The sequence below is a fragment of the Benincasa hispida genome, chromosome 3 (genome assembly GCF_027475165.1).
Source record: "Benincasa hispida cultivar pf3 chromosome 3, pf3_genome.v1.1, whole genome shotgun sequence".
Taxonomy (NCBI): Eukaryota; Viridiplantae; Streptophyta; class Magnoliopsida; order Cucurbitales; family Cucurbitaceae; genus Benincasa; species Benincasa hispida.
The window spans coordinates 33,243,968-33,388,146 of NC_143480.1; the positions used below are offsets into that span (position 1 = coordinate 33,243,968).

Consider the following 144,179-nt stretch of genomic DNA (forward strand, 5'->3'; position numbering starts at 1 on the left):
TTTTTATATTTTTGTGCAGAATATGCGTTAACACAATGTAAGATTGCGATCATAGAAAATTATCGGTCGAGCACAACTTCACCACAAGACTTTGCATTGATCATGCTCGCAAACATTCGCCCGAGAAGGATCGCCGCAACTTGGTCAGTGCGACATGGTGAGCGCATCCGGGTGAAAGGATAATTACGAGCGATGAGACAGAAAGCTGATGACGGTCAGATCCAAATTAAGTTAACAACCGATAACGGTAACGAAGTACATTCAACTTTATCGGTGATAATTATTCGACGCGTCAATCAAGAATTAAAGTTGTCCCATCTGTACAACCGGGAGAGAGAAGCCACCTTTCACCATGGAAGCTCTATAAATACCAAGTGCATTCTTTAGAGAAGGGGTTAAGCAGTCGATTAATTCACCACTTTACAAGTTCACGCCTTTGTCCATAGTTTCTTTCATTTTAAGGCAGACACGAGGAAGAAAGTGTGCCGGTAGATCGCATAAGCCTAGGAGAGCGCCATAAGCTTCAAAGACAGAAGGGCCGACGCCTGCAGAAGGGGGAATATATTTAGATCAGAATAGAGATTCCAATGTAGAAAGCCTCGGTCAGCAAGGAATTGCTACCAGGCTATCTACCTTAAATTTCCATTGGCATTTTGTACTTAACTTATTTATAAGAATGGAATTTCTTTCTCTATATCTGTTCGCCCTCTGTGATTCACGCATGAGTAGCTAAATTACTTGAATGGGTTGAGAAGCATTTAGCTAGCATAACTAGGAAATCTTCATTCTTTGCGATTATCTTGTTTATGTATGCTTCATTCGTCCCTTAGGGATACTCGTGAGGGTAGTCTAAGGACAGGATCTAGACTTGGGAAGGTCAGGTCAGAATCTAGGTTTGAAAGAACCAGATTAGAATGCATAAATGAAAGATGGGCGCTTATGAATGAGCACTATTTGTTATTAACGCATCGCATGCATCTTGGCGATAAGATATGATTGTATGCGGTCACTTTGTTTTCATACATTTTGCATCAACCGTAGGACAAGAGTAGAGACTTAGGGATAAGCTCTATGGACATTTTGCATTCAACACATGCATCCTAAACTTAGAAGCATCGCATTTACATTGGAAAATGACTTGATGTGCATGGTAGTAACATGATCGCATGGTCTGATGCATTCCCAAGTAACACTAGCTAAGATCTTCTCAACCTGTTCATCACATACTCATTGCATCTATCAATGCAACTTTCATTTCTCAAATCCACCGCATTTATTTATTTCTTTTTAATCAACGCAATCAACAACCAAACACTTTATTTATTTTCCCCGTTACCGCAAAGTTTTCATAAAAAATTATCAACATAATCTATTTTCACAAGTCCCTGTGTTCGACCCTGGACTTACTAGGAAACTCAGAGAAATTTACACTTGAATTCCACTGGGGAAACTTGAGTGCACAACGCAATTCCATTAACGCATATCATCCATATTTCCACTTAATAAAATAATGCATCAAGTTTTTGGCGCCGTTGCCGGGGACTTCAAAAAAAAAGTTTGTTAACGCTAATCTTTTTTATTTTTTTGCAGGACTCTCAATCTCTAGCAAATTACGACCCGGAGATTGAGAGGACTTTTAGACGAAGATTGAGAGACCGCCAACAACAACCACAATCAAATAAAGAAGAGATGGCGAAGCAGCCTGGAGGTGGAGCACCAAATGATAACAATTTCATGGCGAATCCAATTCTATTAGCAAACGATCGCAATAGACCCATGAAGGACTATGCATCGCCAAACCTCTATGATTTCTCTCCGGGAATCATGAGGCCTGCCCTCGACGGAAGTAGATTCAAGATGAAACCGGAGATGCTGCAGATGATCCAGACTGCAGGTCAATTCGGAGGAAGGCGTGGCGAGGACCCACATGCCCACCTCCGAAGTTTTATTGAAATCTGCAATAACTTTGCATTCCTAAACATCTCTGCTAAGGAAGTTCGACTAACGTTGTTCCCATTTTCTCTCTGTGATCAGGCTAGGAAATGGGCTTATTCGCTCGAACCAGGAGAGATTACTTCTTGGGAGCAGGTAGTGGAGAAATTCATGAAAAAGTATTTTCCACCTATCGAGAATTCAAGACGAAGGAAGCTTATTACTAATTTTGAACCAGATATAGACGAATCGCTCAGCGATGTTTGGGCGAGGTTTAAAAGGTTGGTCAGGGATTATCCGCAAAATAGGTTACCAAACGGCCTTCAAATGGAAATTTTCTATCACGGTTTGAATCTCGCTTTGCAGACTGCTGCCAATGCGGCAGCCGCTGGTGGTCTGCTTGACAAAACTTACGATGAGGCGAAGAATATCCTGGACCGAATCTCCAAGAACTATGAAGACTAGAGGGAGAGTGACCAGAGATTGAGACTTGAAGATTCTAACACAAATAACGGTGTCATTGTTTCATTACAAAACCAAATGACCGCAATGATGAATTTGACTCAAGAAATGGCAATCAGCAACCCAACACCGCAAGGTGGGAAAATTAACGCAATAAGTCAAAACACCGCAAGGTGTACGAATTGTGGTGATGGGCATGCGATGGAAGATTGCCCGCAAAATCCACAGTCTATATATTTTGTAAAGAATAATCTCTTTTCAAAAACTTACAACCCCGGGTGGAGAAACCACCCTAATTTTGCCTGGAAGAATCAACAACAAAATTTTCAACCTATGGCGCAAAAAGAAGGGCCACCAGGATTCTTCCAATGCAACAACGGTCAACAGAGCAATCAAGCAAGTAGCTCACAACAACCACCGCAATCCTCTTCTCTGGAGAACCTATTGAAGCAATATATAGAGAAAAACGAGACAGTGCTTCAAAGTCAGGCTATGTCCATTCGCAACCTCGAATTACAAATGGGCCAGATTGCAAGTGAGTTGAAAAGTAGACCGCAAGGGACATTGCCAAGCTCAACCAAACTTCCACGCAACCCAGGGGGATCAGGTAAGGAGCAATGTCAGGTTGTGACATTGCATAGTAAAAAGACTATGGAGGGGGAAAAGAATGAGCATAGTAGAACAACTTCCATCACAACGGAGCCTGAGATTGCGGTAACGCAAGAAGAAGAAAGAGAAAATAAAGTAGTGGAACCTAAGGTTGCATCGACCTCAAAGTTAAATGAAATGAGAACTGTGAAAGTTCAGTTACCACCTTTCCCTCAAAGGCTAAGGAAGAAGAAAAACGAAGAGGTACAGTTCCAACGCTTCTTATCTATGTTAAAGAAATTACATGTTAACATTTCTTTCAGTGAAGTGATTGAGGAAATGCTGCCTATGCAAAGTTTCTGAAGGACATGGTAACTAAGAAAAGAGGCATTGGAAAATTTGTCACGGTGGCACTAACGCAAAGGTCCAAATCCATTATCCCACCGAAGATGAGCGATCCTGGGAACTTCACTATTCCTTGCTTCATAGGAGAACTCTATATTAGGCAAGCCTTGTGTGACTGGGGGCCAGCATAAATTTGATGTCGCTGTCAATTTTTAAACAATTAAATGTAGGGCAACTTATGCCTACATTAGTGACTCTCTAATTGGCTGACAGATCCCTAGTTCATCCAGAAGGTAAGGTGAAGGATGTGCTGATCAAGATTGATAAATTTATTCTGCCAGCTGACTTCATCATTCTAGACTATAAGGTCGACAAAGATGTGCCCATCATTTTGGAATGACCTTTCCTATCAACGGGTCGTGCTCAAATTGATGTTCACAAGGGAGAAATCACTTTGAGTATAAACAGACAAAAGCTCAAATTTAATATAATTCGTGCCATGAAATTTCCGAATGAAGAATACCTGCAAGATTATGATGATGACCTAAATTTGATTGAAGAAGAAAAGTCTGATGAAGAGTGTGAAGAAGAGGATGCCAACGCATACGTAGTTGCCTACAATGTGATCGTAGCAAAAACAAACAAAGAAGAAGAAATGATTGCAACGCAAGAAGAAGAGCCAAAAGAAGAAAGAAAAACAACGCAACCTTCCCTCATGAAACCATAAACACTTGAACGAAAGACCCTACCAACCCATTTGAAGTACGAATTTCTGAAGCAGAATGAGAAGCTGCCAGTGATAATTTCTTTGCTCAACGAAGAGCAAGAGAATGTGTTGATGAGCATTCTCAAGAAACATGTGCAAGCAATTGGCTGGACGCTTGCTGACATCAAAGGAATTAGCCCCGTGTATTGCATGCACCACATTCGTCTTGAGGACGACCACAAAGCAACAATTGAAAATCAATGCAGGCTTAACCTTGCAATGAAGAAGGTCGTCAAAAAAAAGATTATCAAGTGGCTGGATGCAGACATTATCTATCCCATAGTAGATAGCACGTGAGTTAGCCCCGTGTAATGTGTGCTAAAGAAAGGCGGAATGACAGTAGTCCCAAATGAGAATAATGAATTAATACCGCAAAGGACCATCACTGGATCGCGCATATGTATCGACTACCGCAAGTTGAATGCGGCCACCAAGAAAGATCACTTTCGTCTGCCATTCATTGATCAAATGCTAGAAAAGCTAGCAGGGAATGATTTTTACTGCTTTTTGGATGGGTATGTCGGATATAATCAAATCATGATAGCCCCTGAAGATCAAGACAATACCACATTCACTGCCCATATGGGACATTCACTTTCCGCCGCATGTTGTTTGGCCTCTGCAATGCGCCGAGCACGTTCCAAAGGTGCATGATGACAATCTTTTTAGATTATCTCGAGGACTCAGTGGAAATATTTATGGGAACATTTATGAAGTCTGCCTGGCTAATTTGGAGAAAATTCTGAAGAGACGTGAAGAGAAGAACCTAGTGCTCAACTAGGAAAAATGTCACTTCATAGTGAAAGAGGGTATAGTGTTGGGACACAAGGTCTCCCGGGAAGGGTTGGAGGTGGACAAAGCAAAGATTGAAGCAATTGAAAAACTCCCACCTCCAACCAGCGTGAAGGCTATGCGAAGTTTCTTGGGGCATGCTGGATTCTATAGACTATTTGTCAAGGACTTTTCTAAAATTGCACGACCACTGAGTGGGTTGTTAGAGGCGGATAAGAAATTTGATTTTGATAACAATTGCCTCAATGCATTCAGAGTATTAAAAGATGCGTTGATTACCGCGCAGTACTAATTGCGCCGAATTGGACAATGCCATTTGAAATCATGTGCGACACAAGCGAGTATGCGATGGGGACTGCATTAGCGCAAAAGAAGAAAACTATTTTGCACCCCTAACATGTGCGAGTAAAACTCTAAACTCTCCTCAAATAATTTATACCACCACTGAGAAAGTACTCCTGGCTGTGATTTTTGTGTTGGAAAAATTCAGGGCATATCTGTTGGGAACCAAGGTATTCATTCACACTGATCACGCGGCAATCAAATATTTAATGACAAAAAAAGACGCAAAGCCGAGGTTGATCAGATGGGTTCTCCTCCTTCAAGAATTTGATATCAAGATAATTGATCGGAAGGGGACAGAGAATCAAATTGCAAATCACTTGTCCAGACTGGAAAATCCCGAGGTTGACCGCAATGAATCTGAAGTGAGTGTCGTGTTTCCGGACGAGCAGCTATTCCACATAGAAGAATTGCCCTGGTATGCGGACATCGTTAGTTATTTGGTTTGTGAACAATGTCCTTAAGATTACACCTACCATCAACAGAAGAAGCTCAAGCATGAATGCAAACATTATTATTGTGATGAGCCGAATCTGTATAAAAGAGGTGCAGACTAAATCATTCAATTATGCGTACCAAATGCTGCTCAACAACGCATATTGTCACAGTGCCACGATTCGCCATATGGAGGGCACTTTGGAGGGCAACGCACTGCAGCCAAAGTTTTGCAAAGTGGATTCTCTTGGCCTTCATTATTTAAGGATGTTGCTGACTTCGCAATGAAATGTGATCGGTGTCAGCATACTGGCAACATTTCATGGAAGAACGCAATGCCAATGAACACCATCTTGGAGCTGGAATTATTCGACGTATGAGGGATATATTTCATGGGGTCATTCTCTCCTTCGCATGGCAAGCACTATATTTTATTGGTCGTCGATTATGTCTCCAAGTGGGTAGAGGTAATAGCATGCGCCGTCTCCTCTTTCTTGTCTTTCTTCTCCCCTAATCTGTCTCGTCTCGAAAAGTGATGCGGCGGTAGTCTCCCAGTTCCTCAAGAGAAATATTTTCACGCGTTTTGGCACCCCCATTGTTATCATAAGTGATGAAGGATCACACTTTGTCAATCACAATATCAAGAAGTTGCTACACAAGTACAATATCCTTCACAAAGTGGCCACCACATACCATCCGCAAACGAATGGCCAGGCTGAAGTGTCCAATCGTGAGATTAAATTGATACTTGAAAAGGTAGTAAAACCTTCACGGAAAGATTGGGCAATGAAGCTTGATGATGCGTTGTGGGCATACCGAACCGCATTTAAAACACCAATAGGTATGTCCCCCTATGCATTGGTATTTGGCAAAGCGTGTCATTTGCCTTTAAAGCTAGAGTATAAAGCATTGTGGGCGGTCAAGAAGTTGAATTACGATTTAAAGAAAGCAGGGGAAGCACGAAAAATGTAGTTGGTTGAGCTAGAAGAATAGAGGATCAACGCATATGAGAATGTGAAGATTTATAAAGAGCGCACCAAACGCTGGCATGATAAACGCATATGCGATAGAAACCTCTAAGTCGGGCAAAAGGTCTTACTTTTCAATTCAAGATTGAGCTCTTCCCGGGAAAATTAAAATCACGCTGGTCTGGTCCCTTCATCATCAAAGAAATATTTCCACATGGTGCGGTGGAACTGATCACTGAGGTTGGCAGTTGAACATTCAAGGTTAATGGACAACGGATCAAGGCATATTCCAGAGGAGATTTCCAGCCAGAAACAGCCTCCGCAAAGTTGAAAACTCCAGACTACCCTCTTACATGACTTTTGAACTCTCTTTTCTTCGTCACTTTACTTTTATTCAAACTATCTGCATCCTACTCATTCTTATAATTTCCTTCTTTCAAAAAAAATAAAAAAATCAAAAAAAAAAATTGTTGTTTTGTTTTAAAATCATTTAACACTCTCTTTGTCTGTTTACAATGATTAAGGCACAGGATTGCGGAGATATTACCAGAAGAAGCAAATGATCTCACTCCATCACTGCAATCCACAGAAGCAAAGATCGCCGCAAGGATGGATGCATCAATACACATTGCGGGCGACAGCGCAAAATTTGAGGGTGTACTCTTCCTTATCCTTATTTCAAATTTTGCACTATCACATTGCATTTCACTTTTCAAAGTTTTATCACCGCATCCTCCTTGATTATCGCAATCATTTAACAAGTAGATAAATTTAGTAGTTTATCGCATTCTGTTCCTTATCCACGTATGATTTCAATGATGAAAAATATGCTTCTATTTCTTTCGTATACACTAGAGTCAACTTAGTCTTATAATAGTCACCTCAGGAAATATTTCTCGAAGTTAGAGGTTTGCTAGCTTTTTTTCAAACTTCTTTACAACGTATTCTATGACCATCGCATGACTTATTTTAATTTTTTGGCAATGAGGACATTGTCGCATTTTAAATTTGGGGGTGAGGTATTTATTTCCGACCTTGATATTTTCAAAAAAAAATTGAGAATAACAACTCCACTGTTAACGCAATGGGAAACCCATGTTGATAAGAGTTAAGTTGTGAAAGGTACTTACCCATAGTTGGATGTCCGCATGACACATGTGGGGGCAAGCCAAAACGAAAGTAAGTCACAAAGAGCAATGCATAAATCAATGACCGCAACTCCAATGCCAAATTGGTATGAGTTTAGTCTGAGAAAGAGTGCATTGTTCATAGTTGGATGTCCGCATGACACCTATGGGGACAAGCCAAAACGAAGGCAAGACACTCGGATCAGCGCAAGGTCAGAAAAAAAATGGCAATAAAGAAAATTTTTGTGCAAGGATAAATCATTTGACACCCCGGTGGAAAATTTTCTTTTTGAAATAAATCATGCGATGTTCTGGAATTTAGTAAAGTCCTTTTGAAAGTTAAGCTTGCAATCCCTAAGTCTTAGAAATATTTTAGGAAGAGACTTGAATAAGACTTAAGGAAATTCTGGCATATAGGATTTGAACAAAGTATTCTTGAGAAATCTAGGAAAACAACTTTGCGGTTGACTTGATAAAGGAATCTTTAACTTATGCTTGATGACAAGCATTGTTTGAATTTGGGGGTGTGATAACGAGCAGAAATGCACGTTATCATAGTGCTAGGTTCTTAAACAATGTTGGATTGCATTGATGAAATATGTTAAATTGCGTCCATTAAACATAAATTCTATAATATTGTGGTTGCATGTGTTCAGCATATTAGAACTATTGATTTTTGTATTTTTGTCCAGAATATGCGTCAACGCAATGCCAGATTGCGATCATAGAAAATTATCGGTCAAGCGCAATTTCATCACAAGTCTTTGCATTGATCGTGCTCGAAAACATTCGCTCGAGAAGGATCGTCGCAACTTGGTTAGTACAACATGGTGAGCGCATCCAGGTGAAAGGATAATTAAGAGCGATGGGACAAGAAGCTGATGACAGTCGGATCCAAATTAAGTTGACAGTCGATAACGGTCATGAAGTACATTCAGCTTTATCGGTGATAATTATTCGATGCGTCAATCAAGAATTAAAGTTGTCCCATCTGTACAACCGGAAGAGAGAAACCACCTTTTATCATGGAAGCTCTATAAATACCAAGTGCATTCTTCAAAGAAGGGGTTAAGCAGTCGATTAATTCACCACTTTACAAGTTCACGCCTCTATCCATAGTTTCTTTCATTTTAAGGCGGACATGAGGAAGAAAGTGTGCCGATAGATCGTTTCGGTAAGCCTGGGAGAGCGCCGGAAGCTTCAAAGACAGAGAGAGGGCCGACGCCTGCAGAAGCGAGAATATCTTTAGATCAGAATAAAGATTCCAGTATAGAAAGCCTCGGTCAGCAAGGAATTGCTACCAGGCTCTCTAACTTAAACTTCCATTGGTATTTTATACTTAGCTTATTTATAAGAATGGAATTTCTTTCTCTATATCTGTTCGCCCTCTGTGATTCACACATGAGTAACTAAATTAGTTGAATGGGTTAAAAAGCATTTAGCTAGCACAACTAGGGAATCTTCATTCATTGTGATTATCTTGTTTATGTATGCTTCATTCATCCCTTAGGGATACTCGGGAGGGTAATCTAAGAACAGGGTCTAGACTTGGGAAGGTGAGGTCAGAATCTAGGTTTGGAAGAACGAGATTAGAATGCATAAATGAGAGATGGGCGCTTAGGAATGAGCACTATTTGTTATTAATGCATCGCATGCATCTTGGCGATAAGATATGATTGTATGCGGTCACCTTGCTTTCATGCATTTTGCACCAACGCATAGGATAAGTGTAGAGACTTAGGGATAAACTCTATGGATATTTTGCATTCAACACATGCGTCCTAGACTTAGGAGCATCGCATTTACATTGGAAAATGACTTGCTGTGCATGGTAGTAACATGATCGCATGGTCTGATGCATTCCTAAGTAATGCTAGCTAAAGATCTTCTCGACCCGTTCATCACATACTCATTGCATCTATCAACGCAACTTTCGTTTCTTAAATCCGCCACATTTATTTATTTCTTTTTAATCAACGTAATCAACAACCAAACACTTTATTTATTTTCCTGGTTACCACAAAGTTTTCATCAAAAATTATCAACGCAATCTATTTTCACAAGTCCCTATGTTCGACCCTGGACTTACCAAGAAACTTAGAGGAATTTACACTTGAATTCCGCTGGGGAAACTTGAGTGCACAATGCAATTCCATCAACCCATGTCATCCATATTTCCACTTAATAAAATAATGCATCAGCGGTCCTGTATGCCCACAAGGCATCGTCCAGCTTCGTTTCCCAATCTTTTCGTGAAGGTTTTACCACCTTCTCTAATATCAGCTTGATTTCTCTGTTGGACACTTCAACTTGACCATTTGTTTGTGGATGGTATGCGGTGGCCACTTTATGGAGGATATTATATTTGAGCAGCAAATTGTTGATGATGTGATTAACAAAGTGGGAGTCTTCTCACTTATTATGGCATGTGGAGTGCCAAAACGAGTGAAAATATTTTTCTTCAAGAACTTGGAGACTATCGCCGTATCGCTTGCGACGCACGATACCGCTTCTACCCATTTGGAAACGTAGTCGATGGCTAATAGAATGTATTTGTGACCATTCGATGGTGAAAATGGTCCCATGAAGTCTATGCCCCAGACGCAGAACAATTCCAATTCTAAGATGATGTTCATGGGCATCGCATGCTTCCATGAAATGTTTCTCGTGTGTTGGCACTAGTCGCATTTCATCGCATAGTCTCTTGCATCCTTAAATAATGTTGGCCAAAAATACCCACTTTGTAACGTCTTTGCTGCTGTGCGTTGGCCTTCAAAGTGTCCTCCATATGGCGAGTCATGGCATTGTGATAATATGCATTGGTGAGCAACGTCTCGTATGCATAGGCACAAAATATGGTCTGATCCCCTCTTATAGAGATTTGGCTCGTCCCAATAATATTATCTACATTCATGTATGAGCCGCTTCTTCTGGTGGGTTGTGTAATCCTCAAGGAATTGTTCGCAAACTAGAAAATTGACCACGTCCGCATACCATGGTAATTCTTCAATTTTAAATAGTTGTTCGTCTGGGAAAGTTGCATTCACCTCTGACTGGTTGCGGCCAACTTCTGGATTTTTTAATCTGGATAAATGGTCTGCAACCTCGTTATCCGTCCCTTTACAATCAATGATCTCCATATTAAATTCCTGGAGGAAGAGAACCCATCTAATCAATCTCGGCTTCGCATCTTTCTTTGTCATCAAATATTTTATCACCAAGTGGTCAGTGTGAATGATTGCTTTAGTTCCCAACAAATAAGCTCTGAGTTTTTCCAACGCAAATATCACCACAAGCAATTCTTTTTCTGTGGTAGTGTAATTTGTTTTAGTAGGATTCAAGGTCTTACTCGCATATGCGATGTGGTATAGCATTGTTTTCTTCTTTTACGCTAGCACTGCTCCCATCGTATAACCTCTTGCATCGCACATTAACTCAAAGGGATGTGTCCAGTCCGGTGCGATCAACACAGGTGCAGTTGTTAATGTGTTCTTCAGTATTATGAATGCGTTGAGGCATTGATCATCAAAGTCAAATTTTCTTTCTGCCTCCAGCAACACACTCAATGGTCGTGCGATCTTTGAAAAGTCTTTCACAAAACGTCTATAAAAGCCAGCATGTACTAAGAAGCTCCTGCAGCCTTCAGATTCGCTGGAGGTGGAAGCTTTTCAATCGCTTCAATCTTCGCCTTGTCCACCTCCAACCCATCCTTGGAGACTTTGTGCCCAAGCACAATACTTTCCTTCACCATGAAGTGACATTTCTCCCAATTCAGCACGAGGTTCATCTCTTCACATCTTTTCAATATTTTCTCTAGGTTGTTGAGACAAATTTCGTATGTTTGCCCATACACCGAGAAGTCGTCCATAAAAATTTCTACAGAGTCTTCAAGATACTCAGAAAAATGGCCATCATACACCTTTGGAAAGTGCTTGGCGCATTTCATAGGTCGAACGGCATGCGTCGAAATGCAAAAGTTCCATAAGGGCAGGTGAATGTGGTTTTCTCTTGATCTTTAGGAGCAATCATGATTTGGTTATAGCCGGCATATTCATCCAAGAAGCAGTAGAAATCATTTCCAGCGGCGGTCTAGCATCTGGTCGATAAAAGGCAAAGGGAAATGATCCTTGTTTGTCACCGCATTCAGTTTGCGATAGTCCATGCAAATCCGCCAGCCAGTGACGATCCTCATTGGTACTAGTTCGTTATTTGCATTTGGGACTACCGTCATCCCTCCTTTCTTCGGCACGCATTGACGGGGCTGACCCACATGCTGTTGCCTATTAGATAGATAATCCCCACGTCTAACAGTTGATTATCTCCTTCTTCACGACCTTCTTCATTGCAGGAGAGTCTGCATTGATGTTCGATTAATCCCTTTTGATTGTCCTCGAGACGAATCCTGTGCATGCAGTATACGGTGCTAATTCCTCTGATGTCTGCTAGCATCCAACCAATTGCTTTTACATACTTTCTCAGGATTCTCAACAGCGGATTCTCTTGATCTTCATTAAGTAAAGAGGAAATTATTGTAGGTAGTGTTTTATTCTGCCTCAGAAACGCATAATTCAGGTGGTTTGGAAGGGTCTTCAGCTCTATTGTTGGTGGTTGTTCCAAGGATGGCTTTGTTGTTTTTCTTTATTCACTCGTTGTCAACTTGTCTTCTTTGGATGCGATCATCTCATCTTCTTTGGTTGTTTTTCTATGATCGCATTGCAGGCTACTATGGATACGGTTACATCCTCATCTTCATTTTCATCTTCAGACTTTTCTTCTTCATTCAAACTTGGTTCATCATCGGATTCATTGAGGTCTTCTTCTTTAGAATATTTCATGGCTCGGATAATATCAAACCTGAGTTTTTATCCATTCACGTTCGGTGTGATCTCTCCTTTGTACACATCAATCTGAGCACGACTAGTGGATAAAAATGGTCGTCCCAAGATGATGGGTACATCCTTGTCCGCTTTATAGTCCAGGATGATGAAGATTGTCAGTAATATAAATTTGTCAATCGTAACTATAACATTCTTCACCTTCCCTTCTGGATGCACAAGGGATCTATCAGCTAATTGAAGAGTCATCGTCGTGGGTGCCAGCTGCCTCATATTTAGCTGCTTGAAAATTGAAAAGGGCATCAAGTTGATGCTGGCCTCGAGATCGCAAAGCGCTTGACAGATGTATAACCCTTCAATAGAGCAGGGTATGGTGAAACTTCCAGGGTCGCGCATTTTTGGTGGAATTATGGATTTTGAACTTTGCGCCAATGCCACCGTTGCGAACTTACCAGTGCTTCTCTTCTTCGTCACCATATCCTTCAGAAACTTCGCATACTTGGGCATCTATTCGATTGCTTTAGTGAATGGTATGTTAATATTCAACTGTTTCAGCATATCCATGAAGCGTTGATACTGCCCTTCATTATTTTTCTTCTTTTTAAGTCTCTGAGGGAATGGTGGCAGTTGTATTTTCACGGTTTCTTGTTCTTTTGGCTCCGAAGTGGATGTAATCTTTGGTTCCATCGCCTTTTTTCTTCTGTTTCTTCTTGAGTCAACGGGGTTTGTGGTTCCATCGCAATGGGAGTAATCCTACTCGACTCCTTCTTCTCATCCGCCACAGTCTTTCCGCTCCGCAACGTCGCAACTTAACATTGCTCTTTTCCCATACCCCCTAGGTTGTGTGGGAGCTTTTTTGAACTTGACAATCCTCCCTACAGTCTATTCTTGAGTTCGCCCGCAATCTATCCTATCTGAATTTCTAGATTGTGGATAGACATCACTTGGTTTTGAATCACTATTTCATTCTTTTCAATATATTGCTTCAGTAAACTCTCCAAAGATGAAGATTGTGGCGCCTGCGAACTGCTGCCTTGATTTTGCGTTTGACCATTTGTTCGCGGAAAAAATCCTAGTGGCCCTTCTTTTTACGCCACTGATTGAAGATTTTTTTGTTGATTTTTCCATGCGAAGTTAGGATGGTTTCTCCACCCATGGTTGTATGTATTGGAAAACGAATTATTTTTCACGAAATAGACTGACTGTAGGTTCCTCGGACATTTCTCCATTGAATGGCCTTCACCGTAAGTAGTACAATTTGCGGTCATCTAGTTGATTGCGTTGACTTACCCACTATGCGTTCCTGGGCTACTGATTGCGATTCCTTGTATCAAATTCATCATCACAGTCATTTGGTTTTGAAGGGATGCAATGGCCCCGTTATTTGCATCACTGTCTTTGATCCTCAATCGTTGATCGCTTTTTCTCCAGTCTTCATGATTTTTGGAAATGCGATCAAGTATATTCTTGGTCTCATCATATGTCTTATCAAGCAGACCTCCAGTTATTGCCGCATTAGCACCCGTTTGCGATGTAAAGTTCAATCCGTGGTAGAAAATTTCCATCTGTAAACAATCTGGTAAGCCGTTATGCGGCAATCTCTTACCAGCCTCTTAAACCTCGCCCAGGCGTCACTGAACGGTTCATCAATATCCTATTCAAAATTAGTAATTAGCTTTCTTCTTTTGGCGTTCTCTGTCGGAGGGAAGTACTTCTTCATGAACTTCTCTACTACTTGTTCCCATGATATAATCCCCCCTTATTCGAGAGAATAAGCCCATTTTCATGCTTGGTCACACAACGAAAATGTGAACAGCGTTAATCGAACCTCCTCAGCGGAAATGTTTGGGAACACAAACTGTTGCAGATCTCAATGAAAATCCGGAGTTAGGCGTGCGGATCCTCGCCACACCTACCGCTAAACTGTCCGGTAGTTTGAATCATCTGCAGCATCACCGGTTTCATTTTGAACCCCGATCCGTCAAGAGCTGGCCTTATGATTCCTGGTGAGAAATCATAGAGGTTGGGTGACACATAGTCCCGAATGGGCTTATTGCGGTCTTTTGCCAATAGGATGGGGTTCACCATGATATTATTTGCATTTGGTGCTCCATTTTCAGTTTGCTCCGCCATGTTTGGATCTTTCTCTTGTTGTTGTTGTTGTCGGCGGCTGTTTCTTCTTCTTCTTCAGAAAGTTTCCTTAATCTCTGGGTCGTAATCGGGCTCAGGATTTTGTCCTTCGCTCATACAACGCCCGCTTCTTCCATTACCTAAGGAGAAGCAGTGCACAGAGACAGAGAGTCTGCAAAGAAAACCAAAAAGTTACCGTTAGCAAAAATCTGTATTGCCACAGTCCCCGGCAACGGCGCCAAAAACTTGATGTGTGGTTAATGCGATGAAATAGTGATGTAGAATGCGATGGTGAAATATGCATTGTGCATGCAAGTTTTCTTAGCAAGATCCAAGTATAAACCCTACTAAGTTGCCTGGTAAGCCTAGGGCTGAACACAGGGACTATGGGAAATAGTATGCGACGGTGATTTCTGATACTTTGCTGTAATAAATAAATCAATGCATTGGTTGGTATGTTGTTTAAGGTATAAAGGTTATGCGGCGGAATTGAGAAAAGAGTCGATAACAATGAAATTACAATGAGTATGCGGAGGAACGGGTTGAGAAGGTCTTTAGCTAGCGCTTCCTGAGATTTCGTTCAAACTATGCGATCATGCTACACACATGCGACAACAATTCATTTTCCAATGAAAATGCAATAGCTTTTAGTTTAAGATGCATGCGATGTATGCAATAATGTCTATAGGACTTATTCTTAAGTCTCTATTTCTTGCCTATGTGATGATGAATGATGCACATAGGTACAAGGTGACCGCATACAATCATATCCTATCTCTAGGGTGCATGCGATGCATTAATAGCAAACATAAATTATTCCTAAGTTTCTATCTCTTGATTATACGGTTCTAATCTGACTCTCCTGAGCCTAGATTCTAATCTGACTTTTCCAAACCTAGATTCTATCCTTAGACCACCCTCCCAAGCATCTCTAAAGGACGAATGATGCATACATAATATAAAATGATCGCATAAAGTGAAGATCTCAGGTTATGCTAGCTAAGTGTTTCTCAACCCATTCGACAGTTTAGTTACTCATGCGTAATGTAAAGAGAGTGGACAGATATAGAAATGCAATTTCCATTTTATAAATAAGTTCAGAATACAAAATGACAATGGAAATAAGGATAGAGAGCCTGGTAGAAATTCCCAAGGCTTTTACACTGAGTTTTCTCTACTCTGCCCAAAAGATGTTCTTGCTTCCGCAAGAGTCGGCCTTCTCTCTATTTTTTATGCTTCCTGGCACTCTTCCGAGTTAACCAGGATGATCTCTCGGCGTATTCTCCTTTCACTCGCCTCCGCCTTCTAAGTATGTAAAATCTAAGTATATGGTGAAGACAAACTCCAAATTCTGAATAACGAAATTAAACTCTCCGAACTCCTTTAACGAAGGTGGCCTTCGGTATTTATAGAGCTTCAGGGTGAAGAGCTTTTTCTCTCGAATGATTGCACTGATGGGATGTCATTAATTCTTTGTCTGATGCACCGAATAATTGTCAACAAAAAGTTGAGTGTACTTGCTACAATGTGTCGTTAACGGCTTGTCAACTAAATTCAGATTCGACCGTCATCAGCTTTCTGTCCCATCGTGATTTATTAAGCTTTCAACTTGATGCACCGGCTCTATGCGGCCACCTTCTTGAGCAGATCTTCGTGAACACATATGATCGCACAGCCTTACGGTCGCAATCTTTTATGCACTTGGACACTAATTTCCTTGGATCGCAATTTCATCTTGCGTTAATGTATTTTTCTACACAAAATACATAAATTAGCTGCTTTAATGCGATGGACGCATGTGATTGCAATGTTCTAAACTTAATGCTTTTGGATGCAATTTTATATATTTTTACCGTCGCAATCCTTCATTGTTTTATATCTTTGCGTTGTAATAACGTGCATTTCTACCCACTATCAGCTACCTGCTTCGCATCAAAAGTTCATTGGCATTGCCACGAAGCTTTCTTGTCAGCTACCAACTTGATCTTTGATTTGACCTCCACCGCCCTTGTGTCATTTCACCTTTTATTGCGTGAGGCTATGCGTTTCCAACTATGTGATTCCAATGTTGGCGTCAGAAATTTCTTTTATGACATCTTGTGAATTATAAGATTTTGTACACATGTGGTCGCATGATATAATTAATCCATGATTTTCTTATCAAGTTGTCGCATTTTCCATGATTTTTTCTAATTTTTTTAGATAAAATAGATAAAATAACTTGCATTTCTACAAGTCATCAAGTTATCAGCCAACCCAAGTTAAAGGGAAGCCAAGGCTGACCCAAGTCAAATGGAAGTCGAAACCGATTCAAATAAAAAGGAGGTTAAGGCTAACCTGATCAAGCAACAAAATAAAGATCCATTCAATCATTGATAAAGCCATACAACAAGTACAAGTAAAGGAAAGCTACAATATCCAAGGAAATAACAAAATCCAAAACAAGGGTAAAATCAATAAGTAGGGAAGCACAACAGTTGAGAGGAACTTCAAGTTTCAGCATCAACATTCACATCAGGAGAGTGAAAAGCATAGGGGTCCCTGCACAAAGTTTCAAAATCCCGAGTTAAATAGCCAAAGCTCATCTCAGGATGAATGAAATAAACCCTTCTTTTTATTAAAGACCATCAGTCTTCCATACAAGAATCCTGCACTTTTGTATAAGCTTCAATTTCCATAAATTTCTATTCAAGGTTGTAGTATCAAAAAGAGGAGATTCAACTCTTTCGAGTTTAGCCTGAAGAGTTAACACATCGGCTTTAAAAGATTGAAAATCTGCCTGAGAGTCAGAAAGATTTTGATTGAGGCAAGTGATGTTGGATTGAGCTTGAGTTAACTCTTCATGAGGTATGTGAGACTCTATCAGATAGTTGATATGGTTAGCCAAGCTCGTTGTCAAAGTAACGATATGGGGAAAAGATTAAGGAAGGAAAGATAAAGGATATTATTCAAAGTTAGCAAACTAAAGTGGCCAACCCGACCCAAGCACAGACCGAGTCCGACCAGAGAAAAATAAAAGAGAGATAAAATGATAAAGTGAAATACAACAACACACGTCACGAAGGTCATTCAAAGTTTGAGAAATAGCAATAGCAGGGTCATCATATCCAGTTGGGGGAGAGGGGAACCTCAACCCCACACCCTACCAGACAGAAAAGCTTTGAGCAAGCAATTTAGCTTTGCCACCCACCCCAGAGTATCCACAAGGATAGTGGAATGACAGGTTTTTCGAGCAAGAATTGCCTGGAGAAGGATAAGTCCCACTATGAAACCGAGGTGATCAACAACTCATCGGAGGAATAGAACGAGGGGGAAGATGAGTGAAATATTGCTCAACAGGTTCTTCATTAGTAAGGTCGGTCATGTCATCTTGTGGCCTCTAGATGTTTTGCCTATTCCAACTCTTTTCCAATTTTGCTTGCGTGCGATTTCTGATATTGAGACTTTACGAGGTGGCATCTCTAAGAATCCAAAGAAGGAAGTTAAGAAGAAAAGGGTTGAGGTCGAAGGGAGAGCCAGAGGGAAGCAAAACCAAGAAAAACCAGCGTATGAAGCTGAACCAAAGTAGGACCGAAGCGACTAAAGTCGCCAAGGCGATAAATAGCATCCAAGAAAGAAGCTACACCAAAAGATCCTCTGTAGGTTTTAGGTACTGCACATGCAAAACAATAAGGTTGGAGAAGTGGGGATCATGAAAAGCGGCTCCAACAAAGGAAAAAAAGGCGATGGCAACTTACTGTATTCCCTAAATCATGTTAGAACCACGAAATGGGAGCCTTTTGGGCCAAGAAAGAGTCAGTTCCCACTGGCTCAAAACCAATAAATTTTCCATTTTTTACAGAAGAAGGTGAGAGTTTTTACGTATATGAGTTTGTTCAATACGTCAACGTTGGGATTAGTTACTAGTTCGAATTTGTGTACTACAACTTCTTCTTTGACACTCATATAGTAGAAATACTTGTCAAACCTCGGACTGCAACTTAAGTTACGAAAATACATAAAATTCGTTGTTGATCAAAGAGACAGCGACACGTGGCACCAAATGAACTGAAGACCAATGACAAATGGCATGGAAGCAACATGACCATTAATAACAAAATAGTTGGAGCTAGAAGGTAATGCAACAAGGAAGATCGACAAAGAGAATCAACAAATTATCTAAGGAACATAAAGAAAAAGCGACTACAACTCCACCTAAGGGATGGAAGATTAAGCCAGGAAGCTGGTTGAATCCTAACAAGATTGGTTAGGCCAGCTCACGACCTAGGGTACATCTTGGGTATAAAGGGCAAAAATATGTGGTAAACCTATCTAGAGGTGGGCCTAACACAATTGGACACATAACTTTATCATGAGATGGAGAAGCACGTTGAAAAATCGGTTGCACCTCAAAATGGTTTGGCTCAATAAGCCCAATAGGCCCTAGCAAGTTTGAATTGAGTTTCGCAATGAGGTGGCAATGAAAAAAAAGGGAGAATATATTCCCATGATAGGTTCTTAGGATTAAAATCTGAGACAAAATAGACAGGAAAATCACAAACCCTAACTTGGGAGTGGGGACTAATGTTGTGGGTGGATTCTAGAACCAAAGGCAAAAGCGTCAATCAAGAAGATAAAAGGAAGTGGGCTGGAAATCGGATGAATGAGACAACCTCATCCGGCCAAGGCGAGCCCAAAGGAAGGCCCATCAACCAAGGCCAAAAGACCAAGTACGCAAGGAAGAAGCTTAGATCGGCCCAATCAAGAAGACCGAACCAATCAGCCGGTCCGAGCATAAACTGCCATCGATGAAAAACCCTAATTTGATAAGGAATAAAAGAAGGATCAAAGCCTATAAATATATTGTTATAACTCTATATGAAATAACAATCTTCTGATTTCTTCTCTATTCTTTAATTCTTTTATATACTTAGGCACCGGAGCGCTTTTTTCTTTGTTTTGCGGTCCCCTCTTCCTCGAATTACAAGTTTATCATTAATGTCAAGTGAAGGTCAGGTGTGTTTTTTCTTGGCCAAAATTCGGCATCAACAATCACCAATTCTAAGTGTAGTTTAGTTTTTGTCGGTAATTGATAAATTCGGAAAAAAAAAACATATGAAAAATATCGAAACTCTATCAAGTAAATGAAAATTTAAAAATAGGACTTTTTCTCTCTCTCATTTTCTAAGAAAGTTTAAAATAGGACCTTAGTCTCTAGATTAGTTGGTGTTCGTGTTTCATGTAGCCTAAGGTTATGAGTTTGATTTTCTTTTTGTTTTTTCTTTTTCCTCTTTGTTACTTTGTGCTTTTACTTAAGCTGCAAGGTCCTTCTTTTATTTTTAAATTTTATACCACATCGAGATGAGAATGATGATCTTTTGTCTAAAATGCCAAGATACTCCTAAAACTTTGGCATGTTTGATAACCCATTTGTTTCCTGTTTTCGATTTTTTATTTTTAGTTTTCAAAACACAGGTGTGTTTGGTAACTAATTCTCTTTTTAGTTTTTTAAACAAAAAACTTGTTTTTAAAATTATGAAGTAAAACTGAAAATGACCAGAAAAAAAAAGAGCTTTCAAAAATACGTTTTGGTTTTTTAAAATGCCCATCCACTCTTCAAAGCCCTAAACACACAGTGCGCTTCCATCTATGGCATTCTCTGGTGTTCTTCCTCTCTCTTTCTCTTTCCTTCTCATTGGTAAGCTTCGATTTCTCTTTTTTCTTTATTCTTTTGATTTCCCTTTCCGTTCAAGAGCCTGAAGCGGTGTGGGTTTGGTTTTTTTGATAGCATTAGGCAGTGATTGATTCTATGTTTCATGGTGGTTTAGGTTCTGACGTATTTTTGTTGTTGTTGAAGCTATCTATTTTAATGTCTTTATCTCTGCTCTGTTTAATTTTTTGCTGCAGATTTGCTATCTATTGGCCGTTTCTAGGGTTCACTCTCAACAAATCAGACGTTCCAATAAAAGTGATGCTAGTGAAACTTCATCAAAATCAAAAGATTGTGTTGATGATGAATTAGATAAATGCTTAGAAATTTATGGAGGATATTCATGATGAAGCTTATGCCAAAGTATTGAAGCATTTGATTGAGGACAAATCTTGGAAACTAACATTCCTACGCATTCCTGAATCTAGAAAACGAAGATTTATCAATTACCTTTAGCTTTTGTAAAGATAATATTTTATGGGATGAAATGTTTAGTTTGTTATTGTTGCCAAGTTAATTTGATGTTGATTTGTCGTATTTTGTGTAAGTAAAGATGTTTAGTTTGTTATTTGATTAATTGGATGTTGTTGTTGATACAATTAAATATACTTTGAGTATGAAAGATTTTAGTTTTTCTATTAGTTCTTTATGCTATTTGAACATGTTAAGCATTATGGATTTACGTCACAATTATTCAGAAGGTCACATACTTTTTGATAATGATATGGTGAATTTACTTGAAGAAGATGAACACGAGGATGAAGATATCTTTTGATATTTATTATTATTATGGGAAGAATTGTATAAGGCACAAATGTTTCGACAACCCTGTAAAACCTCTACACTTAGAGGTCATGATTATGTGATTGAGTTGTTAAATGCTAACGATACAAGATGCTACAATTTTCTTAGGATGAAAAGAAATGCATTTCTAGAATTTTGTGGAGAGTTAAAAGACACCATTGATCTAAAAGCCTCAAGATACTTGACTATTCAAGAACAGGTTGCCATATTTTTGCTTACTATATTAAATAATGAAAGGAATCAACTAGTAGCAAAAAAAAAAAAAAAAAAAAAAAATCCAACATTCAGATTACACAATCTCACCATATTCTAAAAGAAGTTTGTCAGCTTGGAACCAAGATTATTTGTTCTTTGGAATTTGACATTGTTCCTCCGGAGATAATGTGATCTAAATACTACCATTTTTTAAGGTACTTTTCTTGACTAGTTATTATTTTATAAGTTATTTCAATGAAAATTTGCATGAAATAAATAATTTTTTTTAATATGATTGTCTTGGTGCAATAGATGGAGTTCACATTAGCATATCTATTCCACAAGATGAGCAAATTCCATATCGTGGAAGAAAAACAAGTCCTACGTGGAATATAATGTGTGTTTGCTCTTTCGATATGCGATATACATATGTGATTTCTGGTTGGGAAGGAACAACAAAAGACTCTTGAATATTTCTTGAATGTATTAGAGATCCTGCAAATAAATTTCCAATGTCCACGGGAGGTATGTAACAATATGTAGTTTTCTTTGAAATTATAGTCTTTCTATTTGATTATTGTTTTATTGATTAAAAGTATTCTTGACTTAACAGATCGATATTATCTTGTTGATTCCGATTATAGTAATATGCTTGTACTTTTATCACCATATATGGAGAAAGATATCATTTGCGTGATTTTGGAGATAACTGATGTCAACTACGAGGTAAAGAAGAGTCGTTCAACTATCAACATTCATCACTTCGCAATGTGATCGAGAGGCGCTTTGAGGTATTAAAGGCTCAATTTCCTATTTTGAAGTAAATGCCCCCCATATTCCTTATCCATACAAAAATTATACCCATAGCATATTGTATGATTCATAATTTTATCAAATTGCACGATAGCAATGATGAGCTTTTTAATGAATATAATGGAGACTCAACGATCATTGAAGAAGAAAACATGCAGAATGGAAGAGACATGTCACAAACCCTTATTGAGATAAATGTGAGTCAAAATCAACTTAGGCATATGGCTTTGGTGAGGAATCATATTGTTATTTATCTTTGGATGATAGCTCAAGCCCGATTGTTATTCTTGCAAGTTTTGTGTTTTGATTTTGTTAAATATTATGAATATTTGTCTTTTTTATTTTCAGTTTATTTTTTATTTGTGCCTCTTAGACATGTTTCTTTTATTATTTGTCCTTTAATTGATTAACGAAAAAGTTTATGAGACATTTTTATTTTAGTCGATGGAGTAGTTACGATGAAAAAATTTGAACGAGTTCTAACCCCTACATATAATCAAATGAAATAATATTATAAATTACTTTACCATCCATTATATAGAAACAAAAATAAAATTGAATGCCAAATCATTCTCTTCTTTAAAAAAAATGAAAACCAAAAATAATTACCAAATAAATTGTGGGTTTTTTTGTTTTTCCAAAACATAAAACAAAAATCAGATACCAAACATATATGGTTTTTGTTTTTAGGAAACAAAAATTTAAAAATAAAAATTAAAAAATAGAAAAATCAAAAATTAAAAATTAAAATGATTATCAAACGACGTGTTTATTATATTTATTGTAAAAGTATCTTTTATTCTTTCAAATTTTCAACCATTATAATTGTTTCAAATATAAGTTATCTAAAATTTTAGATAAAGATTGGGAGGAAGACTGTGTGGCGGTGTTCTAGAATAGTGTGATAGAGTTCAAGACTCATTTTATATTTTGTATCAATCCTCATCGTTACAACAATATAAAATCTTTTGAGATGGAAGTAAATGGCAACAATGATATGAATCTTGTTGTAAATAATATAGGATATGTCTTTTAAGTTGTCCGCAATAGTTTTCATGTTAAATCTATTGTTTATTTTAATTATAAAAAATCAAAGTTCAAGAATGGAGATAATTAATTAAAAAAATCCAATCTCAAATCCCAAGATGACTTTTGTCCAACTCTTTCAAACCGATGAATTTTGCTTTTTTGCTTACATTATCATCCTCTAAAATTACAAATTAAACTATCTTTACTTTTATTTTCCCCTCTTCCTCTTCTTCTCAATCTTCCTCCCTCCATTTGTGTCTCCCATTCTCCATTTTTCCTTTCTCCATTTGTCTTCGACCATCAAAACATTATTGAGGTATCACCGTTGGCCATCGATGATGGAACATAAAGAACGCATGCACAGCAGAAACTATGAAATCGACAACGTTCTAATTGCAATAAAAACAAGAATAAGCATGCAAAAGGGATAGAAAATACAACCTTTGAATACTCCATGCAAAATTCCTCTCTCGTGCACGAACGACGCCACCAATGGTAAATCCCCGCTATTCTCTAGTTGAAGGACATGGTTGTGGGACCGTTTTGTTAGTGAAAATAAGGGAATTTCACAATACAAAGACGGAGAGTTTAGGTGGAAGAGTTTAGGTCAAAAGTTGTGGAAGCATTAGTCTTGTAAATCTCAAAAACAAATTCATTTTTAGGAAAACACATGCAAAATCCCATTTGCATGTCTTCCACCTCAAACTCTACTAGCATGAAAACTTTAGGTGTCAAGCTTGGGAAGTGCCACTTCAAAGTTCACTTATTTAGTGGGAAAATCCAACAATTGGATTTTTCTACTAATTAATTTTTTATTAAAAAAATGAAATACAATTTTCAAATTTTGGAAATTATTTAATTGAAACAATTTCAATAAGAAAACAAATTTAATATCACATATTAAATTGTCTTTGACACCTAGTTTTGACTAATCACATCAATCAAGTTTTAGAAAACACTTTCGTGCTAATGATCAAGTATACTTTAAAAAATAATTAATTAATTATTTCATTGTAAATTATATCGAATATAAAATATAATTTTTCCTAAAACTCGAATTTGAACATTTCAAATTCTCACTTCACCTAGTTCTTCAATTTTGTCCATATTGAGCTAGCAAGGAGACCCGATGGACCTACAAATCATGGGCTTCAACGATCCGAGCCTAACTGGTCAAACTCTTTAACCTAGTTAATCAACATTTGTTAACTAACAGGACTGTCCACTATAGCCTGTACTTGCAATCCCCTCACTATAGATATATTATGTGTCCATTTGATATAACCGTCATCAATAAGTTGATCCTTCACAGGTTGTTCGTAACCTCAACTAGGTCAAATACCAAAATACCCTGAGTTACATCTTTTCTCCTTAAGTACCACTGTCTCTCTAAAGAACAATTGATTTAGGATCATAATAACTAAATTTATTCCCTCTCAGGCCAACGAGAGGATGAAGTCCCTTGTGTTTAAGACCCGGGATCAGCCCTTAAGGGAACAACCTTTCTATTATCCCTAAAATAGGTAGGAATGAATTCCATCTTGCAAATTATATGTCCCTAGCCATCTACCCAGTCTTATCCCTAAAATGGGAGGCATATTGAGCGGCGATGTTGAGTTTACCTTCACCTATGCAGATCGAGGGACAATCGTGAATAAACAAGAGACATAGACAACTCAAGATTCATATCAAGTTATCTAGGTCATCAAGAAGTGAAATTAATCAGTGTTAACAGTAAACGGTGTTAATACGTAACATTAATTATTTCGTGGTGTGTCTTACACAATCTCATCGTGTAGAACACCCTCGCTCATATGTCTCTACATGAACGAATTGATCACATCGTTTATGACACTTTATAATAGCTGTAACAATCATAAAGCGAGTCGTATTCAATAGTATCTCCAGAAATAGGTACGCAACCTAATCCAAGTACTATAGACATTTTAGGCTATTTTACTCGAACTTGATCAAGTTTATGTCTCCACATAAAGTCCAAGTATTCATGACAAAAGCCAAGGGTTCGTAGTTTATTGGATTTAGAGTCATTAAACAATCAACAACACTTGTCTGAATAAACTTCATATATGTTTACTGTTTACAAAACTACGAGTTTTAGGACATACTCCTAGTGGGTTACAAAAAAGTTAAGTGTTGTGAGAGAAAACTAAATACAATAAACTAGGGCATTCCATACCCACAATTTCTCCCACTTGCCCTATTTATTCTACCCATAGTCTTAAACACTTTAGGTGCCCTTCGAAAATCTTAGCCGAGAGGGCCTTTGTAAACGGATCAGCAATATTGTCCTCAAACGCTATTTGTCTCACAATAACGTCTCCTCTTAGCATGATCTCTCTGATGAGATGATATTAGCACTCAATATGTTTTTCGCGCTTATGGCTTCTAGGTACTTTGGAGTTCGCTACTGCCCTACTGTTATCGCAATACAAAGTGATTGGCAGAAGCATGTCTGGAACAACTTCTAGATCATTTAGGAACTTCCTAAGCCATACTGCTTCCTTGGTGCTTCACAAGCAACAACATTGTGAAACCCTGAATCTAATATAGGTAACTTGAGTTAAGGCTTAAGTGGTTAAGTAACTTAGATGGAAAGTTAAGAAGAAGAAAACGTCTTTAGTATATTAAAAGTAAATCTTAAGGATTGTACTTGAAGCTTGGATTAAGTAAAATGGTACGTAATAAAAATTTCATTGAATATTGAAGCATGCGGCCAACCATTGAGACTAACTAAAGCCATGAGGGATGCATGAAAAATGGCTAGGCAGACATAAGAACTATGTTGTACGTTGGTTGTAGTTGACTAAGTTGGTTAAGTATGGAAGCCAAGAGCGACCATGCGTTAAGCTTGTGAGGATGCATGCATGGGGATGGCAATAAGTGTATGAGCAAGCAGCAAGGAAGACCATCGAGGGATGGGATAGACACAAGCAAGAATGCACGCAGTCGTGGGCGTTGTGCGTTGAAGTGTTGCGTGCGCGGACGATCGTGTAGCTACGTGCGGCACTAAACTATGCATTAGACGATAACACTACACTATAGGCAGTGGCGCTAAACGATAAGTATGGGTGCTAGATGATAGCACTATACGATAGCACTAAATGATGATCTTAGGTGCTAGACGATCAGCGGATGCACTAGACGATGGGTGTTGCACTAGGCGATAGACACAAGTGTTACACGATAGGCGTCAGTGCTACATGATGAGCGACAACGAGAGATACTAGATGAACGACAGCGAGATCGTTAGTAGCGAAAGATCACTAGACAATAAGGCTCTACGATAGGGCGTAAGCGCTATACGATTGGACTATGCGTTAGACGATGAGTGACAGCGAGAGGGCTGGATGATGAGCGAAAGCAAGAGATTACTAGACGATGAGCTAGGCGATGAGCGGAAGAGCTGTACGATGAATTAGATGATGAGCCAAGCCATGGTGGACGCATAGTGAAGTGTTCATGCATCGATGGAGCTGGCAGTACATAAGACTTGCAAGGTTAGATTGCGTTGGTTCTGAGCAAGAGACTAAGGGTGTTGGCAAGCAACAAGGGCATACGGGCGTTAGTCATGAAGTATGGGTTAGCAAGAGGCTAGGCAATGTTAAGACAAACCACGAGGCGTTGAGTTGAGACCTAGCTTGACCCAAAGGTTGATATGTGTTGGTGATATGCTATGTGCCAAGGACATCCGAGGGCATGTGGGCACATAGGACAAGGTTGGAGCAAGCGGTGTTCGTTGAAAGATTATGATAGTCATAGGTCTAGTTGAGCGCATGTGCCAAGGGTAAGCCATATAAAAGAAGAAAGATATGCAACCAAGAAAGGACCTGCGATGTCTTGAGAGTTAGTATGGCATAGGTGATGTGTTGATAAGAGACCTATAGGCTGATAAAGGCTAAAGCCATGTGGCCAAGCGGCATGCGACCAAGTTAAGGGGTGTATGCATTAATGAAGTAGAACTTGAAGGACAAGTCGGAATTACCAGCTCGTCCGAACATGTGTCGAACTAGGGAATTCGGCGATCTCATGAAATTAAGGTGGACGGCCGAGGAGGCATGCAAGGAGGGACTTGTACATTGGCTAAGGCAAAGGAAGACACTTCAGTGTCGTTGTGGCAAGGAGTTGTGTTGGCAACAGGAAGAAAGGACGACTAGTCATGAAGCCAAGCAAGAGGTGTCAGTCTGGGGGAGACTTTGGACACCTATAAATAGGAGGCTTGGGATGAAGAACTCTCACAACTCACTTGGGCCATTTAACTGAAATCAAAGCGAAAATACTCAGAAAGAAGTGTAGTGAGGTTACTGGGCTGCCACTACGTTCAGGGTGTTGAAGAAGAGGGAACCTGCGTTGAAGGTAAAGTGGTCCAACTGAACGCATAGGCTGTCGCCCAGCAGCCTTGTCATGCGTTCTCGCCAACCCAACGCGCGTGCTCTGCTAGACGCATCACTGAGCGGGCGCACGCCTACGTATACCGCATCGCCCACGTAATCAGCCTAACGCACGCCCAGGCACCCACTTCTGCCTGTGCAAGAACGACCGCCCAATGTGTCCTTCTGCCCACCTACGCGCATAGACACGTTCACCTGCCACCTAACGCCTCCCAACTTGTCAAAATAACCTCTAAGAAGCTATTTTGGAATAGCTTAGCCTATTTTTGTGTTATTTTAAGTGAGTAAGCTGGTTATTATGATTTTCAAAGTTAATTGTGAATAAATTAAGATTACTGAAGAAATAATGGATTAACTTGAAATTCTTGGAAAAAGGAAGAATCCAAGGAACGGGGCAAGAAGCTACCTAGAAGGATTCTTAAAGAACGAGACAGGAGGAACTGTGAGTGGTTATTCCATTGTTTATATGATTGCTTTCTATATATATATGTGTGGTATATATATAGGTTATATTTGAAATGTTGGCATGATCGAGAAATGTGTTTTGTCTGGATTTGTTTGTTGTTGTGTTGTTGTCATAATGCATTTATAGTTGTATTGGGAACTGGATTTATACCCGGGATATTGTTAGCATGCTTTGTGGTCGCTTGGTTGGAATTGCCAGGGTATCTAGTTGGGATTGTCAGCGTACCCAACATGTCTAACAGGAAATGTCGACATGTGCACATTCGACGAGTTATAGGGTGCTGAGATTGATTCCACGTCGGTCATTGCGGGTTATTCGTGGAGAATACCCGGGGTTAGGATTACATGATCATGCCAGGAATATCTAGCTGACAGGCCGGGGAGGTTACATTTTATATTATGTGATTCATGTTTGTTTCTGGAATTATATTTCTTAAAAATGAATTTCTAAAGTCAAAGTTTGATTTCTTATAAAGGCACCACTCACTAGGCTTATAGCTCACGTTTTCCATGTTTTGTTTTGTTTCTCCTCCCCAGGTTGCGGAAGCGGATAGATTGAGAAAACTACCAAAGACCTGAATTAATTTTATCTCACAGGGTGGAACTCGGATCATGTTAATTGGAAGTCATTAGGATAGTTAGGTTAAAGCACATAAAACAATATGTTTAATTATTTACAATCATTGATGAGTTATAATAACCTAGCTTTTAAACTGATAAGGTCGGGCAGTTGATATCACAAAAGGGTGGTGTTGGCTGTCTTCCTATCCTTTTTCAGTCTGGGTAGTAAGACTCAAGAGGGGGTGGGACAAACATATTCTGCTTCCATTGTTTTGGAAATTATTTAATTAAAACAATTTCAATAAAAAATAAATAAATTTAATATCACATATTAAATTGTCTTTGACACCTAGCTTTGATTAATCACATTAATCAAGTTTTAGAAAACACTTTCTTGATAATGATCAAGTATACTCTAAAAAATAATTAATTAATAAATAAATTATTTAATTGTAGATTATATCTCATATAAAATACAATTTTCTCTAAAACCAGAATTTGAACATTTCAAATTCTCACTTCACCTAGTTCTTAAATTTTGTCCGTATTAAGCTAGCAAAGAGACCTGATGGACCTACAAATCATGGGCTTCAACGATTTGAGACTAATTAGTTAAACTCTTTAACCTAGTTAATCAACATTCGTTAACTAACAGGACTGTCCAGTATAACCTGTAGTTGCACTCCCCTCACTATAGATACATTATGTGTCCATTTGATATAACTGTCATCAATAAGTTGATCCTTCACAGGTTGTTCATAACCTCAGTTAGGTCCAATACTGAAATACATCTGAGTTACATTTTTTCTCCTTAAGTACCACTGTCCCTCTAATAAACAATTGATTGAGGATCATAATCACTAAATCCATTCCCTCTTAGGCCAACGAGAGGATGGGGTCTCTTGTTCAAGACCCGGGATGGGGTTCCTCTTAGGCCAATTGATAGTGCTTCTTCTTCAATCATCTTCCTCCTCCAAACTCCTCTCAACCAAAATAGTCAGAGTCCACCACTCATGGATTCTCATCTCGAGCATACCAAGGAATCTGAGTTGTAATGTTCTCTTCCTATTTGGTTCATGATTTACTTGAAGAAGGTCTTCAAGATCTTATTGTTGTTTGTTTGAGGAGTTCATGACCGTTCGAGGGATACGAGAAGAAATGTTCTTCAAAGGTGATTTCCCTTGAACTATGTATCTTATTTGAAAAGCATGTTGTAATTTACTTAGTTTACATAAATTGTCTGTAATTACTGTAAATTTATGTTTGAATCGAAATAGAATTTGGACGATCTGCTTCCGCTCAAGGATCTCCTCATGTTGAGATTCCCTTCACCCAGCCATCTACCCAGACTTATCCCTGAAATGGGAGGTATATTGATTAGCGATGTTGAGCTTATCCTCACATATGCAGATCAAGGGACAATTGCAAATAAACAGGAGTTCATAGACAACTCAGGATTCAGATCAAGTTATCTAGGTCAACAAGAAGTGAAATTAACCAGTGTTAACAGTAAACGGTGTTAATACGTAATAGTGATTATTTTGTGGTGTGTCTTGCACAATTTCATTATGTAGAACACTCCTGCTCATATGTCTCTACATGACTGAACTGATCACATCGTTTATGACACTTTATAACATTTGTAACAATCATAAAGCAGTCGTATTCAATAGTATCTCCAGAAATAGGTACCCAACCTAATCCAAGTACTATAGACGGTTTAGGCTATTTTACTCGAACTTGATCAAGTTTATATCTCCACATAAAGTTCAAGTATTCATGACAATAGCCAAGGGTTCGTAGTTTATTGGATTTAAAGTTATTAAACAATCAACAACACTTGTTTGAATAAACTTCATATATGTTTATTGTTTAAAAACTACGAGTTTTGGGACATATAACCCAACAATCGAAACATTATTCAAAATGTCAGATGTAGTGGAGCGAGATAGCGAAGAGCAAAGAGCGAGACAATGAGACAATACTGAGAGTGAGTGAGAGAGAGGAGACCAAGAAGAGAGGGTAAGAGCAAGAAAGAGAAAGTGAGATGTGAGAAAGCGAGAGAGAGGAAATCGAGAGAATGAGGTTGAGAGAGTAAGGAGAGTGAGACGTAAGACAACGGAAAATGAGACAGTGAGAAAGCAAAGCGCAAGAGCGAAAAGTCAATCATGTGTTGAGGTTTCATTTTGGTAATTTCACTTGAATAACGTCAACAAAGGTTTTTTTTTTTTCAAAAAATAGGTCAAAATTTGAAACAAAATTTAGGGTTAGTTAATTATGTAATTACTCCCTGAGAGTAACTTTGGAAACAAATTTGAAAATCTTGAGACATTATTCAAACCTATCTTAAGGACATTTTTGTACCATTTAACCTAAATTAAATAGAATGATGGTTAGATAATTATGTAACTACTCCCTCCAATTACTTTAGGGTTAGTTATTTACACTGCTTCACTTCACGCAAAGACCCCTCTACTTTTCCCTTCTCTCTTGCTTTCGCTCCGCCTTGCGCCGCCGAATGTCTCTCTCTCTCCGCCTTCAGCCGCCGCATCTCTCTCCGAGTCTCTCACTGTCGTCACTACCGTCTCCTTCACCGACCATAAAAAAAACCGATCGCTTGACCGATCAATCATAACCGAACCGAAAAGAACCGTTCCTTTGGACTGATTCGAATCGGACCGAACCGATATACACCTGAAGCTTCCCGTTCCCAGTTACCCTTTGGCGCCCATTTGTGAAATCAGCTGACTGTAACTAGAGTAACGCGCAAATTTCTCGTCTCTCTCTCTTTCGAATCTGCCATTGGTCGACAATTCCTTGTTTGTTTCTCGGAACCTCCATTCCCACGACAAAATATCTTCACCCAGTTCATGGTGACTCTCTCTTGGTAAATTTATATGAAGAAAATTTCGCTCGCGTTCGAATTTGCGGAGAAAACTGAATTTACAGCCTCCTCAAATTTGCGGAGTAAATTTGTCGGGGATATTGGTTTGTTTCTCGCTCTGTGTCATTGATTTTCTCAGAAAATTCTCTGTGCCGAGGTTTTTGAAAATCTATTCCCTCGTTTTTTTTTTTTTTTGTTATTTTTATCCAGGCTAGTTTTGTTAGAAGGCCAGCAACAGCATTTTTTATTGTTTGCTGGATTCGTTGGTGTTCAAATGGCAAACAGTAAGTATGAGTATGTGAAGCTGTTTGAAGTTGATGATGAGGTGATGCTGCCCAATTTGATCGTCGTTCGAGTTGATGGTCTTGATTTTCGAAGGTTTTCTCACTTAGTAATTCAATTTTGGCATTATTGAACTTTCAAGATATCGTGATTGTGATCGTGCTAAGTATAAGAGCATTGAATTTCTGTGGCCTTTTCTGATCTCCTCTTAGTCATTGTCGATGCACGCTTCTTGCTTGCCTGCAGGTGAGATGTTTATAAAATACATCCACCTAAGTGAGGTGATTATGATTACACGAGACTAAATATATGATTAGGCAGAGTAAGTTTATATTTGATAAACCATACTAGGTTGACATAGTGGTCAATAGGAATGATGGTAAATAATAAATGACTTGGAGGAAATCATAAGTTTATATTTGATAAACCATACTAGGTTGACCTAGTGGTCAATAGGAATGATGATAAATATTAAATGACTTAGAGGAGATGGATTCAAGTCGTAATGACCACTACCTAAGATTTGGTTTCCTTAGAGTTTCTTATCAACTAAATGTAGGGGTCAGACGGATATCTCATAAGAATAGTCGAGATGTCTAAGTTGGCCCAAAAATTCATGGTTATATATTAAAAAAGAAAACAAAGGAAAATGATGTTTTAAAAATATACTTCGCCATGTTATGTGCTTTGATCTGTACTATGGGATAAACTTCCTTGTCAATGTTCAAAGGGACTGCCATAACCTTTAGCAAGTGCCCTTTTGTTTATCGTTCATCTCAATATTATTCAGAATATTTTTCCCTTCTTTGGCAGCTTCTCTGAAGTTCATGGATTTGTGAAGCCAAATGACGAAAAGGCTTTAGAGTTGATGAATTGCTGTGCAATGTCCACAATGGAAATGTTTTCAGATGTAATATTTTCATATGGATTTAATGATGAGTACAGGTGTTCAGTTAATTGATTATTATGTTTTCTCCGCCCTTTTAGCTATTTATTAGCAAGTTTGTTGTCTCTTCCTGACATTATATCAATATTGATGATTCTTTGTGCAACAGTTTTGTCTTTAAGAAGACATCAAAATTCTACCAAAGGCGTGCCAGGTTATCCAACTGATTTAAGACCTTTGTTTTGATGTTTTTATGACATTGTTCCCCTGGAATTTAATGTACATGTGATGAAGAAAAATTGCTTTATTCTTTAATGCTAGGCATCATGCACGAGGATTGTTTTTGGCGTGATATTACAATAGGTGTTTGTTTTTTCCTTTTCTTTCTTTTTTTAGGTCTGAGCCAATACTTCTTATTTTTCTAAGATTTGAGAAGTAGATTTGTGTCTAATTAAGCTTTAGGGACTTGAAATTTGTTAATATGATGAAGAATTTTTTTTAGGAGTTGAATAATAGTGTTAGTGTTCCATATCATTTCTGTCATAAAAATAATGTTTCTTTTCATGTATTACTTTTCTTCTTTTGTTGAAATTAATGATGAAATTTGATTGGTCTTATGCAGCAAATTATATTCTCTCGTGGTATCTTTCTTTACCTCAGTATATATAACAAAATGGCAAGAATTCTTTCCTCAAAAGAACTTGAGATACCCACCATCATTTCGTGCACGTGTAGTATGTTGTGCTTCTATAGAAGTTCTTCAAGCATATCTTGCATGGAGACAACAATTCTGTAAGTGGTTGCTTTTTGGTTTGAAAATCCATGATATTCCTAGATCTTGCGGGACCTACAATGAAATTGTTCGCTTTGTGTATGATCTTCAGATGCCTTTTTTGGTTGAGTTGGCAAAAGGTCCTTATTTAAACCTTTCAAATTCACCTTTTCTTAGGTCATATCAGTAACTTGGACAATACATGCTTTTGGAAGCTAGTTGAATGCGGGAAGACAGACAGGGAAGCCCATGATTTTCTGAAGGTAAAATTGTAGTTTTTGGTATTTTGCAAGCTTGTTAACTTCTTAATGTGAATTATCAAATTTTGTAGGTTACAGAGAAGAAAGAGAAGCATGAGCTGCTTTTTCAAAAGTTCAATATTAACTATGCAAATCTTAATGCAATCTTTCGTCAAGGATCCTGCATTTTGACAACAAAGGTTCTGCTCTTTTAGAAGAATTAGAATGTTGATTGATCATTAACTTGATTCTTGTTTTACTTGCATCTAGATTTTACCATATTGTACGCTGAAAGTTCTTGAGACAACAATAAACAGTAAACAAAATTATCTTCCTTACTGTATTGAAGTAATTGTGAAAATCATTGAATATGCGTTTTGTGTTTTGGTTTTTTTCTTCCCGAAAGAATCTGCATCCACTCTCATGGTACACAGTTCTCACAAGTTCTACTTTATGTAGGTTGAATATATTGTGAAGTACCATGAAGATGGCACTCCTGTTAAGAGATTGCGGAGAAAGGCAACAGTGATTCATTCACCAAATATTGCTGGACAAAAATTTTGGAATGAACATTCCATTCTTTTAAAGGAGCTAGGTGCTTTCACAACAAACATTGACAAAATAAATCCAGATTATGTTAGGTCCTTCCAAGCTGAGAACAAACTAATGCCAGCCACATGGATAGTGATAAGAATAGATGGTTGTCATTTTCACAGGTTAGTTTAACAGATGCACCCAATTTTCAATATTCCCTTTTAAAACATACACTCCTTATGCTCAATTCGTGGCTGAAGTTGAAATCTATATTCTAGACTTCTAGTAGAGTTGTTTGATGAAAACCCAAGTAGAATTAGAATAATATTGAAATATAATAGATAAAGTCGTGCAATATAATCCAAGTATTGGAGGTACCTGGAACCTCTTCTCTTGAGTATTCACTCCAAACCTAAATCAATTAAACAATTACTTATCTCGATCTCTTTCCACTCATTCTACTTATAACAAACCCTCACAAACAATTTACCTACCTAATTACTAATATATCCTTAATACCACAAGAACCATAAATAATATTCCTAATTACTCCAGTGACATTCTCATCGTCATTCTTCTAAGTGAATTACCTCTACAATTGGACCTCTCAGTAGACTAGGATATTTATACTTGCAACATACTTCTTCTAGCTTTAATATTTTAGTTTGAAGAAAACAGTTCTCAACTATACTTTATTCTAGCATGAAGAAAACATCGAATGTCCTACATAGTTAAATGGATGGTGTCATGCACCTTCATTTGACCTGTAACCTTATGGCGTATTCTCGATAAGGCTTATTTATTCCAGCCTCCAGGTACTTGAGGTACAAGTTGGAAGAATACACAGTTAGTTCCATTACCATTGGGGTTATAATTTATTAAGGTGTTTTCAGCTTTAGCAGAAAAAATTTTTTTTAGTCATGCATGGTAATCATTCAATTTATGAATAATGATAAATGAGAACATAAAGTCTTGTTTCTTGTTTCAAAAAAGGTAGTTCGGGTACATGGTACACTTTTTTTTAGGAACTCGTTTATTGGAAATTTAACTATGATACTTAAGTGGATTGACTGTGGTTTTGGTAGATTTTCCGAAGTTCACGTGTTTGAAAAGCCAAATGATCAGCAGGCTTTGAATCTTATGAATTCATGTGCAGTGGCTGTGATGGAGAAACTTCCCGACTTGGTCTTCTCCTATGGTGTTAGTGACGAGTACAGGTATTTTGTCTATTTTGACTTTTGTTTCAAATTTCATTTGCCACATCTGTAGACATATTATATGTTTGCAATTTGCAGCTTTGTATTGAAGAAGGATTCTCAAATTTTTGGACGCGGACCTAGGTATGTCTTGTTTCCTATTATATTTCTTGTGCCTTTTTATGCTGCTTTCTAATCCATTAGGTAAATTGAAGTCACAGATGGCTGACCTAGTTTGTAGAGATTGAGATTTAGGATGGATAGGTTTCCGTTGCATTTATAGTATATTTTCTCTTGCATCTATGTAAGTTATATAGGAGGAATTTTAGTCATATATGTATGTCATTTATTGATGCTTCACTCATTCATCCTTGCAGTGAAATAGTGTCCATCATTGTATCATTATTTTCTTCCCTTTATGTAATGAAATGGAGAGAATTCTTCCCACATAAAGAACTGAAGTACCCACCTTCTTTTGATGGACGTGCTGTTTGTTATCCGTCACGGGAGATCCTTCAGGACTATCTAGCATGGAGACAAGTTGATTGTAAGTCCACATTATAAATATTAACCTAATCCTTAGTTTCCACGAAGTTCTTTACTTGGCAAGGATACTCATTCCGTTATTGTTTAATTCATAGGGCTTTAATGAAAATTCAATTTGTCTCTACAGAGTTCCTAATTTATTTGATACCAATTCATTGGTCGTCCCTTTGAGTTTACAGGTCACATAAATAATCAGTATAATACATGTTTCTGGGAGCTTGTTAAGTCTGGAAAAAGTAAAAGTGAAGCTCAAGCCTGTCTCAAGGTGCTAATTTGTTTCATGCTATTTTTGGTTCTATGATGTATCACTCTTTCTTCTTTTTGTTATAGAATGTTACAGTATGGTGGGCCTATTTGAATGACTTTCTAAACCCTTGTTTTAATTTCTTAGAAAGTCGAATAAAACAGGTTTGTAAACGGTACGGTCGTGCTGGCTTGGAATGTTGTGTGATTATATGATATTAGCTAATTTATTCACATTTGTTTAATTGTCTTTTAAATGTTTACATATAGGGTACTCAAGCACAGGAGAAGGAACGCTTGCTTAACTTACAATTCAATATTTCTTATAATGAGTTACCGCTCATGTTTCGCCAAGGTTCTTCTGCATTCTGGGACAAGGTTTGTCCTTTTTCTTTCTTTTTCTTTCTTTTTCTTTTTTCCTATTAGTTGTTTTGTTCGATCATTTTACATTTGCTCTGAACTTGGTTTATGTGATATCATATATTTATGAGTATAGATATTATTTATTTATTATGGTCTCATGTGAACAATCATTTGTATATGTTTCCAAGCGAGGTTGTTTTTGTTGCGCAGAAAAATGTCATAGCGGTGGACAAAAATCCAGATGCTTTGGAAATTTCTAAGAGAAAAATTGTTGTTGTGCATTCTAATATAATTGAGCCTAGTTTTTGGGAAGATCATCCATGGATACTTGACTAAGAAGTATGGCTTATTTAAGGAAGAATCTCTCTCTTTGTAAGGATTGTATAGAAATCTTGATTTTGTTTCTCATTTAGAGAAAATTACTCTTTTGGTGCTTGAAATTTGGACTTCGTTTCTATTCCTAAAGTTTTGAAATTGACATTTTGGTCCTTGAGGTTAAAGAATTATGATAAATGGTAATTATTACCATTACTTTAAGAAACTAAGCTTTCATGAATAAAATGTATAACAGCATACAATACCATTCATGTTTAAATAGGAAATACACGCAACAAACATTGCTGAACGACGTCAGGGGTGGTTTGTTTCACAGGTTTTCTCGTAGAATTTATGTATAATATCCTTATTTATTTAATCACATAGGTTTTTTAATATCCTACAAAAGGGCGTGATTTTTATGCCTGAAAGATTACCAGTAAACATGTAGTTTAATCAATTAATCATTGTTATTAATTTTAATTAATTATTAAATATATATATCTTAATTAGAGTTAATAAATTTCAACTAATATCTTTACCATTAATATTTTATGTTATCTTAATTATTTATTTTAAATTATTATTATTATTATTAATGTTTGGATTAATTTATAATAATTTAATTATTTTTAGTAATTAATTTAGGAGATTTTCAAAAATAGAAAAATAAATGAAACTATTTACACAAAATAGCAAAATTTAATTTCTTGATAGAGACTTATAGAAGTCTATTAATGTCTAGCTGTGATAGAACGGCTAGAAGTCTATCATTGATACTATAGTGACAAATTTATCAATAAATAGGCGTTGATAGAAGTCTATCAATATTTTTTTGTTATTTTTTTAAATAGTTTGACATTTCATTTATCAGTGAAATTTTCTCTTAATTTAAATTAATTAACTATGTTTAATAAATGTTTAATATAAAAGTATTGATTTTTTTATTGATTAAATAATACTAAATTTATTTGATGACTACAATAATCGGTCTCTAGTATGTAATTAAGTAATTATTTAATTTTGATTTCTATATACAAAATTAGTAAATTAGACATATATATTTAACTTCTAGATATTATTTATCATGCATATCAAAACTCAAACATTTAAATCTCAAATATTTAATATTTATACCCATAAGACAATGTTTGCAATCTAAATGGGTCGAAAACGCCATGGATAGGTTGGTTGTCACATTGACTACCATTTAGACACAAATTTGAAGGGTTATATATTTATTAGACAAAATTAAAAGTTCAATGATAAAATTGACTAAAAGTACAAGGACTAAGCTTATAATTGCATTTAATGATATTTGAGGTAGGGAATCGAGTCTTTAATCTCGAAGTTTATAGTATAAACTTATGGCATAGTGTATCGTTATAATAGTTAAAATATCAATCTTATTTAAAATGTGACATGTTAATATGCCACATCACTTGTTTGACTAATAGTCAAACTAACATAAAGTCCATTTTGAACCTTTTTTATATTTCATGGACTAAAGCCTCTCAATTAACCTTTTAATTTGTAGCTATTTAATTTTTTATTTAGTAGATTTGGTCTCAAATAAGTATATTCACACATTCAATTAATTAATTAAAACTTAATAATTTTTTCATTAAATTATTATGTACAAGAATTAAATGGTAGATATTAAAGCTCAAAAAAAATATAAAAACTAAATCAATACAAAGTTCTTAAGAATACTTATTTTGCACTGTAAATTATTCTTTTAAAGCTTAACATGGAATGGGAGACTTCAATCATTTGATATTGAAATTGATAACACATACCAGTTAAACTATGGTCACTTTTAGCTTTAAAAACGTTTTTTCAAGCATTTAGAAGATTATTTCAAAGGAACCTTATATGTTCAAAACCCTTGTGGGGAACTACTCTGTGAATTTTTTATTTTGAATGATCGCATCTCTATTGACAATAGCAACAAATTGTGCAATAAAACAGGGTACATCTTATGTTGTTATGTGCACAGAAAGGTCTTCCCTTACACCCCACCCCTCTTTTTTTTTTTCTAAAAATTGAGCTGCTCGGGAGATTTGCTACTGAAGAACAAAGCAATGGCTAAGACTCATTAGTGAACATAGATCATAGAGATCTCTGATCCAAGAAAGCTGGCGTCAGGTTTCATCAACTGACCATAAAAATCCTAGACTCAGATCATCAGAACTCTCAGGAATGGAAAAGAACTATGGGAGAGTACAGCATAATATTAGGTCTGTTTAGTCACTGATTTACATAAAATTCAACTTAAATAGCTATTTTGAGGCAACCATTCCTCCACTGAGCTCTATGTTGTCATCAAAAAGCTCCAGATAATCTCCATTTCAAGTCTGTTTTCTCCATCATATTGCTGAACCAAATTTTGAAATAAAGAACTAGATTCAGAGCAACCATTCATGTACTGTCTTTCTTGGTCGTTCTCATCAAACACCCGATACCATCTCCATTATCAGTTTTTATTTTAGCAAATTACAACTTGATTTCACTGCCAACGAACACCCTCACTCAACAACTTTTGCCTGCTTGACATGGCTGCACAAGCAGGCTTAACTATAGAGTTTTAGTAGGATCGGCTGCATTGACATAGGTATGATCACATTTGAAACACTCTCAAACTAATAACCAGAGAACCTTTTTTTCTTGGCTTCACTTCTTGTGCATGAATTCAGCATCAAATTCCTTCTGAAATTGTTCCCGAGATGCAGTCATAGCTGCCAACACGACGTCGTCAATAAATTCCCTTTGAGGAAATTCATCAGGTACAAGGGCCCGATATGCCTCAAACTGCTCTGCCGCTTCCTTTTTTTTGTCCAGCAGACTGTATATAATTCCCTGCAAGACATGCATATAGTTAGATAATCTTCGTTTCAGTATTTCATCCTTTCCCCCAAAGACGATTTCCCTCTTCAATAAGCCAGTAACTACATTTTTCTTCCTATAAGATGCTTGGCTAAATCTTAAGTAAGGATTGAACCTTCTTCCGAGATCTACTCTTTCATTTTCATCTTACTGTTCCCACTCATCAATTCTCTATTCATATCATTCAGTTGGATAAAACCTATAACATACATAATCAATGTGCCAAGTACAAACAACCCTACCTTTGGTGCAGATCTTTTCTTTTGGTCGAAATGAATGCTAATAGTCTCAAAATATCCTTTACCAGTTCTTGACAAAGAAAAAGTAGAGTTTCCTCCATATTTATGTGACACATAAGTAGCTTAGTATAGTAAGCTGGGCCATTAAGCATGTAGTGTGGAGATGGCTTAATCCAAAATTATGATAAAAAGAGGTAGGTTGTCTGCAAAATATGTCAGAACCTGGCAAAGATAGGGTCGAAAATCCCTTGGGTTTTCATCGACAAGATCTTGAAACTTCTTCAAGCCCTCTTCTAGTTCCCCCTGAAAGACATAAATACTTTGTTGGACAAGAATCCAGAGAATCAAGGTGGAAAATTAGAAATTCTCCAATACTTGAAGGTTCAAAATAATTGCAGAAAAGCTCACCAATTGGTAATCGATTAATAATAATAATAATAATAATAAATAAATAAATAAATAAGAGTAGTTTTAAAAAGCAAGAGAAGGACTCTATCTATAGGCTACTTAACAAGCGAGATCTAAATTGCCATTGCCATCACTACATTTCCATAAAAGTTATGTGATTTCTCTCTAGCATTTCAAGCAATCTGTGTTGACCAGCAAAATCTTAGTTTTATGTCTTTACCCATGAAACAGTATCGATTAGAAAGAATGAAAGAAACTTTACAGCGCTTTGAGGATTATACCACCTAGACCAAAATAAATAATAAAATAATAATAAAAAAAAAGGAATACATGATATTTTTTTTATCTTGTACTTGTCAATATACAGTCCACTCTTTCATAACTTTAGTTTTTAACAACTTTTTGGAGTACTTTAAATGCATATAACCACAGCCAGTTGGATAAGTTTCCAATACCAGGCATCCAAACATTTGCACCCTTCTATGTAGAAAAATACAGTTTAAGAAGCAGGAAACCCCAATAGGTTGAACATAGTGAGAAACAAAAACATGGACTCAACCAAAAAGTTAAGGGTTCAAACAGGAAACATATAAGGGCCTGTTTGAATCGTCTTTCTAAATGCTGATAAAAGTGTTTTCAAATAAAAGAAAAAGTATTTTTAAGCGTTTAGAAAGTCAATCCAAACATACTCTAAATATAAATACAAATGACCTTCACAACATGCATTTGAGCAATTAATATCCCGATGCTCCTCTGCTCAGTAAGTTTTTTCTCATCACGAGCAATAGCTAGAGCCTTATTGAGCATCTCAAAGACAGATTCACCTTCATTGTTCTTGTGCATCACTAAGGCCAGACCCTGGAGAAAGTGCAAATTGAAATATTCTAATTAAGCATTGACAAACCTTCTTAAAGACATTGTGGAAAGCTATAGAAAGTTGCAATCCACAGACGAGATGACAATATTAAAGTTTTCATTGCATACTAACATATTAGTTAGTATCTTCCCGTGAGGGAAAGGCTTCTGAAGCAGTATCATTATATCATGCCCGAATGTCGCATATGGGACTGAAGAATATAAATTCCCTTCACAGCTACAATACATTCAGAAAATTTCGCGAGCTTGATGAAATAATTCAACTTAAAATAAAACTACAGGGAAAAAGGCATATCAACTTTTCTCATAGAAGTCATTTCCTATCAGTTATTGATCGAAAAACTTGTGTCTTAACATTACTTTCAAATTTCAACAATAAGAATTCATCTTATTCGCAACCACCCTGGTCAGTTCAGGATTGAATTTTCATCGTATTGGTTTTGTACTTTGATAACATCTTCATTTACGCAAGTACACTAAAATTTCCAGCTTGAACTCACACCACATCACATAAAAACGAAAACGACCAGTCTAAAGAAACATAAATCTATTTTCCTATCACACAGTCAAGCAAAAACCTTACATGCAGAGCTCTAACCAAAAGTGGTTTCTTCTCCAGAATTTCCATGAACAATGTTTTAGCCGTGTCCAGCTGCCCGAATGTCTCATAATAAAGAGCCAACAAAAGCCTCCATTCAACCTCATCCGGCTCAAGATCAATCAACCTCTTAACGTACTTAATAGCCTCCTCTGTCTTTCCACTCCTCATTTTCCCGTACAAAACAGCTTTCAGAGTATCAATATTACTTGGATCATGCTCCAAGATCCTCTCCCTCATCTCCTCTTCACTATCCTCCTCTAGAGCTTGAGATTTTTCAGCCATTGTTGGGTTTTTGCTGCTTGTCTGAGTAGGCAATGCCCTTGCATATCTTACATTAAAACAACCCATGAAGATAAATGACCCAACAAGAAAACCCACAAATCTTTCAACGTAATGTTTGTGAATTTTTATCTGGGTTGATGTAGAACGACGTATATCGGACTCAGAGAGGTTTGAGAAGGGAGGATTGTGAATAGGGGAATGAAAATTTTTCGCAGCTGAATAGAACAAGCTTTGGGAGGTTGGTTTGTGATTCTTCTGAAGAATGCTAAATCGACAGTTAGGCAATGCCCGGACATTGTAGCTTGAGAATTTGGGTCCGTGAAGAAGTTCAATTTGAGAAGAAACTGAGAAAGCTGAAGTTGAAGTTGAACCCATTTCTGCCGAATACCCGAACGATTACCTGGGTTCGTTTCTTACACTCTTTAGATATGCATTTCGTTAACAAATTATGAAGGCTCGTTTGGTATCCATATTAAGCATAGACACTACTTTTAACTTCAAACATCTTTCTTTTATTATCTATCCTTTTTTTATCGATAGTTAAAAAAGAAGTTTAATTTTGATAACTAAAACAAAAGTAACTTTTAAAAAATTATTTTTGTTTTTTAAAATTTAGATAAAAATTTAATAATTGTACTTAAAATGTGCAGATCATGATAAGAAATATGAATGTTATACATTTAATATTTAAAACTAAATGGTTATCAAATGAGACCTAATTTTTTTTTTTAATTTGGGGTCAAAGCTAAGTAAAAGCGAGTATAGCTCCAGCTCAACTGGCATACGATTCTGTTAGAAACCAAAAGATAATAGTTCGAATTTTTTACCTCCTATTATACTAAAAACTCTAAATTCAATGTTTAAAAATTGCTTTTCTTGTCATAATTATAACCACCGTCAAAGTCTTCACTCTTGATAAGTTAAAATATATCAATTAATTATTTGAGAACATTGATAGGAAATAGACCAATTTAACAACGAATTTCAACTAATTGTTATGGAATTTGAGCTAATTATCAACAACACCTCGTATCAAGTTTTCTTATATTATACTAAAAACTTTGTGAAAGATAATAATTTCAAATAGAGCATCCACGGCTAGTTTTCTTCACAACAACTTTCATAACAGACATGTAAATTCATATATATATATATATATATATAGTTGTTACATTTGCTTTTGTTTAACTTTACATTCTGTCTACAAAATCTGTAAAAAGAAAGGGAAAAAAAACTTATCTCTGAATATACTTCAATAAAGATCATCTACCTTCCCGTGGACGTGGGCTCTGAATTAGACCAAACCACGTACATGCTTTTGTTCATCTTCTCTTCTTCTTTCTTTTCTTCAATTTGCATGTGTAAATTGATCCTTCGATCTCTGTAAATCACGCAGGAACACAAAGAGAAGGCTGAGAAGGTTTGAGAGCTTTTCTGGAATTTTGAGAGAAAAGAAAGAGAAGAAATTGTTACCAAAATGATTTTTGGTCGGCTTCAACATTTCCCAATGATCGTCAATAATGGAATAATCCACGTGTAGTTGAGGCAGCTGAGAGGTGTGGCTCTCTGTGATCCTTTCGTTCTACCAACCTCTATTCATTTGGGCTGAAATTCCTCACTTTGTGGGCCTGAAGTCAAAACAAAAACCCAACAATCTGGTATTAGAGCAAAAAGACATTTAAAGATTTCAATTCTTGAACTATCAAGATCACAAGATTCACACAAGATGGCAGTAGTAAGGTATGAGGTAGAGAAATTCGATGGTAAAGGGGATTTTGGTCTCTGGAAGGCAAAAATCAGAGACATTCTTGGTCAGCAAAAGGCTCAAAAGGCCCTAATGGATCCATCCACTCTCCCAAACACTGCGACAACCCAAGAAAAATAAGATTGAGAGCTAGTAGCCTATGGTACGTTAGTCCTAAACCTTAGTGATAATGTTTTGAGGCAAGTTATTGATCAAGAGACTGCCTATAGGATTTGGACAAAGTTGGAAGACTTATATGCCACTAGAGATCTTCCTAATAAAATGTACCTTAGGGAGAAAATTTTCACCTTTAAAATGGATTCATCAAAGACTCTTTCTGATAATCTAGATGAATAAAAGATTGTTACTAAATTTAAGAATCTTGGGGAGTAGGAGACGAGAACGAAGCATATGTACTTTTGAATTCCCTACCCAAATCCTACAAGGGAATTAAAAATGCTTTGAAGTATGGAAGGGATATCTATTGATGCAATAATTTGCCCTAAGAACTAAGGAACTTGAGTTGCAAGTAGTTAAGAAGGAATAACCGAATGGAGAAGGATTGTTTGTAAAAGAAAAATTCAAACCAAATCAAACTAAAGATAGAAAACAGTCACAAACAGATGAAAACAAGCCAAAGCACAAAATTAAGTGTAAATATTGCAAAAATAAGGGGCATTTAATAAAAAAATTACTTCATCCTCAAAAAGAAAAATCAAGAGAAGGAAAAAAAAAGTCCAAAGGCAAGCAGCCTGAAGCCTCTGTAGTAGAAAGCTCCAACATTTACTCTGATGTTTTAGCTTTCCTTTAACTCTTGACAAGGTCACCTATGTTAACCCCTTTGGAAAACATGATTGGGTTTTGGACTCCGGATGCACTTACCATATGACACCTATGAGGTCCTGGTTTAATTCCTACAAAAAGATAGATGGAGAAAAGGTTTACATGGGGAACGACCAAGGCTATAAAATTGAAGGCATTGGGTTAGTCTCCATGAAACTCAAAGATGGGACTACAAATTTCTGAGGAATGTAAGACATAAGAGAAACCTAATCTCCCTTGGAATGCTAGATGCAGTAGAGTGTGAATACATGGGCAAGGGTGGAACCCTTGAGGTCCTTAAAGACTCTAAGGTACGTAGTTCTCGTTGGGGAAAAAGTCAATGACTTGTTTATAGTCAGAGGTATAGAAATGACGAAAGGGGCATATGTTGCCACACCAAATGACATGACAGAAGCTGATGTATAGCATAAAAGACTGTCTCACATAAGTGCCAAGGGGCTAGAAGCTTTGTCTAAACAGGGAATTCTACCCAAAGGAATCTTAGACAAGTTAACCTTCTGTGAACACTGTGTTTTGGAGAAAGTAACTAGACACAGCTTTACCAAAGCACACCGTTCAACTAAGGCAATCTTAGACTATATTCACTTATACCTTTGGGATCCAGTTCAAACTCTTAGCCTAAGTGGTTCAAGATATCTACTTTCTTTTATAGATGACTTCTCAAGGAAAAGCTGGGTTTTCTTTCTTAAATCTAAAGACCAAGTGTTTAATAAATTTAAAGAATGGAAACTCATGATTGAGAAGCAAACCTCTAAGGAAATCAAATATCTAAGGACAGAAATGGGTTAAAGTTTTGTAGTGAAAAGTTAAATTTTGTAAGGAATCAGGCATAACCAGGCATAGGACAGTTAGACATACACCCCAACAAAATGGGGTAGCTAAGAGACTCAATAGGACCATTATGGAAAGGGCCAGATGTTTACTCTCAGATGCCATACTTAGTGAGAAGTATTGGGCTAAAGTTGCTAACTATGTTAATTACACTTTAAATAGGTGCCCACATACATCCCTAAACTTTATGACCCTTGAAGAAAAATGGACAAAACATCCTCCTAACTTAGATAACCTAAGAGTATTTGGATATGTTGGTTATATACATCAAAATCAGGGAAAACTAAAGTCTAGGGCTGTGAAATGTATGTTTGTTGGGTTCACTGAAGATGTAGAGAGATTTAAAATGTGTAACTCTGCTGAGAAAAGGTTTGTAGTCAGTAAGGATATTACCTTCAGGGAAAGGTAAATGTTCATGCAAAAGGAAAAGACTACAATTGAGATACCTAAAAGCCCTTCAACTAGGATTGAGGTGAAGGCCCCAAAAGACAAATCCACAGATCATGACTCTCCAATGAATCAGAAGAAGAAGAGGATATTAGAGAACAACAGGAAGAAACCACTGAAACACAACTTGATTTGAGTCAATACTCTCCAGCAAGGGATAGGTAGAGAAGAGTGATTGTTCCACCAGCTAGGTACACTGAAACAGACTATATGAACCTAGTTTTAAATGCAACCATAGCTCCAAGTGACTAGGAACCAGTTAATTTTGAGGAGGTAGTAAGTTGCCCTGATGCTAGGAACTGGATTGAAACTATGTGTGAAGAAATGCAATCACTAAGTGTTAATGACACTTGGACTTTAGCTCCTCTTCCTAAATGATGCAAAGCAATAACATCTAAGTGGATCTACAAATCAAAGGAGGGTTCTTCTAAGGATAAAAAGCCAAGGTACAAAGCAAGGTTAGTGCCCAAAGGTTTCACTCAGAGGGAAGGTATTGACTACTCTGGAATTTTTTCACCAGCAGTTAAGCAAACATCTATCAGACTCTTACTATCTTTGGTTGCTCAATACAATCTTGAACTAGATTAGCTAGATGTTAAAACAGCCTTCTTACATGGTTATTTAGATGAGATCATCTATATGGTTAAGCCTAAAGGTTTTGTGGAAAAAGATAAAGAGGATCTTTATGTCTTTTAAATAAGTCCATTTATGGTCTTAAACAGTCTCCTAGATGTTGGTATAGAAGATTCAATGACTACATTGAAAGTATTGGGTTTCAGAAAAGCACATATGATATATGCACCTATATAAACTCAACCTCCTATAAGAACAAGGTATACCTCATCCTCTATGTGTATGATATGTTGCTAGCTGGGACCACTAAAGAAGATCTAAATCATGTAAAAAATCTCCTAAAGAGAGAATTTGACATGAAAAATATGGGTTAGTCTAAGAAGATCCTAAGGATTGAAATAGACAGAGACAGGGGCTCCTCTATCCTAAGCATTAGCCAAAACAATTACTATAAGAAAGTGATCAGAAGGTTTAATATGTTCAATGCTAAACCTGTAACTATTCCTATTGCTCATCACTTTAAGTTGTCTTCAGCTAATTCTCCTAAGGAAACTGACTTGGAACACTTAAATCAGATGCAAATGGTTCTCTATAGTTAGGCAGTAGGAAGTTTGATGTACTTCATGATCTCCACTAGGCCTGATTTGTCCTATTGTGCAAGTATAGTGAGTAGATTTATGTCAAACCCAGGGAAAAGGCATTGGGAAGTTACTAAGTGGATTCTTAGATATCTAATCTAGTCTGAGCAATCTAAACTAATTTATCAGAGTGTTAAGCAAACAAACCTTGAACTCTATGGATATGTAGACTCGGATTTCGCTGGGGATCAAGATAAGAGAAGGTCTCTAACAGGGTATCTCTTCCTATATGGCCCTAATTTACTAAGTTGGAAGGCTAATCTACAATCAATAACAGCCCTATCCACTACCAAACTGAATACATGGCACTTTCAGAAGCAATAAAAGAGGCATTGTGATTAAAAGGCTTGATGGAAGACTTTGGTATCAAACAAACAGTAGTTAAGATCTACTGTGATAACCAAAGTGTAATACATCTTTCCAAAAACCCACAAATATCACTCTAGATAAAAAACATATTGACATCAAATATAATTTTGTAAGAGACAGAATTGAAAAGGTTCAAGTTGAACTACTAAAAGTTCATACCTCAGAAAACGCAGCAGATATACTCATTAGGCCAATGTCGAAGCTCGAGCTCAGCAAGTGCCATGACCTGATCAACTTTGTTTTACCTGAAAAAGGATAAACAGTGGTCAGATTTGGAAGGGATAAGCTATTCAGAGTTAAGATTAAGGTGGAGATTGAAAGATAATAATCTCAAATAGAACCTTAACAACTAGTTTTCTTTACAACTTTCATAATAGACATGTGAACTCATATATATATATAATTGTTACATTTAACTTTACATTCTGTCTACAAAATTTATAAAAGGAAAGAAAAATTTTTTCTATGAATATACTTCAATAAAGATCATCTACCCTTCCCGTGGACCTAGGCTCTGAATTAGGCTGAACCACATACATGCTTTTGTTCATCTTCTCTTTCTCTTTCTTTTCTTCAATTTGCATGTGTAAATCAATCCTTCATGTTGGGGTTTATGCCCTAAAGTCCTGTGTTCTGTAGTTTGTAAACAACTTTGTACGAACACTTGTGATGTATAATATAAATGATATTTACTTCACTACTTGACTTTGCACATTTATATGTTTTTTATTTTACCACAAATCAATAAACTTAATATCCCTGGTTGTCTTTATGTAACTTAAGCATGTATGTAGTGATATACAAGTGAATCATATCTTAAGTGACAATCAAAATAGTCTGTAGTATATGGATATAGGAGGGAAACCTTATCCTAGTAATACTACGGACGCGGCCTGCTTTGTGGAATTGTTACAAATGTTGTGACTTGTCACAAATGGTTTGATCCTGATCATTCATGTAGTAGACATGTGAGCGGAGGCGTCCTATACAAAGAGTTTGTATAAGACTTGACCTCGAAGTATTAATGTCTTGTCATATGACTCCGTTCATGACTGAGACTCCACTTCACTAGGATGACCATAGGTAACATGACCTTAATCCTGAGTGAGTTGGGAACTCTGCCATTGAGGGCGATCCTTTGATTTGCATGGGTATGAGTGGTCAGAACGCCAACTCAAACCTACCATTTTGGGGACTCGTCTAATTTGGAAACTAGGAACTCAGCTTCACAAGATGGAGTTCACTCCTTCCCCAAAGTAGGGGTAAGTAGATAGATTGCTCTCTTAAGAGTTAATTCCAGGGCTTGAACGATGTGGCACCACGTACCTTCTCGTGGCCTGAGAGGTGTTCACACATAATAGGACTATGTTGTATTATTCATTAGAGGGATTAGTGGAACTATGTAATTATAGGGGCAAAACGGTAAATTGACCTGCTGTAATTACGAGCATCTGTGAAGGGTCATCGTACTGATGATTGGTTATATCCAATGGACATATAAATATATCTATGGCAAGAAGAGTTCAACTGTCGGTCTTTAGTGGAATGTCTGGCAGTTAACTGATGATGGATATCGTGACTACAAAGTTTAGTCAGCTATTCACGTACCGTTGGAGCTTCGAGCCATAGGTCCATAAGGTCCCATTGGTAGCTTGGATACAAGTTGAGAATCAGTTTTTGGGTCAGTTTAAAATGTTCAAATTGACTAGAGGGAGTTCGATTGTATATGATATAATTGAACGAGTTAATTAAATATGATATAATTAACTTTATGTATGAGATACATTAATTTGGAGAAAATTGGATATAAATATGATTTATATCTAGTAGAGGAAATTATTATAATTAATATATAATATTAATTTATATGTTATGAATATGATGAAATCACATTTATTGGACGATTATAAAGGAAATGGGACGACGTCTCTTATGTTCTAAATAACGAATGAGTGTATTGAAAGATCACTTTGAAATGCATAAATAGCTGACGATGTATTGAGCATGGAGGCGTGGACATTGCGTTAAAGAAAGTGTCATCGTTTAGAAAATCAGTGCCTATACGATAGTGCCTGCACGATCGTTTACATATATGATATTGCTAAGCAATCGTTGTCGATTACACCTTTGCGCACTATTAACTAAACGATTGTTTACCTTTTCCTAAGCGATCGTTTAGCTCCCGATATTTACTAAACGATCGTATAGACGATCGCTTAGTATTTTCTACACGATCGATTAAATGATCGCTCACCCTTTTCCTACAAGATCGTTTATATGATCGCTTACCCTTTCCTACACGATCGCTTACTTTTTCCTACAAGATCGTATACTTTACCTAAACGATCAAGCATCTTGTTTATGCGATAGACGAACTCATCTCTCACTTGCTTGATCGTTGTGTACGGTCTTTCTTCCTTTCTTCCCTTTACCAAATCCGAATAAAAGCTCACACTTTTGATTCTCACTCCAAGAATACTGAAGGCTCTGAGTGGTTGTGTCATCTCCGTTTCCTTCTGTCCGAATGGTGATTGTTCGAGGTAGACGATTGGGTTTTAGACTCGCTGTGAAGAAGAAATCTTCACCTGGTATGATCTCTTGATCTTTTTAGCATTATGAATGCATATTAGTATGTTTTGAATGTATACGTGGTATTTCTATCACAATGAATTGGAAAGATTCGCTTCCGCTCGTAGGTACTCTTGAATAAGAGTTCCTTCACTTCAGTTTCTGTAAATCACGCAAGAACACAAAGAGAAGGCTGAGAAGGTTTGAGAGCTTTTCTGGAATCTTAAGAGAAAAGAAAGAGAATAAATTGTTACCAAAATGATTTTTGGTCGGCTTCAACATTTCCCCACTGATCGTTGATAGTGGAGTAATCCACGTGTAGTTGAGGCAGCTGAGAGGCGTGGCTCTCTGTGAGCCTTTCGTTCTACCAACCTCTCTTCATTTGGGCTGAAATTCCTCATTTCGTGGGCCTGAAGTCAAAACAAAAACCCAACACTCTGAATTTGATATGTTCAAAGATTACTCTTATGGTCATAAATGTGACAATTGTTAAAGTGTTTGCACTCAGTAAGTTGAAATATATCTATTGATTATTTGAGAATATTTATAGGAAATAGACTAGTTTAACAACAAATTCAATGGTTGTGAAATTTGAACTTATTATCAGCAACACTTCGTATAGTTTTCTTAATACACATAACTTAGTCAATCAAGTATTGTCATTTAGATTAAGAAAAACACAAAATAATTGTCTTAATTTGTTGAAGAGATCTTAGAAATTGCACAGAGGGCCCCTTCTATCGGGGCTCGAATGAAAATTAATCCCAAAATTGAAAACAAATGAATTTTGGCCATTGACCCATTGCTTGTGTCAGCACAATGAAAAATTACCACGTCAACTCCAAATGCGTTTATTCCTTATTCGTTTTGTAGCTATTCGATTTGGGAAAAAATATCTGCATTTTTTTATGTGTTTGTGTTCTTCTCTTTTGCATTATTCTTATTTTGCTTTTTGTTGATTATGGGTCGTTGTCTTCTTCATCTTCCTTTTTTTTTTTTTTTTTTTTTGCATTTTTTCGTCTTCTTCTTATTATTCCTTTTGTCTTCTTCTTCGTTTTGTAGTTTTTTCATGAAGGAAAAAAATTTAAGTTGAATATGATAAGAAACTAGAGGAAGGAGCGAGAATAGAGAATCGTGAGTGATAAGTAATAAGAAGAATTCGAACAATGGGAATAATCGAAGAAAAAAATACAGTTGTGTCTGATTGGGAACTAAAAGAAGGAGCCTGAATTGAGAGCGGGAAGCGAGAGGAATAATCTAAACAAAGGGAAAAATCAAAGAAACAAAATGCAGTTGTGTCTGATGAGGAACTAGAGGAAAAGTGAGAAGCGAGAGGAAGAATATGAACAAAGGAAAAAATCGAAGAAAAAAATTATAGTTGTCTCTGATGAGGAATTAGAGGAAGGAGTGGAAGCTAGAGCGAGAATCGAGAATAATAAACTAGAGCGAAAGGAAGGCCCCTTTGCTCGTTTTGAGGTCAAATGAGTAATTTCATGTGGTTGACTTCACCAAAATGTCATTTTTCATTAGTTTTTTAACCTTAGGTTCTTTCATTTGGGTCATTGAAAATGGTCATTTGTACGCCAGGATCTTCCCTCACCTTAAATTTTTACTTTTTTTTTTTTTTTTTTTTTTGTTGTCTTGTTTTTATTTATTTATTTATTTCCATTTTTTTTCATGTTCTCTCTCCTTAATACTAGTCTAGATAAAAAAAAAGAAGTCTAATTAAGTATATAGCTCAATTGATATACGAACAGGCTAAAAATCAAGGAATTTGTGGTTCGAATCTTCTATTAGGGGTGTTAAAAAAACTTGAAAAAGTCGATTAACCAAATCCAACCTATGCAGTTTGGATTGAGTGAGTTCAAAGAAATTAAAATTTTATTGTGGGGAGTTGGTTCATGGATTTACCTAAAATAGTTCAAACCAATCTGAATACAATCATATATGCATATATTTATTTAATTTTTTTTTTTGTACAACTTATTCTCCAATAACTCTTAAAACTAGTTTTTGACACTTTAGAAAGAAAAAATCATTATATAAATTGAAATTATGTTTAAATCTTGATTCAATATATGAAAATAATTAAATATATTTTTTTCATATTAATATCTTACTTCTTTTTAAGATATAAATTTAAATAATCAAATATGAATGTTTGAGGAATGCATTGAGTTCATTTAATAAGAATTATTTAGGTTGAAAAAAATTAATGAATCAAACAATTAAATAGAGTCTAAAAATTCTTTTAACACAAGCTTAATACCATCAAATTGTAGAGAGATAAAAAGAAAAACCTTCATACAAAAACCTAAAGAAACTGCACGCGCACAGCACACACCTTCTATCAAATTCTGGGTCAATATATAAACATTCGAGCTTAAACCTTTGAAAAACCCTTCGGAACTCAGATAAGCTCTCCTCAACACTGCTGTGTTAAGCTCCACCGGGAAGTTCAGAGCAGGAAACTACGGCAACAACTCTCTCAACAATACTACGAAGATAGAGAAATCAAAGAATGAGGAAGAAAGTAGACGAGCGTATCAGAACTCTCATCGAAAATGGTGTCAAATCAAGGCACCGTTCCATGTTTGTCATCATCGGAGACAAGTCCCGGGATCAGGTACTCCTCTTCCTCTCCAGTGAAAGGTTAACATTTTTTTTTTTTTGAGCTATAATTTTTTGCTGGGTATTTTTCCTTGATGGTGTTGGGCGGTTTATTTGGTCTTTATCCAATATATTTCCGGTACAAAATTCCACTCGAGGGAAGTGATAGCATAAGTTGTTTGTTTTTCAATCGGCTTTTACAGATAGTAAATCTCCACTACATGTTAAGTAAGGCGACGATCAAATCCAGGCCAAATGTGCTCTGGTGCTATAGAGATAAACTTGAACTCAGCAGGTTAGTTCTTGAATGGTAGAACTTTCAGACTTTTTGGCTTTCTATTAACTAACCGTTTTTAGTTTTTTTTCTCTCCTAAATTGTTCTAATTAACATCAGATCTTCTCTTGATATTGACAAAGGCTGTGTTGCTTAGAGTTGTACTTTGTTCTTGTAGTTATTGTTAGTTCGAAATGTTTCTGATGAGCATCTGTTTGATGTTTGATTGGGTCTATATTATCTCTGACAGTCACAGAAAAAAACGTGCAAAGCAAGTTAAAAAGTTGATGCAGAGGGGGCTTTTGGATCCCGAGAAGGTTGATCCTTTTTCTCTTTTCCTCGAAACTGGAGGAATAACGTATTGTTTGTACAAGGATTCAGAAAGGATTCTTGGTAATACATTCGGAATGTGTATACTTCAGGTAGATACGCATACTCCACAAATGTTCTTTTATTTTTTATTTTATTATCATTATGCAGCTTTTCTCTTGGTTATTTATCGACTGTTTAAAAATCATCAATATCTTTCTATAATCATCATTTGCTGGTATTAGGACTTTGAAGCTCTAACCCCCAATCTGCTTGCAAGAACCATAGAAACAGTGGAAGGTGGTGGATTAATAGTCTTGCTGCTACGTTCCTTATCCTCGTTGACCAGTCTTTACACCATGGTCATGGTATGCGGTTTCTATAATTTTACAAATGTTTAGTTTTTTTTTTCAGCGGAAGCATATGCATTCATTTGCAGTAATATATTTTATACCCTTGTATTCTTTCTTTCTCACACACACAGATATATGCTTGCATTTGTTGATTAGAAATGAATGAAATCAACTGAAATAGGAACAATTGTATATTTTAATCACTACAGCATAACTAGGATTTGGAGAGATTCTTATTCAGATCACTACACTACACTCCTACCATCCCATATTAATAAATATCTGGATTTAAAGGAAAAAAAAAAAGGAAAGAATATTCATTGGCGATATGTATAAATGGGCCAAATGATAATTTGAGGAACATTTTATTTTATTTTATTTTTCTAGTCCCGCGGTTGATAATTAGATGGTTTTAACGAGAAGTGCCAAAAGCCTTTAGACAATCTCTTGGGTAAGAATTGTGTAGAAATATGCTAATGTGTGATCAAACTGAACCAACTCATGTATTTTATCATTTTTGGGTGCGACTAACTCTCCTTTGGGTAAGTGTATGATTTTCCAAGTTAAGGGCTTTAACCACATTGATGAGAAAATTATAACGATGTATTGGTTAAGGGATCTGTGGACCATATTCAAAATTTTCTCATGTTTCAAATGAATACAAGGACATATTCTAAGAAGCTTCGACTGAAAGTGAAGTTGTTTATAGATATTTAGGTGGATGGAAAATCTTCAAAATCGTTTCCCAATTTCAGAGTAGTTGCTAAAAGATCCTCTTGGAACCATTATTTTGTTTTTTTCCTAAAGAAACGACAAAGCACTTAATTTCCCAAAAACTGGAGAACAACCTAAAGGGACAATGCATCCCAAAACAAAGACATATTCAAATGAATACAAGGACTGATACTAAGAAGCTTTGACTGAAAGTGAAGTAATTTATCGATATTTAGGTGGATGGGGAATCTTCAAAATCGTTGTCCAATTTCAGAGTAGTTGCTAAAAGGTCCTCATGGAACCGTTATTTTGCTTTTTTTCATCAAGAAACAACAAAGCACTTAATTCCTCAAAAACCAGAGAACAGCCTAAAGGGCAAATGGACAAGGCATCCCATCCCTGAAACACAAGACTTGCATGAAGACTGTCCATTATAGAACAGTTGTTAATATAAAAGGGGAAAAAAGTTCCTATTGATTAAATTCACTTGATGCAACCAAAATGATAAAAACAGAAAAACTTTGTAAGCTCTCTTTAAGCCCTCAGTCTGATGCAACCAAATGATAAGGACAGAGAAACTTTGTAAGCCCTCTCTAAGCCCTCGAACATATGTCTGTTGCTTTCATTCTTAAAAACCAAGGACCTTACAAACATTCTTACAGTTTTTCTTTTACAAATTGTTTTACATCCATGTGCTAAAAAGATTAAAATGAAATAGACTTCTTTTGAGAAGTTTAATGCTCTAATTTAATTGTCAAATAGGAGTTAGAGTTTCCGACATGTACAGTACCTGGTCCTGTTAATGATACCGAAGTGTTTGTGCTTTATGGGTAATAGCTTTCCTGTCTTGACATGATGGTTTCTTTTTGAAACGCTGTAGATTTCTTAGGGACTCCTTAGGTTTAGTAGAGAACTTTTATGAACATCCAACTAATATGTCTTAGTAGAGAGTTATGTACCCTTTGCTTCCGATGTTGACATCTTTTTTCTGTGTCTGAAGTTTGATCTTACTTTTCGACTAGGATGTTAATTATTATTTTATGATATAAGTGTTTCCATTTTGTTGGATGCCAGACCATGATATTGTTTTCATTTTACCCTTCATAGTGCTTTATTATTTCAAAAGAGCTCATAAGGGTTGATGCCAGGATGTTCATGAAAGGTATCGAACTGAATCCCATTTGGAGGCAGCTGGTCGCTTTAATGAACGCTTTTTATTGTCACTTGCATCATGCAAAGCATGCGTTTTAATGGATGATGAGATGAATGTACTACCCATTTCTTCCCATATAAGGTCAATTACTCCAGTTCCAGTGAAAGAGGTATATTTCAGCATCTATAGATTGCAAAGCAGTGTGAACAAATTTTCTATCACGTGATATTTATTTATTTATTTATTTTTATTTTTATTCTTTTTGCAAAACATGAAGTTACCTGGATATGGTGTTAATATAATTGTTCATAATAAATGTCCTAATGTGTTAGAAATACCAGTGGAGGACCAGTAGGAATTTACTTGGTTATATATATTGTCCGTCCATCCATATTTGGGGATTGCTTCTGTGCATTTTAGTTCTTCATCCTTTTTGAATGAGAAGTTCATATTTAATATTTAAAGGAGCTTAATGATCTGGAAGCTCAAAATTGTGGCAGTAGAGGGAGACAGAAGTTGACAATAAGAGAGAGCTTGGGTAAAACTGAAACGAGAAGCTGCATGTATTGTGAAAGGAAAATAGGAGATGTGTGGGATTGCTTTAAATAACGTTATAAAGCTAAGAATAGAGTTTCTTAATTGATTTGCTTATTGCCATTGGGACTGTATTTTTACAAAGGGGTTCAATATCAAGCTCATTTTCTAAGAGTAGCTTGATAAAGTTTATTTTTTAAGAAAGAAATTGCATATATTTTATAATTTCAGAATTATAATATTAATGTGTACACCTGTAAAAATGATAAAGATTCTGAAGGTATTGAGATGTTTTATTTTTAAAATGAGGGTGTTAGGTGCCAATAAAGAAGTTAAATACCAGTCTTGCTTATGATGCAACTGAAAATTATTTTTGAAGGATGCATGCCAAAATAGCCTTGACCTATGATAATTATTTAAAACATGCAATTGAATAGCATATACGCACCCAATTAGAATGGACAAATGCATTAAGTGGACTTATTGAGAAGAACTTGTCATGCCCTTCTGCACATCAAATGAGGCACTATCAAAATGGAAACTATGAGAAGAGTTCTCACCTTTGTTCCCTTGGATGTGCATAACTAATCCAAATTTGGTTCTTTTTTCTACATCTCTTATAATTCCTTCACAATTGTTTACACATCCCATATTAGTGAGCTTGCTCTTGTTTCTTTGAGAAAAGAAAAGAAATAATTTTCCCCTCTGAAGTTCTATTCACCTTTTCTTATTTGTAATTCTTATTTATCTAACAATATAATTTTCCCTCCATTATAAAGGACTCAGAGGGGCTTCCTGAAGGAGAATGGGACCTTAAGAATCTGAAAGAACAGCTAAGTGATGAGTTCCCTGTTGGTCCTCTTATAAAGAAGTGTTGTACGCTGGACCAGGTTTAGATAATCTTTGCTACAAATTACAGTTTAGTCTATAGTTAATCTGCCGGTATTTTTCACTCACGACTTAGACTGGGAATATTTTTGTTTAATATGTTATAGGGAAGGGCTGTTGTAACATTTCTGGATGCAATTTTGGACAAGACACTTCGATGTACAGTTGCATTGCTCGCTGGTCGTGGTCGGGGCAAATCAGCTTCTTTAGGATTAGCAGTGGCTGGGGCTGTTGCTGCCGGGTAGCATTTTTTTAAATTTATTTACCAGAATACAATTTTAAATGTAAGAGCTATTTTGTATTTTGACAAGAGTATTTATTTTGAAGGTACTCCAATATTTTTGTTACTGCACCTAGTCCTGAGAATCTGAAAACATTGTTCGATTTTGTTTGCAAGGGTCTGAATGCAGTTGATTATAAGGTAAGATTATTTACTGTTTCGTTTGTATGTGCATGCCTTCTAATATCACTTATGAATTTGATGAAAAATATTATTACACTAAATTACTTTCAAGGGGTTTCAATTGAATATATATGAGGCTGATTTCTTTTTCGTTCCATTCATGGGTTCATGTTTTAGAATTATACAATTTTTAAGCTGGTTGCTTGTGCTGGTTAAGTGGGAGGTAGTAGTTAAGTTGGTTGGAGTGGGGGCCTAGGGATTGATAGCTTAAGATTATGTAATGTGGCCCTGCTGCCGAAGGGCCTAATAAAAACCTTTGGAAGGCTATTGCCTATGGCTTCAATTTTCTTGGGCTATTAGCAATTATATAGAGGTTGGCGGTATCATTGCATTCTCTTTTAGTTAATATCTTATTTAAAAATTGATATTTCTGATTCCTGTGGTTGAGAGTATACACTGGAAAAGACAATTGCGCCTGTCATCTCTTCCTCCCATGACCTATGTTGGATCTATGTTATACTAGTTATTTAAGCTTGTGAAGATTACACATGTTTACAGGAACATATAGACTTTGATGTGGTGAAGAGTACCAACCCTGAATTCAAGAAAGCAACAGTGCGCATTAATATCTATAAACAACACAGACAAACAATTCAGGTTTGATAGATTCTCTGACCTTTTCTTTTGACATTTTGCTTACTGAACATGTTTATCCAATTATTAAGGCAAGTTTTCAATTTAGGTAACAAGAAATAAAGAACAATATATCTTGTTTCTTATTGAGATAACACCATAGACTCTGATCACTTTCCTTTTTGTATTCTCATTGTTGTGCAGTATATACAGCCACAGGAGCATGAAAAGCTTTCTCAGGTTGAGCTGTTGGTTGTTGATGAAGCAGCAGCCATACCGTTGCCAGTTGTTAAATCTTTACTTGGTCCTTACCTGGTCTTCCTTTCATCTACTGTGAATGGGTATTACTTCGTTTCCAGGCATAACTCATTTGTAATTTGCTTAGTTATCCTTATTCCTCTTTGAGTTTCTCGTTGCATATTATTTTAGAAAGAACCGTCACAGGCATTTTAAATGCTTAATTTCTCTAGTTTCTTTTGATCTTGAAGTGATTAGTAATATCTTTCTTCTTTTGCAACACCTAAAGGTATGAGGGTACTGGTCGATCATTATCATTAAAGCTTTTGCAGCAGTTGGAGGAGCAAAGCCAAGTGTCTAATAAGAGCGTGGAGGGCTCTCTCTCTGGTAATTTGGAACTAAACTTGTTGTTTTTCATACCAGCTTGATGGATTCCGCTGTAGCATGCAACTTACGCCAGTTCTATCTTGTTGACCCTAAAATACCCCTTCATGTGATTGAAAAATGATTTGAATTATTTTCATGTCTTGATTTTATTCACTTTGTGACTAATAGCAACTTGATAATTTGTGTTTAATGATTCAAGTCTTCGAAGTTCCTTGGTAACCTTTTTGAGAATAATGTGTAAGGCCGCTAGTTAGGAAAATATTAGGATAATTAGTGGAATATTAATAGGGTGATTAGAAGGGACATATGAATAATTAGATATGAAGTTTGTTAGGAATTTTAGTTACAAATAAAAGGAGAGGGGTTGGAGGGAAGTGTGAAGAATTTAGGGAGATTTCTTAATTAGAGAATTTGGAGAGTCTGACCCTCTCGAAAGGCAAGGGATTATCTGGTTCATTTCTTGTTAGGAGGGATCCTAACAAATTGGTATTAGAACCGTTCATCCTGAAACATCAATTTTAGAAATGAAGAGCCGTTCATCCTGAAACATCAATTTTAGAAATGAATTGTGATTGATCGAATGAAGCACTGTTAGAGGTCCAAAGGTATAGAGAGAGCATTGCAACAAAAAGCTCACTGAATCTCTGCAAAGAGATAGAAAAAAAAAAGAAAAAATGCTCGCAACCATCAAAACAAAGAAAGAAAGTCTCGTCCGAAAGTTATCTGGTAGAGTTCGAAGAGTGGCTGGATGAAGACAACCTTACCCAAGGACGCTTCTTGAAATGCAAGGGAATTGTTCTTGAGTTTACTCTTATTAGGAGGGACCCTAATATAATGCTTGTCATCTAGCACTCCAGGGTTGAGCATGGGCTGGGTTACCAGCAGACCTGGGATACCAAAAGCTTCAACTTGCACCATGTGAAACTAAACCCTCCCATTGATATATATATATATTTTTTTTTAAAAAGAAACCTTCCCATGGCAGTTTTCGTGTTGTATATTTTGATGGCCTTTAAGGAGCTACCAATAATCTAAATTTATGTGGGCTGACTGGACCTTGGTAATTTGTTTTCCTTGGTGTTTAATGATTCAAGTCTTTCAAGTTCCTTGGGAACATTTTTGTGAATAATGTCTATCATCTAGCACTTAAGGATTGAGCATAGGCTGGGTAAGTTTCATTTTTGCACTATGTGAAATCAAACCCTCCACATTGCCATGGAAGCTTTGGGATTGTGCATTTCAATGGCCTTTTAGAAGCTACCAATAATCTAAATTTATGGGGGGCTGAAAGGGGTACTCATTTTAATTTAAATAATTAGATTTAGTAACTTATATTTGACCATAGTAGGTTAGTCATTGTGATAGGATCTCAAGATTAAATATTCACTATTTTGGCAAAAGCCAAAGAAGATTTAGGAGGACTCCGTCCCTCTCAATTTGCTCAATGTGCTAAAATTTCACTAGGCAAAAAGATAAAGATACCTGCCTCCCTACTCTTACTTAAAGAAGAAAAAACTCCAATAAAAGAAAGATCCCGTGGTCCCCACACAATCACACAATTCTCTCTCTTACATAAGAACTTCCCTCATTCATTATTAATTACATCATTTTGCCTATTTTGCCCTCTCCTTTGCCTATTTCTCCTTCGTACATAAACCTTCTTGATTGAGGATCTATCACATTGGTTTAGTTGTAATATTTTTCCAGAGGTCCCTTAACCTTGCCCATAATATAAATGTTGAGGCTAGGCTCCCTATTTGTATTTTCATTTTTTGGTTTATTGATAAAGTTAGTCTCCCTTGTTTGGCTAGCTTTACCATATAACATGTAAATTTCAATTTGATCAGATTGTACTGCTTCCGATAGAAAATAGTAAATACTATACTTTATGATAGCAATTTCTGTTACTTAGAACTCGTGATGAGATAAATTCTCACTAACGTTTCTGTTAAGGGAAATTTTATGGTGGTTTCTATCTTCACTTGACCATATAGGCTGTAGAAATGACTTCCATGATTTTCCTGGATTTCTCGAGGAAGAATATGTTCTTTTCCTATAGCCAGGAACTTTAAGGACAAACCCTTCATCCCAATTTTGACTTATCTGCTAATTTCACACGCAAATTTGAATGTAGGTCGTTCATTCAAAAAGATAGAACTGAGTGAAGCCATTCGATACGCTTCTGGGGATCCTATTGAGCTATGGCTCCATTCGTTGCTTTGTTTGGATGTGACCAGTTCAATCCCGCCTATTAACAGGTTAAGTTGCCTTCCAAATGGACCTGTACAAAGGGAGAATAGAAAAGTGGGGAAAAATTCAGGTTAAAACTTTTACCTCCCATTTCATTTAGATGGTAGAAATATAATTATTTTTCGTCTTGTTCTTTGTGAACAGATTGCCTCCACCAGGTGAATGTGATCTCTACTATGTAAATCGAGACACACTCTTTTCTTACCACAGAGATAGTGAGCTGTTTTTGCAGGTAATTTGGTGTCGAATAATACAATCAATATTTCATGGTTGGATATGTTAGTTGGAAACTCGGGTTCCTGTGTTACATGTGCCTTCATATTTTCTGGTACTCTGATATTTGCAGCGAATGATGGCCCTTTATGTTGCTTCTCACTACAAAAACTCTCCCAACGACTTGCAACTTATGGCAGATGCCCCAGCACACCATTTATTTGTATTGCTTGGTATGTCTTGCATTTTCATGTATTAACCTGCTTGTGACCAGCTGGTTTTTGCTGACAGTGGAAATGCAGGCCCTGTTGATGAGACAAGTAATCAACTTCCAGATATTTTGTGCGTCATTCAGGTTGATATCTGCCTGATCATTTTTTTTTTGTTGATAAGAAACAACTACCTTGTAGAATCCACTAGAAAAGTGCAACCCCATATCGTTCTCGGTTATTTATTTTAATTCCAATCAATCTCATGAAAGATCGCAGGTGGGAGAGGATACTGTCTTTCTTCTTTAGGATTTTGGTCGTCCAAGATTTATGCTCGCCTTATATCAAATAACTAAAATCTGGATAATTTCCCTATGTTTACAATTTCTTAATTATTTCAATCATCTAGGTTTGCCTTGAAGGACAGATCTCACGTAAATCTGCTATGAAAAGCTTGAGTGCTGGTCATCAGCCGTTTGGGGACCAAATACCATGGAAATTTTGTGAACAGTTTCGGGAAGCAAATTTTCCCAGTCTTTCTGGTGCTCGAATAGTACGGATAGCAACACATCCAAGTGCCATGAGGGTAATGCACTGCCTATATTGTACAAGTATGCTCATCCAAGTTGTGTAAGCTTTTCTAATTGTGCAATTTCCATTGTTGTAGCTTGGATATGGATCACAAGCAGTAGAACTTTTGACCAGGTATGGAAGTACTTTGAGCAAAGTTCTATTTTAGAATCTCGATTCCTATGCAGATCAGCAGCTGGGACTAATCTTGAACATTTCTTTTTTTTGAATCTAGAATGGTTCATGAGCGGGAAAAACAATGAAAATATAAAGATCCAGAATCCATGGCGATTTATCTACAATAAATTTGATGGCATGAAATTATAAAATAGTGGAAAAGACATTGAAAAGGAACCCAAGCCAAAGAAGTTACTTGGAAGGTCTTCTAATTTGGGGTGAAAAAAGATAAACTATAAGAGTTGAAAGGAACATAACATCTACACCAAGAGACATTATTTAGAAAAATTGTCATCGGAAAATTCCAAATGATTAAGCATCAAGTAAATTTTGCATCCTGAGAACAAAAAACACACTTGTTGGACAATTTACAGAAAGGAGGGTGATTTCTTCTTCGAATCATGTCCCTCAGCCTGAAGGAAAATAGAGTTGAAAAACCTAATACTTTGTAAGAAGCTTTTATCTAGAAATCATCTTAAAAGGCCTGCGGTGTCTATTTAGAGAAGCAACAAAACAAGGAACTGACTGAAAAGGCCCCAATGAAGTGGAAAGGGAGAATATGGGTAGCATCCAGCCTGCTGTTTAAAGAACACCCACTCCTAAACTTCCATATTCAACTATCATCTTCTAAACTGCAACTGAGACATGTCACTTGGTTTGATGCTTGGAAGGACGATCATTTTCACTTCTTCACGAATAGTTTGTTTGTTACCTTAAAAAGGAAAAAAGAAGTATTTATCAGAGGACGCGTTGCTTCACTCTTTTATGCTTGATTATTAAATCACGCTGAAAAATCGAAGCCCTTACTTTAAATTTTGTTCTGTTTTTGTTTGTTTTATATGCATTTTTTTGTACCTCCATTTGTCTGAATAAATTTTTGATTTTTTTAAATAAAAAATAAAAGAAAAGAAAAAGAAGACACGATAGATCTAACGTTTCTTATTAATCTCTTATAAAACATATCAGACTAGGAAAATAATTCAGCCTGCCAGCATCTATTCAAGAATCCTCAAGAAAATACCGAACTACCAAACTATGCTATAGTTCACGATATTAAGAAGGCACCACTCATTTTTAAGAGGTCCGTACTTATTTTCCCTCTTTTCCGTTGCGCACTGTATATCAGGTACTTTGAAGGTCAGTTTGCTTCTATTACTGAAGTTGAAATACCAGATGAGGATGTTCAGGCTCATGTTAGAGTTACCGAAGCTGCAGAAAAGGTTACATAATTATAAATACTCTCGTTTCCAAGTATATTAACTAAAAGTTATGAGCTTTTTTTTTCCTTCTTTTTCTTTTGTGTGTCTGTATGTGTGCACGCGCATGTTACTGTTATTATCATTTAATTTTTTGCATGTTTATGTATTTAATTAGACATTGGAGCTTCTAATTTGTCAAGGTAATAATAAAACCTAGAGTTATAAACTAAATCATCGGAGAGAAGACTGGACAGAGTTTTTAACGTGGTTTAGTATTAACCTACCATTCCTTAGGGCCATGTCTATTTTAGAGAAAATTCTTCGGATGAAGCAATTTAATAGAGATAGTAATGGCATCAAGTATTAATATAGAGCAAGTTTTCTGTAAGACCCTAGTTAGGAATTTGTTGGGATAATGAGTAGAATATTAGGATGGTTATTAGTTAGGACATATTAGTAAATAGTTAGTAAGTTGGTAAGGTATTTTTACTATAAATAGAAGGGGAGGGGTTGGAGAAAGGTGTAAAGAATTTAGTGGGGTTTCCTAGTTTGGGAATTTGGGAGAGACTAGCCCTCTCGAAAGGCTAAGAGTTACCTTGTTACTTCCCTTATGAGATTATAGCACATTTCAATACATTTTCATATATTTCCATATTTAATTGTTCTTGAATCCGTTCTTGTGTTCTTGAGTATTTCCTTGTTAGGTGGTATCCTAACAAATTGGTATCAGAGTTGTTCAGTATTGTTTTTGTTTGGCAATGGGGGAAGAAGAACGATGGACATGGGAGCGAGTGCGTACATGGACTATTGATCACAATTGTGAGGCGGCGGAGAGAGGAGAAACTCCATGGACATGGGAGCAAATGCAGAAATGGATTGCAGATTGCAAGCAGGAAAGAATTGAAAGAGAAATTTAGGAGGAGAAGTTGCAAGAAAACCGAAGAAAAGAAAAGAAAATGGTTCAAAAAACAATGAAAGATAGGTTGGATGATCTCGATGGAGGCGAAGTTGAGATCAAAGAAATGTTGCAGTCCCTACTTCAACGTATGAAACAATTGAATGTTGAAATTCAAAGGAGCATACCTTCAAGGGATGATAAGCAGGAAATGCTGGTGACTGAAATCGAATTTGAAACCTCCAATGAGTTTACAAAATAAATCTCAATTGAGGAAGATCCTTCACAGACATTTACAAAAATTGAGGAGGGAGAAAAAAAGAGTGTACCAAAAAGCTCCGACGAAGGCAAATTGCAACAAAATCTGAAAGAAGAGCAAAAAAGGGAAGAGAATGTCGATTTTGTGAGTGAAATCAAGACCAATAGTTGTTTGAAGATTGCCGATGTATCTGTCCCGAAAAAGTCATGGGCGCTGGGTAGTAGTTCATCTAGAGGTGGAAACCAAACGAGGAAGATGAAGAGGAAATCGGATAAGGAACGAGGACAGAGAAATATATCCGTGAGAATGGATCGAAGAAAGTGGAGAAAGAACTCATCGAAGGTCGAAAAATTGGAGAGGCGAAAAATACCGGTGGGAAAACGTGGAGACAAGCGGAAGAAGAAATGGCGAACAACAACGTGGTTGGAGATAGAGTTGTGGGGAAGGCGTCGAGGCAAGTTTCATGAAAAAGTGATGGGAAAATTGGAGATCGACAGCTCTGAAACCATCCAGAAGGGACAACAACGATTGTTTGTGTGGCTGAAGATGAAGACTCGGGTGAAGGAGAGGCTTTTGCTCAAAGAAGCAAAGGATGGCTGGCCACAAGAGAGAAAGAACACGTTGGCTGCTCATGTGCTGGGATGGCAAAGAGTAAGCTGGACTGAATCGGTCAGAGGTGTTGGTTGATTCAGACGAGGCCGAGCTACAGTGGTCGGAGAGGAAAACTAAGGGAATATGGAGCTACAGGGAGGGAGGGAGGTTATTGGTTAGGGAGGGAGGTTAGAACTTGTTGGGATAATTAGAACATTAGGATGGTTATTAGTTAGGGCATATTAGTAAATAGTTAGTAAGTTGGTTAGGTACTTTTACTATAAATAGAAGGGGAAGAGTTGGAGAAAAGTGTGAAGAATTTAGTGGGATTTCCTAGTTTGGAGGGAGGGAGGGAGGGAGGGAGGGAGGGAGGGAATTTGTTGGGATAATTAGTAGAATATTAGGATGGTTATTAGTTAGGGCATATTAGTAAATAGTTAGGCATATTAGTAAATAGTTAGTGGGAAGAGTTGGAGAAAAGTGTGAAGAATTTAGTGGGATTTCCTAGTTTGGGAATTATGGGAGAGACTCGCCATCTCGAAAGGCCAGGGGTTACTTTGTTACTTCCGTTATGAGATTATAACATATTTTAATACATTTTCACATATTTCCATAGTTCTTGAACCCATTCTTGTGTTCTTGAGTATTTCCTTGTTAAGTGGTATCCTAACATTTTCTCATGGAAAATGCTACAATGAATTATGTAGGCTCTATTTAAATTCTTCAGGAAGCTTTCAATATGTTCCTTCGCAGTTTGAGCTCTCTCCTTGATGCTCTAGATTAATGTCGGGAAGGTGACTTGTTTATTCTAGCATTAAACCCTGATCCCGATAATAATCAGAAATTTACTCAGAGTTTTGGCTATTCAAGAATTTCTATGCACTACCCTTTGGATTCCTCCATCTTGATTGGGCCATTGCTTGTTTAGATGATTTGATCGGCCAAAGTTGAGTAGACCTGGTTACTACTCATAAAAGAATCACTAATTATTTTTCTCCATCTATATATATATATATATTAAAAATTTAAAAGAAACAACTTCTTAGTGATATAATCAAAAGGGATATAAAAGTTCAAAAGTTTCACTCTCAAAGGGATTGAGAAAGAAAAAATACAAACAACAAATACAACCATATATAGTTTAACCGTGAAAATATATAGACATTTAAAGAAGAAAGAAATTTTCCAAAATTTTCGATTGAAGTACTTAGAGAGTCTGTAAGTGAATGATGAAAGGAAACTATGGATAAGGCCTCCCCTAAACACTGAAAACTGATAAGCTACTTCAAATCTTCCAAAGAAGACTGAGTACTGACCATCTACCATAAAAAACCTTTTTTTTCTTAATAAGAAATGATTTCATTGATGAATGAAATAATCCAAAGGATATTCAGAAGAGCCCATTCAGTGGGCTACAAAATCAGTTTCCAATTAGCAACAATAAAACATAGGCTATGATCTTTAAGGGGCAGTAGTTGTTTATACCAAAACATAGTATTAAGAATGGATGATTCAAGGATGTCGTTTGCTGATTTTTGAGCAATTGTTGCAGATCCGATCATTTCTTTCCACCCATATCTTTGATAAAACTGCACATATGATGCTAAACCACATTACAGCCTTGTGTTCTTTGAATGTGTGTTCGAAAAATCTATCTAATCCAGTTCCTAGTTACTTGAGGAGTAACCAATTTCCAATTGAAGTTGCTCAAGATGTTGGCTTATATGGACAGTGCAAAAGGGCAATGGGAAAAAAATGCGAGGCAAAGATTCACTGTTTTGTTGACAGAGATAACACCAACGTGGAGAGAGCTTGATCCATGGACACCTAACTTGCAGCCGATCCATTTTATCAAGGAAAGAATGATAAATCTCCCACAATAGGAATTTAATCCTCTTTGGGCAAGGTAACTTCCAGAGCTTTTTGAAAATGTCATCATCAGTGGATGTGTCTGTGCGAGAAAGTTTATACAACAGAGATCTTGAGGTGAAAAAACCATTGGCCTCCAAATTCCAGAACCAAGTCTCCGGCTGGCTAGTAAGTTGAATACCCAGCAAATGGTAATTGAGGTTGGCCATTCCTCAATCTCATCATCTTTTCAGTGCCTTCTAAAATCTAATGACCAAGATTCCTGCTGGTTGTTTGATACTTCAGCAATGGAAGCATTTTTAGTTTCAGCAATGGCAAACAATCGGGGATAAACATTTTTTAGAGATGAGCCAAACCACACATTGGTCCAGAAAGTTGTGGAAGCATCATTGCCAACTTTGCATGATGTGTTATTATATGAGGTCCTTGTGTTTCATGATAAGAGACCAGGGGCTTGCTAGAAGATGTCCATGGAAATAAGATCAAAGTAATGGGATCCAAATTTAACTTTGATAAGTTTCCACCATAGAGCTCCCTTCTCATTCCAAAAACGCCAATGCCATTTTGCAAGGAGAGAAATGTTCTGATGCCTAATATTGCCAAGACCACCATCTTCCAAAGGTTTAAGGATATTCCATCTCAATAGGTGAGAAGAGTTGTTGTTTCTGTCTCGACACCATAAATAATTTCTAAAATGCTTCTCAATGTATTACGTAACTTTGGTAGGTATTTGATAGGGGGATAAGTAATAAATGGGTAGGTCTGATAACGTGGCCTTTAAAAAGAGTTAATCTACCTCTTTTAGAGAGAGTTGTGTTGTCAAGAATGGAGATTGTAGAAGACTTGCCAAAAAGGGGAAGTCCCAAGTAATCAGTTGGTCATTTACCCACTTTGCAATTGTATCTCTTTGCTGTGATCTCATCCCAACAGATATCACAATTAATGCCCAAAAATTTAGGCTTTTGGCAGTAAATGTTGAGGCCAGATCCTTCCTCAAAGAATGTAACCAAACCAATGAGATTGTTAATGTCTTTCTCCTCGTTGGATGAAAAGAGGATGGTGTCATCACCATAAGAAAAAAAACCTTTTAAAATCCATGGAAAGTAACCTGATGCAAAATAAATAGAAAACTTCATAATACCAATATATTGATTCTATCAAACTCCCCAAACTTCAAGCCGTTTCTTCACAAGGTACCTCAAAAAACTCCTAAACTTTGCAAGAACTCATTAGCTCATTAAAAGAAGCTTTGGAAGAATCATCGCTAGCAAATTAACAAAAGACCTCATGCAAGTCAATCCAAATAACTCGGAGAAGACAAAACAAAACTTTGAAAAGCTAAACCTTAATGCAACTTTCTTCTTGAGTTAAAGGAGAAATTTCACAAAACTCAAGAGCACATGCTTCTATGAACAATGAAATTTGGTTGCCATGAATGAAAGAATAGGAGGATGAGTCCTCTTGTCACAATTTCAAAATAATAGGTCAAAAGCTTTAGAAAAAGAATCTTTAAGAACTTCAATTGGCATACTGAAATCTCATAGTAGCTTAATGACTGATTCCACATTACTCGAACTTATTTTGGAATCATCCTTAGAGACGTCACCACGAGATGGAAGGCTCTTTGTTGAATATCGAGTGAATAACTCTTCTTGATAAACCTAGAATTGGATGGAAAGGAGTGAAGACAAAATGGTTGTTGAAGGGTATTCATGAAGGGGAGGGTGGTAAAGCAACATTCTGATCGGAAGGTGCTAAAAGCCCTGTACATCTTTCTTCAATTGAATCATAATTCAAAAAAAAATCCTCAAGCAAGGATGGAAAAAAGGAAAGACCCTTTTTATACAGAGGATAGGCTAGTTCTATTTTGGGTTGATTGGTAAGTCAACGAAATGTCACTTGGGAAGACTTCTCACTTTGATAAATTATGTCTCCATTCTTGTCCATGTTGGGATAAAAATTTAGCAAGTTGTGGGAACATATTGACTGTCATTGTTAACAATTACCTCATTTATTTTTATGAGAAAATGCTAAAATAGTACCCATGTATTTCATTATGGGCATTGTGAAGGCCAGCAGGTTTTTATTACAATAGTATTTCTTTTTTATTTTTATCTAGGTTTCGATAGTTTTAGCCTTACCTCCAATATCGTGCATGCAGGTTTCATTATTGGAAGAAAGCATAAAGCCTAGAACTAATCTTCCTCCCCTGCTGGTATCTCTTCGTGAACGACGACCTGAAAAGCTTCATTATATTGGCGTTTCTTTTGGACTCACATTGGACCTTTTTCGCTTTTGGAGGAGACATAAATTTGCCCCCTTCTACATTGGCCAGATTCCAGTTGAGTTGGATTCTAGATTTTATGCTGTTTGATGATTGTAAACAATTCGGTGCGCTTATATTTTCCCTTCTCTTTTCATGGATCAAGAGTACTGTGACCGGCGAACATACATGCATGGTCCTAAAGCCTTTGAACAATGATGAAATTGAAGCTAATGAATCTGCACAGTGGGGCTTTTTTGGTCCATTTTACCAAGGTGAGGTTTTTACATTTAGAAGTGCTATTTCCCTGTGCTATCTGTGGTATTTGATTATATGTTTATGATCCAAACAGATTTCAGGTTAAGGTTTATTAGACTCTTGAGTGGTATTAGTTTTCATGGAATGGAATATAAGCTAGCAATGAGGTCAGTATATTTAATTATCACCTACTACATATGCCTAGAGATGTCCATGGGACTTCTCCGTCCTTGCCCCCCATTTCATTCCTCAACCCCTCAAAATTCCCTATTAATTTTGCAAGGACTGGGCGGAGGTTCCATATGGGAAATTTGTGGGCTCAGGTTTCCCGCATTTCCTCTTTAATTTTCTTTAGAAAAAAAATCAATGAAATGATTTTTAAAGAGTTTCAATTAAATAGTTGATTGGTTGGTTTTCCACCATGAATCATCATTTAAATGGTTCATTCCTTATCAATCTTCCTTTAAATGGTTCACTCCTTGTGAAAAATTTCTTCAACTCTTAAATAAAACAAAACAAAATAAATTTTCACGTTAAGTTATTTAATTAACCATGCATTAAGGGTTTAAAAATGGTTTAGACAATGTCACATTATTCATATAATATCATTATCTATACATAAAAATTTAATATCATTCGAACATATACATATCTTTGTATCTATCTATCTACCTCTCTCTCTCTCTCTCTATATATATATATATTAATTTTGAAAAATAATAATGAAAATGAACGAGGATGGATTTCCTGTCTCCATCCCCGTTTAGTTCATAGGAATTTTTCTTTTCCCATTTCCTCCCCAATTTTTCCCCATGTTAGAGGGAAGTCCCATGGGCCCTGACCCCACGGGGAAAATTTGACTTAAAATTTTCCATCTTTTCTTTTTTCCAATTAATAATTTGACTTAAATTCTCCTAGTGTCTTGGATCCAAAAATCAACTTTACGGAAGTAGATCCTTCTGAGGGTTCTATTGTAGAACTTTTAAATGCGATCAGATATTTTATGTCGGAACATGATATGAAGCGGTTGGAAGCCTATGCAGACAATCTTGTTGATTTCCACATGGTAAGATTGCCATCCCCCATCTCTCTCTTGTTAATGTATGTGTGGATTCCAAAATAGTAACAAATTTCATACCTCCATACATATGTTATCAGAAAAGGTTCGATATCAGAAGTTATGCATTGAAAGCTGTACATACTTCTAAAATTTAAATGAGTTTTATGGCTGCTTTACTCAGATGGACATATTTGAAAATAAAAATTTTCAGATGTAAAGATTTTCATATTCTTTTCGCACCTTATCCTCTTCACTCCGTCCCCGTGGAAATTTCTCAATCTACCTATTAAACTTTATCATGCCGTGGATACTTCTTAAGATTTCTTACTTGCTACACAATTTATGCATACCAAACCATGCATTTAATATTCCTCTTTCTTTGATTTACAGATACTAGATCTTGTTCCATTACTCGCTCAATTGTATTTCATGGAGAAACTTCCAGTTACTTTGTCGTATGCACAGGCATCTGTTTTGCTCTGCACTGGACTGCAGTTGCGGAATATTACTTATATTGAGGTTCGATTATATTGTCTTTTTGGATTGTCTGATTTTTTATCCTTTATTTTTTGCCTTAAACTTCTAATTCTGTATGATTTTGGTCAACTGTTGATTGGTTTTTTTTATACTAGTTATTAAGTCGTGCCGTGGGCCTACTATTTTGTCAAAACCAGTCGAGTTGTTTTTAATTTTAGCTAGTTAGTTTGTAGTATTAGCTTATAGTTACTTGGTAAGTTTGAGTAGTCCATTGTTTTTAGGTAATTAGTTTTTGCTGCCTATAGAGATAACTTTGATATTGAATGAGGACTGTCTTTAGAACGTGACATCCTATCAATATATTTAAGATAACATACACTTTTCAAATTCGATGCGTCAGCCTCTCGAATTTTATAGGGTTGCGACTTGCGAGCATTGTGTAGTTGTTCCTTGTGTGCCCTAGTTTTAGGGGGAGGGCATCTAATTGTTACCTGTTACATATCAATTTTTGGACGTTGTATTACTTGTACAGGGACAAATGAAGTTGGAGAGGCAACAGATACTGTCACTTTTTATCAAAGTCATGAAAAAGTTTCATAAGTATCTTTATGGAATTGCATCCAAGGAGATAGAATCGACCATGCCGCGTATGAGAGAGGTAAAATTTTAGTATCCTTGGGAAATCATTCCTGCTTTGTTCTCTTATGGAAAGGAAGGATTAAATTCAAAATTTGAAACTATCTAATAACTGTACTACAAAGCTACAAGTTTTTAAATAGAAATAGTGATACATTTTTTGCTACAATTACAAAACTTTACATGCAGATTCCTCTGGAACCCCATGAGATCTCAGTGGATGATGATCTCCATGAAGCCGCAAAACAAGTTGAGGTATGATTCAAGCTTCTTTTTTCTGATGCATCTGTGCGCGCGCACGCACATTCCCTCATCTTTTAAACCAACTCGTTTCTGGGATTGAAATACAGGAGAAAATGAAAATGAATAATGAGGGGCTGTTAGATGTTGAGATGCTGCAACAGTATGCCATTGTGGATGGGGAATTTGATTTTGCTGGTGCTTTGCAAAGTGGTGGTGGAAAGGTTCCCTCTGGTGGAGTTGTAAGTGTAAAATCGAATAAAACGAAAGCAGAGAAGCAAGGGAAAAGGAAAGAAAAAGATCACAGTAAAAAGCGAAGTAAAGACGATGGTTTCAAATCAAATAAAAAGAAGAAAGTTTAAACCAATAATCGCTTCAAGTCGTAACCAGCATTAACCACTACAGAATTGAGTTCAGAACGACAGAAAAAGATTATTAGAAGAGACTATGAACTATAAGTAATGGCTAATTAAGCCTCGATTTTGTTCCATTATTGTTTAGGTTGAAATTACAATACCTTTACATGTCCTTTTTCCTAGAGGATGTTGGCCCCTGTTTTATGCAATACTTCTTCCATCATTAAATGTAATTTATAGGGTTTTTTTTTTTTTTTTTTTTTTTTTTTTTTTTTCAATTATCATTAATTTCATGGTGCATATTGCAATTTGAGAAGATAACAAATGCTAACTTTCTCTCTCAATGCGGTGTTGATTTATCACTTTAAATACCTTCGAATGTAGCATGTTGAGAAAATAATGAATACACTTTCTCCCTGGCTCAATTTTAATCTATTACGTTGACATCTTCGCTATAAATTTTGAAAAACATAGTCGTATATGAAAATTATTTTTATAATTTAACCAATCATGTACATATCTTCGGTCTTCCATTTTGATAAATACACATTCTGCTAAGAAACAGAAAAATACGAATTCACAGCTAATAACATTGTTTGAAAACGTATTCATATGTATGACAATAGTTTTTATAATTTAACAAATTCCACCAAATTTAAGATTCAAGACTATTAAACGGATAGACTAATATTGAACCTTTTGTAAACAAATATTTAGTGTCTAAATATTAAAACATTAACCAAAAATATTGTTGAATAGTCGGAGGACTCTTCTGATCAAACAATCAATTGTTAGAAAAGTTGTTTCTTTTTATTATTTATTTTTTTAAAATTCCAAGATTTTTTCTTACTTTGTACATAACATAGGGTGAAGATTTTGGGTTTTGTACCGTATGAAAGCAGCCTAACATAAAAGTTTCGCCTATATGTATAAGTTTCTAATGGAAGAGATCCTCAACCTTAAATATTAGAATTTTATCCAGTGCAATAACTATTCACCTTCTAATGAAAGCGATCCTCAACCGTAGGACCTAAAAATTTATGATAATACGTTAAAAGTTAAAACACTCGCTCCATGAAATTAACCAGAGCAAATAGGCTTAAACCAAGCACTGGAAAAAAATGGGAAAACATCAGCAAATGATCGAATGAAAATTTCTTGACAATATCTATCCAGTTATCACCTGGTAATGTAACATAGTAGGATGAAGAATTACAAAAAGAAAAATAAAATAAAATAAAACAAAAGGTTGGGAACACACGTCAGCCAAATGATGCACTCCCAATATCAGAGGTGCTTTTCTTATTAAAGCTAAAGAGATGGATCCCGGTGTTCATAAACAGCCGAATCAGTTCTGTTGACAGATTTTTCTCAACCAGAAAATAAATCAAAAAAGCTTTGAAAATCTACAGGAAGTTTCTCACGTCTAATGACTTCGTATCCACCATTTCCTCATCTTTAAACTCCTCACTGAAAACAAAGAGGGGAAATAAGCGAAGTTTCAAAAGGAATTGATAAAAGCCATCAGACCTACGGTAAATTTTATCATATACAAGCCAGGTTATACTTTTTGCGAACAAAACTCTTTCAACCTTTATCTATAAATCTATCTGGCCGGCATTCAAACTAATGAAGATGTTGCAGTGCAAGAATATAGATGACTCTAACTTAGACTATCAAATACCGATTAAGGCAATTCTTTTTGCAGTATAATAATCAACTACATACCGCTTCTTTTGAGTTTCCATTGCCTCGAGAGCATCTTTCTTCAGCTCTTCCAATTGTGCCTTGGAAATTTTAAGTTCCAACTGCTCCTCGTACTTGGGCAGATCTTCCCTCCGAATCCCAAGCCTGATAGGTAAAAGAAAATTAAACAAAGTACTTGAAATACTGTATATATCCCAAAGAAAGATTGTTCGACTGTATATATCCCAAAGAAAGACTGTTCAACTGTATGCATGTAGGAGATACCAACCATCCTGAGCCTCCGTTGGAAATGTAGATTGGTAAAAGCTAGTGTCTAAGTGAAATTAGAAACGAAATCTAATAGGAATCTTTTGCTTCACTTCTATGCAACCAGCTCCGATACCAAATAGACATGCAAGCATGCAACTAATAAAAAAGAACATCATTCTTCACTGTTACTTTTGAAATAGAAGCCTGATGAACAACACATCATTTATCCAAAACGGGAGTGTGGAAGCTTCTATTTCCCCAAGACTTATTGTTCTTGACGGCAATCTTAGAAGTATATTATCCATGGCAACATAACCGTCTGTAAATAAACCACTGAACTTTTTGGAAAGGAGCCAAAATAAACGGAAAATATAAGAAGTTAGAATCATACTTTTGATTGATTTTGTCAAACTCAGCCATAAGAATAGACATTCCTTTCTTATCATTCCTCATAAGAGGTTTCTTCAATTCTTTCTCAACCTTTTCCAGAGCATCAAACATCATGGCTTCTGCACCAAGATCATCACTGAGACCTCTCCTGAAAGAGTACATGGGAATTAGATCAAGAGACGAAACGTACAGTATAACAACGAACTCGTGCACTTGGCAATAGACATCAGATCAATGCCACAGGTTTCAGGCATAAGAATGAATGCATGAGCAATGAATACCCCCAAAATGTAATTCCCTACAATTTGGAATGAACAAATCCATAACAGAGCCATACAACAAACTTTTGTTGGTTAGAGAACATCTGAGACCAGACTAATGGAGGCCAAAGGCCAAAAAGTCTGTACAAGTTGACATGAGAATTGAAAAAGACCGGAAAAAAATAAAAATAAAAAGAAGAACCAAGGGCTAAGCCATTTTAGCTTTTATACATGTACATGAACTGGAGACTTATAGATTTTTTGTTCAATTTCGGTGGATTATTTATTTGTTTAAGCCTATATTGATCGATACTGGTCAAAGTTTCTAAGTCTTGTCAATTTTGGAACCCTTGAAAATCAAATATTCATGATACCGCAACCGTTAATATGCCAAGGAGAGAAATGTTGACAATGCATTGCTCAGGTAGACAAGGAATCCAAGTTCATGGAAGAGGAACATACTTAATCCGGATATCCTTCAATGCCAGCAAGTATGATCTGGCATCTGGGATGTCCTGGGTTTTTGTCTGAATGGTGTATTTGATTCGCTGTGATTCAGAGAATAAATCTGCCCTGCAAGGAAGAAAAAAGAGAGTTAAGATTGTAACTCACACAGAATTCACATGCACATATTTTAGTGATAGCATGTTCTAATATATACACATGGTCCTATGTTATGTGATAAAAGCTTATATCTTAGTGACAACCTACAAATGTGTCTTTGAGTTCTAACTTATATTTTTAATGAGGAAAGATGAAAGATAAAAGGATGCCTCAAAAAATGAAGCATGGAACACAATAATAAAATAAGAGTCCTATATGTATCGTTCTCGAAAGCCATTTTCCTAGAAAATGGTATATTGTACACAGAACAAAAATGACATTAGTGTTTCCTCATTTAATAGTTGAAGCCATGAAATACTTGTTTCTTATTATTGATTAATTTTATCCATTTCCAGTTTATTGGCCCCAAATGAAAAGCCAAATTGTGAGTCCCAGAAGAATATTTATGATTATAATACAATACCATCACTCTCCAGCAATGCTCCTTGAATTCACCTAGAACAAAATTGTTCCAAACAAATTGCACAGAATGCAGAGAGTGAATTTCATTAAGCAAAGTGTATAGAAAGGAAAAGGACCTTCAAAAGAAGTAACTAAAAACAGGAAAGGCCAAACAATAATATGTAAGTGGTGAATGATATCTATATACAATTTAAGATGCACAAAATTCAACAGCCCATAGTCCTCATCCTTCATTAGAATATTATTTTTGAGCTAGTCAGTATAAACGAGGCAGGGGTATTTGATTAATATACTCGGATGATAAAATGACCCAGCTACCTCTCTGCACCAGTTAACACAGAGAATGATAAGATTCAACAGTCAACTCATAAGTAGCCACAGAGGATTTAACTAGAAAATGTGGTAATCATGAAAAAACACTCACTTCTCTCTTGCCATTTTCATGACCTTAGCATATTGAGCTACAGCAGCAGGGTCATCTGGATCAATTGTGATCTTCTCTTTTCGGAAAACATCCAAAGCTGTCTCAAACTTCTTTTTCACTTCCAAAAATATGTTCTTCAGCATTTCTTTGGCACCCACAGAAAAAGAAATAGACATTAACAATTAAATGACAAGAAATTCAAGAACAATTTGCACATAGAGAAGTTAATACACCACTCATGTAGCTTCATTGCCCGTATATATATATATATATCCGTGATTCAATTCTCTACATAATTTATGCATAATTCCTTAAAGACATAACTACAACTGTTTGATAGACATAAACCAAACTTCATAGATATATCTCTCCCTCTTTCTCACAAATTGAGCGTATTTTGCCTCACCATCTCCCTTCAGAGCAGGCCGAGCAGCCTCTTTTGCAAAGTGACGAACAGGAATAGCATGCCCCTGGTGTAAAATACTTTGACTGCCAAGCACCTGTAACAACGAAGGGGTACAAAAAGAAACCCGACATTAAGCAGCTGATTCAATGATCATTACGCCTCTAAACAAACATTTTCCCACTATGCACAGACAACCATTCCCAAACAATGCATCTAACATTTAAAATCTTTAACAAAGCCCCATTAATATTAGAAATATCCACAGCAACCTACATACTTTACATCATCATCCAAAGAAACCCTAAAATCCCAGATCCCGAAACCATCAAAAAACAGCAAATTACAAAAGGCAAGAATAGGGAGAAATTGACAAAGGTTTCACCATTATCAGGATCCATAAGAGTATTGGGCAAAAACAAGCTCCAGTTCCGTATAGAAAACGGAAGAACAAAAATCAAAACAGCGACACAAAACGATATTCACATGACTCATAAATATGAAACATGAACAATCAGATAAGTGAAAATTAGGGTAACCTGAACCGATCCAGGGCGGAAAAGGGCAAACCTGCTTGGATTTGGACAAGAGACGAGAAGAGAAAGCCATGATGGGGAGCTCAGATTGCGCCTTTCTTCGGATGCTTCGATGAATGGTTCGAGGATTAGAAGTCAGATTATATGAGGGAGCCCTGGTTTGAGGTTTGAGGAAGAGACCGTCTATGCGAAGCGGAGGGGAGCTCTGCTAGAAATGTTTCGGTGGAACCTGCTCCTCATTACTCGCTCTACTTCTAAATCACCACCGTTAGATTGTTTTAACACTCCTTTTCTAAATGGATGGATCTGATCTACTGAATGGACAACCAGGGCAATCAACCCCTTTTTTTACTCTCTTTTTCCACCCCCCTTTTTTCTGTTTATTTATACAAAATGTTAGAATAAGTTTTATTTTCACTTCTGAAATTAAAATTTGTTTAAATAAAGCACATAATGTTAATAAGTTAACAATGAACTACGTCTTTATATAGTTGTAAATAATATTAACATCTCGTTGAGTTCTTAAAATTTTGGTAAAAAATTAGAAATGTTATACTTTTTTATACTCTTATTCTACATATTATTAGATAAATATAGAATTCCATCTCATATTTTTTTTTTTTTTTTGTAAAACTAATGATTTAGATCAACATCTACTAATGAATCAGAGTTGTAGAGTAAGATTTTTATTGAAAAATGTAGAATATTAGAAATAATATTAGATTATCACAAGAATTGGGAATCATTATTTTCTTGATTGCCTTCTAACTTTTTCAATCAATTCCAATGTTATATTTTTTTTGTTCAACGAATTTTGGGTAGAATCTTAATCTTTAATCTCAAGAAAAGGGCTATGGGCCAATTAGCTTGCTCAAGCCAGATTATCACGCCAATTTTCATGATTGATTTTAACGAAAAATATGTTATTTCTAAAACAGTTTCAAAGTTTAAGGGTATTTGGAATAAAATTTAGAAAAAATAAAAGTCTTTTTGTAGTCGAAAATAATTGAAATGTCTATCCAAAATTTAGGACTACTTCATATAATTTCAATTTTTTTTTCATTTTTTCTTATTATTCTTTGAATATCAGTTTTTAAAATTTATGAGACGATCTTTATTTAATTAAGGTATAAGCTATTGACAAATTCTCTTTACACATTATTGAACTAAAAAAGACATTCATATATTTGTTTTATATGAAGAGTGTTGAAAGTTTAAAAATATAACATTACTAATAGTTTTAAGGACTAAAATATAAATTAAAACAAAAATATATAGTAATTTTATTTATTACTTAGCTTATAGTGCCTAAGATTAAACTTACAATACAATGCAAATTGTTTGTTATAATAGTCATGCCAATCAAATGCAAATATCAGTGAATTATGACAAGAAGAATAGTGAATATTGAGTTTAGGATTCTTACTTCAATAAAAATGTCATTAATGTAATTAAAAAAATTGTATCTTTTCCATGAGAATCAACATTCTATCATAGTAAATTAAACATTATCCAATTCAATAAACCAAAGAACTCAAATTTACAAGATAATACATCAAATTTACTAAGATAAAAAATCTGTAAATAAAAAAATTAAAACCCTGTTTAGATAACCATTTTACTTTTTGTTTTTTGTTTTTGAAAATTAAGTCTATTTCTTCCGTATTTTTTTAATAATGATTTACATTTTCTTTATAGTTGAATTCTTAGTCAAATTCAAAAAACAAAAACAAGTTTTTAAAAACTACTTTTTTTAATTTTCAAAATTTAACTTGGTTTTTTAAACCATAGGTAGAAAGTAGATAACAAAAGAAGAAATTTTGAGATTGGCTTTAGGTCTTGTATCAAAATGCTACCACGGGTTTGGGAGAAAATCGCATATGATGATCCAAAAAGCTTTGCATAGCTGAGCCTGGTTTCAGAACTATGAAAAGAATTATAGTTACAACACTAGCAGCAGAAAATCCTACTTTCTACACCATTCATTTCTCTGTTTATTATATATTTATAAGTTTAAATTATAAAAAATACTCTTAAATTTTGTCATTTATTAAAAAATTATTTATACTATTTCAAAAATTACAATAATACTTGACTTTAACCTTCCATAAAGGTTTTAAAGCTATCTATAGAGTAGAAATTCTTTATAACATTGGCAGCAAATTACTATGACAATGACGCGAAACAAGATGATCATCACTAGAATGTTTGTCTCGATTATGTATCAAGAACAACATTTAAACACGTCGACTTTTTGTCCAACACTCCAATGGTTTCTTCTTTAAGTACAATTTTTAAATGTTTATGAAAATTCAAGAATAATATTATAACTTTTGAAGACTATGGATATTTTTTAAACATTAAAAAAAGTTCTAAAGTATACATATATATATATATAATTTAGCCTATATTTAATAAATACATGAATTCTATAATATTTTATCCAACAAATACAGAATCTGTAAGAAAGTAAACAGGAAGAGCTAAAAGCCTAATTCTTTTTTCCAGAAGGGCTAAAGCAGAAATATCACGAACAAAGGGCTTGTAATAGAAGGTATGCTAGGATCAATTGTCAAGCAAACTAAGAGTTTTTACACATTCTAAGTTTTCTTTAACCTGAAACTATCCAGTTTCTATTGAATCATTCATATATACAGATGACGATCCTACACTTCTGCAGCAAATGATTTCCCACAACCACAAGTTTGTGTAGCATTTGGGTTCTTGAAAGAGAAGCCCCCACCAATAAGTGCGTCGCTGTAGTCCAATTGCATTCCAAACAAGAAAAGTAGGCTCTTGGGATCACATACTACAAAACAAGAAGAGTGGGAAGTTTGTATCAAAAGTTCAAGCTAAAAGTGAAATCAAATTCGTCTCCGAGGCTACAACTTGAAAGGCCATAGAGGAAAAATGACAAAACGATACTTTCTTAGTTCACTAGATGATGCTTACTTTTCTTAATCAACAGAGTAGAGAGCAGTTACCAATGATTTTTTTTTTCTTCTTTTAAAGTACAATGAACGTGAAAATTCAAACCAAATACTTCTAGGTTACTAACACATTCTATATAACAATTAAACTAGGCTCATTTTGGCAATTTTCGAGGAATTGAAATAACATACAAGTTTATGTTGAACAGTATACATTAAAGACAAGTATATTTGACATAAGTAGTTGCGCAACCTGCTTATCACTTGGCATAAGAAATTGCTCGTATCTAATAATTCAAGTCATTGAGATTTGAGTCTCCAAGAGAAGTGATGGATTATGAACTCTGGAGTAAAATTATTTGGGTAGAGTCCTTCAAATTTAAGGCATGTGGTTCATGTAATTTTCATCCAAGAAACATTGAAAACTTGCCCTCTACCATTGCAAGGGAAAGAACGTATCCAAAAGTATGCAAACTAAGTATGCAAACTAGATTTAGTGCCCGTTTGGATTGACTTGAGGAAAAAGAGTTTTTCAAAAAACATACTTTATTTAAACACTTTTGATAAACACCGATTAAAATTCACTTGAAAAACTATTTTGAGTGGCTGCCAAACACTCTAATTTCTTCCAAAATGACTTATTTTTTAAATTAAACATTTGAAAATGTATTCTAACACACCCTTAGACACTTCACTGTTTTCTTTTTGAACTAAGAGAGATTATGAACTATAGAGTAAAATTATTCTTGTAGAGTATGTACAAAGAGTAAGCTTCTTTTATCCTAAGAAAAATTGAGAACTTGCCCTCTACCATTCCACACTACCAATCCAAAAATATGCAAAACTAGACTTAGATATTCCACTGTTTTGGAGCTCATTGACAAATTACCCCCCACCCACGCAAAAGTGTGTGTATAAATAAAGCAAATGATCATCTACAAGTATAATGCATTCAGAAAGGATTTCTTCAAACATTTGCACTATTACTAAAAACCTCACTAGAAATTCATAGTGAAAAAAGCAAAAACTGTAACTCTTACCTATCACAAAACCATTATATTCTATAATTGAGTCATCAGGTCTAGCATTTGCCCTGTTCTCAAACTCCATAGTGTAGGACATACCAGAGCATCCACCCTGTCTGACACCAATTCTTAAGCATAAATCTTCATTACGTTCAGATCTCATTTTATTCAAGTGTTTCAATGCATTATCGGTTAATGAGATAGCCGGTGCTATACCCTCGGTTGCTGGCGCAGCTGTTTAATCACAATTTACATATTAAAAACATAAGATGAAAAGGCAAACTTTGATAATAAAACATGATATACTCATCATATTTCATATGCAAAAACTGAAATACAAGATTCAGTAGGTTTTATATTTCGTTCTGCCGTAGGCCGCAAAGGGAGAGTGTCATAAAACAAATAATATTACACCTGAATATGTCTAAGGGCATGTCTGGAGTTATTTTTTTGAAAGAGTTAAAATCATTTTTTCATGTTCAAAATCACTTAATACATGCTTTTGAATCAAAATTTGGTGATATGAAAATAACATTTAAAAATGAAAAACTAAATTGATTTTTAATGTAAAAGATATATTTTGGAGTGATTTTGATTATGACAAAAATGATTTCAACAATTTCAAAGTCACTCCCAAACACACATAAAAAGAATGAATTATCAATGCTATCGAACACGAGAAATAATGGTCATCTTTTCCCCCACATGAAGATCAGTCCATCCTAATCATTTGAGCATTAGTACAAAAGAAAGATGCAAACTCATGGTTTGTATATCACCAAACTCACAAACAACTCATTAGTTCAAGTTTGCGGGGAAATTTATTTTCCATGTCACTCAACAAGAAAACCCCCAAAATTCTGCTACTTAATTTCAATAAGAGACTTCCACCAGCTAACAATTTCGATTCCAAGCAAACACTAAATCGATCCTACGTTAAATAATTAGAAAAATAACTCGAACCCTGACGTTCTTCACAAATTCACAGTTCCAATCCAATCCAAAGGGGAAAAAAGTCCTGGTTAATTTCACGCAAACAATACGACGATGAACTACGGTGATATAGTCAAGTATAATAACCAAAGAGAAAGGAGGAATACAGAAGGAAAAATAAAAAAAGAGAGCGTACCTGGGACTGAAACCGATCGAATCGATAAGGATTTCCTCCGGCTGAATTTCGTAGGAGAATATCGAAAGGAAATTGAACTTTGAGGTGCAGAACTTTGAGGAAGGGCTCGCAGGTGAAGGATAGGGGTGCATTTCATGGTAATCGAAGAGAACGCCATCGGAGAAATCCGGTTATGCTGCCGCGATTAGTCCGGCGAACGGTGAACGGCGACCGGTGAATATGCGAACCTCGTCTTTGACCAGTCGGTAGTGTTTGTGAATTGGGATCGTGCGGTCAAGATATATTATTTGCGTTGAGATCGAGTGATTCAGATATTTTATTCATCCTTTTTTTTTGTTTTTTTTGTATTTTTCTTTTCTCCTCTCCAAAACATGTTTATTATGAGGTGTAGAATTCTTTTAGTTTTTTGTTCTTTATTTCTTTTAGAAGACTCGTTTCTTCCAAAGGGGGAAAAAGCTCCATATTCAAAACAATACGTGAGTTTAGTAACTGAAATGGGGAGTACTTTTAAGTGTATAGCAATCTTTGTAAAAGAAGGGTAAATATATCAAAATTTATTAATGGTAGACTCTATTGCTATATACTTTTATTGGTGATATGGTCTATCAGTATTACTTATAAATTTTAGAAGTTGGATCTAAATCTTGTTATATTTGTAAATTCTTTTCGATTGTACTATATCTGTAAATATTTTGGGTCTCATATATATTTACAACTGTCCCAAGTTAAAATGTAATGACCCAACTTTTCATTATACCCCTAGGTCACTACTATATGCATGCATAGACTTGACAATAAATTTCTCGAAGAAAAATTTAATAAAATAAATAAAACTTCTAGTTCATTAAATAAAGCTCAAATAATAAAAATTTAGAAAATTTAGAATAAATAACAAATTAACAAATTAACCAATGGATAAATGAAATAATCATGAATTTTAAAATGCTAGACTCCTAAATCAGACCCTATCAAAAGAGACTTAAGTGTGGAAGCGATGACATATCTGAAGGAACTTTATGAGGAGAGACCCTAGAGCAGAAGCAAGATCGTCCCAAATCCATTGTTCATTGAATGCAAGTTTTACTGTAAATCAAGAACAAGATATGCATTTACATAAATTATAGCATGCATTAATAAAGAAAAACTTAAGGTTTTAGAAACTCTTACCTTTGAAGACTATTCTTCAAAAATCTCTTGAACAAGTCACGAACGAATCTCTTTCTCCAAAAGGGACACCATCAAATGGAGTCTCTTGTGTTCTCCTTAGGGATTGAGAATGGCAGGAGGTATGGACTCTGCCTTAGGGTTTTGGAAAAGGAAGGAGATGGAGAGGAGCAGAGGGAGGAGAAGAAGTTTTCTTCTCTTTTAGTTTTTTCTAGAGAGAACTATTCTCTTAGTGTTTCATGGAGGAAGATGAATTAGCACCATCATTTTTCTCTGACCCCTCTAATCACGTATTTGGTTGAGATAAATTAGGGGAGGGAGTTAATTAATATTAATATAATATAATAATAGTAATAATAATTATATATATATAATAACAACCTTATTATATGTATATAAACTATATCAAATACATACTATATCAAATACAATATAACCTATAAATGTATTTTCTCTTAACCATACATAACATTTAATATAAATCACATTTATAATAAACTCACTTATATGATCTCATTCATATAATTGATATTTGGATCATATCCAAATATTTAATTCTTCTCAAGTTATTTATGGTATTTAATATAAATCACATCCATATTTAATTTAATTACATGAATCTCATTCATATAATTAGTATTTGAATCATATTCAAATTCTTCTCATATTACCTTATATTATAATGTATCAAATACATTATATTAATTATATCGCATATATAATTAATTTAATCAATTATATCATATATAATTAATTCCCTCAATTAATTTGAACACTTCAAATTAATCCAAAATAATTCTCAATTAAATCCCTGTTGAGCTACAGAGGGGACCTTATGGACCCGTAGATTGAAGCTCCAACGGTACTTAGATAATTAATTAAACTCTTTAATTAAATTACCCAACATCCGTCAACTACAAGTCATTTCACTAAAGATCGACAACTGCACTCTTCGCACTACAGATAAATTTTTGTATCCATTGGATATAACAAATCAACAATACGATGATCCTTCACAAATTGTTCGTAAACACAGTTGGGCCAAAATTACCGTTTTGTCCTTGTAGTTACATCTAACTCCTTAAGTACCACTGATTCTTCTAATGAACATAATTATAGTCCAACTATGACCAAGTTCCTCTTGGGCTAGGAAAGGGTGTGACCACTATGTTGTTCAAGCTCCAGAATTAGCTCTTAAGTGAGCAATTTATCTACTTGCCTTTGCATTGGACAAAGAGTGAGTTCCGTCTCGTGTAGTTGTGTTTTCAGCTCCCCAATTAAACGAATCCTCAAAATGGTAAGCTTACTAAATTGACAATCTGGCCACTCTCACCCATACAAACCAAAGGTCTGCCTTCATGAACAGGAGTTCGAAACTCATTCAGGATTCAGGTCATGTCACCTATGGTCATCCTAGTGAAATGTAAGTCTCTATTATTAACGGTGTTATATAAAGAGACTAATCATTTCGTGGTTCACTTTAATACAAACTCTTTGTATATGATATCCCCACTCACATGTCTATATATGAATGATCAGGATCAGGTCATTTGTAGCACTTTACAACATTTGTAATACCTACAAGTGGATCATATCTGTAGTGTCACCAGGATAAGGTACCCAATCTTATCCATCTACTACAGACCGTTTAGGTTATTATTTAAACAATATCCACTTGTATGTCTCTGCATACTTGTTAAATTACATAAAATGACCTAGGATTTTAGTTTATTGGATTGAATATACCTATAAAATAACACTTATTTTATTAACAACAATATGTTTATACAAAGTTTACAAACTACGAGATTACAAAGGGATTTAGGACACCAATCCCAACAATATCCAAATGGCCAGGTCACAGATTCCTCCTGTCATTCGCCGGTCTATCCTTACTACCTGAAAAACATGAAAGGAAAAGGATGACTATATAGATATACTCAGTAAGCGACCCACTATTGGGCCCACTAAGTGAACTATTAGACTCTCTAGCAAGGCTAGGTGCACATTACACATCGTAGGCATAGGCATAGGCACATGCATAAGCATAAGGGGCAAATTCGAAGGCACGCTTTTGTAAGTAGTGACCCCGGAGGGCACAGTCACAAGCAGAAGTGGTGATCCCAAGGGAACAATGTAACATAGGCATAATGTCACACCCCCTCCTGGTTTACCCTCTAAAATCGGAAGAGGATATGATGGTAGTAGTTACCGACCTAGGTGCCAACATTTACTGCCTAACTTAAGTGAACCTGCTTAAACCTGAATATGCAACGACTTGGCAGAAAACACATCCATAAAATTAAGCAGTGCAAGTCTTAATTACAGATCCAAAACAAACATATGTCCAATGAAATAAGATGACCAAGATAAACATCTGTCCCAAAAGAAAATAAGTTTTACAAGTCCCCGACTCCTTTCTAAATGTGTGTACATCAAAACAAGTTTAACCTAAGCTTCTTCCTAAGGTCACCAAACTTTGGGTGGCAAGCTACAGTGGATTCAGTTGCGAGGGAACTAACCGCTACCTGGGAAAAAGGAAAACATTTGAAAACTGTCAGCTGGTTGCCCGATGAGTGACTCATAGAAATGCATTCTTCTCAAACCTTTCATATGCTTTAATGTAAAATAAATAACATGCTGAAAAATAATCTCAATCAACTTGCATAATATCATAAATTGATCATAGCATTATAACCAATCATGCTACTAAATCTTAGTTGAGAAAGAGCATTCATAGCTCAAGCTCCCAACGTCCATTCATGGCCGTGAGTCCCATACTTCGGTCCCTCGATAAAGACTGTAGCCAAAAGACCCATACTTTGGCCTCATAAAGAACTACCTACGTGCACGTGGAGTATACTAAGTACCGTTAACACCTTAGGTACTTCCTCCGATACCTTCTATACCTTTGGTATCCGGTATATTAGAAACATAATATCCATAGGAGTTTCAAGCATCATTATCAGTCAACATGCATAATTCACAATTAGTAACATGTAGTTGCATTACTTTTCATACATTCATAACATATGCTAGGATTAACAAAACTCATTTAAAACATAAGTATAAACTTTAGTTGCTTGGAAAACCCATGAACGTTAGCATGAAATTCATTTGAAATGCATGTCCCTTTTGTGAACATATTTGAAAATATTTAGTCACTCACAAATCCTTGGCTTTGTTCTTCATAAGCTTTGTAGGCCTCCCCAATAGACGTAGCTCTTACATATACAAGAATAAGAATTTAGTTGCTACTTGGCCTCCCTTTTGAGACTACTCTTTTAACTAAGCTCATACTTGGCACGAGGATGCCTAATCGTCCAACATTTTCCATATTCAACTTTTAACGTAAATAACTTGAAAACTAGAACCCATTTTAAGGAAGTTCCTTCTCTAAAAATGTTCATAATTTCTTTACCAATGTTACCTCAAAGGTTCATCATGAAACTCCTTGTGGTTTAACCTGGACCCTCAGATTTTTCTCAACAGCCCTAATCGCAACTCCCTGATCGAGTAAAGATTCTAGAGTTAAATTTCCAAAATATATAACTCGAACTATTGACCTTTTCTTTCTAAGGTTCCTTCTAAAAACTTACTTGAAATGGTGTCTACAAGAATACCTTTAAGTCTCGGCTTGAAAATCCAAGTGGTTTAGTATAAATCAATGTTTCTTTGTCGAGTGCCCGTAAATGCCCAAAAATGAACCTTCGACTTCTCCTTCCTTCTTCGGCCATCTTTGCGAGGAGAACTCCCTTTTAAAGGCTTGATTTTAGAAACTAAACTCAAAGAGCTTTCCAATGGTACCAAGTTCGCCTGGTTTGCTCGAGTAAAACGTTCAAAACGAGCCCTTGAAGTTCTCATTCTTTTTAAACTACTGTCCAACCCTTTACCTGAAATCTCCTTAAGCCACCTCACCACTAATGGAGATCAAAGGCCGAGATTAAGCCATCTATCCAGGTAACTAAAAGAGAAGTCTAAAACTGAGCATTTAAATCTGAGCGTTTCGAGTAACTCGATCCTCGCTGGAAAAACTCGATGGAGAGAGGTCCTTACTCGATGGAAATTTCCAGGACTCTCTGTTAAATACTCGATGGGAGGACTCACTACTCGATGGGAAAACTGATGGAAAAGTAGGCATGTGCAGCGGAATAGAGGATAAATTTTACTCTAATTGCATAAATTAAACATACAACCCTAAATTAGTTAATTAAGGTTTTTTTAGAAACATTACCTTTGAAGCTTTCGAAACTCGTCTATCTTCGCTCGAACACAAACTGGACAACCACTAGAGCTGATCTACTATCCTCTGGACTCAGAACCGAGTTGTGGAATCCGATGGATGAAGAACCTGAGAGAGAGAAAGAGATGGAAATAGTAGAATGAATTTTGGGTTGGGTTCAGGTTTTTTCAGCCTAATTTTTAAAAACTAATTTTTGCAAAATGTCCAAAAGTTTTTCATCCAAATTGAAAAGCCCATATTTATACAAAAGGGCCATGCAAAATTGCATGAAATAAACTCCTAAAAACCCAACAACTAGAATCCACTATCTAAGTGGGCTTAATGTCTCCACTATAAGCCAACACCTAGCCCACTATTTTGTTAGTGGAATTATCCAACAAAAGTTTGGATTTTTCCACTAACTTTAGTCAAAGGGCAAAATAGTCATTTTGTCAAAGTCAAACTTAGACAAAAAGTCGACATTTTGACTTTTTATGATTTTTTCCGTGTTTAGAACTAATTTTGACCTCCCGAGCATGAATCCGCATTCATTTTCTCGAAATTCAAATCACATTTGAATATAAGATCGGTCAAAGTTTGACTTTTCAAAGTCAAAAGTCAACTCTTTGACTTTTTACATCTTTGATTGTTTCCATTATTTCCGAGCTTTCGAATATGAACGTATTCATATTCTTGATATTTAAATCACATTTAAATATTAAAGTTGTATCTCTAAACTAAAAAAACCGACCACTATATCACATATACTTGTCAGTTTCTCTCTCTTCACCTAATTCGAACAATTCGAATTATTCTATCGAGCTAGTAGAGGAACTTAATGGACCTATAGATCATGGGCTCCAACGATCCAAGATTACCTGGCTAAACTCTTTAGATGGAGCTAATCAACATTCGTTAACTCGCGGGTCATTCCACTATAGTCCCATAATTGCACTCCCCTCACTATAGATATATTTGTGTCCATATGATATAACCATGATTAGTAAGCTAATCCTTCACAGATTGTTCATAATCTCGGCTGGGTCATAAAAATTGTTTTACCCCCGAGACTACATTTTATTCCTTAAGTTCCACTGATCCTCTAATGAACAATTGGTTTAAGGTCCAACCTATAAACCGAACTCCTCTCAGGCCAATGAGAAGGTGGGGGCCCTTGTTCAAGACCTGGATTCAGTACTAAAGGGAACAACCTATCTACTATCCCTATAACGGGTAGGAGCGAATTCCGTCTTACACCCTATGTTCCTAGCTATCCATCCGATCTTACCCCTGAAATGGGAGGCTTATTGGGCCTGCGATAATGAGCTACCCTCACCTATGCAGATCTAAGGATAATTCCGAGTGAACAGGAGTTCATAGTTAGCTCAGGATTAAGATTAACTTACCTAGGTCATCAATTAACGAAATAGTCAATTTTATACATTAAACAACATTTAGAATGTAAAAAGTGACTATTTCATGGTCAGTCTTATGTAAACTCTTTACATAGGATGCCCCTATTTTCATGTCTCCACATGAACGATTTATGATCACATTGTTTGTACTAACTACAAAATGGGCTGCATCCATAGTGTCTCTAGAATAAGGCACCCAACCTTATTCATATACTATAAACCATTTTGGCTATATATTTGAACTTAATCCACATTTATATCACTATATAAAGTTTAAACTTAAACTTAATAACCTCGGAACCTTTGGTTATTTGATTCATGAATATAGAATTTAAATTTACTAAAGATTTTCAATAACAACTTTATTGAACAAGAATGTGATATTACAAACTACGAGTTTTAGGACATAAAATCCAACAAAAACTTGACACTGGGAGCTTGCTCGACGTAGCTCCCCACTCGATGCTCGAACTCAACACTCGATCTTTCCTCGCTTACCCTTGACGCTCGCCTCCTTCCTTGCTCACTTATACTCGACACTCGACAGCCTTTACTCGATGCTCGCTTGGTGGTCACTCGATGCTCAAACATCCTTCAGCACGATCATCATTTAGCCAAAGTTTCTCTTGTAAAGCCAGATTAATATGTACTGAGAGCTAAGTTTCCTTACTTAACCATTTTTCCTTCTTCAAACTCATTCTTTAGCTGGGGATGCACAAATCCAATCTAACTTAGATAACTCAACATTTTGCTTAACTTAAACCATAACATAATTAAAAAGGGAAAAGTAAGGTGTGGGTTTTACACATAAGGTGTGATTCTGAAGGCTCACGTCATGTGAAATGCATAGCCCGATAAGAAAGGCAACAATCACGGTCAATCCAACATAACCATAAGTATACATGCATAGTCTTAATTCATGCTTAAAAGATTTCAAAACAGTCTCTAAATCCATTCTTCAATCAAACATAGTAAACATTCACATAATATCATACTTCCTGTCACATAAACATGGTCTCCACAAACACACCCAACAGCCCATCGTGATAAGTCAAAGTAATTAAACCAATCAACACATAACCATGCTTTTAGTGCAATCACAAACTCAAATCAGCTTGGGTTCGGGGGCGAACCGATAGTAAATCACTTACCTCGAAATCTAGCACAAACAATTCGATATCCCCTTTTTGCTTCGAGGAAACTTGAGTCAACACGTCAACCTAAACCAAAATCAGTTTGAACTTTCAGGTTTAATTCCATACACAAAACCATCTTAAAATTCCTTAAATTATTTGTCCAATTCATAGTTTTGACCCCCAATTAATCCCAAATGTCAATCAATAAACCCAAATGTAATATTCAATTCCAAAGGTTAGAAACCTAAATTCCAGCAACCATCAATGTTTCCAAAGAGACTTTCAAGGTCTTGATACTCACCAAAATCTTCCCGAAACAACCTCTAATCTGCTGAACAACGAGTCGATCTCTAAAACCCCAAATCTAACATCAATATATTTATGGTATATCAAACTTAGTCAAAGGTTCAATGGGCATTTAATATTTTTTCAAGAAAACACAGAAACATCAAGTCTGTCCTTCAACACCATGTGCCTAAGAAAGGACACCTTACGTAGCTAGAACTCACACTTTGAAATTTTTGCATATAGCTCATTCTCCCTCAGTGTTCCAAGGACTTTTCAAAAATGCTCCTCGTGCTTTGCCTCTGTCTTGAAATAGACCAAGATGTCATCAATGAAAACAATTACAAATATGTAAAGGAAATCCCTATGTTCATCAAGTCCATGAACACCGTTGGAGCAATGGTCAAACCAAACGACAATACAAGGAACTCGTAATGTCCGTATCTAGATTGAGACGCTGTCTTCGGGATATCACTGTCCCTTATCCTAAGTTGGTGGTAACCTGACCGTAGGTCAATCTTGGAGAATATAGTAGCTCCCTGTAACTGATCAAAAAGATCATCGATCCTGAGGAACGGATGCTTATTCTTGATGGTTACTTTATTCAACTCCCTGTAGTCTATGCATAAGCGTAACGATCCATCCTTTTTCTTTATGAACAACACTGGTGCACCCTAGGAGCATACACTAGGTCGTATGAATCCTTTAACAAACAGTTCTTGAAACTGAACCTTAAGTTCTTTCAATTCGGTTGAAGCCATTCTATACGGAGCTTTGGATATAAGAATAGTGCCTGGCTCCAACTCAATTGCAAAATCAATCCCCTTGGGTGGAGGCAAACATGGAAGTTCCTCTGAAAACACATCAGGGTATTCTTTCACAACTGGTTCTGAGGTTAAGGCAATCTCAGTCTCTTTGGTGTCGACTATGCTAGCCAAGATACTCCAGGTACCTTGGTTAAGCAACCTCTTGGCCTTCATCGCTGAAATCACCTTGTGCAAGACCACAGTTTCGTTCCTTTTGAACTTAAAACTAGTTTTCCTAGGAGGATTAAAAAAAATACCTCCTTACAAGAACAGTCTATGTTAGCATGATTGACAATCCATGCCCAAAATTACATCAAAATCACACATGTCCAATACAATTAAAGTTACATCAAGGGTGCAGTTCACTATTTCTAACTGACATGTTTTTATCTTTTCGCTTGCTATCATAATTTCTCCTAAAAGAGTAGACACCGATAAAACATAATTCAAAGGCTCTAAAGCTAGCATAGCATGCTTTACAAACAACGAAGAAATGAAAGAATGAGACGATCCAGAGTCAAATTAGGAGCATACCTCTATAGTTCCAGATTGTTCAGCCTCTCAATGGTTCATGGCGTAAACTCGACCATGTTGTTGATGTTGGCTTGAACTTCCCTGACATGAATTTGGGGGCTGACCCCTCACACTTCTAGAACCACTTCTAGGGCCTTGGTCGGCTGCATGCTCTACCTGCTTACACCTGAAGCAAGTCTCTGTACCAATCAGACAACGTCCCCAATGTCGCTTCCCACACGACTTGCACACAGGTTGTCCCTCCATAATTCCCCTAATTTAGTAGCTTGCTGCTTGATGTGCTCTAGCGAACTGTCTGTATTTTAAACCTTCTGCGGAGGCCCTAGTGCTTTCTGCTAAGCTTTTCTCTTCTAACCTATAATTCTAAAATCCAAGACAACCAACACCTTTGCAATTCTCTTCCTTTTTGGTTATATTTCATGAGAGGATGAGTGGGGGGAGTTATAACTCCATCCACACTACTTAGGAGTTATTCTGTATTTTATTAATTGTTGCTTGTCTTTGCGTTTTAAGTTGATTAATGAATGTTATTGCTTTCTTGGTTAAAAGATTTATTTGATTTAAATAAAAAAAAAGTTGTGTACAATCGAAGAGTTCCTTCACTAAAGGCTAAGAACTCTGAAGCTCTAAAGATGCAGGCTCCAAAGCTTTGAGGATTCAAAAGTTGAAGCTTTAAAGATCTGAAGAACACAACTCCCTCAAAGTGTTGAAAATCAGAAGACAAACTAAAGCTTACAAGTTACGACCCACTTATTTGGCATTTCGTCCACGAAATTCAGGAAACATCATCAAAAGAATAGTTGCGGATACTTGCTTCTCATCTGCTCTTCACTCTTCTTGGTGTTATATTCTCACCTGATGATGTTGTTTTTCAGGATCTGAACTCGGGGATGACGATTGGCACTGCCCGGCATGATAGAGGACTCTATTTCCTCACTGAAGAGTAAATAGGTCTAAAAAGAAAAATTCTTTGAATCAATCTCACTATATAAAAAAGATTCTAAAGAAATATAATTACTTTGAGTGTAAACCAGCCTGTACTCCTTATGACCCTAGTGTTATATTATTCAAGAACTTTGGTGACAATGTTGATCAAATTGAGTATGCGAGCATTATAGGGAGTATCAGATACCTTGGGTTCTGCCATTAAAGACTTTAGGAACTGTAGCCCTAAGGGATAGCCTACTCGCGTTGTTGCTTGAAACATCACTGCATAGGTGGTAGGCTTAAATGGTTGCACAATACCTCGTACCCCGTCTCGAAGTCCCTGAACAAATCTTTCAACTCTCTTCGCTTCAGTGGACACCAGGTCATGGGTGAAACAAGACAGTTTGTCAAACTCCTCCTCGTATTCTTCCATTATCATGATCCCCTGCTTCAGTTTCATAAACTCGGGCTTTTTTTTTTTTACCTCACGTGGGTTCTTTGAACTGGTCCCACGTTGCTTGACCCCTATTAGCTTCTATCATTCTTTCAGCTGAGCACTACCGGCCCTTGATATTATCGATGAGAAAAAGGCAGCACACTACAACTTTTGTTCTTTTGGGCACTTCATGTACTGAAAAATCCCTTCCACAGTGGACAACCACAACTCTGTTGTTGTGGGGTCATTTAAGGACTCGTTAAACATCGGAGAATCATACTTTAAGTCCCATAGATATCTGACCTCCAAGGAAAGGCCTGCCATTGCCTGATTTGATACTTTATTTGGGTTCTGAACTTGTTGTTTCGGGGCTGATGGGGGTGGCATCTGCTGTGACTGCAAGTGTTGAGCTATCTACTCGGCCACAATATCTCTTAACTACCCTACCACAACCTTCATGACGACACTCCCAATTGTTGCAGCCATGGCAGTGTCCTCCACCAAAATCTTTGAGGGTGACGGTCCTAGCGAGGGCAAGTTGAAATTTGAGATCCGCTTCTTGTTTTAACCCTTTGCCAAGTTGACCTAGAAGGGTCAAGAGGCAGTGGGTCCTACATCTCTGGGTTTTGCACCTCAGGGTTTTGCTCCCTAATAACATTCTTACCTCGACTGCCACTTCCTCTAGTTCGTGGTGCTATACCTGATAACCAACATTCTTACTACGCTTACAAGAAATACCGTCAACTATGACTATGATATAGGTAAAGTTTCATGCATAAATTTCTAGAGGACTTTCTTTTAAGAGACATACTTGACGATGACGAGAGATCTGTTTGTGGGCCATAAGAGACATTTCAGACTCACGATGTAAGTCAGTTTACAAAACCTAATACTTAGTCTCTGATACCAACTGTATCGACCAAACTTTCCATTATACCCTAGGTCACTACTATATGCATGCATAGGCTTGACAATAAATTTCTCGAAGAAAAATTTAATAAAATAAATAAAAATTTTATTTCATTAAATAAAGATTAATTAATAAATTTTTTGAAAACACCGTTCGGGGTACCCCTGACCAAAATTTAGAATAAATAACAATTTAACAAATTAACCAATGGACAAATGAAATAATCATGAATTTTAGAATGCTATACTCTTAAATCAGACCCTACTCAAAGAGACCTAAGTGTGGAAACGATGACATATCCAAATGGTCGGGTCATGGATCCCTCCTGTCATTCGTTGGTTTATCCTTACTTTTACCTGTAAAACATGAAAGAAAAAGGATGAGTATATAAATATACCCAGTAAGCGACCCATATTGGGCCCACTGAGTGAACTATTGGACCCCTTATCGGGGCTATGTGCACATTATGCATCGTAGGTATAAACATAGGTATAAGCATAAGGGGCGAACCCGAAGGAACGCTTTCCTAAGTAGTGACCTCGAAAGGCACAATCACAAGCATAAGTGGTGATCCCAAGGGAACACTGTAAAATAGGCATAAGGTGTGAACCCGAAGGCTCACGTCATGTGAAATGCGTAGCTCGATAAGAAAGCTAACAGCCACGGTCAATCCAACATAATGGTAAGCATACATGCATAGTCTCAATTCATGTTTAAAATATTTCAAAACAATTTCTAAATCCATTAATCAATCAAACGTAGCAAACATTCAAAGAATATCACACTTCCCGTCACATAAACATGGTCTCCACAAACACACCCAATAGCCCACCGTGATAAGTCATAACAATTAAAATAATCAACACATAATCATGCTTTCAGTGTAATCACAAACTCAAATCAGCTTGGGTTCGGGGGCAAACTGGTAGTAAATCACTTACCTTGAAATCTAGCACAATCAATTCAACCTCCCATTTTTTCTTCGAGGAAACTTGAGCCAGGCACATCTACCTGAACCAAAATTAGTTTGAACTTTCAGGTTTAATTCCATACATTCCTCAAATCATTTGCCCAATTCATATTTTGACCCTCAATTACTCCCAGATGTCAACCAATAAACCCAATTTATATAATATTCAATTCCAATGGTTAGAAACCTAAATTCTAGCAACCATCAATGTTACCAAAGAAACTTTCAAGGTCTTGATACTCACCAAACTCTTCCCGAAACAACCTCTAATTTGTTGGACAACGAGCCACCAGTCTCTAAAAGCCAAAATCTAACATCAATACATTGATGGTATGTAAAACTCAGTCAAAGGTTCAATGGGCATTTAATAACTTTTTTTTTAAAGAAAACCCAAAAACATCAAGCCTTACCACAAATGGAGTAGCGGTAGCAGACAACGCGGATAGACTAACGATGCACGACACAGATGAGGACGACCAGAGGTTGTACGGTTGGATCTGACGTAGATGGCTGGCGTGGAGTTGACGGTGCATAGACGCGAATGGCTGGTATGGAGTCGACGGCGCACGGACATGGACAACTAGTGTGGAGTCAACGGTACACGGATGTGGACGAGTGGCGTGGAGTTGATGGCACACGGATGTGGATGCCTAGGCTGAACAGCGGATCCTCACGCGACCAGGAGAAGAAGAGATTGGGGGGTTGGTTTTGGCTTCACGTTGGAGAAGGGAGGAAGAAAGGGGGGTTTTCGCGCTTTTTTTTTTGTTTAATGCATGCTTCCTACAACACTATTAAATACCTTTTTAAAACCAAAAACCCTAACTCCCAAAATAACTAAAAAAAGAAAAGAATATTTTTATTCTTTTCTTATCTCAACTTTCAAAACCTCTTAATCAAATTTCAAAATTTCATTCTCACTCATTTATCTCAAAAAAAGAAAAGAAAAAGGAAAAAGAAAACTCAATTCAATTATTAAATTCCACCTCAAAACCAAAACAAACCCTAAATAATTAAACAAAAATTACCTGAAGGTTTGGGGCGTTACATAAAATTTCGAAGGACTCATTTGATGACCATTGATTTTTTTTTTAAAATGTGTTGATTTTTCTCATAATTTTTAACCATAAATTTTAGATTTACTAAATGAATATTTAAATTATTAATTAAAATCCAAAACAAATACTAGGTTTTAGCGACTTATTTTTTCTTTAGAACTTTGGCTTGAATTTTGAAAATACCTATTAAAATTTATAATTTTAGTTTTCAAAGGAGTCCATATAACATAGAAATTAACAAATGGAGGTAGTATTTATAATTTTAGTTTTCAAAAAAGAAAAACAGATGGTTATAACCAAAGTTTCATTTGATAACAATTTCGCTTTTAGTTTTTTTTAAAAAAAATTTATGCCTATTTTCCCATAGTTTTCCTACTATGGTTTACACAATTTTTTAAAAGAGAAATGTTTTAATTCTTAGTCAATTTCTAAAAATAAAAATAAGTTTTTGCAAACTATTATTTTAAATTTTCAAAATTTGACTTGGTGTTTGAAAATATTTGTGGAAAGTGGACAACATAAGAAAGAAACTTATAGGTAGAAACAATGTTTATAAGTTTAATTTAAAAAAAAAAATCTTTTAAAAAAATGATTATCAAACATAGCTTAAATGACTCAATTTTATCCATCATCCTCCTTGTCGGCCTTTAAAAAATAGTTAAGACAGTGTTTAGGATAAAGAGTGGAGTAGTGCGGAGTAAGGAGTTATGAACTCAGGGGCCAAGGTGTAGAGAGTTAATAAGATACAAAATTAATGTTTTTTAATTGTGGGACCCACCAACTCCTTGGGCCAAATAAGAAATAGAGTTCACAACTTCTACTCCACAATTCCTACTTTAGAACTCTTCCGACTAACACACCTAAAAATTTTAACTCCATTCCATCTTGAAGGATGTAATTTACTATATTTCAAGAAAGGACTTTCAACATAAAAGGCCTTTAAGATAAGGGCTATATTATATTAATATGTTGAACATTTCATTTTTTTTTTACAAAAAGACCTATCAAACTTTGTTTTTCCACTAATGGCAGTACCTTTATAATTTAGGTCTTAACCCCACATACAATATATACATACACACACACACACACACACACATATATATATATTCTCTCTCCCATGCTTTACAACCATTACTTCCCTTTCCCTCTCTTTTCTCCTTCCGGCAGTGTGAATTGCAGGTGGGAGACAAATGGCATAGGGCAAGCAGATTCGACAATGAGAGACGATGGCCGTGGGGCGAATTGATGATGCAGCACGGGACGGGCATGAACAAAGTGGGACGAATCGACGACGTGGGGCGAATTGGCAGCGATAGAGTGAGCAGATTTAGTCGACGATATAGTTGAGCGAGCAAATTTGGTCAATGACGACGATATGAGTAGATCTGTCGATGGCGTGGCAGACCGAGCAGATGCGATCGACGGTGCGGAAGGGCAAGCATATATGTAAATATATATACCGTGATATATATAATCGTTTAATTTATATAAATGATGATGGTTTTGTGTTTAGATTTCTTGTTTTATAATATGAACACTTATATAGATGTTCCGTGCTGAAATATACTGTGGTATATATTGTATTGTCATATGGATACAATTATCTATTTTAGTATATTTAAAAATAATCGGAATTCGCTAGAAAAATATGAGTTGCCATGAAATCAAAGTTGTATTTGAGTACATATTAAATATATTACCAGTATATTTCGTATACTTGTTGGAACATTTCCAAATAAATGATGAAATACATTATAGACATACAATATATCACATAATGCTAAAAAAAAAGGAATATATCACATAATATAAAAGATCAACATGAAAAATGAAATGGAAAATAAAATCATATTAAATATCATTTTCTCTCTCTAAATGAAAATGGAAAAAAAATATATTAAATGCATTTTCTCACTCCAATTGAAGATGAAAAAAAAATCATAATAAATGTATTTCTCTCTCCATCATTAAGAGAGCTTCGAAAATAGGGAATATATATATATATGAAAAACGAATATAAATAAATGAAATAAAGAGTATTTCTCTCTTATATTTATATTTTATGATATATACGCTTATATGTATATGTTTTGTGTTGACATATATTGGGGTTTATATTGTAATGTCATATGGATACAATTATCTATTTCAGTATATTAAAATCTCATATATGGGTTAGTATATATATAATGTTCTAAGGTATATTTAAGAATAACCATGAATTCACTAGAAAAATCAACAAGTTGCCATGAAATCAAAATTGTATTTTAATATATATCAAATATATTTACCAATATATTTCATATATTTGTTGGAACATTTTCAAATAAATGATGAAATATATTACAGGCACCCGATATATCAAATAATACTCAAAACAAACAATGGAATATATCACCTAATATAAAAAATCAACATGAAAAACAAAATGAAAAATAAAATCATATTAAATGTTATTTTTTCTTTTCAAATGAAAATTGAAAAATATTATATTAAATGCATTTTCTCTCTCCAATTGAAAATGAGAAAAAATCATATTAAGTACATTTTCGCTCTCCATAATAAATGTATTACTCTCTTTCTCATTAGGGGCATGGAAAATATAAAAAAAGTAAATATAAAAAGAATTTAAATAAATGAAAAAAAAGGTATTTACCTCTCCATGATAAATATATTTCTCTCTTCATCATTAACAGAGTTTCGAAAATAGGAAATATATATATAAAAAAAGAATATAAATAAATACAAAAAAGGTAAAACTACCCAAAAATAACACCAAAAGATATTTTCTAAAAAAATCAAATTTAAAGACATTTATGAAAATATATGGTCAAAGATGGATTTTTGGGTAAAAATTCCTCAAGAAATTTGAAAATCCTTTCTTTCTAGATATATCTATAGTAAAAGATATTACTGTTCTTGTTCTTATACTCCTTTAGAAGTGTTCCAAAATATGACTATGGCATAGCAAATTTCTTAGTGGCTTCAACTATCTCATAGGTTTTTAAAATTTTCGAAGCAACTTAGATCTTGTGAACAAAAATCTTATAGTATATAGCAATAGTATTGGGGTTGATGCCCTAAATCTCGTAGGGTCCTATAGTTTGTAAATATATTGAACAAACTCATTGTTTATTTAATAAAAGATATGATATTTTATTCGAATTCATTGTCTATTTAATAAAATATATGATATTTTATTCACATTTTAGTTGCATTAACCACAAACCAATAAACTAATATCCAAGGTTATCTTGTAACTTAAACATGTATGTAGAGACATACGGGTGGATCATGTTTAAGTGATAACCTAAATGGTTTGTAGTAGATGGATAAGGTTGGGTACCTTATCCCGATGACACTACGAGTATGACCCGTTTTGTAAATGTTACAATTGTTGTAAAGTGCTACAAATGATCTGATTATGATTATTCATGTATAGACATGTGAGTGGGGATATTATATACAAAGGAGTTTATATAAGACCAAACCACGAAATGTTTAGTCTCATTATATAACACCGTTCATAATAGAGACTTACATTTCATCAGGATGACCATAGGTAACATGACCTGAATCCTGAGTGAGTTGTGAACTCTTGCCAATGAGGGCGATCCTTTGATTTGTATGGGTAAAAGTGGCCAAATCATCGACTCAACAAGACTACCATTTTAAGGATTCATCAGATTATGGAGTTGGGAACACAACTACACAAGAAGGAATTCACTCCTTCCTCGAGGTCGGGGTAAGTAGATAAATTGCTCCCTTAAGGGCTAATTCTGAGGCTTGAACAATATGACGCTACAACCTCTCCTGGCTCAAGAGAAGTTTAGTCATAGTTAGACTATGATCTATTGTTCATTAAAGAGATCTGTGGTACTTAAGGAGTTAGATGTAACTACAGGGGCAAAACGGTAACTTTGGCCCAACTGTACTTACGAGCAATTTGTGAAGGATCATCATACTATCGATTGGTAATATCCAATGGATATAAAATATATCTGTAGTGCGAAGAGTGCAGTTGTCGGTCTTTAGTGGAGTGCCCGACAGTTAACATATAGTGAATAATTAATTAAAGAGTTTGATCAATTATTCATGTACCATTGGAGATTCAAACTACAAGTCCATGAGATCTTCTTGGTAGCTCAATAGGATTAAATGAGAATACATTTTTGGATTAATTTGAATTGTTCAAATTAATAGAGGGAATTAATTTTATATGATATAATTAAGTTATTTTATTATATATGATATAATTATTATAATGTATTTGATACATTATAGCTTTAGTGAGAGGAAAAAAATATTTGAATATGATTTAAATATTATTAATATGAATTAGATTCATAATTATTAAATTTAATATAAATGTGATTTATATTAAATGTCATATAAGAGAGAAAAGAAACTATAGGTTATATAGTATATGCTACAATATTAAAACTATAGATTATATGATATATTTGATATAACATATAATTTAATATATATCATATGATAAGTTAGTTATTATATATATATATGTATGTATATATAATAAATATTATTTTTAAATGAGAAAGGAAGTTACAACTCTCTTCCCCTCTTTTATCTCCACCCATATAAGTGGGTGGTTGCTATATTTTTGGCTTTAGAAAGAGAAGAGAGAGTCTCCTGCTTTGGAAACTACACACTATGAAAAATACAAAAAGAGTTTTGCAAGTTTTTGGATTGTTGGTGAACGATCTACAAACTTCCTCCTCTACACTCATCTAATTTCCGTCATTCCAAAATAACTAGAGCCCACCACTTCTAGGTTCTCTGTCTGAGAATACTGAAGAAACTATTGTGGTAGTGTTCTTATACTGTTCGAGGGATTCTTGAAGACCCCTGAAGAAACTATTGTGGTAGTGTTCTTATACTGTTCGAGGGATTCTTGAAGATAGTCTTCAAAGGTATGATTTTCTGAAACCCTAAGTTTTTTCTTTTGTTAAAGCATGTTGTAACTTTGTAAATGCCTATCTTGTTCTTTATTTACTGTAAAAACTCGCATTCAATAAAAAATAGGGATTGGGTCGATCTTGCTTCCACTCAAGGTTCTCTTCTCTTAGAGTTCCTTCAATTGGTATCAGAGCCAGGTATCTGAATTACTGATCCCAAGTTCCATTTTTTTATTGAATCGTTTTTTACAGTGTTGGTGAGTTTTACTTATTCTGCATTTTGTTTAAAGTTCATGCAATGAATGGTTTCAATACGAATGTGGTTTTATTGATGGATGTTTCGAGATAGGATACTTAGTTTTAAGACTTTATTTCGAATTTAATTTGTAAAGGCCTATGTTTTGGGCATATTTTTGTTATAGAGTCTGTATTCATTGTTTTGAGTCACTAGTGCTGTTCCTGGGAGCTTCAAAGAAGAAATTTAGAGCATTACTTCGATGAAGAAGAAAGCATATCTACAGGATCGTGTAGTTTTATGCCACACGATCGTGTAACTTTTGCTAAATGATCTTGTAGCTTTTGCTACACGATCATGTAGCATTGCAAAAACTACACGATCTTGTAGCATTGGCTAAACGATTGTGTAGCTAATGCTACAATATCGTGTAGTTTTTGCTACAAGATCATGCAACAAGCTTCTGCAGCACTTACTACTAGTTGGCTACACAATCACTATAGAGACTTTCTTGGTGGTGGTTAGGTTCGAGCGGTTCAAGGTCTGGTTCACCTGTTTCAAACCAGATGACTCTTTTTCATGTAATAGTTAGCCTTTAAGTTTCTTTAAGGTGTCCTATCTCGGTCCATTAACTGTTAGTATTAAATATACATATGAAGTATGTTTAATCTTATATGTCATATTGTATGTCATATAGTTTTAAAACCCATCATAGGCTATGCATTTATATTCATACATCATTTATATTATAAATGTTATAATATATGTATATGCATGATTTAAATTATATAGCATGTTCATGCATCATATAGTATAAATGTTATAGTATATGTATGCATGCATTTATAACATATCCATGCATCATTTATATTATAACTGTTATAATATATGGTTGAATGAAGGTATGGAGATTGCATGAAGTATGACATTACCTTAGGTTAATTTGTAAATGTTATGATTAATTGAAGTATGTCAAGCATGCAATGGATGTTTTAATTGTTTCATTTATTTATAATCGCTATAACTAAATGAAATTAGAATTGAAATAAATAATTAAGAGTTGCATGCAAACATTAGGTTATAATCATTTTTTTAAATTGTTTTAAAATATGATTGAGATAGACCTAATATCATATTTCTAATGAGATTAGAAATCTTAGTTTAGTCTTTTAATCGGCTTAATAGGATTAAATTGATTCTTAATAAAATATTAAATATGTAACAAATGTATCTATAAGGGACCTTTTGGCTAAGGCAGGTTTTGGCTAGGTTGGGGTACTTAAGTTCATGGAAACGTCGCACCCCTACTTGGGAACCTACCTAGAAAAGTGAATTAGATAGATTTATTACATGCTTGCAAGTTTGACCAAAGTCTATTAAAGAGTTTAATGAGACTTCAATCAAAATTGTTTAATCATCAAAGACAAGCGCTGTTTTTTTAGCAAATTTAACAAACATTTAGATAAAATCAGTAGCAAGATTTTTCCTAAGTTAATTAACCCTAGGTAAAACACCCAATGGGAGGAAAATGGGGTATGTGATACTTCATCTTATCCTCTACACATTTCTCCCAAAAAATTCACACTATGAGATATACACTCAGCCTCGAGGCACCATGGATGTCCTCCTACAGGTGGCATTTGGGTAGGTCAATAATAAGGTGAATGGAGAGAGTGTTTATAGTAAGTGGGAGCGGGACGTGTGACAGCACGTCCCCCAGTCTCTCTCATTAGGTTAAATAAAGTTTCATGCATCGCCTCGTGGCACCATAGATGTCCTTTTAAAGGATGGCAGTATTGCATGACGTTTTATTCAATCTCTAGAAATGGATAGAGTTGCTTTAATTTCATGTCCCAATCGGTTTTTTTTGTACGGTTGGCTCATTGGGGCGGAACTCTAGAACCTAAAATGAGGGGTTACACTTACAATAATTCTTAAGGATGTTAACAAATTCTAGACCTAACAATGGTGACTGTTAGTTGTAGTGAAAAGGTGTTGTTTCTGTCTAATGGCTGAGAATGTCTCATTTCAGTGAAGGGGCACTTGATCACCCTATAGTGACTTTTGTCCTGCCTCACTGAAACATCATTGCAAAATAGATGTAACTTAGGGTACACTAGACTATTTTGCTAAAAATCTTATTGGTTGTCATAAGTGGTTTAATGCAAGTAGACTAAATGTAAATAGTTTGTTTTTTTTTCAGAAAATTCTTTAACATGGCTACCGCTACTTTAAATTTACTCGTTGCGGATAAATTAACGAAAGAGAATTACACTAATTGAAAAAATACAATCAACATAATAATGGTCATTGATGATCTTCGTTTTGTCCTGATGGAGGATTGTCCTCCCATTCTAGCTCCCAATGCTCTATGTTTAGGAAGCATATGAGTGTTGGACACTGGCAAACGAAAAGGTCTGGGCGTATATCTTGGCTAGTCTTAATAAAGTCTTGTCCAAGAAGCATGAGCCCATGCTCACAGCTCGTGAGATCATGGAGTCTCTGAGTGGAATGTTTGGACAACTGTCATCACAACTCAGGCGTGGCGCTCTAAAACACATCTTCAATGCCCGTATGCAATAAGGAGCATCCTTTTGTTCTCAACATGATGGTCCGCTTCAACGTTGCGGAGATGAATGGGTCGAGCATCGATGAAGCCAGTCAGGTTAGCTTCATATTGGAATCTTTACCTAAAAGTTTCCTTCATTTTCGTAGCATTACTGTTTTGAACAGGATTAACTACAACCTGACCACCCTGCTCAATGAGATATAGACCTTTCAATCCTTGATGAAACGCAAAGAATAGAAGGGTGAAGCAAATGTTGCTTCATCCTCTAAGAAGTTCCATAAAAGTTCAACCTAAGGAACTAAGTCTATACCTTTTTCCTCCAGCACAAAAAAATGGAAGAAGAAGAAGGTGGAAAGGAGAAAGCTAACCCTGTAGTTGCTGCTCAAAGGGGTAGAAAACGTATCAAGGTCGCAAGGGGAATCTGTTTCCATTGCAACCAAGATGGTCATTGGAAGAGGAACTGCCCCAAATACTTGGCGGAAAAGAAGAAGACCAAGCAAGGTAAATATGATTTACTTGCTTAGTTGAGAATAATGATTCTATCTGGATTATAAACTCTGGGACCACTAACCATATTTGTTCTTCATTTCAGGGAATTAGTTCCTGGCAGCAACTAGATGCTGGTGAGATGATTGATGTGGGTTGGAACTATGCACGTCGTATCGGTTGTAGCAATGGGAGGTCTTCTGTTGACTTTAAAGAACAAATTTCTTATCTTAGAAAATGTTTATGTAATTCTTGATTTAAAAAGGAACCTTGTATCTATAAAGTGTTTGCTTGAACGTTCATATAATATCAACTTTATGTTTAAGAATGGTGTTAATTTTTGTTCTGCAAAACTGGAAAATAATCTTTATGTGCTAAGACCATTAACAACTAACGCCCTCCATAACACAGAAATGTTTAAGACTGCAGTAACTCAACATAAAAGACTTAAAATTTCTCCTAAAGAAAATGCCAAACTTTGGTACCTAAGATTAGGACACATCAATCTCAACAGGATTAAGAGATTAGTGAAGAATGGACTTTTAAGCAAGTTAAAAGAAAATTCTTTATCTATGTGTGAGTCATGCTTTGAAGGTAAGATGACTAAGAGACCTTTTACTAGAAAGGGTCATAGGGCCAAAGAACCTTTAGAGCTAGTACATTAAGATCTCTGTGGTCCGATGAATGTAAAAGCTAGGGGAGGTTATGAATATTTCATCACCTTTACTGATGATTATTCAAAGTATGGGTACGTTTATTTAATGCAACATAAGTCTGAATCTTTTGAAAAGTTCAAAGGATGAAGTTGAAAATACATTAAACAGAATGATTAAAACATTTTGATCTGATCGAGGTGGAAAGTTTATAGATTTAACATTCCAGAAACATTTGATAGAACATGGATAGTATCCCAACTCTCAATACTTAGTACACCTCAGTAAAATGGTATATCAGAAAGGAGAAATTGAACCATGTTGAACATGGTTTGGTCTATGATGAGTTACGCTTCCTTACCTGATTCGTTTTGGGGTTATGTAGTAGAGACTACAACATATATCTTGAACTTCGTTCCATCCAAGAGTGTCGCTAGAACACCTTTGGAGTTATGGAATGGTCATAAAGCTAGTTACGTCATTTCAGAATTTGAGGTTGCCCAACACATGTGCTTGAGGCTAATCTTGAGAAATTGGAACCACGTTCAAGATTGTGCTTATTTATAGGTTACCCTAAAGGGATGAGAGGTGTTTACCTCTTTGATCCTAAAGAAAACAAAGTATTTGAATCGACAAATGCAACTTTCTTGAAGAAGACCACATAAGGGAGCACAAGCCCATCAATAAGATTGTGTTGAATGAAGTTTCCAACAAAACTACTGAATATTTAATAAGAGTTATTGAAAAACCTAGTATCTCAACAAGAGTTTTTGAAGTAAGATCATCTAGTAGGTTAAATCCACCTCAAGTGTTGAGGGAACCTTGACGTAGTGGGAGGGTTGCGAACCCACTTGTTCACTATATGGGTTTAACAGAAATCCTAGCTATGATAGCTGATGGTGAAGTTGAGGATCTATTGTCTTACAATAAGGTAATGGAGGATATTGACAAAGATGAATGGATCAAAGCGATGGATCTCGAAATGGAGTCTATGTACTTCAATTCTGTATGGAATCTTATAGATCAACTTGATGGGGTCAAACCTATAGGTTGTAAATGGATCTACAAGAGGAAACGAGGTGCTGATGGGAAGGTGAAAACCTTCAAGGCTAGATTAGTGGCAAAGGGTTATATCCAGGTAGAGGAAGTTGACTATGAGGAGACTTTCTCACCTATTGCCATGCTTAAGTCTATCCAAAACCTCCTGTTCATTGCCTCATATTATGACTATAATATTTGAAAAATGGACGTCAAGACTGTATTTCTGAATGGAAATCTTGAGAAGACCATTTACATGAAGCAACCCGAGGGATTCATAACCCAAGGACAAGAGCAAATTGTTTGCAAGCTTAATTGGTCCATTTATGGACTGAAGCAAGCTTCTCCATCTTGGAACATAAGATTTGATACTGCGATCAAATCTTATGACTTTGATCAAAACGTTGATGAGCCTTGTGTATACAAGCATAAGGAGTGAATACATTTAAATGGAACATAAGGAGTGAATTTCATCTTGTGTAGCCGTGTTCCCAGCTCCTTAGTCAGATGAATCCCTAAAATGGTAGGCTTGTTGAGCCACTCTCAACCATACAAATCAAAAGACCGCCCTCATAGGCAGGAGTTCATAACTCACTCAGGATTCAGGTCATGTTACCTATGGTCATCCTGGTGAAATGTAAGTCTCTATTATGAACGGTATTATATAATGAGACTAAACATTTCATGGTCCACTCTTATAAAAGCTCCTTTGTATAGAATATCTCCGTTCACATATCTATAAATGAATGATCAGGATCAGATCATTTGTAGCACTTTTCAACAATTGTAACACCTACAAAACGGGCCATACTCATAGTGTCACAAGGATAAGGTACCTAACCTTATCCATCTACTACTGACCATTTAGGTTATCACTTAAATATGATCCACCCATATGTCTCTACATACATTTAAGTTACTACTGACCATTTAGGTTATCATTTAAGTTACAAGATAACCTTTGATGTTAATTTATTAGTTTGTGGTTAATGCAACTAAAATATGAATAAAATATCATATATTTTATTAAATAGGCAATGAGTTTGAATAAAAGATCATATATTTTATTAAATAAACAATGAATTTGTTCAATGCATTTACAAACTATAGAACCCTACAGATTTAGGGCACCCAACAGGAGTGCCATATAATCGCTTAAAAGAAGACACACCGTGGAGAACAGTAGAGGGAAGACAGTTGATAATATAGACAGATGTGAGTGTAGCTTCTCCCCAGAACTTTTCAAGACAAGATACGGAGAGAAGTTGTGCACGGACAGAGTCGAGAATATGACGATGCTTTCTTTCAGCCCGACCATTTGTTGAGAGGTATAAGGACATGAGTGTTGGATAAAAATGCCCTGTTGAGTTAGGAAGAAAAGCAGGTGAAAGTCCTTATACTCCATGGCAAACCAAAGAATTTTGATGGTTTAAGAAAACTAAATTTGAATCATTTTAGCAAATTCAATGTAAATTTTGGGTAAAGATAAACGATTCTTAAGAAAATATATTCAAGTAAAATGAGAGTAGTCATCAAACAAAAAAAAATACCAATAACCATTTATTGTAGGAGTGGGAGCAGGGCCCCAAATGTTGGAATGAACAAGGACAAATGGTTTATCATAGATAGATACTAAAGTAGGAAATGACAAAGTAGGCTATTTTACCAGCTTACAATGTAAACAATCAAATGAACGAAATTTAGAGGCATTACTTAAGGTACCAAAAAAAATTAGGCTAAGAAATTTGTCAGATGACGCTTGGCCAAGACGAAGGTTCCACTGATATGAATCAGTATCTCTGATAGCTGCGACATAGATGGCAGAGTAGGAGGCTGAAGGGACGTGAGCTTAAAAAATCTTCCCACCTTGCGACCCGTGCCAACCATCTAACCCGTCCACGGATCTTGAACCTGACAACCATGAGAGGAAAAGAGAACAGTTAATCCCAAGTCACATAGTTGTCCAACAAAGACAAGATTAAAGGTCAAGTGCGGGACATGATAAGTAGCATATAGACTAATACCGGAGGCAGGGATTGTACAGGGGTGGAGGAAGACAGTAAGTCCATATTCGAGGTCATGTGATTGCAGCGGGCTGAATCAAGGAGTCAAGATGTATTTGGTGTGACGATAAAGCTAAGAGAATTTGGAGAGAGCACATGTTTTAGCAAGTCCTGAAGATCGTTGATCTAGATACTTGGAGGATTGGAGGATTGGAGGGTACCACATCCGAGGCAGTGGCATCTGTCGCGAAAGATGGAAAACCATGCTTAGGGAAATTCTTGGATTTATTAGTGTATCCTAGAGGCCGAGGTGGTTTGGTACGGTAGTTGTCCAGGATATGACCCCTTCTGTGGCAGTATCTGCATTCAATGGGTGGGCAACTGGAAAACTTGTGACCATGTCGTTCGCAGTTATTGCAAAAGATCGACTCAGTTGGAAATCATGAATGGCTGGTTGTGAGAGCAACGTTCGGGAAAGGAGAGGAGACTAACCCAAGTCGTCTTTCCTCAAAGAGAATTTCTTGAGTCGTTGTATCAAGAGATGGCAGTGGACTGAGGTGTAACAAGGCAGAACGAGCATACTCATACTCAAGATGAAGCCCCATAAGAACCTTGATAAGTTGTAGATGATCTGGACTGATCTTAGCCTGGTCTAATTGAGTCCAAATAGGTTGAAGAATAGCGAGATATTCATTAACAAATTGCCCGATCTCCTGACTTGTGCCAACTAGAGTAGCATGAAGTTGATAGTAGTGGGCAAGACCCATGTTTGGAATTGTTCGGACAGAAAATCCCAAAGTTCTTTAGCGTGTTGAATGCATCAAACTGAGTGTGAATAGCTGGGATGAAGGTATTACCCAATTAGGTGATTATCTGATGGTTCTTGCTGTCCCAATCTTTTATTCTGTCCACAAATTTACTGTCTTCTTCAGTGGCTTCTTTGATAGGCTTAACAACATCACTTGTTACCACTTGCCACAATTTATGACTAATCAGGGAGCTCTTCATTTGATAGGCCTTGATAATATAGTCGGTGCCATCAAGGATTGTGCTGATAGGATGAAAGGTGTCATTTTTCTCCATTTAAGACGAGGAGAAAAAAAATAGTAGTATGAGTAAAAAAAAACCAAAATCAATTGGCAATAGGATTGGCTCAAAATAAAACAATAGAATCGGCTCGACCTGATCACGGCTCAATGTGCGATTCTTCACGGGCTCGGGTGCGCACAGGTCATGGCTCTGGCTCGAGTGAGTATAGGTCAAGACTTGGGTGGAGTTCTTCACGCACTTCTGATGTGAAGCATGGACTCGGATCAAGGGGCTTGTGTTCACTGACACGAGTTGGTTCTTTTTCACGCTGGACAGGTGTCACACCCCCTCCCGGCTCTTGTCCCCCAGACCCAAAAGAGGGCATGAAGACAGCCAACATCACCCTTATGTGACATTAACTGCTCACCTTTACTCAACTATAGGATAGCTAATGCAATAATAACTTCGATTAAATTAATTGATACGTTAAGAATGATGACAATGTTCATTACTATTTTCTTTTTATAAACAAATGATCTAGCCATCCTAATGACTTTCAACTATCCTGATCCGAGTTCCGCCTTGTGAGAGGTTACCAGTTCCTCGTGCTAATGGCTTTTCCCAGAACACTTCGTTTTCGCTACCAGGGAGGGGGGCAGGGGGAATAAAAATAAACATGGAAAACATGAGCTACAAAGCCCAGTGAGTGGTGCCTTTTTATATAAAATAACTTTGATTTCAAAAATTCATCTTTGGGAAAACAATTCACAACCAACAAAATTACCACACAATAAATATAATTACCCCAACTTGTCAACTGGATAGCCCTGACATGATCATGTATTCCTCGGGTACTCTTGTACGTATCCCAACACAATGTACAAACAAATCCCGTGGAAACCTCCTCAGTACCCAAATATCCCGTCGAATGTGTACATCAACTAAATCCCGCTAGCTATGCTTAGGTATCTTGGCTATATTTTTCCTGCCAGTGAAGCCGACTAATCCTGCCAAGTACCTTTTCTAAGCATGCTAACTAAATCCTAGGTACCATTTTAGTTTCCAGCACAATCACACAAGCAATATCTCAACAAGCATAATAACAATTAATCCAAACAAACACATTTCCCGATCATGCCAATTTCCACGCATTACCTATATATATATATATATATATATATATATATATATTGTTGAGTAAAGGTGGGCAGTTAATGTCATATAAAGGTGATGTTGGTTGTCTTCATGCCCTCTTTCGGGTCTGAGGGACAAGGGCTGGGAGGGGGTGTGACAAGTTGGTATCAGAGTAAAGGTTTACGAAAAACTTGGGAAGAAAAGGAACGAGTCTAGCAAAGGTTTACATAAAACTTGGGGCAATCAGAAATAAAACTAAGTCGATATCAAATTGATATGAGAGTAAAGGTTTACGTAAAACCTGGAAAGGATGAGTGTGGAATTTGAGTCAATACCGAGTCGGCATCATAAGAAAGACTTTCAATCGAGGAAAGTGGAGTATAGGTTTAAAAAAAAAACTGGTTTAGGTAAAACCTAGAAAAGGTAAGTAAGGTTCTAGTTGAACCTGGGAAGTATTTAGATGATACCATGGTGGTATTGGGAAATAGCGACAGGTTTGGCTAGCTTACAACACGCTTGGAAAATGAAGGTTACAGGAAACCCTGGGAAGGGAAATAAGGGAAATGTTAGTAAAAAATTAGATAATAACCTAAATGACTTTCAATGTAGGAAATGAATCCGAGCAATAGGCCCTGGTGGTGGCAAGCATCACGAATCAGGAGATTATCCACGACGTTGACTTAAGGGGAAACTCTGAAATAATTGAGCATTGTTTTAATAATAACTTGGAATACCAAACTACTATTTCTGGCTTGAGTATATCGGAATCCACGATGAGTACTGGATGTCCGAGGTGTGGTAAAAACCATGGTGGTCCATGGTTGATAGGGACCGGTATTTGTTTTGGTTGTGGATAACACGACCATATTTGAAAAATTATCATTTCTTCCAAAGGAAAAACAGAGAAAGACAGGAGCAGGTTCTGAGAGAGAACCAGTTACAACTCGTTACATCTACTAGCGGCGGAAGTAAGAGGTTAATGCCTGAATGGGCATACGATAGGGAGACGAAGAGGACCAGTATAGCTGGCGGTTCATCTCAGTTAGCGGGATTCATGCGAAGTACCAAGACTGACGTGCCTCGGAGGATCATAATAGAATTTGATGAAAGACCCTCACATGGGTTTTTTGATGGAGATTCCTACAAATATTGTATTTTCTGCCAACAACTCGGACATGTGCAAGAAAACTATCTGTGGAGAGATGACAGACCACGAACAACTTCCAGGAATCCAAATTTCCAGGATAGGAACTAAGATTTTTTTTTTTTTTTTTGGTAAAAAGTAAAATGTGACTAGTGATAAATAGTGTAAATACACCTAGTATGTACATAACTTACACTATTAATACATAATCAGTTGTGCAACTAGCGTGTCATGAATATACTTAAATTGTATATGGTTATTTGTAGACAAAATGCTGAGAAGTGGGAAACGTCGGTCTAAATATCACTCTAGGGAAGAGAGTGAGAGTGCATCAGTCATTTTCAAGAAAGGACGAGGGATGAGGAGAAAATGGATAAGTTTGCTCATAAACTACAGAAAAGCATGGGAGCCATACAGTTAGATCCCGAGAAGAAATATGGGGTAGAGCGGTTGAGATCGTTAGGTGCTACGACGTTTGAAGGAAAAATAGACCCTGTAGATGCAGAGGTTTGGATAAATCAACTCGAGAAGTGTTTTGGGGTGATGAGATGCTCTGAGGATAGGAAGGTAAGTCTTGGAACCTTTCTATTACAAAAACAAGCGGAAGATTGGTGGAAAATGTGGAAAAACAGAAGGGGAGATAAAGGAGAACCCTGTTGGGAAGAATTCCAGGAAGCATTATTTGAAAGATTTTATCCTCGATCGTTTCGTGATACAAAATGAGATGAATTCCTACAACTCGTACAGGGAAGTATTCCTAGTCCTTGATCGTTTCGTGATACGAAACGGGGCGAGGATTCCCTAATTAGGCGGTGAATGGGGGAGGGAGTGGGGGAAAAAATTTTCCGTGAGCTAAACGGGGGCGAAAAATTTTCCGTGAGCTAACCGGGGGCGGGGACGGGGAATGCATTCCCCGTCCCTGTCCCTAACCTCGATCCCGCCTCATTCCCCGTTCCCGCCCCGATTAGCTTTTACATATTTATTTAGTATAGTTATCTAATATTATGTTATTATTATTATATAAATATTACACTTAAATTTCAAATTTGATTATTTATTGCGAAACATAATGAATATGTTTAAATTTAGATTATATATGTGAATAATTTGATTTATATTTATTTCTTTCTACTAAAAAAAATAATTAGCTTTTTTAGGCCAAAATTAATGGGAAAAAATTCCTCACGGGGTGTTGGATCGATATGGCAACCCTAGAGGTGGGTGAATAAGGTTTAATTAAACTTTTTTTTCTAAAATAACCCAATTAAACTAATTAATACACTTTTTATAAATAATAAGAAAAATTCAATTTATACAACAAATAAGATGACAAAAATGTGATAATTTAATTCTATCAAATTTTAGCAAATAAATAAGAACAAACTAAAACATACAATAAATTGCTTAAATTAATTGCAAAAATAAAAAGAAAAGAGTTAGAGAAGAAGACATTGTAATTTTTATAGTGGTTCGGTAAAACTCGACCTACTCCACTCCCCAAGCACCTCTTGGGAATTTGAATAAAATCTTTCCGACTATTTCCACGAATTAGAGCCCAATCGTTACACCACCACTCCTTTTATGGGTTTAAGAGCAAACCTATCCTTTCCATGGTTTAGGATCAAACCGTTACAAATGTTGGAATTTTTGAAGAACACAATACAACTCTCACTAGAGTGGATTTACAAGTTTAAGCACTCAACAAATTTATCCTCACAATATAATAACATTCTCTCAAGAATAAGATGAAAAAAAAATTGGGAACTTAGAGAAAGTAATAATGAAACTTTTGAGTTTTGGAGGATTATGAAATATAAAATTTGTTCGTTTAAAATTTGGAGAGGAAGATGGTTTATATAGAGATGGAAAATTTTTTAGAAACCACAATTAATTTGGACCATTGGATTTTGGAAAAGAAAAATCAATGGTGGAGATTTTAAACTAAACTAGTCGTTAGATACAAACAAAATATAATATTAAATTCCTTTTCTTTTTAAAATTAATCCAAAAAATAAAAAACGTACCATGTGTCAAAAACTAGCCTTAGACACAAACATAAAATAATATTAAATTTATTTTTCTTTTAATTCATTTTCTTTTTAAATTCATTCTTTTTAAAGTCAATCCAAAAATAAAAAACATACCATGTGTAAAAAAATAGCCGTCAGACACAAACATAAAATAATATTAAAATTTATTTTATTTTTAAATTTCTTTTAAATTTCAATTTTTTATTTTATTTTAAATCAATCCAAAAATCAAAAGTTCATCATATGTTAATCTCTTAATGATCTACCATTCAACCAATATGATGCCACATGTCTACATACAAATGGTCTAGTTATGCCACGTCATTCACCACGGTATTTTCTCTATAGACTTGTTTCGGTCATATCGTCTTCGTTTTAGCTCTAATTTGAGTGATTCAAGAGGTGTTGGAATCGTTGTTCCGAGCTCTATGCTATGGACATATTAAAACACTAAGATTTTCAGTAATTAAAAATTGAGTTTGTTATCATCAAAATATTGATCGATTAATTAATTAATTAAAATTAATTAATTTGAGATTAAGGGCCAAAAAGCCAACAATCTCCCCATTTTTTATGATGACAAACTATTCAAGAAAAATAGCTTGAAATACATGTAAACCATATGTAGCACATAATGAAATTCAACATATCACCATAAAGATCATTCTTGAAATTCACTCAAAAAGATAAATTCTCCCCCTGATTAATACAATCAAAATCGTAACAAATTTATAGCATATTTTTCTTAAACTTCTCCCCCTTTGGAATCATAAAAAAGAATAATTAAGAAAAATTTAGAACTACATAAATGCTTCCCTTAAAAAACATGAACATAAATTTAGCACAACTCCCCCTAAGAATATTAACACATGCTTTCCATATCTCCCCCTATCAAAATGCCTTCTAAAAGATTTAACAAGTAAAATTATAAAATCACGAAGCATCACAATGAATAATACCGAGCTCAAGCCTATTTTTGCAAAAGTTTTCTTCATTCAAAGGCTTGGTAAAAATATCTGCTAATTGATTATTAGAGTCTACAAATTCAAGAGTAATATTATCATTTTGCACATGCTCTCTAATAAAGTGATGCCTAATATCAACATTTCTAGGATACCATAAGTCTCAATCAATCGTACAAAGCAAATATTTAAAAATTCTTTTAACAACATGTAAATGTGATTCCTTAGGACAAGATTGAAATCTAGCACAAAGACATACACTAAACATAATATCGGGTCTACTAGCGGTTAAATAAAGTAAAGATCCAATCATATCTCTAAGTTTTTATATCCACACACTTACCTTTTTCATCCTTGTCAAGCTTAGTGGATGAGCTCATAGGAGTTTTTGCAATTTTACCTTCATTGAATTTGAACCTTTTGAGCAAATCCCTTGTATATTTTTCTTGACTTATGAAAATACCATCCTTGAGTTGTTTGATTTGGGGTCCAAGGAAGAAACTAAGTTCTCCCATCATACTCATCTCAAATTAACTATGCATATATTTAGAAAATTTTTCACACAAAGATGGATTAGTAGAACCAAAAATAATATCATCCACATATATTTGTGCTAAAAGCATATCATTTTCTTTATTCTTAATAAAAAGAGTAGGATCAATTTTACTCATTTTAAATCCATTCTCAAGCAAGAAATTACTAAGTCTATCATACCAAGCTCTTGGAGCTTCTTTTAAGCCATAAAGAGTCCTTTTCAACTTATAGACATGATTAGGAAAATCAAAACTTTCAAACCCCAGAGGTTGTTCTGCATAAACTTCCTCCATGATATAACCATTTAAAAATGCACTTTTCACATCTATTTGATACAAAATGAAATTCTTATAAGAAGCAAAAGCAAGCAACATTCTAATAGCTTCTAATCTAGCAATAGGTACAAAAGTTTCTTCATAATCTATTCCTTCCTCTTGACAATAACCTTGAGCTACAAGTCTAGCTTTATTTCTAATGATATTTCCATTTTCATCCATTTTATTTCTAAAGACCCATTTAGTTCTAATTATAGAAGCATGAGAGGGCCTAGGGACTAACTCCCAAACTTTATTCCTTTCAGATTGATTTAATTCTTCTTGCATAGCTAAAATCCAAAATTTATCATTTTCAGCATCTTTAAAACTTTTTGGTTCAATTTGAGAAACAAAAGCAAGATTATTAATCATATTAAGAGAGGAACGAATTTTCACACCTTGTTCGGGATCACCAAGAATTAATTCTTTGGGATGGGAAGGAGCATACCTCCACTCTTTCGGCTTGGATGAAGAACCAACTTCGTTCTTTTCGATTAAGCTCACCTCTTGCTTACTTGAAACAATTTCCTTGCCTTTGTCACTAACAAGTAAATCTCCAAAATTTCCTTCTAAAACATCACTATAAATAGGCTCATTAGAAATAACATTGCAAGTTTCATTAAATACTACATGCATGGATTCCTCAATTACTAAAGTTCTTTTATTGAAAACTCTATAAGCTTTACTAGTAGAGGAATAGCCAAGGAAAATACCAACATCCGTCTTAGAATCAAATTTTCCAAGTTTTTCTTTGTTATTCAAAATAAAACATTTGCAACCAAAAACTTTGAAATACCCAATATTTGGAATTTTGTTATGCCAAAGTTCATAAGGAGTTTTATCCAAAGAAGAACTAATTAAAACTCTATTTAAAACATAACAAGCGGTGTTAACGGCTTTTGCCCAAAAGTATGTAGGTAAACCATACTCATGCAACATTGATCTAGTAAATTCTTGCAAAGTACGATTTTTCCTTTCAACTACAACCTTTTGTTGAGGAGTTCTTGGAGCGAAGAAATTATGAGAAAAACCATTTTCTTCACAAAAAGTTTCAAAAGTATTGCTATCAAATTCTCCTCCATGATCACTCCTAATTTTAGAAATCAAAAAACTTTTCCATTTTGACCTCTTTTTGCAAAACTAGAAAAGATTTTCAAAGCATCATCCTTATGTTTTAGCATCAAAACCCAAGTAAATCTTGAAAAATCATCAACTATCACAAAGGCATAGTAGTTCCCTCCAAAACTAGCAATTCTAGAAGGGCCAAATAAGTCCATGTGTAATAGTTGAAGGGGTCTAGTTGTAGAGATTACATTTTTAGATTTGAAAGAGGACTTAGTTTGCTTACCCATTTGACAAGCATCACAAACTTTGTCTTTTTCAAATTTAAATTTGGGAAGACCTCTAACCAAAGAATTCTTGGAAATATTTGAAATTAAGTGCATGCTAGCATGTCCTAGTCTTCTATACCATAACCAAGAATCATTATGCAAAGTCGATAAACATTTATCATTAATAGGACAATCATTCAAATCAATAGTATAAACATTTTCATCCCTATTTCCAACAAATATAACTTTTCTATCACTAGCATTTTCAATGATGCAATTCTTTTTATCAAACACAACTCTAAAGCCTTTATCACACAATTGACTAATACTAAGTAAATCATGCTTCAAACCATCAACCAAAAGTACATTTTCAATTAAAATAGAAGATTCGTTATCTATACTACCTTTACCAATTATTTTACCTTTCTTGTTGTCACCAAAGGTTACAATACCTCCATCCTTTTTGGAGAGAGAGACAAACTTGGATGGATCTCCCGTCATGTACCTCGAGCAACCTCTATCCAAGTACCACTTGTTTTTCTTAGAGGCTTTCAAACAAACCTACAAACACAAATGTTCAAGTTTTATTCTTTGGTACCCACACTTGTTTGGGTCCTAGATGGTTAGCATTGATAAACTTGGGAATCCATTTCATTTTTACATAGATATTTAAGACATTGGATTTAGACAAGTAACAAGAATAAGTTGTATGTACAAACTTACCACATGAGAAACAAACAACATTATGCAAAGATTTATCTCTTACAATAAATTTATGCACTCTACTTTTCTTGGAGAAATTATTCGTTGGAGCATTGTGAAACTTTGCCCTTTAAGAAAACTTTCTTCTTGGAGAAGTAGTATGAGCATATTATAGTTTAAAACACTTAGGTCTAATATGGCCTTCAACACCACAATAATGACATATAGGTACAAAGTTAGATTTAACATGCTTAGACACAACCTTAGGCATATTAAGCTTAGGCATATTATGAGATGCTTTGACAAATATAGTTTTAGAACTTGAAGGAATAGAACATTCATCAATATAGCCTAAACCTCTTTTATCACCAAAAGGCCTGCCTACTTCAATTATCTTGTCTAATCTTTGAGCACCTATTGTCAACTTTTTAATAGATTCTTTAGCCTTATCAAGTTCTTGCAAAGCACTAAATTTCTTTTCTTTGAGTAATTTAATCAAATTATCTTTTTCACAACTATCATGCTCAAGAAATTTAACTTTGTCAAGCAAGGCATTTTTCTCATCACAATCAAAAGTATGCTTGTCACAAGAGATATTCATTTCACCAGTATGCATAGCATCATGCTCATTCTCTTTTAAGCAAGCAATTTCTTCAAGTAAAGACTTATTTTTACTAGACAAAACATTGTATTTCTTTTTAAGCACAACATACTTAGAACCAAGTTTTTCTAAATCATTTTGCATATTTTCAAAAGCTTTGAACAATTCATTATAAGAAAAAGGTTCTAGAGTTACCTTATCATTTTGTTCATCCTCTTTGTCACTATGAGCCATGAAACAAAAATCGGCCACTTCTTCATTATCACTTCCACTTTCGCTTTCATCCGAAGTAACTTTCATTGCTTTCTTCTTGGATTTCTTGGATGATTTGAGAAAAGGACAATCGGTTCTAATATGACCCAGCTTCTTGCATTCATAGCATATTACCTCATCCTTTTTGCTCTTTTCACCTTTTGACTCTTTTTGGTTGGAGAGATGATTCTTGAATTGCTTCTTTCTCTTGATGAAGTTCTTATACTTACGTGAAAGATAGGTAACATCATCTTCATCAAGGTCATCTTCATCTTGGGAGTCAACTTCTAAAGAGATGGTCTTTAAAGCTATACTATTTTCTTTCTTTTTCTTTTCATCCTCCATGTTTTTCTTGATCTTTATCTCATGCATCAACAATGAGCCCATGAGTTCATCAATGGAGAGAGATTTGAGATCCTTTGCCTCTTGAATGGCGGTGACTTTAGGCTCCCATTGTTTAGGCAAAGACCACAATAGCTTCTTTATCTTCTCAAGATTTGAGTACTTTTTCCCAAGTCCTTCTAAAGCATTGATAATGTAAGTAAATCTAATAAACATATCGGAAATAGCTTCATTTTCATCAATTTTAAACATTTCATATTGATGAACTAACATGTCAATCTTTGTTTCTTTTACTTGACTAGTTCCTTCATGAGTAATTTCTAATTTATCCCATATCTCTTAGCGGTTTTGCAAATAGACACTTTATTATACTCAACTTCATTCAAAGCACAAAATAAGCAATTAATAGCTTTGGCATTTAAAGAGCATGCTTTCTTTTTCATTTATTGACCATTCTTCCTTAGGTTTTATAGTACTAACACCATCAACATCTTTTGTTGGAATTTTAAAACCTTCCTCAACAATATCCCATAAATCATAATTAATAGAAAGCAAGAAAGATCTCATTCTATTTTTTCAATAACTATAATTAGTACCATTAAAGAAAGGAAGCTTTGTAATAGATTGACTATCGATAAAAGAGATAAAACCTAAAGTTGTCATAGCTCAAAAACAATTAAGTTTATCAAGAAATAAATATTTCAAGAAGAGCAACCCGCTCTGATACCAATGGTTGGATCGATATGAGAGGGGGGAATGAATAAGGTTTAATTAAACTTTTTTTTTCTAAAATAACCCAATTAAACTAATTAATACACTTTTTATAAATAATAAGAAAAATTCAATTTATGCAACAAATAAGATGACAAAAATGTGATAATTTAATTCTATAAAATTTTAGCAAATAAATAAGAACAAACTAAATCATACAATAAATTGCTTAAATTAATTGCAAAAATAAAAAGGAAAGACTTAGAGAAGAAGACACCGTAATTTTTATAGTGGTTCGGTAAAACTCGACCTACTCCACTCCCCAAGCGCCTCTTGGGAATTTGAATAAAATCTTTCCGACTATTACCACGGATTAGAGCCCAACCGTTACACTACCACTCCTTTTACGGGTTCAAGAGCAAACCTGATCCTTTCCACGGTTTAGGATCAAACCGTTACAAATGTTGGAATTTTTGAAGAACACAATACAACTCTCACTAGAGTGGATTTACAAGTTTAAGCACTCAACAAATTTATCCTCATAATATAATAACATTCTCTCAAGAATAAGATGAAAAAAAAATTGGGAACTTAGAGAGAGCAACAATGGAACTTTTGAGTTTTGGAGGATTATGAAATATAAAATTTGTTTGTTTAAAATTTGGAGAGGAAGATGGTTTATATAGAGATGGAAAAATTTTTAGAAACCATAATTAATTTGGACCATTGGATTTTGGAAAAGAAAAATCAATGGTGGAGATTTTAAACTAAACTAGTCGTTAGATACAAACAAAATATAATATTAAATTTCTTTTCTTTTGAAATTCCTTTTCTTTTTAAAATTAATCCAAAAAATAAAAAACATTCCATGTGTCAAAAACTAGCCTTAGACACAAAAATAAAATAATATTAAATTTATTTTTCTTTTAATTCATTTTCTTTTTAAATTCATTCTTTTTAAAGTCAATCCAAAAATAAAAAACATACCATGTGTAAAAAAACTAGCCGTTAGACACAAACATAAAATAATATTAAATTTATTTTTCTTTTAAATTTCTTTAAATTTCAATTTTTTTTTTATTTTAAATGAATCCAAAAGTCAAAAGTCAAAAGTCCATTGTATGTTAATCTCTTTATCCACCATTCAACCAATATGTTGCCACATGTCTACATGCAAATGGTTTGGTTATGCCACGTCATCCACCACGGTATTTTCTCTATAGACTTATTTCGGTCATATCGTCTTCGTTTTTGCTCCGATTTGAGTGATTCAAGAGGTGTTGGAATCATTGTTCCGAGCTCTATGCTATGGACATATTAAAACACTAAGATTTTCAATAATTAAAAATTTAGTTTGTTATCATCAAAATATTGATTAATTAATTAATTAAAATTAATTAATTTGAGATTAAGGACCAAAAAGCCAACATAGGAAACCCGATCCCCGCGAGGAATCCCCACCCTGATCCCCGTGGGGAATTTCACGGGGATGGGGAATGAAATGGGGAACGGGGACGGGGATGGGGAATGGCATCCTCGACCCCACCCCGTCCCCTACGCATAGGCCATGCGAGGGAGCGATCGGCCAAGATGGCTTACGACCATAAGGGTGTGGAATGCACCAATGGTGATGCCAAATCATCCGGACATATGGCTTGTTGGGGAGAACTCTTGGGCTTCAAGCAAGTGAGGTGGATGCACAGGAAGACATGCAATTTGAGCGTTATGTGTTGGCTAAGGAAGAGGGAGACACCTTGGATTACGATGATATGAAGGTTGCGTTAATAGTGTAGGGAAAAGACACTTGGACATCCAACCAAGTAGGAGGTGTCGAGGTAAGGGGGGTCTTGAAGGCCTATAAATAGAAGATTGGGGTGAATGGTATGAGCAATTCACCCATGCCATTTCAGTGTTTTAAGTGTTGAAATACTCAGGAGGGAGTGTAGAGAGGGAATCTAGGCTGCCATTGTAGTTGGAGTTCTGGAGAAGAACGAATTGACACAACAAAGCTAGGTGGTCCGGCTACACAGAAACGCATGTCCAGCAGCCGAGCGTACGCGTAGATGGACGCACGTCGCACAGTCCAGACGCCTGCACATGCCTCTTTGCCTACGTTGCACGTGATCTATGCGGAGGTTGCCACCCAGGAGCGTGTCACCCAGCCCCTGTGCGCACAGACATGGCCATCTGTGAGCACCAGTGCCCCAACTCTGTCAAAATAACCTCAAAGCGGGGTTTTGGGAAGGTTGGCCTATTTTGACATTTTGAAGGGTGGTAAGCTGGTTATTTCTGTATTAAGGGTTATTTATGTATATTTTTGAGATTCTTGGAAAAATTATAAACTAATTTGGAATTTCCTTGGGAAGAAGTGAAATTCTATGGAATGAGATCAGAAGCCGGTCGAGTGAACTCCTGAAGAGCAAATGTAACGACCGGATCCTTACATACTATGGTCCGACCGCTACGACATGCATGCTTGACTTTTCTATTATGAGATGAGTTTTGGACAAAAATCTCAAAAAAACATACCTAATATTTTATTAATTAGGTAGAAAACTATATCAAAAGTTTATTTTACAAAACGCCAGGATCCATAAAACACTAGCGTAGTGATAAAAAAATGCATATGCCTATAATAGTGAGTTTGATGGTTGGCCATTTGAGCGACGTCCAGTTCTGCCACCTACACTGTGTCCTTATCTACAAAGTCTGTAAAAATAGGATGAGTATATAACATATCCAGTAAGTAGTTCTCACATAGGGTAGTGACCAAATGCACAATCACATGCAACATGTCCTGAAAACATATGATTGGGACCGAAAACATATAATAACATGTGGTGATCGGTTATGCTTCTAACGTAAATTTCTCCGCCCTGATAGAAAGATGAGGACTTAGGCGGAAACTAGCCCATCTGATGATTAGCGGATTATGCAGTCAGTAGGGCTAGAGTCGCATCCAACATCAACCATTAACATAAACGTAAGATTGGACTAGAAGGGTGCAACCATACATACCCTGTTAGTCCCTAGCATAATCTTGACATAGAATTGGGTCTAGAGGGGTACAACCATACATGCCCTGCTAGCCCTAGAATAATCTTGACATAGAATTGGGTCTAGAGGGGTGCAACCATACATGCCCTGCTAGCCTTAGAACAATCTTGACATAGAATTGGGTCTAGAGGGGTGCAACCATACATGCCCTGCTAGCCCTAGAAGCATAAACTTTTATCTAATTAAAATTTAATCTTATGAATAAACATAATGCATGGGGTCCCTTGTCAATAAACATATTTTAAACATGTAATGCAACATAACAATAACATAATTATGCAACATATTAAAGGTATACTACCATGAAACACTGGTGATATAACTACTTACCTTGACTGCGATCCTAATTATTCCTTATTATTTCTTATGGTTTGATCAGTAGAGTTTTCCCTCTTAAACTAGAAGGAAATTTGGGCAGCACCTTACCCGAGCTTTATCTCTTCTAACCTCACAGAACTTCCTCACTCACACTTACTCTTTCATACGATTCTTTGTTATTGAGATTTGTTTGAGAATGGGTTAAATCTTCAGGCAAAGGTTCCTATTTATGGTGGTTTTCAGCTCTTCTCAGTGTGACAACTCATCCTACAAATGTCTTCTTTAAAATTACTTAGGTTTAAGAATTTCTCTTAATAAGACACCTAATTTTGGCTAACGTTTGCCCTTACGTCTTCAATCTTTGTTTGTATTCAATTTTAGGGTTCTCTATGTATAATCTATAAGATCGTGGCCAAATTCAACGCATAATCCACGCTTCTGTCCAAATCTCACTCTCTCCAACTTTCTCGCTGGTTTGGCTCTCGTGACTCTCGCTCTCGCTCTCGCTGGTCTCGCTCTCACTCCCGCTCTCTCCCACTGTCTCGCTGAGAATCTTGCTCTCTCCACTCTCGCTCTCTTCAATTTTCTCTCCAATCTCGCTAGTTTTCACGCGTGGGTTGCCTTCACTGCTTGTGGATTCCACTTCCCCTTTTTAACTATTTCAAATTTTAAGAGTATATGGGCAATTAATTCACCTCCAACTCTTCTAATGAGCAGTGCCCAAACAAAAAGTTATCTACTGCCCTTTGTCTCCTGAATTAGCTAGCGTCCAACTTCTAACTAATCCTCTCTGATTCTGCCCCTTATTCATTATTTTGGATAATTAATAAATTTCCTATTTTTTTCCAATTCTAAATTTCCACACGATTTTCCTATTAAATTTACATATTTTTCATTCTTAATTATATATTTTATTTGTTTTCCTGCTTTCTAAATTAGGGTTAGGATATTACATTTACCATCCCTTTAAATAAAATTTCGTCCTGCTTAACATTTGATATTTAATTTCCTGTAGTGTATGTGTACAAATTTGGGTTGTTAGAGCAAATCAGAAGGAACTGTGAGTGGTTATATCATTTTATTGATTGTATGTTGATTTCTATATATATAGGTAAATCTATATATAGGTAATGTGTGGAAATTGGCATGATTGGAAAAATGTGTTTGTCTGGATTTAATTGTTATTATGCTTATTGAGATATTGCTTGTGTGATTGTGCAGAAAACTAAAATGGTACCCAAGATTTAGTTAACATGCTTAGAAAAGATACTTGGTGGGATTAGTCAGCTTCACTAGCGGAAAAAATATAGCCAAGATATCTAAGCATAGTTAGCGGGATTTAGTTGATGTGCACGAGATATTTGGGTATTGAGGAGGTTTCCACGGGATTTGTTTGTACATTGTGTTGGGATACGTACGGGAGTACCTGGGGAATACATGATCATTATATTTATTGTGTGGTAATTTTGTTGGTCGTGAATTGTTTTCCCAAAGATGAATTTCTGAAATCAAAGTTATTTTATATAAAAAGGCACCACTCACTGGGCTTTGTAGCTCATGTTTTCCATGTTTTTTATTCTCCCCCCGCCTCCCTAGCGGAAGAAGAGCGTTCTGGGAAAATTCATAAGCACTGGGAATTGGTAACCTCTCACAAGGCGGAACTCGGATTAGGATAGTTGAAAGTCATTAGGATGGCTAGATTATTTGTTTATAAAAAAAACAGTAATGGACATTGTCATCATTCTTAACGTATCAATTAATTTAATCGGAGTTGTTATTGCAATAGCTATCCTAGAGTTGAGTAAAGATGGGCAGTTAATGTCACATATGGGTGATGTTGGCTGTCTTCACGCCCTCTTTCGGGTCTGGGGGACAAGGGTTGGGAGAGGGTGTGACAATAAGGGATCTGGGTTATGGATCGGGGGCATGTTTTCACGGGTCGATTCTTCTTCACGTCGAACAGGGGATTTGGGTGGACAGTACTCGTGCAATGATCAAACGACACGAGAAGGACGACAACGATCTAGGTTCCGATTGGATTTGGGTTGCTTTCACTGGCCCATTAGCAATGAACGAACGGATGATGCGAGGAGGAGATCTAGGTTGACGGCTGCAATAACAGAGAACAAAAAGAAGAAGAAACCAGCTAGCAAGGCTCTGATACCATGTCAAAAACAAGATCTGAATGAATGATTTTTGTGTGTTTCTATAGATCAATTGTACAAGTATAAATACCTTGGTACAAACACTAAAATTAGCAAACAAGAATTCCCTAACAAAGCTCAGCGATCTAACAGAAGAAGACTTGACTTTGCAATCTGAAAATCCTAACAAAAAGAAGTTTACAATTTAATAGATGGTATGATCAAGGATTCATCAATTTGAACATGTTGGTTTTAGGATGTGCTGCTTGACCAACAAAAAAATGTCATGGAATCAATCATGTTGCTAGCCAAATTGATCCCTTCTTGCACAACTAAAGAAAAAACTTTGTTGATAGAGGGAATCATATTCATAACTAAAATTTGAGCAAGTAATTGTGCAAAAGACTCATTTAATCCCATTAAAAGTTATATAACATGCTTAGTTTGATGGAATTCAGAGAGAGATTTAACACCATCGCAAGTACACTTTGAACATGAACAACCTGGTCGATAATTGGACATCTCCTCCCAAAATGTCTTTAATTTTGTGAAATACAAAAAGTTGGCTTAAGTTAAATTAGATAATTTCTTGCGTAATTGGAAGATTTGAAGACCATTTTTGTGGAAAAAGTGCTCTTTCGAGTCTTTCCAAATTAGAGAAGAATCACAATAGATTATGCTAACAAAATTTTCTTTAGAAACTGAATTTAAAATCCAAGAAACAACCATATTATTATTCTGAATCCACAAGTTTATCATGTTAATTAAGGTGAAAATACTGGCACGGAGACAAACAAACCAAGTTTGTTGCTCCCACTTTTATCGTAGGAATAAGCAGGAAAATAACAGATAAATTAAAAGAAAGCAATAAAACTGGAAACACAAAAATTTACGTTGAAAACTCCCAACTCGAAAAAAATCACGGCCTACTCAAAAGAATAAAAAATTGTTATAATAAATTCCACCTTGGCAAGATATTTGAAGAATCCACAACTTCTACAACAATCATTGTTTTCACCAACAATCGTAATTCTCAAATAAGTGAACTATAACTTACTTCACCATGAAAAGTAGACCGCTTGGAATATCACCTCCAAAGATTTTCCTTTTTCGTCACAACAAACCTTGCTGATGTTCATGGTGCAACTTCCACCTACTTGACTCACCTGGAAGTCCTTCAGCCATCGACATAACTTTCACTACACACCTTGCATAACTGTCAAGTCAATGTCCATGTGCAAACTTGTGGAATTGCTAACATCACATCATCTATTATGGTAAAGCGGATATACCACAAGGATGAATTTCGTCTTCTTCAAAGGAAGTCACCATCTCCTCTGACGAGAAAGATATCATCAGCATCTGATCTAGAGTCCTTTGATGAATCCATCATTTGAAGTACTTCATTGCAAGATACAACCTAGATTTATAAAAAATAAATTAGATTAGGCCAGCCGTTAACAGCCTAGCCCAACCAAGGAAACATCACTAGCTTGGCTAAGAACTCAACTTTCAAAATGTTTATATGTATTTAGAGACATAATCCATCATACTTCATTTAAATATAATTCAAAAGACATTAAAATTTTATTGTTTATAAGTTTAGATCACTATCACACCAATTCAATAAACTCTAAATTATTTTTTCAGAAAAACTATCTCATTTTTATGTATTAAATAATTATAAAAAGAAAATGTCCAACCAAGTAACATATCTGAAGAATCGATATAAATTAAGGACAAAATAACTAGATAATATAACATAATTTATAATAGAAAACTAATTAAAAATTGAAAAAGGTTAAATTACAAAAGCTTAGATCTCGTTTGACAATAATTTAATTTTTTTTCTTAATTTAAACCTATTTTGTCCACATTTATTACCATGATTTGCCTCTTTTTTAAGTAAATTCTCAAAATTTGGCTTGGTTTTTAAACTATTGGTAAAAAGTACAAAGAAAGAAAGAAACTCGGAAGTAGAAGTAGTATCTATAAGTTTAATTTTCAAAAACAAAAACAAAAGATAAAATAGTTACCAAACCGGCTTTAATTTTAAACTTTGAGTTTTGTGTCCAATTGAAGGAGATGAGAGTTGAAAGTGAATTAAAAATCACAATTAATCAATTTTTTATTTGATATAACAAATTGTAATTAAATCCATTTAAATACATGTTCATTTCCCCCTAGTTCTTAAAATTAATTTCAAAGTAAAACTTAGTCCATAATTTTAAGAAATGTCCAAGTTCTTAAAATTCTTAATTATGTGTTTAATAAATCCCTAACAAATTGAATTTTAAAAAAAAATCAATTATTAGATATAAATCTAAATTTTATATATAATAAAATTAAGTATAAAATTTCAATTATGTGTATTCGTGAATATTAAAAATTTGAAAACCCGATACACTACACATGAATTTTTCTAGAAGTTAATAAAAATAAATTGCAGCAGAAAAAACAAAAAAATTACTCATTCACTTCAAACTCCGCATCTAAAAAAGAGAGAAAAAAAAGGGTGTATTATTATTTTAAATTTGAAACCACAAAAAGGAGTTTTGAAATGTTCAAAAGCCAAAGCTAAAGTAAAGGGAGTGAATGACAGCTAAAAAAATTCGAAAGCAACCAAATAAGGAACTTAACTACAAATGGGAGAGATGGGTTGGAATGAGATCCTTTTTTTGGAAAAGGCCATGGAAATTTGCAATGCAAAAATTCAAAGCAGATTGCTTCTTATGTTGTTAATTTTGATGCTTCATGTTGCTTCATGTTTTGCAGATTCTAATAGGGCTCCAGAGAGGCCCTCTTTTGGGAACTTCATTCAAGAAACTGTTGCTATTTTCAAGAAATCTCATTCCACTCCATGGGACAAAATCAAAAGTCTCATTCACCAAATGCAGTTGCAGTTTTTCCCTCCCAATTTGGAGTAATTTTCTTCCCTTTATTACACCCTTTTCTCCATGATTGCTTTTCCTCCTAACTATTTTTGTTTACTTATTAAACTTTAATCTATTTTGCTTCCTAAATCGTAGATCAGAGTATTTGATATGCAATGTATTATAGATCGGAGTGTAACATTGATACAATAGATCAATTTATATATCAACTAGATATCCATGAAATACAAAAACAACAATTTAGTTTTTACACTAGTTGGTAACGACTTAGTTTTTTTTTTTTTTTTTTAAAGAAAATTGTAATAATTTAGTTCTTAAACTTTAATTAATAACAATTTTAGTCTTTATACTTTACAATTTGTAATGATTTAATCCTTGTTATGAAAAATATTATTAAAGTTTAATGAAACTTCTTACATAAACCATTTCGGAATCATTTTTTTTTTTAACTATAAAGATTAAGTTGTTACATAATAAAGTTAACACTTAATTTTGAAGAGCTTTTTTTATAACATGGACTAAATTGTTATCTATTTCAAAGTATAGGGGCTAAAGTTTTATTTGTTCAAGTTCATGGACTAAATTATTATACATATGAGAGTAAAGTACTGAACCATTATCAACTAAATTTCAACCACTAAATTGTTTCTATGAAAGTTTAGGGACCAAGAGTGTTTTTGAACTCAAATGAATATCACCAATATATATCTTATCTAAGACGCAAAGATATATATATATATATATATTTACAAGAATATCTATTGATATCAAATACTTTGATTAATCTGTTATAGAAATATGGATATGAACATCGACATTGATATTTTAATCTTTTATAGGTAAAGTATCAATCAGATATTGATATAGAATGATTGTGTTATGCAGTTTTAGGAGTAGAGATGAACCAAAGGGTATGGTTGATGAAGTGAAAGAAGCAGTGGAGAAGAGCTTTGGAGCAAGCAAAGATGCAGTTGAGGTATCTGCTAAATCTGCAGCAAAAGTGATGGAGGAAGCAGTTGACAAAGTGAAAGAGAACCTGGTAGATAAGGACAAGGACAAACGTTCTCATGATGAGCTTTGATTTGATCTTCAAGGACATTTTCCATTTTCTTAAAACTCTCTTATTTTTTCTTTTAAACCAGAGATTCAAATTGAATAGGCTTCTTGTGACAGATGAGGATCACTTTGTGCCTTACTCCAGTCACTACCTTTCTACCGTGAAGGATGAAGTATATTTCCTTTTTTTTTTTTTTACCTTATACAATGAAATTTTTTAGGAATATTTAGAAAAGTATTTATTTTTGAAAAATTACATTGTATGGCAAATATATTTTAAAACCAAAATCCTAACTTTAACTTTTTTTGTAAGTGCAGGTGTGATAATCACATACAAATCAGATAACATTCATATAAAAATCAGATAGTAATCAAATTTTCGACTAAAAGTTTTTTTTTTCCATGTTTTCAAAAAAAGCAAAATTTAGAGACATGTACCCAATTTTCAATTTTTTTATTTTTTTATTAAAGTTACAATTGCCCCTGTATTTTTTATATGTAATAAACATTGATAAATGAAATAGGAGAAACTCTCACACCTAGAGGTGATTACAACCTAGATTTCCAATTTAAAACAAGATAGATTAAAATGAGCAAAATGATGCTTAGTTTTTGCACCAATAAAAGGCAGACAACCAAATCTATAAAGCGATCAGAAAATGAGAAAAAAAAACTCTAAAAAGACGACTATTATGCTCATCCCGTGGACACAAAAAAATCCAGAAGGGAGACTCGGCAAGGCTCTAAAAAAAATCCTGAAGGGAGACTAAAAAAAAAAAAAAAGGGCACTAAAAAAATTCAGAAGCCAACAATAGATTCAGTGTAGATTGTGTAATCTAATCGGACAGAATGCTGGAAATTGAGGGGTGGGGGAAGAGGGGCTAACATTTGCAAGCAATTTGAAATCTTAAAGAAGCAACATTGTGTAACAAGCGAAACATGGGTAGATTGAGAAAAACATTTCGTATCGTCTCTCCAGAAAGCCAAAAGTTTTAGGCCAATGTTCACAATCCAAAATGCAATACTAGAAAAACTGCATTATTTACGCATCACATCATTTCACTAAGATGAATGAAAAGCAGAAAGCTTAAGACATTCACTCTGGCATCTCCTAAGACAAACGTCATTCCAGTTTGGTACTTGATGCTGGTTCACACAAACAGTGCGAGCACATGCATCTGTGCAGGCATCAAGTTCGGATAATCCACAGACAGTCACGCAAGTATCGGGAATTGGGTCTTTTGAGAAAGACCCTACCTTTTTCAACATTCTCTTTGATGTGCAGACCCTCTCACAAACAAAAATGTCATCTGAGTTTTTCTCCCTTCCCCTAGCAGTCCTTATTCTCTGTTCCTCAGAATGCCTCCTCCTCATTCTGTATGCTTGCCCTGCAACTACTGCTGGAATAGCTGCCCCCAATAGCGACCACCATACTTCCACCATCAGCTCTCTTCTCCCTTGATGCTGCACAAACAGAAAAAGAATAAGGGAGAAATGGAATATTGATCAACCGCTCATTCAACCATCAATTTGTGGCTATAATAGTATGATATAGGATAAACCCACCAATATTCTGACCAAACTCATCTTAAACCATTAAAAAGTTCTGGTCTAGGGTTGGTTAACGAATTAAACGGAAAAAAAATGACAAGGGTTGGTCTCCTACTGTGAGAGAGAGACAAACCAAGATAACGGAGCATACAATGTCCCCAAAAATATTTAAAATCTGATAGCTCTATACTTCTCAGGCCAAATTTAAGATAGAAAGCGATCTGAGGACAGTAAGTTATAAAGAGAAATGAGAATGCCATTCTTGCTGTTACCTGTAAAATTCGAGTATAGGAACAACAAATGTATACGGTGATTTAGCAACCAACCAACAGTTCAGACGAGATAACTCGACATTTCTGGCTAGTAGCTTAATTTACTCGAATGCATACAGTAATTTAGTAATCAAACAACAACTGAAACGAGAAAACTTGACATTTACCATGCAAGAAAGAATCAAACTCAGAAAGAAAACAAGATGGGGAAATAGGAATAAGACAAGAAAGGAAAAAAAAAAGCCAGTTAATAGATACACACAAACTATCTATATACTATAGAATAAGTGGCTACGAGAATCTTAGGAAGTGAATACGTCTATTTGACCCTAACCATTTTCTACATACATGGTGCACAAAGCATATAGATGACATTTGTTTTGAATATATTCAAAATAACATTGGTTAATATGAGCAAGAAAGCAGGGTGTGTGAGTTATAGAACCCCTCGAGCCAGAGTTAGGATTTAAAGTTGAGAAGAGGTTATTTTGAATCTTCGATAGAGAGTTGAATGATTGGAGCAACGTTATTGTTACTTTGGAGAACTGTATTCCCTCCATTGTTGGGGATCATTTGGCGTGAAGATTAGAGTCAGGGGGGAAAATACTCTGTTAAATCAGCTTATTCAGATTTGCATAAGAAGAGAAGGATTCTTGACAATGTTATGTTAGGAATCAAAGTAGTATGGACTGCCTTTATCCTACGTTGATCAAAATGGGATGACTAATGTAGTGCTTAACTGGCTTGGCTCTTCCACGAAATATCTGACTTTTGGGATGTGGTTCTCCAAGGTGCTTAAGTACCTAACATATTCCTTGCAAGAAAAAAGTCATGTTTTTATTGTTTAACTTATTCAACCATGGTGCTTGAAATTAATGACAAAGTTGAAAGAAGATATCCAAATTTTGCTCTCCCCAAACATGTGCATCTCGTGCACGAAAAATGAAGAAACTTTGAACCACTTTTTCTTCATAGTGAGTTCAGTAGAAGGGCTTGGGAGCATTTTGGTAGATTGTTTAATTCGAGTTGGTGCATGCCTTGGTCTGTTAAGGTTTGGATGGTTGAATCCCTTAGTGGAAGAGGGTTGAAAGAGTCAGCATGCTCTGGAGCAACTTGTCAAAGGCTATTTTGTGGTTAGAGTGGAAGGAAAGAAATAACAGATTATTTCCCAATAAATGTAATTCTTTTGTGTATTTTTATGATCTTGTGCAGTTTACGGCTTCTAATTGGAGTAGCCAACACAATTCTTTGAAATTACACCACTCACTCAATCATTCTCGTTCCCTATGAATGTCGATCAAAACAACTCCCAAGAGCTATGGATCAAAAGAGAAATGGATAAATAAAGAAGAAGAGAGATGATTGGAAAATTCTTGGTCTCATGCAACAAATCGAAAGGCAGTTCGAGCTGTTTTTGTTTTCATTTCCATTCGGGCTTCTGTTATTTAGAATAATAATGATAATAATAAATCAAAACTAACCCTCCATTCTTCCATTAGACAAGCCCTAATTTTTGGTTTTCAAGTGAGGAGAAAGAAAAGATGGAGAATGGGAGAATACCAGAAACAGCAAGAGAGTACAAAATCAGTGCAAACCCTCTAAGAGGGAGGATGGGGAGGCACGAGCGGAAGAAACACAGAGGCGGCGGCGGCGACGACTCTGAGCTGCTGAAAGAGAGGAGGAGACGACGTGAAGACGATGGTGAAAGGATTGAGGGTTCCCTTTCTTTTATTATTTTTTATTTTATTTTACTAGGGTATTTTTTGGGATGAAAAAATAACTTTTAGCCCGATGTTGATAAGTCTGAAATTAATATGTTGGAGTTGATAAGTTTGTATTTGGAGTGTTAAATAAAATCACTTGGTGAATATAAAAAATAAAGATGGCGGAGAAAATAGAATTTTTCGATAAATATAAAAAAATAGAAAAATAGAAAAATAAGGGAAGATGAAGTTGTGTGCAAACTTCAATATTATTTACAAATCAGTTATAAATATCAAGGCCGAGGGATTTACTTAAGACCTATATTAGATTAATGTCTCGAATTTTTTTTAAATACTATGATTTATGTCCGTCATTCTCTAATTTATAAATTGAAGTATATTTCATATATTTATTAAAATATTTTTAAATACCTAAGAAAATGTTCTAGGATATATTTAAAATAACCATGAATAAATAAAAAATGTTAGTATATTTAAAATAACCATTAATTCATAAAAAAAAAACCCAATAATTTGATAGGTAAGAATGAACGTAAAAATAAATTTTCGTTAAAGACATTATTTTTCAAATTGAAAAATGGAAAAAACTATAATAAGTGTATTTTCTCTTTCTAATTGATAAATGAGAAAAAAAATATATTAAATACATTTTCTCTTGTATTTTCTATCCCTATCATTAAAATAGCTTCAAGAAAAGGAAAAAAATATAATCAAATATAAATAAATGAAAAATGGTATAATTGTCCAAAATTAACTTTAAAAGTCATATTTGAAAAAATTCAAATTTTAGACATTTACGAAATATAGGATTTTCTTTAGATGGTAGAAACCCAAATATCAATTTTAACATAAATTGTCGTCAAAATAAGTATAATTCAATTATTATAGTGTTCGTATTATCAAGTTCAAATCAAAGATAATTGGCATGACTTTACTCCTTAAAGATTGAAGATTAAAATTTTTAAAAGTCAAGAATGAATTATGAATAAAATCAAAAGTATAAAGGCACGAACATTTTTAAAATTCAATGGTTCTTAGAATACAAAATTGGATGGTTGATGAACTAAATTTGTAATTTAATATATATATATTTTTATTCATTTCAATATTTTTGTGAAACTTTAAACTAAGTCCAAACAAAAAATATAAAAATATAACCTAAATTTATATTTTCCCAATAAATAAGGATCAAAATAACGACATTTGCCTAAACACATGCACCCAAAGAGGAACATCTGGCTTATCTCGAATTTGATTGGCTGAAAGAATCCAAGTTCTAAATTAATTATTATATAGAGAAATGAAAAATAATAAGAAGAAGAAATTTCATTCCCTATATATAAAATTCCCAATCTCACGATCTAACCTCTCTTAATATTATTGGTTTAATCGAGAATCATTCTTGAGGTCAAACTGAAACTCAGCTTCCAAACTTAACAGAAAAACCGCCCATCATTTGGCCGCCGCCGACCACCGCGAAGACCGCCGGCATGGACAAGAAAAACAACGACGACAAAAGAACTCCGATTGTGGTTAGGTATGGTGAAACAAGAAGAAAGGCAACGCCATATTGGTCGCCGGCGATGGATAATATAGTGCAAATTTCTTACAAGAACCCATTGGGTGAAGCAATGGATCAAATCGATTCGAAAATCGATCGTGTTCTTTATTCTTCCAACAAGACCAGAAGGTTACCAATTTTTGATGAGATTTGTCCATTTTATTCCTCTTTGTGAGTATTTTTAAAATTCAATTACGATTTGTTTTTAATTTTTAGGAGTTTAATTTATTTTATTGATTCAAGATGGAGATGGTGGAAGAGATCAAAGTTGTAATTGATTAGGGGATTAAGATTAGTCCTTTCTTTCTTTATGGCTAAGGATTAGAATTAGGTAAGGAATTATGGTAAAAAGAAATAAATCCACCATTAGATTGGTATGGGATTTAATGACTCAAATTTTGTCATTCTTCAAGTTTGTTTCCATTTCTTATGAGAGAGGTATGTTTGATAATCATTTTTTTGTTTGTATTTTCATGACCATAGTTTTCATCATTTTTCTAACAGAATATTTGGAATTCTTATTAACTAAAATTTAAAAATAAAAACAAAATTTTCAAAATTATTATTATTATTTTTTACTTTGGTTTATTAAAACACTTCTAAATAAAGAAAGAGACAATGAGTAATAACAAAATATATATATATATATATATATATATATATATATATATATATAAAGTACAAAAAAACACTGATAGGCTGATAGGGGTTGGGCGGCTATCTTCTTGGGCGGCTTCTATCTCAGCCTTGACGGTTGTTGGGTTGGGCGGCTTCTATCTCAGCCTTGACGGTTGGGCGGCTTCTATCTCAGCCTTGACGGTTGGGCGGCTTCTATCTCAGCCTTGACGGTTGGGCGGCTTCTATCTCAGCCTTGACGGTTGGGCGGCGGCTTCTATCTCAGCCTTGACGGTTGGGCGGCGGCTTCTATCTCAGCCTTGACGGTTGGGCGGCGGCTTCTATCTCAGCCTTGACGGACGGTTGGGCGGCGGCTTCTATCTCAGCCTTGACGGACGGTTGGGCGGCGGCTTCTAGCTCAGCCTTGACGGACGGTTGGGCGGCGGCTTCTAGCTCAGCCTTGACGGACGGTTGGGCGGCGGCTTCTAGCTCAGCCTTGACGGACGGTTGGGCGGCTTCTAGCTCTTGACGGACGGTTGGGCGGCTTCTATCTCAGCCTCGACGGACGGTTGGGCGAGCCTTGACTTGACAGTTGGGTGGTTGGGCGACTTCTATCAGCATGTAGGCCTTGACGGGTAGGCGGCTGCTTCTAGACAATGACAGGTGGGCTGCTTCTAGACAATGACGGGCGGGCGGTTTCTATCAACCTGTGACGGGCGGTTTCTATCAGCCTGTAGACAAAGACAGACTTTTATCATCGTCTATCACAACTATAATTAAATTTTACTATCTTGTATAAATATTTTTTATCTTATTTTTCTATTCTTTGGAAATCTCCCTAATTGAAACCCTAAAACTATGAGATTTTGATGTGATTCAAATATTGTTCTTTTAGGATGAAATTAGGATTAGATATGATGATTCAAATATTGTTTGGGGGAGCTTTACCTATTTTTGCTAAATTTTTATTTTATGTATTTCTTAGTTTGATAATAATATAAATAGGTAAATTTTTATTTTATGTATTTCTTAGTTCGATAATAATATAGAAAAAATATAGATTATAAAATCAAAACAATTATAATTCGATAATTGTTACAAAATTCTACATGTTTTAACCCCTTTCTTTTTTATTTCTAAAATTTATATACAGATTTGAAAAAGTAAAAATAATAACATTTTAAGGGTTAAGTTTAACTAGTCAACCTATGCTCAACTATCCAGTATAAACCACTAACAACTAGAGGTTTGAAAATTCCCTACACTCTCACATGTTAAAAGTGTATATATTATCAACATTGAAATATATGGTTAAAGAAAAGATTCATATCACAGCTAAATCTTGATGCTCCAAATTTTGTTTCTTGATCAATGTGTATATATACAATTTCATATTCATGGTAATCAATCATATTCACTCTTTTAGAAAAGAGAGAAAATTGAAATTTGAAAATCAAACGAGGTTTTAACTTTGTGGCCAAAAATACAAAACGAACTTTGTATTTACACAATGCTATGGACAAATTTCAGAGCAAAATTTAATTTTATTTTTCTTATATTTATTTGTCGCTAATTTATCTGTTTATTCATGTGGATCTTTCAAATAGTCTTTTAACTTTAGACGCCGTGGTTTTGTCACCATGACATTTGATGTTGTATGTGGATTACTTGACGGTGCACGATCATGGTCTATGTCACGGAGTGCAAAACTTAGACTAGGTTTGATCATGAACTTTGATAAGATATCATCAACATCATCGACATCATGATTGTGCTCCTTTGAACCATGAAAATTTATGAAATCATCTACACATGCCTCCCCTTTTAATAGCTTCAGAATCTGGATTAAGATAAAACAAACACAAACATAATCAGCTGAAATTTAATTTATAAATTCATTTATAATGAGTTTAGTTGAGATCAAACAACTGGTTAAGGCATAATACCCTGACAATAGATTAGAGGTTAGAATACCCTCACCCCTAGGCTAAACCTGACCGGCCTAAATTTATTAATTTAAAAAATATTTTTTCTTTTCATAAAATGCAACTCACAGAAAACTAATCTAAGAAAATATGATAAACTCAATATGCAAAAGTATAGGTACGGTAGATCCTGTACTATTGAAGACTTTTGGCTTCACCCTTATCAACACCAAAGTTCTCTAACTTATAAACACCAAACTTCTCTAAGCAAAGCCAAATGGCCAATAATTTCTTGCAAATGGTAACAAATTGAAAACCAGCGGGATAAGAAAATATATGACTTATATATGTACTCTGATTTCACATAACAGAACCTAAGCAATAAAAATTTACCTCACTCATATTTGGACGTAACCGAGCTGATGGATCAATGCAAAGGGTGGCTGCCATAATCACTCTTTGAACCTGATCTTCATTGAAGTCTATATCCAAGTCTGGATCCATCAATGCCTTTGAATTCCCACGGTTTAAAACTTCTTTAGCCTGTAAGTAGCATTTTCTATGGTTATGAACTTGAAAGTAGTCGAGGCTAGAAGAAAGAATCAAGTTCTTACCCACAGGACTAAGCTTCTTTGTCCTTCAGCAACACCGGAATCAATGGGATGTCTGCCTGACAAAAGCTCGAGAAGGACGATCCCATAGGCATAAACGTCGATTTTGTCACTGACCCTTCCATACATGAGATATTCTGGAGCTATATATCCAAATGTACCTACCACGTCATCGTTAATTACATATGATGAATCTGTTGGTCCCCACATAGCAAGGCCAAAGTCGGATAGCTGCAACGGAAACAAACACTATAGTTATAGACGTTTCAGGTCACTTTCCACACTAAAGTTATGCTGCCATTGCAATGGCCTTGAGATATATTTGTCAAGATGATGTGTAAACTTTGCAATGATATGTTAGAAGTATCACCTGGGGTTGTAACTTCTCAGAAAGAAGAATGTTGGAAGATTTAACATCTCTGTGAATTACAGGTGAAGAACACTCATTGTGAAGGTAGTTTAATGCCTCAGCAACAGCAATAGCTACTTTGAACCTCATTTCCCATTGAGTTTTACCTTTTCCACTTTGACTTACTTCACAGATCCATCAACAAAATTATAGTAAGTGCAATGCAATTTCAAAGATGAAGTACAAAGATGATGCAAGTCATAGAAACTCACCATGCAAATTTTCCTCCAAACTCCCTTCATGAAAGTAGTCGTATACTGAAATAAGATGCTCATTTTCCATACATACACCAATAAGAGGTGTGATGTGTTTATGTTTGATTGAGGTAACAATGTTTAATTCCAACAGAAAATTGTCCCGAGCATTCTTGTAGGGCTTCAAAACTTTTACCACAACCGACGTTCCATCGAGAAGACATCCTTTGTATACAGCGCTATATCCTCCCTCTCCTATGAGATTTTCTGTTTAATTATTAAATACAATGTTCAGGAACAGACCTTTACCGTATAAATCACAAAAGTTTGATGATTGAAATAAAGCCCATGTAGCACATGAAATATATGCCTCCAAGATCAAATTCACCAACCTGCCGAGAAATTGGAAGTTGCCATCTTTAGCTCTGAATAGCAGAAGCACTTGCAAACTGATCGACTCATCTCAATGGGAAACTCCAGCTGCTTGGATACTATTTCAAGAGTGTTATTCTCAATACTCATTTCTTTAGAATGAATAAAGATCACCCTTTCTTCACGCTCTTTAGAATTATTGGAAACATAACCATTCTGGGACTCCAAATTTGTGTCAATTGTATCAAGTGTTCGGTTAGACATGCTTGTCTCTGAATCTCCTTCTTGTATGTCTGTTTCCTCAGATTCTTGCAATGAATCTGACCTTTCCGAAAGAGCTACAGGTCTAAGAGGCCAACCAGGTGCCTCTTGTTGAAATTCTTTCACAATAAAGGAGACTGAAAGGCCCATTTTTTCCTTGTGTTTGACTTCGTTACCAAGTTTACCGCCTTTTGGATTTTCATTACTGTCTCCAGCCTCATCTACAAAGTTTTGAAGCACTAGATGACTGGTTTCTTCCATCCCCTCGGATTCATTTTGTAAAGAAATTTCTGGTATTTCCAAAGCCATATCATTTTGGTTTTTTGGTAACTCTGCACCTGATCTATTAGGCAGGCTCATTACCCATTGAACCACAGACAGATTTCTAGCTCCTTTTCTTATAACCTTTTGCCCTACTTGAGAACTTCTCCGTTGAAAGGGCCAACCAAGATTTGATTCTGGAAGCTGTCTTCGTACAACAGAAATCGAACTCAGAAGAGCTTTCTTATCCTGACTGTTTACATTGCCATTTCTTGAGTTTGTTTCTGCATCCCAATCATCTGAAGTAACAGCTGCAAGGAGCTCATTACTATCTCCCTTTGCTACTTTTGCATTTCTTGAGGTTGTAATAACTCTACTGAAATAGAACTCAGGCCTCAAGTGTAATTGAAGACCTGAAAATCTTACAAACATCAGAAAACATTTAAGCAGTTTCAAAGTAGACAATCTTACAAGATGCAATTCAAACCTCTTAACTGATCAACTGACTGCCTTTTAAAGATGGTCTTTCCCTTGTCAGCAAGCATAATACTAGTTGCAGGTAGTTGATTGGCATAGCATTTGGCAAATGAGACCAAATTGCTGGATGATAATTTCCAAAGTAAAGTTAGATAAAATCCAAACCAACTTGCTAAAACGGTGAAGTTCATAGCTTAACCTACCCGAGTGGACCGGTCGGGTCAAATTCTAACATCACGGCAATTGCTCTCCGCTTAGCTAGTCTCTTAATCAATTTCTTAGCAAAAGTTTCCCCTGAATCTGAACCCCTAATTTCATTCTGAAACATATACATTCAATTAATCAACTACCCATAAAAAAACACCAATGTGATTCTACTATGTTTCTTGTAAATATACAAACAACTTACAGCTCGATTGGAGGCTGTACTTGTAACTCACCGTTTTCATTACAGGAAAACTTTTGCTGAACTTCGGACCATCTTCTGAAGAAGATAATAGAAATAAAAAAATCAGAACACCCAGTATTATTACTCATTCAGAAATTAAGTTAAACAGTTGCTCTGCATGCAGTGTGGCAGTGTCAATCAAAAGCAATACCTGAATCTTCACAGACATGAATGGCAATTAAATGACTTCTCCAATTGGCAGACAGTACATCGCCGCCGTTAAGCCTCCGTGCACCATCACCATCGACTATAATCCCAAAAAACGTCGGCCGCCTCTTCTTGTCCAATATACTTCCTTCTTTAATCATGCTTGTCTCTTTTCCAATCTCTGTCTCGCGATTACCATTTGCAGTCCTTCCAGGATGATCCGAAAGCAAATTCCACTGCCCAAAGCGGGCACCCACCATTTTTGAAGCTCAGATTCCTCTTACTAATCTGGAGATTTGAAAAGATAAATACCCATATAGAAAAATCTACACCCAGAAGGCAAGGAATCCGAAAATATTAATCAAAGTTATCGAACCCCATGAAATTTCTTCGTCCCTTCGTTTCCCAACAGAAAAATCAGCTACATGGGTAGATTTTAAACGAGCTGAATAATGAAAATAATATAATCATTGAGAGGATTAAACTATTAAGGAAAGATGAGGCGGCACGGGATCATATTTGCTCATTAGAAACTTAATTTTGACACATTTTGATTGATAAACTGTAGCTGACCAATCTGGGATGAAGACGACAAGCTGCCTATTGATCTAGAAATGGGAATTGCTGCTGTAATCGAAATTAATTAAGAGAAAAACATTGAATTGGTACGCCTAATTAGACTCGCTGAAGTCAACGTTTATTCTTGTTTTTGACCCGCTGCTGCTGAAGTATATTTTTCTATTAAGTTGCCTCTCACATCACCCACCTACTATTGATTTTTTCTAATATTTGACATTAATGTTTTTTTAATTAAAGAGCGACGTCGTTTCTTTGTCTGTGGGTGTGGTACTTACAATAAGGAACATTGTACTCAAATAAATAAATAAACAACATATTAAAACATTCTTTTCAATATTAGATTGTACTAGTCCGTAGAGATGTCCAAATTTCCTGATTAGGCGGGGAATGGAAGAGGGGGTGGGAGAGAAATTTTTTTTGTAAACTAAACGGGGACGGGTACAGGAAATGCATTCCCCATCCCCGTCCCGATTAGCTTTTACATATTTATTTAATATAGTTATTTAATGTTATGTTATTATTATTATTATTATTATATAAATATTACATTTAAATTTCAAATTTGATTATTTATTGAGAAGATAATAAATATATTTAAATTGAAGGTTTAAATTTAGATTATATATGTAAATAATTTGATTTATATTTATTTTTTTCTACTTAAAAAAATCAATTAGCTTTTCTAGGCCAAAATTTGAGTAATTTATCTTTAAATTCAAATTGTCATATAAAAATAACAATAATAAACAATTTAGTGATAAAGTTAATTATTTAATTAAAATTTTCTCACATTAATGATTTAAATTAATTGGCTTTTTACAAAAAAAAGGGAAAAAATTTCCGTGGGGGACTCGATCCCCGTAGGGAATTTCACGAGGATGGGAAATGAAATGGGGAACGGGAACAGGGATGGGGAATGACATCCCCGGCTTCACCCCACCCCGTGGACATCTCTACTAGTTCAATCCCTGCATTTTTTTACTCGGTTCCTTATAGTCTATGCACTTTTAAAATGTTCGTTTTAGTTTCTACTTTTACAATCTTAATTTATTTTGGTCTTTATTCTTTAAAATATTCATTTTTGGTTTTTGTAATTCAAACTTTTGTTCATTTTGATTTTTACATTTTCAAAAAAGTGACTAAAGCTCCCTTAAAAAATGATAATGAATAAACTAAAATGATCACTATAATAACTATATGAACTAAAGTTGAGAGTATCAAGTCCAAATAAATATGGAAGATTTTTAAAAATAGAAAAATAAAGAAAATTATTTACGGAAAACAACAAAATTTTAATAATCTATTAATGTATCAATTTTTTTTTGTTATTTTTGTAAATAATTTGATTTTTTTCTATCTGTGAAAATTTCTCAGTAAATATTTTAAATGTAAATGGATCAAAATGAACCAAAGTTGAAAGTATATATAAGGACCAAAATGAACTTCTACCAAAAGTATAGAGACCAAAGTAGTATTTAAGGCTTGAAACCAATATATACCAATATTTTCCTCTCAACAATATATACCAATGTTTTTTAGATAAAAAAAATCACAACTAAAGTTTATTTAAGAAATTATAAACTTATGCAATTATTAGTGTCATGGGTTAATTTTTAGGTGATACAAACCCAACGAGGAAGTGTGTAAGTTGATTTTCATCCTCCTTTTATTAGGTCAACGATGGTAAGGAGATCAAGATTTGAATATGATAGGATTGAATAATCACGTCAAAATAAATATAATTCAATTGATATAGTATTTATATTATCAACTTCAAAGTTAAAATTCGATTCTCCATCTCAATAGTGTTAAAAGAAAATAAATACACAACACCTTAAACACAAGGAATAAATTAATTATCTAATCTAAAACATCTAATAATAATGTCTTTATTATGTCTCTTCAATTTAAGTCATTAAGTAATGTCGTGATTAATAATGATTTGATAATATATTTAAGATAGTTCTGTTAGATGTAGTTAAATAATAATACATTTAATTAAAATATGTGTTATGTAAATGGATTAATAATTTATCATATTTTATTATTTTATTAGATTGTGACATATTATTTGATCTAATTAATTAAAGTCCTAGATTGATTTAATGGGTAGAAGCTCCTTCATAGTTAATTAGGGTTTAATAGAACTCTAATTGAACTAGTATATAAAGAGATTTTAGGACTATGGTCCCCAATATACCAAAACATAAGTACTCATTCTCCATTTAATTCCATCTAAAGAGAGATCACACTCAGACATTCAAAGTTTTGGTTAGTAAGACAATAGTCGTCTAATAATTGTCGTCAATTTTACAATGGAATCCAGTATGTTATTCTTGATAATTTAGCATGAATGATTTTAGAATTATATCTATTCAATATAGATTTAAAGAATTATGCTAATAATTGATATCAAAACATGAATTTCATGTTGAATTATTGGTTTATTTTGTTTTTCATTGAGCATGAGATTAAATCCTTCATTTCCGTTGAATGGCTTGTCGGTGGTAGCATATGATTTTTTTTTTTCTTTTTAATTTTTCGACAGTGTCTCGCTACTGGAGGCGATTGTGTTTTTCTATTCTTGATTTTTTTTAAAAAAATTTGATTCAATGAATTAAGTGGAATTAATTAAAAAAAAAGGAAGGCAAGGCCAAATTAATCCTTGAAGAATTCTTGGGAACATCATACAAAATTATGTGATAGAAAGCTTGAATTCGGTGGTCTTTAATGGAGTTTTGTTTGATAATATACTAAATTTGGTGGGTTTTTTTAGATTGATTGAATTCGGTGGTTTTCTTTAATATATATAGTTTGATAATAATAATTTGATTCCCTATTAAGGGTCTCGCCGGCCTTTATTTTTTTGGTCAATTCTTGTCCACGTTTCTAAGTTTTCTTGATTTATAATTTGATGAAGTTTTTTACGATGATTCTTGGTTCTTGATTGATAAGTTTGTGAATTTGAATATAAAGTTTGATTGATAATTCAAGTTTAAATCAAATTAATTATATTGTGAATCCAAATTAATTTTGATTAATAATTTGTGGATTTACGTTAAATTTGATTAATTATGTTGTGGATTCAATATTAATGGATCATGTCGTGGTTTAAATTTAAATTTGGTTAATAATGTAATAAATTTAAATTTAAATTTGATTAATGATATTTTATGATATTCACATGTTTATGTGGCTTTAATTGTATTATGTGGATGTAATTATCGAGGGAATCTTGGTAAAGACTATATAGTGTTCTTTTTCTATTATTTTTTTACAATAATATTATTATATTATTGTGTTTTATATTTTGGATTGAATTGGTTAAAATAATATGTTACCAAAGTAGTCTTTGCTATCTAGATTAATTTGATTATAAAAATATAAGATGTGCATATTTATGAATTTATATGGATAATTATTGGTCCAAAGGAAAATAATTATTTGGCCAAATTGTGGGTATGCATGTGGTAATGAGTATGTGACAAGTAGAAAGATTGCTCATGTGAAAAATAGTCGGTCCAAAGAAAGACTATTTTTTGATAGAGCTTATTGTCAGTACTTTGATTACTGTGGAGACTACCATATACAATTGGTGTGTTAGGTTGGACATAAATGTTGTGCCAGGTATCTTGTTAAAGGTGCCCACCACATATGTTAAATTATTTTGATATATTTTAATTATGAATATATGTTTTGTTGTTTATTGTTTTAGTTGTTCTTACTCAAATATTTGGAAATTTGAGTTCAATCCCTAAGTTGACTGGATCGAACATCAAGATTGGAAGGAAAACCTAGAGATACTTCTCGGGTGTATGGATTTGGACCTTGCATTAAGGACTAATAAACTTACTTCTACTAAGGAACAACCGAATATGGTTAACATAGAGAAGTGGGAACGAACAAATTGTATGTGTCTGATGATCATTAGGCACTCCATTCTGAAGTCTTTTTGGGGCTTTATCACGAAAAGTGAAAATGCCAATAAGTTCCTTGCTCAAATTGAGAAATATTTTGCTAAAAATGAAAAAAGGGAAGTAAGTAGTCTTTTGACTTTTTTTAACTTCCATGAGGTATAAGGGTAATGGGTACATAAGGGAGTA

The 144,179-nt window shown here is 35.3% G+C and overlaps 8 protein-coding genes, 2 long non-coding RNA genes and 1 pseudogene across 15 annotated transcripts; 5 read left to right on the plus strand and 6 right to left on the minus strand.

Annotated features, from left to right (window-relative positions):
• The first annotated feature begins 21,084 nt into the window (after positions 1–21,084).
• On the plus strand, positions 21,085–28,411 carry LOC150037204 (uncharacterized; annotated as a pseudogene).
• A 2,708-nt stretch (positions 28,412–31,119) lies between these two features.
• LOC120074586 (tRNA(His) guanylyltransferase 1-like) lies at positions 31,120–37,072 on the plus strand. Of its 2 annotated transcripts, none has more exons than XM_039027751.2 (14): positions 31,120–31,675; positions 31,782–32,099; positions 32,667–32,798; positions 32,909–32,953; positions 33,362–33,531; positions 33,689–33,774; positions 33,843–33,950; positions 34,210–34,466; positions 35,370–35,501; positions 35,580–35,624; positions 35,858–36,027; positions 36,206–36,291; positions 36,540–36,647; positions 36,843–37,072. In XM_039027751.2, exons 3-14 carry the CDS (start codon positions 32,722–32,724, stop codon positions 36,966–36,968), a joined length of 1,410 nt encoding a protein of 469 aa, XP_038883679.1. In that variant the 5' UTR covers positions 31,120–31,675; positions 31,782–32,099; positions 32,667–32,721; the 3' UTR covers positions 36,969–37,072. The 2 variants fall into 2 exon arrangements, with proteins under 2 accessions (XP_038883679.1, XP_038883677.1); XM_039027749.2 differs by having other exon boundaries at positions 31,782–31,949.
• Positions 37,073–39,072: 2,000 nt separating this feature from the next.
• On the minus strand, positions 39,073–42,696 carry LOC120072622 (Tetratricopeptide repeat (TPR)-like superfamily protein). The gene is made up of 4 exons (XM_039025038.2): positions 41,940–42,696; positions 41,192–41,338; positions 40,295–40,375; positions 39,073–39,806 (listed from the first exon to the last, which is right to left on the minus strand). The coding sequence occupies exons 1-4, from the start codon at positions 42,612–42,614 to the stop codon at positions 39,621–39,623; spliced, it is 1,089 nt and encodes a 362-aa protein (XP_038880966.1). The 5' UTR covers positions 42,615–42,696; the 3' UTR covers positions 39,073–39,620.
• Positions 42,697–52,510: 9,814 nt separating this feature from the next.
• On the plus strand, positions 52,511–72,520 carry LOC120072719 (GNAT acetyltransferase (DUF699)). The gene is made up of 26 exons (XM_039025190.2): positions 52,511–52,878; positions 53,066–53,157; positions 53,387–53,558; positions 53,691–53,813; positions 55,661–55,834; positions 56,979–57,089; positions 57,195–57,328; positions 57,415–57,508; positions 58,049–58,147; positions 58,328–58,464; positions 58,650–58,747; positions 60,882–61,005; positions 61,142–61,229; positions 61,344–61,443; positions 61,513–61,565; positions 61,829–62,005; positions 62,087–62,124; positions 63,293–63,386; positions 69,141–69,320; positions 69,409–69,517; positions 69,595–69,667; positions 70,419–70,566; positions 70,951–71,079; positions 71,570–71,695; positions 71,863–71,928; positions 72,024–72,520. Exons 1-26 carry the CDS (start codon positions 52,774–52,776, stop codon positions 72,273–72,275), a joined length of 3,096 nt encoding a protein of 1,031 aa, XP_038881118.1. The 5' UTR covers positions 52,511–52,773; the 3' UTR covers positions 72,276–72,520.
• An 889-nt stretch (positions 72,521–73,409) lies between these two features.
• On the minus strand, positions 73,410–77,544 carry MGP1 (MALE GAMETOPHYTE DEFECTIVE 1). The gene is made up of 7 exons (XM_039025191.2): positions 77,299–77,544; positions 76,732–76,825; positions 76,326–76,470; positions 75,338–75,448; positions 74,617–74,763; positions 73,998–74,120; positions 73,410–73,739 (listed from the first exon to the last, which is right to left on the minus strand). Exons 1-7 carry the CDS (start codon positions 77,335–77,337, stop codon positions 73,676–73,678), a joined length of 723 nt encoding a protein of 240 aa, XP_038881119.1. The 5' UTR covers positions 77,338–77,544; the 3' UTR covers positions 73,410–73,675.
• Positions 77,545–79,674: 2,130 nt separating this feature from the next.
• CPISCA (chloroplast-localized ISCA-like protein) lies at positions 79,675–82,814 on the minus strand. The gene is made up of 3 exons (XM_039024910.2): positions 82,349–82,814; positions 81,235–81,453; positions 79,675–80,073 (listed from the first exon to the last, which is right to left on the minus strand). The coding sequence occupies exons 1-3, from the start codon at positions 82,503–82,505 to the stop codon at positions 79,931–79,933; spliced, it is 519 nt and encodes a 172-aa protein (XP_038880838.1). The 5' UTR covers positions 82,506–82,814; the 3' UTR covers positions 79,675–79,930.
• Positions 82,815–92,418: 9,604 nt separating this feature from the next.
• Positions 92,419–95,896, minus strand: LOC120072993 (uncharacterized). The gene is made up of 4 exons (XR_005480654.2): positions 95,564–95,896; positions 95,398–95,463; positions 95,125–95,194; positions 92,419–94,539 (listed from the first exon to the last, which is right to left on the minus strand). It is a non-coding gene; the product is annotated as an uncharacterized LOC120072993 (long non-coding RNA).
• A 31,392-nt stretch (positions 95,897–127,288) lies between these two features.
• On the plus strand, positions 127,289–132,192 carry LOC120072918 (uncharacterized). Its single transcript, XM_039025455.2, has 2 exons — positions 127,289–127,642; positions 128,499–132,192. Exons 1-2 carry the CDS (start codon positions 127,365–127,367, stop codon positions 128,692–128,694), a joined length of 474 nt encoding a protein of 157 aa, XP_038881383.1. The 5' UTR covers positions 127,289–127,364; the 3' UTR covers positions 128,695–132,192.
• LOC120072920 (thionin-like protein) lies at positions 129,596–132,242 on the minus strand. Its single transcript, XM_039025456.2, has 2 exons — positions 132,053–132,242; positions 129,596–130,133 (listed from the first exon to the last, which is right to left on the minus strand). Exon 2 carries the CDS (start codon positions 130,110–130,112, stop codon positions 129,732–129,734), a length of 381 nt encoding a protein of 126 aa, XP_038881384.1. The 5' UTR covers positions 130,113–130,133; positions 132,053–132,242; the 3' UTR covers positions 129,596–129,731.
• A 1,275-nt stretch (positions 132,243–133,517) lies between these two features.
• LOC150037205 (uncharacterized) lies at positions 133,518–135,414 on the plus strand. Its single transcript, XR_016528479.1, has 2 exons — positions 133,518–133,948; positions 134,560–135,414. It is a non-coding gene; the product is annotated as an uncharacterized LOC150037205 (long non-coding RNA).
• Positions 135,415–135,721: 307 nt separating this feature from the next.
• Positions 135,722–140,266, minus strand: LOC120072917 (protein kinase STUNTED-like). 5 transcript variants are annotated; one of them, XM_039025450.2, is made up of 10 exons: positions 139,502–140,266; positions 139,343–139,386; positions 139,106–139,221; positions 138,913–139,025; positions 137,924–138,838; positions 137,550–137,798; positions 137,299–137,462; positions 136,932–137,159; positions 136,711–136,860; positions 135,722–136,232 (listed from the first exon to the last, which is right to left on the minus strand). In XM_039025450.2, the coding sequence occupies exons 1-10, from the start codon at positions 139,755–139,757 to the stop codon at positions 135,975–135,977; spliced, it is 2,493 nt and encodes an 830-aa protein (XP_038881378.1). In that variant the 5' UTR covers positions 139,758–140,266; the 3' UTR covers positions 135,722–135,974. The 5 variants fall into 5 exon arrangements, with proteins under 5 accessions (XP_038881378.1, XP_090168218.1, XP_038881380.1 ...); XM_090312092.1 differs by having other exon boundaries at positions 138,921–139,025; positions 139,502–140,187; XM_039025452.2 differs by having other exon boundaries at positions 139,343–139,383; positions 139,502–140,137.
• Positions 140,267–144,179: the final 3,913 nt, after the last annotated feature.

Coding starts and splice junctions, on each gene's coding strand:
- LOC120074586 (XM_039027749.2), top strand. CDS start 31,846: ATGGCAAACAGTAAGTATGAGTATGTGAAGCTGTTTGAAGTTGATGAT. Junction 34,467..35,369: donor GATGGTTGTCATTTTCACAG/GTTAGTTTAACA, acceptor TGGTTTTGGTAG/ATTTTCCGAAGTTCACGTGT. Junction 35,502..35,579: donor GGTGTTAGTGACGAGTACAG/GTATTTTGTCTA, acceptor TGCAATTTGCAG/CTTTGTATTGAAGAAGGATT.
- LOC120072622 (XM_039025038.2), bottom strand. CDS start 42,614: ATGGGTTCAACTTCAACTTCAGCTTTCTCAGTTTCTTCTCAAATTGAA. Junction 41,339..41,939: donor TTTTGGTTAGAGCTCTGCAT/GTAAGGTTTTTG, acceptor CACTTTCTCCAG/GGTCTGGCCTTAGTGATGCA. Junction 40,376..41,191: donor CTCAAATGCATGTTGTGAAG/GTCATTTGTATT, acceptor TATGTCTTTCAG/GGGGAACTAGAAGAGGGCTT.
- LOC120072719 (XM_039025190.2), top strand. CDS start 52,774: ATGAGGAAGAAAGTAGACGAGCGTATCAGAACTCTCATCGAAAATGGT. Junction 53,158..53,386: donor GATAAACTTGAACTCAGCAG/GTTAGTTCTTGA, acceptor TATCTCTGACAG/TCACAGAAAAAAACGTGCAA. Junction 71,080..71,569: donor GGAATATTACTTATATTGAG/GTTCGATTATAT, acceptor TTACTTGTACAG/GGACAAATGAAGTTGGAGAG.
- MGP1 (XM_039025191.2), bottom strand. CDS start 77,337: ATGGCTTTCTCTTCTCGTCTCTTGTCCAAATCCAAGCAG. Junction 75,449..76,325: donor ATGAAAATGGCAAGAGAGAA/GTGAGTGTTTTT, acceptor TCTTCCTTGCAG/GGCAGATTTATTCTCTGAAT. Junction 74,764..75,337: donor TTGAAGGATATCCGGATTAA/GTATGTTCCTCT, acceptor GTACTCTTTCAG/GAGAGGTCTCAGTGATGATC.
- CPISCA (XM_039024910.2), bottom strand. CDS start 82,505: ATGGCGTTCTCTTCGATTACCATGAAATGCACCCCTATCCTTCACCTG. Junction 81,454..82,348: donor TCGATCGGTTTCAGTCCCAG/GTACGCTCTCTT, acceptor GTGATTAAACAG/CTGCGCCAGCAACCGAGGGT. Junction 80,074..81,234: donor ATATAATGGTTTTGTGATAG/GTAAGAGTTACA, acceptor CTTGTTTTGTAG/TATGTGATCCCAAGAGCCTA.
- LOC120072918 (XM_039025455.2), top strand. CDS start 127,365: ATGGGAGAGATGGGTTGGAATGAGATCCTTTTTTTGGAAAAGGCCATG. Junction 127,643..128,498: donor TTTTTCCCTCCCAATTTGGA/GTAATTTTCTTC, acceptor TGTGTTATGCAG/TTTTAGGAGTAGAGATGAAC.
- LOC120072920 (XM_039025456.2), bottom strand. CDS start 130,112: ATGGTGGAAGTATGGTGGTCGCTATTGGGGGCAGCTATTCCAGCAGTA.
- LOC120072917 (XM_039025450.2), bottom strand. CDS start 139,757: ATGGTGGGTGCCCGCTTTGGGCAGTGGAATTTGCTTTCGGATCATCCT. Junction 138,839..138,912: donor GTCAGTTGATCAGTTAAGAG/GTTTGAATTGCA, acceptor TAAGATTTTCAG/GTCTTCAATTACACTTGAGG. Junction 136,233..136,710: donor TACGTCCAAATATGAGTGAG/GTAAATTTTTAT, acceptor ATCTTAATCCAG/ATTCTGAAGCTATTAAAAGG.